Raw genomic sequence first — 141,454 nt, 5'->3', positions numbered from 1 at the left:
TTCACATCGGTGCTTCCTATGGAAAGACATCCACTGCATATGAACACTTTTAAGTATTTACTGAACCTGATACATGATTTACAGTTTACAGATTTCATACAATGATAGTGATACTGCCTTAGGTTGATATAAAGAATGTTAGCCAATATTTAAAACTTAATATAATGGCCTATAAAGAGTTATATCATAATTTTTTAACAACTGTTAATATCATACACACCAATGTTTTCAGAAAATCTTACTTGTGCTTTGAAAGAGTTATTTATTTTGTTGGTGTTGATATAATTTCTAAGGAAATGGAAACCAGTTATAAAGTGCTCACGTGCTAGCTGCCAAACCTCCACTGAGTGCCTCCCTGAACTGATTCATGCCTGTGTAGGGAAAGACCATATATTGAGCTCCATGGTCGAGAAGGAGCTACAGGCCACCAAAACAAAGCAGGTAAGGCCGCCTTACTCTGTGAAGTTGTACCAAGAGTTTTCTAACTTAGGGCTTGAAGTCAGTCCCACCTGTGTTTAAATTCTGTCTTTGCCATTTACTAACCATGAAAACATTATATATATATCTTATGACATTCTTGTGAAAGTTAAGCAAAATAGTATTATGTAAACTGCTTTATATAGTTCTTGACATAGAATAATAATTGAACAAATGATAGTAATAGTGATTAATAACATTACTGGCATTATGAGAACTTGTTCAGTATAAGGCTTTCAAGCTCACTTTGGAAGGCTCCATTTAGCCTTTCCATCACCAGATTGCATTACCCATGAGCCTACTCCATCTCTTCTAGGGAGTTTTGCCCTTTTTATGGTAGGGGATATTTTCATCTAATTCCTTCAATTACTTGTTTATGTTCCACTCTTATTTTAATTACATTATTGTTCCTAGATTCAAAGAGATTCTTTCAAATAAACCCCTTATTTGTTCACTATGTAACTTATAAGGAAAGTTAAATCTAAACAATCTTTGGAAGGCCAAAACCCAAATGAACAATGCCAGATACTTGGCTTTCTAGCCTTTTAAGTCTTAAGCAGTTTTACCCTAAATGTGTCAAAGTGAATGTTCAGGATTTATAACATGATTATATTGATTTTTATTTACACATATTAAAAAAAACTTTTAAATCATGTCTCTTTATCTTTCCAAGTAAAACTTTTTTTTGAACAAGACTTGTTATAATTAGTTCACGGAGAATTCACAAGTAAACTTATTTAATTTATTTGCATAAATTTCCATTCTGTTATCTTTAAAACCAAATGCAAATTGGCTCTGTCTGATATGATGATGGTTATTTGGCTCAAAAGTTCTTCAATTTGCAGAGCAATCTGGTGTCGGCTTTGCAGTGAGGCGATCCCAGGTAACATACAAATCCTGAATTATTCCAGAAATTAGTATGTTTAAAGCATCAATTTAAGTGCTAATTGCAGTAGTAATGAGAAAAAGCAGTATGACTGTGAAATTTGCATCTCCTACCCCATCAGTATGCCTGGAACAGTTGCTGACTGGCAGAGGATTTGGCTGCTAATGAAATAATTGTCTGCATGGCAGTGCTCTTGCCTGATTCAATAGATGAAGATTAATCCTCAGATAGATATGTTTGGCTGGTATTGAAATATCTTAGCAGTTTCTTTTAAGAAGCTCATGTTTTATATACATAAATATACATATATACCAAATAAATATATGTGTACACATTATAAGTTAAAACATAATAATAAGTCCTACAAAAATATGTCGTATGTAAATATAAGCCAGTTAGATATTTGGAAGCTTTGTAAAGAAAAATATCAGTGAGTTGCTAATATCAGAAAACATCATATTGGTGACTAATTTAATGGTATGAGTACAAAAACATATGAAGTCCTGCTTTGTGTGGTAAATGTTACTTGCTTTGTTTCACAAAATTAAATGTTTTGCAGAAATTGTATATTTAAGTGTTCCCTCGACCACTTTTCTGTGTCGGCCAATATTAGAATATTAATTGGTGCAGCTTCTGAACTCAGTGACTTTTGGTTCTAGTAGGAGATAGACCATCATTTGTACTTGAAGTACATTTTGTAGCTTGACAATTTCAATTTCAGAAGTCTAGTTGTAGGCATAATTTCAAATTCGCAAGACAAGTTACAGGATTGGAGTTGAATTGAAATTTTGCATTGGATCTATTTTTTTTTATCTTTATTTTTTTAATTCCTAAGTGATAGTTTGGTTCATCAGGGCTACTGCGTTTGATTACATATACCAGCAACACTAAAGTCTTAGCAAACAGAAAATTAAAGCTTGTAAGGAAATCCATACCATATATAAAAGAACTAAAAGGAAAACTAAAATTAAACTCATTGTGTAACTTTAAAAATGACCTTAGAAGGTAATAACTGATAAAACAGCTATTAAGAAGTTGTCTTGGGCTGAGGTTGTGGCTCAGCAGTGGAGCATTCGCCTAGCATGTGCAAGGCCCGGGTTCGATCCTCAGCACCACATAAAAATAAATAAAGATATTGAGTCCAACAACAATTAAAAAATAAATAAATGTTTAAAAAGAAGTTGTCTTGACCAATAGTTACATTACCACATAATTGTAAATGTTAAAAAAAGGTTACAGTTACCTAGTCCTAAAGTTTATTGTGTTATATACTTTCCGTGGATATAAGATTCACTCCTTCATTTGTTCATTCAGCATTGTTAAGCATGTACTATTGGAATACTGATTACTCACAAATATCTTTTAATTTAAAAGGCAAGAATAAAGTTGGTGGGCCATCCACAGATATCCTAGACCCAGAGGTTGTGTGGCTGGCAGACCTGCCTGACAAGAGCTGCTAAAGAAATTTCCTCCAGCTGAAAGCAAGTGACCCCACACAGCAATTCAAGTCCACAGAAGAAAAGAAAGAACTCCGACAAAGGCAATTATGTAATTAGAAAAGACACTCTAAAAGTGTATTTTCCTTTCTTCTCTTAATCGATTTAAAAAAGCAATTGCATAGAACAATATATAATTGTATTGTTGAACCTACAACATACCAAAATGTAATTAGCGGGGTGAGGTGGTGCATGTGTGTCATCACAACAATTTGGGAGACTGAGGTGGGATGGCAAATTCCAGGCCAGGCCTGGCAGCATAGTGGAGACCCTGTCTCAAAATAAAAAATAGAAAGGTCTGAGATGCTGCTCAGCGGTAGAGCACCCCTGGGTTCAATCCCCAGGATGCCAAAAAGAAAAAAAAAAAGAAGGAAAAAATTATTCAACAGCACAAAGGGAGCACGCAGTAGTGAAGCTGTTGTAGGAGTAAGAAACCCCATCAGATCGCATCTCACATCCACAGGAACAGATGAGGAGAACCTCAAATGGTGAATAAGGAGTTCAATATAATGACTCTAAGAATATTTGTTCTTATTTATTCTATCATCCTCATTGACAGACAAAATCGTGTGACAGTTATGGAAATTGTTAACTTTGTAACATTGACAGATATAATATGTGATGTTTACTGTCTTGGCTGGGGGACTTTGTGCAGTGAGCAACTTGAATAACCCTGCCCTCTGGCCTTGTACTCCCAGAACCCACTGGCACCCTGACAGGTGTTGGCTGAGTAGGACCCTGGAGCGGTCTCTCTGGGAATAGAATTATGTTTATAATTCTAACAGGAAGTATCATCCTGCAGGGTGGACTTCCTGGAAGGAATTAAGCAAAGAGGGAATGAAGTGAAGTGGAAAGGAGGGACCGCGTTCTGGGTGTACAGGGTGCTTGGATGCTGGATGGACTCGTGCAGTGGAAGGCCCAGGGCTGGTCCTCGCTGCCTTTCAGAGGAATCCCACGGCTTGATGTGGGCAGGGAGGGGACTCTCTGTGCTGCAGCCCACCTTGCCCACAGCAGGGTCGCCATGGGACAGTGACAAGAGCTCAGTGCCTTCACCAAGAGCAGAAACAACAAGGGCACAGCAAGCAAACCCTCTGCGCCTGCCCACCAGCCATGGTACGTGCCCTGGTACATGTAGGGAGGCCCACAGGGAGCATCCCTGGTGCAGCAGGTGCCATAGCAGCAGCAGCAGCAGCACAGAGGCCCTACATGTGTGGCAGGGGCCTCCTTGAGATGTCACCTCCATCTTCGTGAAACTGCCCCAGAGCCTCTGGTGTCTGTTCGTGAGAGTGATTTTGCAACCTCCCCCGTGGCTTGCCCTCTAGAATACATGCTGATAAAACAGAGGGAGCTTGAGGTGCAGTCGCAAAGTAGAGCCTGCTGCTTCCTCCTATTTATATGTGTGCATTCACAAACAGTGCTTCTAATCATTTTCAATCATCATATGCTCCCCCAGACCTGATTTTCAAGGAACTTCATTATTTTAGGCTGAGATATCTATGACAGTGTATTTGGCAGAAGAACTCTGTCCAGTCAGTCATTGTGCATTACACTACAGAAACCACCTCTGAATGCTGGAACCAAATTCCAGTTGCTACAGAGCTTGGTTGCTTGCCGTATAAGTGCCTGTACTCCCATGGTACATGGAAGAAGGCAGTGCTGATTTTGTCATTCTTTTCAGTGACATTTCTGTTGTTGGAGATATGTAATTTTACTTTCAAACCACAACTAACTAGAAGTTGGAAAGAAGTAGTTGGGTTTTGGATCTCAAATAATTACTAGATCCAATACAGATTGAAAATTGAGTTTTCACAAAAATAACATTATTCCATTTTTCTTCTGGAGGGTTCTGTTATGCTCGAATTTTCCTTGTTATAGACCTAAACTACCATTGACTTTGCTCAAAATTTGTTTTATAGCTATCAACTATAATGCTCGTAATCTTCAGTTTTATTTCTAACCACAACAGTAGTAAATAGTTTTATTTTAGGAAGTTGGTTTTTCCTCAATTATCATTTGAATGTACACTGATATATTTGTAATCATGGTGGAATTCTTCAGATCACTACTGAGCTGCAAGTTCATGATTCACATTAATTATTCAAAAAATATATGTATGGGTCTCTGTCATAGGCTTAATGTGTAATCAAAATGGAGAGCATTCTATCTGTGAATGTCAAAAGCCCAGTATGCATTGTTATCTGTCATAGATATTTTGTGAAATTTGCACAAGACCAGCTTAATGGGACTTCCACTCTTTCTTCATTTACAGAATTTTAATTAGATAAAACATCTGCCCTCCCAAAAAGGAAGGAAGGAAGGAGGCTGGGATGAAGGGAGAAAATAGGAAATAGCAAATAACTAAATGCTGTTTTCAATAAGTTGCTTAAAATGAGATGGACTAGCTCTGAGTTCTGCTTTAGGGTTGTTGTCATAAGATCACATGAAGGAATTACTGTTAGGTTTCTTGGGGATAATTTTTTTAATTAAATGATCTTGAACTGATCTAATTTGGGTCCCTCAATGGTCAGATTTTCTTTTATTCTTGCAAAATGGAGTAATGTCCCTGATCTGACTTTTTCTGCTCTCACATAGAGCCTGTACCTTTTGTTAAACTTAGAAATACCTATTTTCTCTCATCCGTAGAAAAAAGGATGGAATGGTTTGGACAGCAGAAAAGGAACAGCAAAAAAGTATCTCAGTCAGTAATAATGAAATTCCAAGTGATTTGTTCTTTTCCTTTTCTGACTTATGGGTTCTGTTTTCTACCATTGGATTCAGCAATTGCACTGTCCATCATGGGTAAACAGAGCTCTTCCGGGTTTCAATTCTGTATTCTGTCAAGCTTCCCCTAGAATGTAGGATTACGTTTTACAGATATCATGAGCTTCTGCTTAGGCTGGAGTACATCTAACACACTTCTGCTTTCACAGGTATTATCTGAAAAACAACATGGAGACAGAAGTGCTTTGTTCAGATGAGGATGCTCAGGAGTTGTTGTGAGAGGGTCAAGTTTCCCTCCATCAGCTCAGTACTGTGGAAGTTGCCACCCAGCTCTCCATTCGGAGTTTTGAGCTCTTCTGCAACATTGAGCCTACTGAATATATAGATGATTTATTTAAACTTAAGTCACAATCCAGCTGTCACAACCTGAAGAAATTTGAAGAAGTCATTAACCAGGAGACATTTTGGGTGGAATCTGAAATTCTTTGAGAGACAAACCAGCTGAAGAGGATGAAGCTCATTAAGAATTTTATCAAGATAGCATTGCACCTTAGGGTATGCAAGAATTTTAACTCAATGTTTGCAATCATCAGGTAAGAGCACATATCAGTCTTCAGATTCAGTGTATGTTACAGATTAGAAATCATCTCCTTCTAGGGATATCATATGATCTTATAAAATGTGATAGTTTATAAATGACTGAGGTTTTTAATACCATTCTGGTAATCTAACTCATTGTCATTGACTCTCAGTGAACAGTTATTTTATCTGATTCTTAATCCTTACCTTCAAGAACTTCTCATATGTTGATTTGGAGATTGGACATTTCAAATCCATCATATTTTACTTTTTTTTATCTTGGACTGTGTGCAAACTATTTGAGCTGCTGGAAACATCAATTAACCTCCTTTAAAAATAATAATAACACAAGGAATTATCAAGATTAATTGATATGATGTATGTGGAATTCCATTGGAGAGGATGGATCTGCATCACAATAAATGTTAATTTTCCTTCCCTTTAAGTGCTTAGATTGAACCTAGTAGAAATTGCAAATGTGTCCAGGGGAGCTCCCTTGTGCACCCACCACAGAGGGGCACTCCCCACTCTAACCCTAACCTTAACCCTCCTGGGGGAGGCCTTTGGAAGTTGGGTGTTGGAGTAGGGGGTTGAGCTCCCCCTCCACCCCTCACACAGGGCAGAGGGCACTCGCCCCTCCGGAGGGGAGGCTTCACCAACCTGGGTGTCAGGGTGGGGGGTGGAGCTCCCGCCCCCACTCCGCACCCAGGGGAGAGGGCACTACCCCCTGGGGGGGGGTGAGGCCTCTCCATCCTGGGTGTTGGGGTGGGGGGAGGAGCTCCCGCCCCTAACCCCTCACCTAGGGGAGAGGGCACTCCCCAGTCTGGTAGAGGTAGAGGACATTCCCCCTTCTGGGGTGGATGCCCCACTAACCTGGGTGTGGGTGGGGGAGCTCCCCCTCCGCACCCAGGGGAGAGGGCTCTCCCGACTCCAGGGGAAGGCCCCTCTAACTTGGGTGTTGGAGGGGAGCTCCCCCCCCTCCACAACCAGGGGAGAGGGCACTCCCCCCTCCAAGGGCTACTCCCCTCTAACCTGGGTGTCCTGGGGAAGTTCCCCAGTGCACCCAGGGCACAGGGGAACTCCCCTCTCCAGGGGGGAGGAGCCTCTAACCTGGGTGTCTCGGGGAGCTCCCTTGTGCACCCACCACAGAGGGGCACTCCCCACTCTAGTCCTGACCTTAACCCTCCTGGGGGAGGCCTCTGGAAGCTGGGTGTTGGAGTAGGGGGTTGAGCTCCCCCTCCACCCCTCACCCAGGGCAGAGGGCACTCCCCCCTCCGGAGGGGAGGCTTCACCAACCTGGGTGTCCCGGTGGGGGGTGGAGCTCCCGCCGCCACTCCGCACCTAGGGGAGAGGGCACTCCACCCTAGGGGGGGAGGCCCCTCTGACCTGGGTGTGAGGGGGGGTGGGAGCTCCACCTCAGCACCCAGGAGAGAGGGCATTCCCTCCTGGGGTGGAGGCCCCTCTAACCTCGGTTTGGGGTGGGGGAGCTCCCCTCCACACCTGGGGAAGAGGGCTCTTCTGACTCAAGGAGGGAGGCCTCTCTAACCTGGGTGTGTGGGGGGGGGAGCTCCCCCATCCGCACCCAGGGGAGAGGGAACTACCCCCTGGGGGGGGGGTGAGGCCTCCATGCTGGGTGTTGGGGTGGGGGGAGGAGCTCCCGCCCCTAACCCCTCACGTGGGGGAGAGGGGACTCCCCAGTCTGGTAGAGGTAGAGGACATTCCCCCCTCTGGGGTGGATGCCCCACTAACCTGGGTGTGGGTGGGTGAGCTCCCCCTCCGCACCCAGGGGAGAGGGCTCCCCGGACTCCAGGGGAAGGCCCCTCTAACTTGGGTGTTGGAGGGAAGCTCCCCCCCTCCACACCCAGGGGAGAAGGCACTCCCCCCTCCAGGGGCTAGTCCCCTCTACCTGGGTGTCCAGGGGAGTTCCCCAGTGCACCCAGGGCACAGGGGAGCTCCCCTGTCCAGGGGGGAGGAGCCTCTAACCTGGGTGTCTGGGGGAGTTCCCTGGTGCACCCACCACAGAGGGGCACTCCCCACTCTAGTCCTGACCTTAACCCTCCTGGGGGAGGCCTCTGGAAGCTGGGTGTTGGAGTAGGGGTTTGAGCTCCCCCTCCACCCCTCACCCAGGGCAGAGGGCACTCCCCCCTCTGGAGGGGAGGCTTCACCAACCTGGGTGTCAGGGTGGGGGGGTGGAGCTCCCGCCGCCACTCCGCACCTAGGGGAGAGGGCACTCCACCCTAGGGGGGGAGGCCCCTCTGACCTGGGTGTGAGGGGGGGTGGGAGCTCCACCTCAGCACCCAGGAGAGAGGGCATTCCCTCCTGGGGTGGAGGCCCCTCTAACCTCGGTTTGGTTGGGGAGCTCCCCTCCACACCTGGAGAAGAGGGCTCTCCCGACTCAAGGGGAGACGCCCCTCTAACCTGGGTGTGTGGGGGGGAGCTCCCCCCACCGCACCCAGGTGAGAGGGCACTACCACCTGGGGGGGGGAGGCCCTTCCATTCTGGGTATTGGGGTGGGGGGAGGAGCTCCTGCCCCTAACCCCTCACCTAGGGGAGAGGGCACTCCCCAGTCTGGTAGAGGTAGAGGACATTCCCCCCTCTGGGGTGGATGCCCCACTAACCTGGGTGTGGGTGGGGGAGCTCCCCCTCCACACCCAGGGGAGAAGGCACTCCCAACTCCAGGTTAAGGACCCTCTAACTTGGGTGTTGGAGGGGAGCTCCCCCTCCTCCACACCCAGGGGAGAGGGCAGTCCCCCCTCCAGGGGCTAGTCCCCTCTAACCTGGGTTTCTGGGAGAGTTCCCCAGTGCTCCCAGGGCACAGGGGAACTCCCCTCTCCCGGTGGGGAGGAGCCTCTAACCTGGGTGTCTGGGGGAGCTCCCTTGTGCACCCACCACAGAGGGCCACTCCCCACTCTAAACCTAACCTTAACCCTCCTGGGGGAGGCCTCTGGAAGCTGGGTGTTGGAGTAGGGGGTTGAGCTCCCCCTCCACCCCTCACCCAGGGCAGAGGGCACTCCCCCCACCACAGGGGAGGCTTCACCAACCTGGGTGTCAGGGTGGGGGGTGGAGCTCCCGCCCCCACTCAACACCTAGGGGAGGGGGCACTCCACCCTAGGGGGGGAGGCCCCTCTGACCTGGGTGTGAGGGGGGGCGGGAGCTCCACCTCAGCACCCAGGAGAGAGGGCATTCCCTCCTGGGGTGGAGGCCCCTCTAACCTCGGTTTGGGGGGGGAGCTCCCCCCTCTGCACACAAGGGAGAGGGCAATACCCCCTGGGGGGTGAGGCCTCTCCATCCTGGGTGTTGGGGTGGGGGGAGGAGCTCCCGCCCCTAACCCCTCACCTAGGGGAGAGGGCACTCCCCAGTCTGGTAGAGGTAGAGGACATTCCCCCCTCTGGGGTGGATGCCCCACTAACCTGGGTGTGGGTGGGGGAGCTCCCCCTCCGCACCCAGGGGAGAGGGCTCTCTGGACTTCAGGGGAAGGCCCCTCTAACTTGGGTTTTGGAGGGGAGCTCCCCCCCCCTCCACACCCAGGGGAGAGGGCACTCCCCGCTCCAGGGGCTAGTCCCCTCTAACCTGGGTTTCCGGGGGAGTTCCCCAGTGCACCCAGGGCACAGGGAAACTCCGGTCTCCAAGGAGGTGGAACCTCTAACGTGGGTGTCCAGGGGAGCTGCCTTGTGCACCTACCACAGAGGGGCACTCCCCACTCTAGTCCTGACATTAACCCTCCTGGGGGAGGCCTCTGGAAATTGGGTGTTGGAGTAGGGTGTTGAGCTCCCCCTCCACCCCTCACCCAGGGCAGAGGGCACTCCCCCCTCCGCAGGGGAGGCTTAACCAACCTGGGTGTCAGGGTGGGCGGTGGAGCTCCCGCCCCCACTCAGCACCTAGGGGAGGGGGCACTCCACCCTAGGGGGGGAGGCCCCTCTGACCTGGGTGTGAGGGGGGGTGGGAGCTCCACCTCAGCACCCAGGAGAGAGGGCATTCCCTCCTGTGGTGGAGGCCCCTCTAACCTCAGTTTGGGGGGGGAGCTCCCCTCCACACCTGGGGAAGAGGGCTCTCCCGACTCCAGGGGAAGGCCCCTCTAACTTGCGTGTTGGAGGGGAGCTCCCCCCCCTCCACACCCAGGGGAGAGGGCACTCCCCGCTCCAGGGGCTAGTCCCCTCTACCTGGGTTTCTGGGAGAGTTCCCCAGTGCACCCAGGACACAGGGGAACTCCCCTCTCCAGGGGGGAGGAGCCTCTAACGTGGGTGTCCAGGGGAGCTCCCTTGTGCACCTACCACAGAGGGGCACTCCCCACTCTAACCCTAACCTTAACCCTCCTGGGGGAGGCCTCTGGAAGCTGGGTGTTGGAGTAGGGGGTTGAGCTCCCCCTCCACCCTTCACCCAGGGCAGAGGGCACTCCCCCCTCTGCAGGGGAGGCTTCACCAACCTGGGTTTCAGGGTGGGGGGTGGAGCTCCCGCCCCCACTCAGCACCTAGAGGAGAGGGCACTCCACCCTAGGGGGGGAGGCCCCTCTGACCTGGATGTGAGGGGGGGTGGGAGGTCCACCTCAGCACCCAGGAGAGAGGGCATTCCCTCCTGGGGTGGAGGCCCCTCTAACCTCGGTTTGGGGGGGGAGCTCCCCCTCTGCACACAAGGGAGAGGGCAATACCCCCTGGGGGGTGAGGCCTCTCCATCCTGGGTGTTGGGGTGGGGGGAGGAGCTCCCGGCCCTAACCCCTCACCTAGGGGAGAGGGCACTCCCCAGTCTGGTAGAGGTAGAGGACATTCCCCCCTCTGGGGTGGATGCCCCACTAACCTGGGTGTGTGTGGGGGAGCTCTCCCTCCGCACCCAGGGGAGTGGGCACTCCCCCATCCAGGGGCTAGTCCCCTCTAACCTGGGTGTCCGGGGGAGTTCCCCAGTGCACCCAGGGCACAGGGGATCTCCTGTCTCCAAGGAGGCGGAGCCTCTAAGGTGGGTGTCCAGGGGAGCTGCCTTGTGCACCTACCACAGAGGGGCACTCCCCACTCTAGTCCTGACATTAACCCTCCTGGGGGAGGCCTCTGGAAGTTGGGTGTTGGAGTAGGGTGTTGAGCTCCCCCTCCACCCCTCACCCAGGGCAGAGGGCACTCCCCCCTCCGCAGGGGAGGCTTCAACAACCTGGGTGTCCCGGTGGGGGGTGGAGGTCCCGCCCCCACTCCGCACCTAGGGGAGAGGGCACTCCACCCTAGGGGGGGAGGCCTCTCCGACCTGGGTGTGAGGGGGGGTGGGAGCTCCACCTCAGCACCCAGGAGAGAGGGCATTCCCTCTTGGGGTGGAGGCCCCTGTATCCTGCGTTTGGGGGGGGAACTCCCCTCCACACCTGGGGAAGAGGGCTCTCCCGACTCAAGGGGGGAGGCCCCACTAACCTGGGTGTGTGGGGGGGAGCTCCCCCCTCTGCACACAAGGGAGAGGGCAATACCCCCTTGGGGGTTGAGGCCTCTCCATCCTGTGTGTTGGGGTGGGGGGAGGAGCTCCTGCCCCTAACCCTTCACCTAGGGGAGAGGGCACTCCCCAGTCTGGTAGAGGTAGAGGACATTCCCCCCTCTGGGGTGGATGCCCCACTAACCTGGGTGTGGGTGGGGGAGCTCCCCCTCCGCACCCAGGGGAGAGGGCTCCCCGGACTCCAGGGGAAGGCCCCTCTAACTTGGGTGTTGGAGGGAAGCTCCCCCCCTCCACACCCAGGGGAGAGGGCACTCCCCCCTCCAGGGGCTAGTCCCCTCTAACCTGGGTGTCCAGGGGAGTTCCCCAGTGCACCCAGGGCACAGGGAAACTCCGGTCTCCAGGGGGGAGGAGCCTCTAACCTGGGTGTCTGGGGGAGCTCCCTTGTGCACCCACCACAGAGGGGCACTCCCCACTCTAGTCCTGACCTTAACCCTCCTGGGGGAGGCCTCTGGAAGCTGAGTGTTGGAGTAGGGGGTTGAGCTCCCCCTCCACCCCTCACCCTGGGCAGAGGGCACTCCCCCCCTCCACAGGGGTGGCTTCACCACCTTGGGTGTAGGGGTGGGGGGTGGAGCTCCCGCCCCCACTCCGCACCTAGGCGAGAGGGCACTCCACCCTAGGGGGGGAGGCCCCTCTGACCTGGGTGTGAGGTGGGTGGGAGCTCCACCTCACCACCCAGGAGAGAGGGCATTCCCTCCTGGGGTGGAGGCCCCTCTAACCTCGGTTTGAGGGGGGAGCTCCCCTCCACACCTGGGGAATAGGGCTCTCCCAACTCAAGGGGGGAGGCCCCTCTAACCTGGGTGTGTGAGGGGGAGCTCCCCCCTCCGCACCCAGGGGAAAGGGCACTACCCCCTTTGGGGTGAGGCCTCTCCATGCTGGGTGTTGGGGTGGGGGGAGGAGCTCCCGCCCCTAACCCCTCACCTGGGGGAAAGGGCACTCCCCAGTCTGGTAGATGTAGAGGACATTCCCCCTTCTGGGGTGGATGCCCCACTCACCTGGGTGTGGGTGGGGGAGCTCCCCCTCCACACCCAGGGAAGAGGGCTCTCCCGACTCCAGGGGAAGGCCCCTCTAACTTGGGTGTTGGAGGGGAGCTCCCCCACTCCACACCGAGGGGAGAGGGCACTCCCCCCTCCAGGGCCTAGTCCCCTCTAACCTGGGTGTCCGGGGGAGTTCCCCAGTGCACCCAGGGCACAGGGGAACTTCCCTCTCCAGGGGGGAGGAGCCTCTAACCTGGGTGTCCAGGGGAGCTCCCTTGTGCACCTACCACAGAGGGGCACTCCCCACTCTAACCCTAGCCTTAACCCTCCTGGGGGAGGCCTCTGGAAGCTGGGTGTTGGAGTAGGGGGTTGAGCTCCCCCTCCACCCCTCACCCAGGGCAGAGGGCACTCTCCCCTTCGCATGGGAAGCTTCACCAACCTGGGTGTCAGGGTGAGGGGTGGAGCTCCCGCCCCCACTGGGCATCTAGGGGAGAGGGCACTCCACCCTAGGGGGGGAGGCCCCTCCGACCTGGGTGTGAGGGGGGGTGGGAGCTCCACCTCAGCACCCAGGAGAGACTGATGGGGCCAGCCACATCAGATCAGGTCCCCAGCCCAGGCCTCCAACCCTGCTCCCCTCCCACCCACCTGCTGGTCCTTGAGCTGCTTCTACGTGCTAGGGAGAAGGCCTTTCCTTCCTTCCTTTCTTGTTTGTGTGTGTTGGGTGGGAACTACTAGGGATTGAAACCAGAAGACCTCTACCACTGAGCCGAACCCCCAGCCCTTTATATTTTATTGGGAGACGGGGTCTCGCTCAGTTGCTGAGGCTGGCTTCAACTTGCCCCAGCCTCGGAAGTCACTGGGATTACAGGTGTGCACCACTACACCTGGCTGGGGGAAGGTTATTTAAGAGATTTCCAGGGCTTTGGTTTTAGCTCACTGATGGACCACATGCCCAGCAGCATCAAGTCCTGGGTTCGATCCCCAGCATCACACACAGAAAAAATCCAATGGCAGGGGAGAAAGAAGCAGATGAAATCTTCCTGTTCCTCCCCAGTGGAGCCACACTCATCACCCTTTGGCAGACCCTGGGTCTGAGCAGAAGAAAGCTGAAGTCTGGCACCAGGTCCCGCCCCCACCTCCCTGCTTTCTCAGGGTGAGGGCAAGGGCCCCAGGGCTTACAGTGCGTGGGGAGGATCATCCACTTATATAGGCTTCAGCCATCCCAGAAGGAAAACCCCAGAATTAGGCCAGGAGGCTAGACTTAAGCCCCCACCCGAGGGCCTCTCTCCTTGCAGAACACCTTCTGGCCTGGAAGGGACAGAGAGCAGTGGGTCTGCCCAGGCATCCTCCTGGTGGGGATAGCAGAAGGAAGCAGTTGCCTGGGTGATGAACAAAGGAGGAGTCAGAACCCTGAAATCTATGGATTTTACTTTGCCTCCGAGATCTGCTCGCTGTGTGGAACAGGGTGGGGTGTTATCCAGTTTTCCAGGTGTGCTGGAATACCAAACCTCCTTCCCAGTCCCTGCTGCCTCTCCCTAACCTGTGGCAATTGGAGGCTGCAAGGAAGCAAAGGCCAGGAGGGTCCACAGCCACATCAAGCACAGTGCCAGCAGCCAATGGCCTGAGTTCCAGTTCTGCACGGCCCTTTCACTCATCCTGTGGAGAGAAGGGCACACCTTGCATAGCTCCAGACAGGAGGGGCTCTCCTAGTGCCCAGCCCTAGTTGCTTCTCTGTGCTATGCCCTCTGGGAGGCAAGGGTGGGTAAGATGCCCACCTTGTCCCCAAGCAGCTCAAAGCCTGGCACAAAGTCACTGTAGGAAGCAATGGATGCCACAGAGAACAGGGGAGCAGGAAGGGAGGACCTGAGGAGGAAGTGACATTTAAAAGGGGTCTTAGAGCTGGGCACAGTGGCACACTTGTAATTCCAGCTGCTTGCGAGTCTGAGGCAAGAGCATCCCGAGTTCAGAGCCAGCCTCGGCAAAAAGCGAGGTGCTAAGCAACTCAGTGAGACCCTGTCTCTAAATAAAGTACTAAATAAGGCTGTGGATGTGGCTCAGTGGTTGAGTGCCCCTGAGTTCAATCCCTGGTATCCCCCCAAAATTTAAAAAATGGGCTGTGGTGTGGGAGGAACAATCATGCTAACTCCCATTTTTTTTCAGTTCTTAACCGAGGCATGCTCTTGAATCCTTCATGACTATTCCAAAAAGTAGGGTAGTTATTACCTATTTTATAGATGAGCAAATGGAAACTCAAAATGTCTGGACACAACCCAAACAGCCACCAGTGAAGGACTGGCTAAATGCTTTGAAGAGAATCTGGGCAGTCTCTTCCAAACAGCTGTGGAAACACAATGGAAAATGCTTTATTTAATGGTGCATGCAGTGATCTCCAATGATAATCCACTGTTAAGAGGGAGCAGCAACATGTGGGACGATGTGTATAAAATGTGTAAAAGAGAGGGATTATTTATGCTGCTTGTTAGGCATAAACTAGCTCTGGAGCCACATGTGGTGGTCTGTACCTGTAAATCTCCGCAACTCTGGAGGCTGAGGCAGGATTTCAAGTTGGAGGTCAGCCAGGGCAACTTAGTGAGAGCTTGTCTCAAAATACAATAAAAAGGGCATGCACTTCGGAGGCCAGATAAGTCTGGCTGAAGATTCCTTAAAGGGTGTGTTCTGCAGTGTCCTGTTAGTAGGTTCTATACCAGGCTCCGATGTCATTGGTGTAGGATCCATATTTTAATACTGTTCCTAAAATTTCATTTAATACCAACATGTCTTTGACTTGATTTTATTCTTTGTAATTCTAGAAACGAGATTGTAGTTTAGCCATTACTGATATTTTTTTTAAAAAGGGATATGATTTCTTGCATAGCGCTTCAAAAGAGAAACAAGCTTCGGTTCTCAATGCTGACATTTCTTTTTCAGGTACAAGTTTTCTAGCTCAGACAACTGAGAAAAGCTATAGACCATTCTTGAGGCATTGTTTACACGTTGATTTTCTATATTGCAGGCCGACTGGGCTGTGGTGGGTGGTGTGCAGGCAGATACAGGATCTGACAACCTGGGAGGTTCTGTACTAAAATGTTACTTTGTATCAGTTTTAGTACAACAAAATAAAGGACAATTTCAGAAAAAAAAATAATTAAAAATAAAAAGGGCCAAGAAAGTAGCTGGCAATAGAGTAGCCCTGAGTTCAATCACTAATACTGCGAGCGTGCGCCCGCGCACACACACACACACATACACACATACACACACACACAAAGCACCAAACCAAACCAAACCTCACCAAACAAAAATGTCAAAAAATTAGCTATGGAAAAAAAAACAGGAATAACATTGTTTGCCATTAAGAAGGAAAAATGGTTGGCTGAGAAAGAAGATGACTTATTTTTCTACCAATTTCTTTTTTACTCCCTATTTATTTTTTCCTTTTTTGTACCAGGGATTGGACCCAGGGACACTTAACCATTCAGCCACATCCCCTGCCCCACCCTTTTTATATTTATTTATTTATTGTTTGTTTGTTTGTTTGTTTGATTTGAGAAAGGGTCTTGCTAAATTGCTTAAGGCCTCCTTATGTTGCTGAGGATAACCTTGAACTTGCATCTTCCTGCCTCAGGGAGTTGCTGGGTTAACAGGTGTGCAACACCACTAGTTATAATTTGGGGGGGTAAGAATAGCATTCTATGTATTTTATGATGTGGACCATACTTTCTACAACACTTTTATAGTTTTGCATATAATTTTATATCCTAGAAACTTTACACCCCATATTAGTTATTTTTTACATCTTTATTCCTATTCATTGCCTCATATACACAGACTATTAATGTAGTTGCTCAGATATAAAGAATTCCTGACACTTTTAACAATTACACTTTATAAACTGGTGATAAAAAAAACTACGCTCATTTATGATACTATCCAAGGGAAATTCAGACTTCTCCAACCTCTGAAATAATGTTCTATAAACCAGAACCATAATATGTATGGCAAAATTGAATTCATATCCCATTTAGTACATGTTTATGGGCTCTGCAGCTTTTTACTTTGTTTTTGTTAATGCTTTAAACCAAGGAAACTAAGTTAACAGTTTCCTATGCACAAATATATTTCCTTAATTTAATCCTCATTCTAAGTAGAATTCTTGTGAATTTTAAATTAATCAATTTACGTTACAGAACTATCTTTTATGTTTGAATATAAATGTCCAGTCCCAGTAACATGCAAAATCAAATGGGTTATTCCAAGTCATTTTCCTATGAATCTTTCTGACATTGAAAATTACCACTTTTCATTGTGAAAATCTCTATGAATACCACATCCCAGTTCCCATAAAGTTGTATCAGCATATTGAACACCAAGAAAATTAGTCCAATTCTTCACCATCAAAAGTAAGATTACAGAGAAATTCCAGTAGAGGTGACAGCACCATTTCATCCATCCCATAGGCTTCTAGTCTTTCAAAAGCATAATACTGTGAAGTGAGTGATTAGGTTAGAGGTAAGCTGATTCCACAAGGTAATCTTTCTGAAAGGACCTGCCAGGAAGGTGCAAGATCTCTGCTGCTTTGTTACATCAGTTTTTCACATACCTTTGTAGATAATACCTTCAGTTCTTCTTTCCTATGCCCTCTACCACTGGTCTCTCCTCTTCTGAAACTAAGCTTGGAGGTTATTCATCTGCAAGATGATACTCTTCACATCCTGTCCTTGGCATAATGAAATGATGGATACAACACTTAACCTGTGACACTTTGTGACTTTGTCCCAAAAGTAGACAGACGTGGAAAGAAATAATAAGTTATACCCGTTAAGGCACACTAACATATGTGATCTAAATGTTATTCTAGGTAGGACCTGACACAATTTAGTAAGAAGTCAGCTTCTTATTGATCATTGTAGCCAATGGTATGTAGCATTTGAAATTTTCGAGATTTCTTTTGTGATTTTTCACAATGATGTAGAAGAAAAGATACTTGTGAGAAAAGGATGAAAGAAATGTCTCAAACACAGGGAAATATGCAATACTAGAATACAGGCATTCATGGGATTTGATGTCTAAGGAGATTCACTTGAAATTACCAAGTCATTTTATATAAGACATTCAATTTCTCAAGAAAACTCTCTAAATGTGAGACTAGTAATTCTGTCATAATGCAATTTTGATGAAGATATTCTAATTGGTAGCTATTATATACAATGTATACACACTTATTTTATTCCAATTATTCTCTTAAACCCCTTCCTCTTTTATATTAGGAATTGGTTTTTATTCCAACCAAATGATCTTGTTGAAGCTTGCAATTATTCATATAAATATTCATATTCACTCCTGATTTCAGAAGTGAGTTCTGCCCAGATTTGGAACAATTATAACACCTCATTCACAGTGTAGAACAGTGATGAGCTGGGGCAGTAGAATCATTCCTGGGCACAGATTTACGGAGAATCTTCTCTGGTTTATAAGTCCTGAACAGAAAGTCCAGGAGCAACTGGCCATGGTCCTAGGTCTTGTTTTTGTTTGATTTTCAGAGAGCCAGCATTTATGAATGAAAGCAATTAGGCAGAGACAAGGGGAAAATAAAAAGGAAAAGAGAATTTTACCAAAGTTTTAGCACATGGATTTCAACCATCCCTAAGATTAAATTCACCCATGGCTTCCAATAATATATTGAGGTAAGCCAGTGGATTAGTATTTTTTTAAGTATAAGATTAAATTTAGTTTGAATTTTATTGTGAGAAGCTATAGGGGTCCTAACACAAACTTGTTATTTTCTTCTTTCATAGAATAACAGTTTCCATACAAAAAGAACATCATAAATAGATAATGTATTCTCATCAGTTTATCTCTATGGGGCTCAACATGTTCACGGGTAGAGTAAAAGTTCTGATCTGACAAATATCTCTCTAGACTATTTAACAGAATACAATCAAATTGCATGAAATGGTCTTTTTGAAATTTAAATGAAAATTCTAATACATCTTATCTTTACAACAACATAAAATAATGTTTTGGTGATTTTATCTGAACAAGCAAATTATAGAAGCAAAGTGATATTTTAAGATAAATGCATTTTAATGAAGTAATTATTCATACAGGTTAATACTGAAAAATAAATCTGGCTGTAATTAACCAGTATGAAAATCTAAAAAAAGAAAAAGACAACTTCACTTTCTTTTATGTTACTAGTAGTTGCTGTCTAATTTAAGCATAAAGTTCATTGTATTAGATGCTTTGTACAATATCTACAGAGTTCGGTAGCAATGTCATGACATAGAATTCTGTATCTAAATATTTATAATGTGTATAATTAAATCCCACTTAAAATTTTATTTAAATAAATATAAATGTGATAATGTTTTTATTTTTCTTTCCTCCTGTATGTTAATAAACAATTTAATATTTGGTTTTAGCTGACAGAAAGCAAGTATATCTAATGAAAGAAAGACCCTCACTCTCCTTGAATGGCTTTATTTTTTGTGGAGCAGTCAAGTTTTTCCTAAGAAAAACATTCATAGTTCTATAAGGATTTATTTCTGATTTTAAATGTCAATATCTATTTTTACCCAGTTGAATTTAAATTGATTTTCTTTCTTTAGATAACTTCATTAAGCACATTTTTTGATATAACATATTTTCCCCTGATTTAAAGTATTATATCAGGATTCTGTGAAGACAATTACAGTTTCACCTTTTTATTCAAAAATTAAACTAAATGTCCTGTGATTCCATTGACTCAGAAAATAATATGTAAAAAGTTATCACATACTACACTAAGTATCCTTACTCTATCTTATTCTTTTGAAAAACTTTAACAAGATCCATACCACCTAAAATTATGTGTCATCTTGAAGAGCTTTCAGTTAACATTGTATGCATTTTATATTTCTCTTAAATTGTTCATAAATATCTTTATTTTAAAGAAGTCTTATATCTTAAAAAATTAAATAAGTACTGAGAATTTCTATAAACTCTGTACCCATATTCTTCTATTAATAAACATCTTTAATTTGTATTACACACTTATTAGCCATTACTGACATTGCTGCAATATCAATTAATACTGATATATTTTTGTTAAAGTCCATAAGATGCTGTTTTATATTTTATCTTTTAACCTATTAAAAGACAGATCTAACTTGTTTCTAGTTTTTGGTGATTACAAATAAAACTGCTATCAGCAATTACACTCAAGTTTTCGTGTAAATAAGTTTTTTAATCAGTTTGGTGAATACCTAGAAGCATTATTTCTGAATTTCATGTTAAAACTATATTTAAATTTGTAAGAAAATTATAAACTATCTTTATCATGGCTGTACTAGTATGAATTCCTATGAACAATAAATAAGTTTGTTCTTCTGTTTAAAATTCCTATTCTTTCACTAGTAAATATCAATTTTTAATAAAATCAGCTATTTTATAATAAAGCAAGAGTGCATCATGTGGGATTTATCAAAAAAGTCTAAATTGAATATTTATTTTTAAAACTCAGCTTATGTAGCACCTAGTAAAGTATTGAGTGTTATAAAATAAATATCATCTTAAAGAAAACCTTATAGAATCAATTTAAAGAAAAAAAAAGAAACTTAATTTGAGTTCACTCAGTATATTGCTTCATTATATACAAATAAAAGTTAGGAATATGCTTAAAAATTTATTGCTAAGAACTTTGACAGTCTTATAAAAATTACATTTATGAACTAAATATGGCATTAACATTTTTTTTATCAGTTGAACAAATTATAATACGCCTTAAATAAAATTCTGGAAAAGCAGGTCTATTAAATTTAGAATAGCTCTTAAATGTGCCTTCTGATTTTCATGTAAATGTTATTTTTCAGATTTATATTCTTGTGGAATTTTTCTCAAATTCAGCTATTCAAATAAATTATATACCTTTCCCCGGAATTTGAAATATCAGCTTTCTGTCTTACAAGAGTTCTTTTCTAAGGGTAAAAGTCTAGTGATAAGATTTACGATAACCAAAATCCCAGGCAAGCAAAATCTCTTGAACTCTTGTTTTATTGTGTGTGTTAAATTTTCTACTACAACTCTTATAAGGAATCATTTAAAGATTTTTTTTTAATTAAAAGAAAAGCCATGTTACAAAATTGTATCCATTTCAACTTTTTAAAAAATTTTTTTTGAAATTTCATAATGACCAAGTAATCCTCAAAACACTGCTGAGAAGTGAGTAACTAGGGTTCTAATGGTCTATAAAATTCATTTTTTTTGTATCCACAAATGGATTTTGTTTTTATCTTTGATCATTTTTTTGTGTGTGTGTGCTGACTTAGAGAATATCAGTAACCTTTCACAGACGGGGCCTTTCTGTAATAGTCTTTCAAGGGCACAAAATGAAATGTGTCTCTATTAAAGATGGTTCCATAAGCCACACTGAAATCTTTGCACAGGAGTGAGGTGAGCCATGCTATTTGAAATTAAAACAAAAACAAAAACAAAAAACTCAACAAAATAGTCCCAAATTAATGTACATAATTTTTTAAAAAATGAGACTGTTTGTTAATAGTAAATTTCAAATCTCCAAATGAATAAAAATATCACCTTTGGCTCTAACTTTCAGTAAAATATATTGTGACTATGTACATCCTGTGCCTATGTGAAAAAAGAACATTAGTACTGGGATGCTTTGGTAATACTTTGAGATGAAATCCTGATGACGATGAACAGACCTTTGTAACTCAGCCTCCTCTGTGCTTTTGTCTGTCCATCACGATGATAATTTACTGCTCAATGGTACCTGCCTACTGACCTATGATAACCACAATCTTTGCCTGATCCTGTAATTTTGTTCTTAAAGAAAAATCAAATTAATAAAAAATTCTCATGTTGCCTTCTGAACAAAATTGACTTTCTCATTTAAATTAGCATAAAGTATTCTATAATTATCCATGTTATTTACTATATTAGTAGTTTATTCCTTTGTATTGCTGAATAGTATTCCGGCAAAGGCACAAGTTTGTGTTTTTTAGCTACTGAAGTATACTTGATGCTTTACTCTTTGAGATGAAAATAAATAAATCATAAATATCTGTGGTGAGCTATTTTGCTATGCTGCCTTGTGTGGGCGTGAGCCTAATTCTTGGGCTGAGACCCAGTTCTTTGTTTTCAGCCACTCCCTAGAATGGAATGTATCAATTGTCCAGCTCCTGGAACAAACTGTTTTCAAGAAGTGCTTGTTGTTTTGCACAAGCTGGAACTGGGTGTCTCTTGCCTTGTGTGCAAGTGCTGGGTCTATCATTCTATTGGCTGCTGCTGTGTTGCTATGCGCTCTTTGTCCAATGGTGTACGAGCAGGGCTGCAGTTGAAGTATATAAGGGGTGGTTTTTTCGGGCTCGGAGTCTTTCCTCTCATCTATACCTAATGGATGCTCCCAATAAAGCGTGTTAAAGAAGAATCCTGTTGTTGTCGTCATTCCTGCTGGCGGGTAGACGCGACAAATATCCATGAAAAGTTTTGTGTAAATAAGTTTTATTTCATTTGGGTAATAGAGGAGTGAGCTCATTCGGTCATAAGTAATATAAAATTTATAATTCTTACTTTATAAGACTGCAAAATTATTTGTAAAAATGGTCAAACTATTTTAAATACATTGAAGTAACATATTTGTTTTCCAATTGTTCTAAAACCTTACAAGGACTGGATATATGTTATTTTTTTAGACCTTATTTTGATGATATGGAATGGTATCGCATTAAGACTTCATTATATTTCTTTAGTTTCTAATGATGTTGAGTATATTTTCAGGTGCTTTTAAGTGATATGTCAATTTTTTTTCCATTTTTAAATTGGGATATTTTATTAAAATTTAGATTTGAAAAAAGTCTGTATTTTGATTCTATATATCAGTTCTTTATTAGTTATAAATTTTGCTAATATATTCACCTAGTCTGTGTATTGTTTTACAATCCTTTTAATAGTATATTTTAAAGAATTTAATTTTATTGTGATGAAATTTCTATTTTATCAATCACCCTGCATGAGCCAAATCTAAGAAATTGTGCCACAAAATAGGTCACACAAATATTTCATCTTTTTCTAAAAGTGTTATAGTTTTAAGGTTTTCACTATGACTCATTTTGACTTAACTTTTCTCTATGGTGCAAAGGGTGGAACATAATTCCTTTCTTTGCATATGCATATTGTTGAGAAAAGAAGTCTCATCTATACAGTTTTTTCCCCTCACTAAGATACAGAAGAATTGAGTCTGGCATCTATTCTTTCTAAGAGTAAAGAGCCCCAGGGCTTGTGCTGGGCTTATTGTCTTTTGAGATTATGTCCCCCAGTTGCAAGTTCAGTGCAGTAGGAGCATCTTTGTTCTGTTTAAGCCTGGGCACTGTGTGGCACTTGGCTAACCACACCGCTCTCTCTGTCCTCTACAAGAAGAGGATGGGGTCATTCTGCAGTAGGGAGTTGGGTAGCTACTGGCCCTGTGTTGGCTGCCAGGAGAGACCTGCTACATTATTGAAGCTGGTATCATCTTGTCTCTTTGTGTAAGTAAAGTGTGTGCCATCTAGAGCTTGATTACACTGGTTTCACTTGATGGCTCTGATACCAACATGCAATTGGACTAAGTCTGCAGAGTCCCCTCTGAGTATTGATAAACAGTGTGTTGTGTTTTGCTTAAATCAGTTTTTCCACATTGAAGAAGAAAAATATGTTTCCATAAGAAATTTACATCATAGAGAGAAATTAGTCAATAATATTCACATAATTATGGTATATGGTATACAATGATATGTTAAGTCCTACAGCCAGAGTAAAACTAAAATAGGATATGGACTTTCAGATTTGAGTAAATTTATTAGATGGGTTTATTTTTTAAAAAAGAATAGGCATATGTCCTGGTTTTTGAGAGCTTTTAACTTTCTATGCTCTACATTACTATTATAAAGGTAAAGAGTGACTCCATATGATTCCAAATAAGCATTTTTATATTACCCAGAAAAGCCAAATATTTCTAATGAAATATAAATATTATCCCATTAATAATACTGAGTGGGGCCCAAATTATTTTTCTTATGGATTTACAGTCACAATGATGATGATTTAAAGGCACTTATATTTCCTTAGTTTGTTCTGATACAATCCAAATTTCTAAGAAATATTGATATTATTAATTTATTCAAATCTATCTTTTTATATTCCCAATATATTAAAGTTTTTCAAAGTAAAAGAACAATGATAATATAAGCATACACAAATCTTCATGAAACCTGAGAATTGAAATTTATTAAATCCACATATTAATCATGTTATCTCCTCTTGTAAATAATATCTGAGGAAAAAAAAAGCTATTCAGAAAAATAGATCATGTTTCATATTGAAATGAAAATAAAAACCTGGCAGAAGTCTGTTTTTACTTCTGGGTAAATTAATAAGAAAAGACAGAGGACTGTTTATGTATTTTTAAGTAAACAATAAGGGAAAATAACTATTTAATTTTTTAATGTATTTTATTAAAGAAAATATTTATTAAAATATCATTGGAAAATTAAAGGCTACTATGAGCAGGTGAATTGATATCTCACAACTAGAGCATATTGGTTTCATTAATGAGGAAAAAAACATTTGCTTGCTTTTAATTCTGACAGCAATGCAGTTTGTTATTTCTTTGTATCAACCCCAAATTTTGTTTTAAAAGCCATGAAAATATTTAAGTAAAAATAGAAGGATAATAAGCAAAGAAACACGTTACTTTTTGAAAGCATTTTTTATTACACATCATTGCACAATTTACATATGTGTTCAACATCTTTCTCATCTTTCTCTGAATTATATTGTCTAACAAGTGAACTATTCCATTGTTTCCTGGGAAACATAATTAATGGGAAGACATAATTAATGAATATAAAATAGATTAGGTTGATAGTCTTTCCCATTGTTTTAAGTAACATTCAGGTACAGGAAGAACAGAGATCTCTAATCAAGTTTAAACCAAAGATAAGTTCACCAAGACACATAATCAAATATCAAATGTGCAGTATAGATGAAATATTCCTGTTTTGGAAATAAATGCCTGAACATACTCATGCATAAGGAGATCAAATCCATCCACGTTTCAAGGCTTCTAGAGACAAGATAGCAGTCTTGCTTGGGGCACAGCTACAGGCTACAAATTGAATTCCTTTGTAAGATGTCATGGTGAGAACTATAGGTCCTTCAAGCATATCAGTAAACACAAACTTCCAGTGTACTATAGGAGCAATAAGAACTCATAGATGGATCAGATAAATACTCTTCCATGATGCCCTCCAAAATGTCCATGCCAGTGAAATGGAGAACTGCTATTTGGAGTATAACATTCAATTTTGCTTCTTGTTGTAATGCACCTGCACTTCCTACCTCTGTAGATGATCATCATCCCAATATCAAAATGTTTTAACCCCCACATCTTTGATCCAACCAGTAAACTAGGAGTTATAAGTTCTTTTGAGGCCAAGTAACTGAGGAAAATGCTTGTCCAGGCTTTTCTGCTTCTGGGAAAGACACTGAGAAGATGCAGATGCCATTCTGGAAACATTACAACATTTATGACTGCATGAAGAACATTGCTTGGGTGTAGGGTGATATCACTAAAGAATATATGAATGAATCTGGAAGAAGATATGTGAGAGGTTCATCTGTGACTTTAAAGAATTTGCAAAGAAAGAATTTGGAATAATCAGCAAAATAGGAGTTTAGATGATAAATTTTAACGTGGGAATGGGTAAGAATGATCTTTGGGAGCTCTTAGAGGTATGATTCCTGACAAATAGACTAATGAGGAGTGGAAACTAAAACAAGAATAGGTAGCTGAAGAAGAGGCAAGAGAAAATTAATTTCAAGTGATAAAAAAGAACTTCCACAAAGATTCACAATAAAAGATATCGCAGAAGCTTTTACACACTCACCAAGCTCCTTACAAAGTTGGAAAATGTGGACCCCAACAGTGAAAGGTTTTTAATTGACAGAGAGGAGTGTTCATATGGCATTATCTTACAACCAAATATTGCATAACAAGAGAAACAAACAAGGCAAATCACCATTAACATGTTTTTGAGAAGAACTTCAGGCAGGTCCTACCAGAAAAAAAGTTACCATAGGAAACCACAGCTCCATGTCTCTCATTAACCTAAAGAGAGTGATAATGTAGGCCTAGGCTAATGTGTCATTTGTGAACTTAAATAAATAAAAACATTTTAAATTTAAAAAGATTAAACACAAAGATTCTTAAAAATAAGAATGTAAAACGTTTTTTGCATAGCTATTCATTGTGTGTTGTTAAGTGTTTTTTCAGAGAATCAAAAGTAATTTAAAAATATGTAAAGTAAAAAAATGTTGCAGCAGGCTAAGATTAAGTTAGAGAAGAAATAAATATTTTTATTAACAGTATAATCCAAATGTAAGTGTTTATGAAGTCTATAAAAGTGCACAGTAATGTCTCAGTTTTCAAATTCACTCACCACTTACTGGATGACTCCCCAGTATAACTTTCAGTCATGCAAGCTGTATTCATGGGAAACACTCTATACAGGCATGCCATTTCACCTTTAATAACATATTTTACTGTACTTTTTGATGTTTAGGTATGTTTAGACAACCTACGATTTTGTTAAAACTGCCTAAAGTATTCAGTAGAGAGGCATGTTATGTAAGTTTGTAGCCTAGAAACAACATGCTCTATGAAAAGCCTAGGTGCATGGTAGACTACAGCATCTAGGTGTAAGAACACTCTATAATTTTTGCACAATGATTAAATCACCTAATGATGCAATTCTGAGAACACATTCCATCACTAAATAACACATGACTATTTTAAACCTCATATAAAAGTACATGACACAGAAGAGCTGCATAAATATAAAAAACTTTTATTTTAGGTATAGTAAGTAATAATAGAAAATCTGGATCTCTATATTTAGTTCACACCTTAAATATGTAAATAAGTTAAAATTTCAACTTGAAGGTTTGTGAGATATATATATATATATATATATATATATATATATATATATGGCATTTTATTTTTTTCACAAACCAGAGTGCAAAACAGGCCAGCATTCAGGTTTGGTGAAGTATAATAAATTTTTTTACTTAAAATTTGTTTCCAGATATCTTATTTTAAAAGTGTTATTTCAGCCAAAATATTCCACAGAAAAGACCTGCACATCATTGAATAATTAAGCACTCAAAAAATTAAACTGGATCCTACAAGAAAGGAGATGATTTGTGTGCTATTTATAAATTGATTAGGTTTTTTATAAATCACAAGTACTATTATCCAAATAGCACCCATATATCAAGAGCAAAAGCTAAGTAAATCCATTTTTCATTTTGTGACACAGTTTTAGAGTATACATAAAATTACATGAGAAGATTTACTATTGATTAAAATATGGCTATTATACATTTGAAATATTCTATATTTATACATTCTTCTACTCTCTCAATAGTGATTTTAAGTCTCTTTGGCAAATCTGTTGTCATACCTGAGCAATGTATCTTAGCGTGTCAGAAAGGAACAAGAAGTAACCCATGAACGTACTCAAACACAATTCCATATATAGGCAGAATATCATTTTTAAAATTAACAACAGCTATAGCAAATATAGAAGAATTTGAAAGACAGACTGAAAGTTACTGTAGTTTTTTTTTGTTGATATGTATTTTCTGATATATATATATATATATATATATATATATATATATATATATATATATATTTCAAGAATATAACAGTAAAATATCAGGCTTCAACTAATATTAAATAGGCACTTTTTCTCAAAATATTAAATCCTGGCAGGTAAAGAAAAATTACAAAATATTATTTAAATGATTTCAAAATAAATTGTTCAAAGTCTAATTATTTTACCAGTAAAATGTATTTAATTACCTTTTCTTAATGAGAAAATTTTTAGTATCAAAAATTTTAGTGACCAGAATACTTTTTCCCTATGTTATCCTATATATACAGTTTGTCATAGGAAGTTTATATGATTTCATATGCAGCAATCTTTTTCCTAAACTATTGATTTGATATTTTTTATAATTCACAAAAATGCTTTTTATCATTTCTATAGGTATTGATCGGCGCGTACCTGCGTGCCAGCCGCGGCTCGGCCACTCGGCGTGCTGCGTGGCTTCCGAGCGGTGCGAAAGCCTGTGATACGTGGTTAGCCTCTTCTGCAGTGTGCACCCATTCGAAAGAGATTGAATCCTAACGACCGTCAAGGAAAGGGCCCCGGCTTCAGTGAAGGCCGCGGTGATGGCCCGACCCGAGGTGGCAGCGATTCGAACTCTTTCTGCCCTCCCGAGTACACCTCTGCGGTAACCCAAACCATAAACTTTTCCAAACCCAAAGCGGGGCCTAGGAAACCACGTGTCTCAGGCAGCCCACGCGCAGCGCCCGCTGGCCGACCCGGAGGCCCCGGGCAGGATGGGGCAGAGCAGGAGTCTGGGTTGCCGCGCCTCTCCGCCGGGCTCGCTCACCCAGGCTGAGCGCCCGAGCCTCCACCGCCTAGGCTTCTCGGAGGGCAGCCCTGGGAAGGCCCCACCTGGCGGCCCGGAGGGGCGTGGCTGGCGGAGACGCGCGGAGATCCGGAGGGGCGGGGCGTGCTCGGGCTCCGCCCCGCTCCGTCTCCGCCTTCCACCCTCTCTGCCTAGGGTTCTGCCACTGCCTCTACCTTGGGACCTGAGGCCTCAATGTCCGGCCCCCATGGAGTCTGGGCATGCGGGTGGAGATGGGAGCCCAAGGCGAGGACAGTGGCTTAGGAGAAGCAGGTGACTCAGGGGCTGCTTTGCTTTCCCAGAAAGAATTGGAGCCAGGACAGGGACCAGGAAGAGCTCGAAGAATCCTCCCAGTATTCCCATGGACACTGAGTTGTAGGCACCGTGTCCGAGGTGCTGGGCCAACTGGTCTCTGGGAACCGCAACACTGGAGAATAGAGAGAACCATTTACAAAATGGGAAACAGGCAGATTCAGGGATGTCGCCCATTTGAGATTTGTTCCAGCTATTTCCTTTAGCCCCTAGGGAGATCAAGACTTTGAGAGGGACCTATTGGAGCTTGACTGGCTTGGCTTAGCTGGAGGCACTGATCCGTGTCCCTAGCCAACTGGCTTTGTTGGTGTGACCTGTTTAACAGCCTGTTGCAGCCACAGCACTGCTGGGGAGCAGGAGAACCATCAACCATCACCTCTCTTTGCCTTCTCCAATTTGAGTTTTCCCACTTGCAATGCAGGAATAATGAAAGATATCTCTTGCATTGAGATGTGTTTGAATTAAGTGGGGGAAAAAATGAATGGGGAGAGGCTGGTGAGATTGATATGAGACTGATGCCTGAGACACCCCTATTTTTTGCCCACCCAGCAGCTGCTCCACCCTAGGATAGGATGTTTTATCCTTTACTAAATCTAGGAAGGAAACCCAATGCCCAGTTCGTCTGCCAAGGCAAATTTCTTCTCTTTTTGTCCTCTTGACCAAGACAGCTCTTGGCTTGCTGTACAGTGCTGGTTCTGCCTCACTGCCCTTGGTCCCTGTGGTGCCTCTCAATTCATTCCAGCACTGGGCCATCTGCTTAATGCCCACGGGGCCTCAGGGCAGAGGAACAAACTGTAGCTGAGCAGGATGAAGACCTAGACTCAAGTCTGAGTGAATCTCGGGGCTAAATAAGGGAAAGGGGAGTTCAGTCTGGGCCTGAGGCCCCATCCCTAACTATCTCTCAGCCCCAACCTGTCCCTGATTGCACCCAACCCAATCCTCTATACCAGCCCTGCTCCTACCCCACCTTTCTCTCTGCTCCTTCCCTGGCTTTTCTCCTCCTTGACTGCTTCCTGATCTGAGTCTCGCCCTCATCCTCCCCTGAAGGCCAGATAAAGGGGCAGAATGCTGACTATTGCTACGGATTGAATGTATGTGTCCCCCAAAATCTATAAGCAGGAACTTAATACCCAGTGTGACAGTGTTAAGAGGTGAGAATTTGAGGAGGTAATTAAACCACCTCTCATGAATGGAATTAGTACTCGTGAAGGGGCTCCAGGGAACTAGTCAGACCTTTTTTGCCTTCCACTCATTCCATTATGGCGAGGACACCTGCACAGTGCCAACCATGGGGAACTGGCCAGACACTGACCCTGCTGGTGTCTTCATCTTGGACTTTCCAGCTTCCAGAAGTGTGGGCAATAAATTTATATCATTTTTAAATAACCCAGTCTGTGGCTTTTTTTTTTTAATCAGGTATGAACCCAGAGGTACTTACCCACCGAGCCACAGCTCCAGCCCTTTTTCTATTTTATGTAGAGTCAAGGCTCACTTAGTTTCTTAGGGTCTAAGTTGTTGTATCTGGCTTTGAACTCACGATCCTCCTGCCTCAGCCTCCCAAGTTGCTGGGATTCCTGGCATGCACCACCACCCCTGGGGTGTGGAATTTTTGTTAATAGCAGCAGGAACAGACTAAGACAGGTGCGTTCTTCTCTGTTGCTGCAGGGATCCCTGGGAACAGGTAGCTAGGCCCACAGGTTCTTGCACACAGGAAACAGTGGAGCTTCTGTGTAGGCAGAACCCAGACCTTGCCAGCCCATGAGCCCCATTTTGGGCTGAACTTCTGTAACCACCTTCCTGGGTGGCTACCTTCCTGGGTGCCAGCAGTACAGTCACAAGCCCCTCTGTATCTCTGTGACCCCACCGCTACTGGTTTACCTTTAGCCTCTCTGGACATGCTTTCCAGTCACCTCTGTCCTCTCCTCTTCTGCAAGAAAATTGAGTTCTTCAGGGTTTAGTCCTAGCCCCTTGGAGGTCAGTGCACACATCCTTGGCCATACCTCTCTCCCCTGTTTTCTGTCACCATCTCTGTTCTGAAGGACCTAACCTGTGTCCTCAGCTCAGCCTTATCCTAACTCCAGGCCTGCATTTACAACTCCCTCTGGGATAGACTGGTTGTTCCCCAGGACCCCTCACTTCAGTGCTGCCACAACTACCAACCTGCCATTCTTCCCACCTGGCTCCTTTCTTGCCTTCTGTTCCGGCCATGGTGGCCAATGGGGACCCCAGGAGTCCTGCCAGCTCCTGCCCACTCCATGACTCCCCATTGCCCACTCTGCCATCTGCCCCTCCCCAACACTTCAGGGGGGCTCTGAGTGTCTCACTGCTCTCATCGGACCCAGGACCTACAGAAGGGATGAGATGCACAAGTATCATGCCACGCACACCTGTGATCCCAGCAGCTAGGGAGGCTGAGGCAGGAGGATCGCAAGTTCAAAGCCAGCCTCAGCAACTTCAAGGTACTAAGGAACTCAGTGAGACCCTGTCACTAAATAAAACACAAAATAGGTTGGGGATGGGGCTCAGTGGTCGAGTCCCCCTGGGTTCAATCCCAGAACCCCCCCCCCCGCAAAAAAAAAAAAAAAAGAATTATGCTGAGTGAAAGAGGCGGACAGTGAAGAGTCCTCACTGCAGATACCATCTGAACAGGGGATGCGAACTAGTCTGTGGCCAGAGTTGCCTGGGGTGGGAAAGTCATGGAGGAGAGCAGGAGGGGTGGATTATAGAAGGGGCAAGAGGAGATCCTTGGGAGATCTTTGTGAGGTGATGAAGATACTCACTGTTTCACTGTCTGGATTTGGTAGTAGTTTTGTGGCTTTTTTTTTTTTTTTGCCATACTTGGGGAGAATCCAGGGCCTCTTGCCTGCTAGGCAAGTGCTTTGCTACTGAGTTAAAACCCCATCATTGTGGCATTTATTTATATCTAATCTTCCCAAATTGCTCAAAAACTACACTTAAAGGGTTATACAAAAAGGACTCAGGAGCTCCCAATGGCCAAAGTTGGGACAATTTGAACAACAAAATAAATAGAAAACACAAAGTAGAAATGAGGTCGTACTGGATTATGATCCATAGAATAAATAGACATCATGCACGTGGTCGCCCCCCATGAAGCTACTTGAGTGGTCTTTTACTCTGTGCTGAGCTACGGGGGCCCTAGGTCTCCCCTTGGGAACAATTCCGGCATTCCCGAGGGTAGACTCTATCTATCACACAGCTCTCCTAGCTCTGGAATTGGGCGTAACCTTCTGGGTTTGGACAGCCCAGCTCCTGCCTTATTGGTGAAGAACACTCTGAAGAACACCTTTGAAACTCCCTTGTGTAAATAAATTGAACGCGGTCTTTCTCTCTCTCCACTGTGGAAGCTGGACCCCTAAGGGTGGTAGAGCCGGTGGCCCTCGCTGTTCAAAGTTACTTTCTGTGTAGTGTGGATTTCCGCCACCTACCTTTCTTAGCTTTATTTCACAGCCAGTTCACTCCATGCAGAGGAACTCTGACCCTACCACCTGCGTGGGATGTGGGCAGGACATGAGTTACTATTGACTTAAATAAATGATTGAGGGTTGGGGATATAGCTCAGTTGGTAGAGTGCTTGCCTTGCATGCATAAGACCCAGAGTTCAATCCCCAGCACTACAATAAATAAATAAATAAATACATAAAAAAATGATTGAGTCTGGCACAGTGGTATGTACACGTACATGTCTGTCCAGGTACTCAGGAGGCTGAGACAGGAAGATCACAAGTTTGAGGCCAGCCTTGGCACCTTAGTGAAGCTGTCTCAAACTAGAAGGCCAGTGGTATAGAGCACCCCTAGGTCCAATCCCTGATATGGGAAGTATATAAGGGAGGAGAGACAAATCTCACCTGCAGAAGAATTCCAAATAATTTATGTAATACTGTGCCCCTGAGGTGGTGGAGCAAACCCCCCCACCCCACTCTTTAGCTATGGGCTGTGTTCCTTCTGAAGAGCACAGTATAGGAAGGGGAAAAAATAACTTCCCAGTAGAGAAACCTGGCAAAAATCTTGACCTTGACCAATTCAACATTAACCATGAGGTCACCTTATTGATACTACCGTTGATACCATATGATGCAAAAATGACTTTTTGTTTTTTCTGACCTTCCTCCCTAAAGCCTCTAACCCCAGTCTAATTGTGAGAACAAACACTCCACCACCAAGACAGATCTCACATTGTCAAGATCAAAACCCAGAAAGTCTGAGGAGCCTCACAGCCCAGAACCCTGAAGAGACAGAGTATTGCTGCGGTTTATGTCCCTCAGATGCTCATGAGCTGAAGTCAAATCCCCATCCTGAGATAGCAGAAGGTGGAAACTTAATCTGACTATGATATTTAGAGGGGGCCTTGGGCTGTGATTAGGATTTGAGGTCATCAGGGTGGCTGTCCTAATTGAATCCAGGTGGCTGCCAGCAGCCATCTGCGAGCTGTGCATGAGCTAAAGCGATGTGGACCATTAGGCAGGAAAGCCTGCTGCAGCGACCCTGCTGGTTTGAGAAAGCCTGGTTCACGCGGCGGCGTCGCGCCCAGCCCCACAAGTTCAGCACAGCACCAGAGATCCGTGACCCTGCTGGAACCACCAGCCTCTCAGAGATGGGTGTGGCTTTGGCAAAATGCCAATCCACCTGTTTGCTGCAAGACCCCTGCTGCACCCAGGAGCAAGTGCAAACCAAGACTCTTCCCGCTGAAGCCTTCTCCCTGCCTTTGATGGACTCGTCTTCAGGTGTTCAGTTCCAGCTCCCATCGGGACTGGAAGACCCATCAGGTGCTCCCCTTTTCCTATCTAATTTCTGACTCTGTCTTTATTTCTGATTATTTCAGACTTTTTATTTCCCAGGCAGCTCACACCTCCTGAGCGGGAACCTACCCTGGCCGTGCTGGCCACCCACCCCAATAGTGGTTTTATTTTTATTTTTTATTTTATTTTATTTTTTGTTGCTGGGGATCGAACCCAGGGCCTTGTGCATGTGAGGCAAGCTGATAGTGCTCCCTGTCTCTTGCCATGTGACACACTATTTTGGGATTCTGCAGGCAGAAAGACCACCACCAAATGTGACCCCTCAACCTTGTTCCTCCAGAACCATGAGTCAAAATAAACTTGTTTTCTTTATAAAGTAACCTCCCTCTGGTATTTAATTGTAGTAATGTAGTGGCACCCTCTTTCTCCAAAGGAAAATTTTAACTGGGCCTCTCCAGAAATCTTCACCATGGCTGATTTTAGGACTGTCAGCAAGAGACTCTCTGCAAAGAGTTCAATGTAAATAAACTTCCTGTTTTCTCGTTGCCCTGTTTTACTTGGCCACTGGCCAGGAAGATACCGGAACTCCAGGTGCTGGACACCCCCTTACTAGTTTTCACAGTGAAGTAGTTTGTAGAAATGTGTAAACAAGGCCTCTGGCCTTGAGCTGGACTTCACAGAGATGTCTACATTTTTTTTTAAAGAGAGAGTGAGAGAGAGGAGGAGAGAGAGAGAGAGAGAGAGAGAGAGAGAGAGAGAGAGAGAGAGAGAGAATTTTAATATTTATTTTTTAGTTCTCGGCGGACACAACATCTTTGTTGGTATGTGGTGCTGAGGATCGAACCCGGGCCGCACGCATGCCAGGCGAGCGCGCTACTGCTTGAGCCACATCCCCAGCCCGAGATGTCTACATTTTTAAGAGAAGTTATGGGCTTGGGATGTGGCTCAAGCAGTAGCGTGCTCGCCTGGCATGCGTGCGGCCCGGGTTTGATCCTCAGCACCACATACAGACAAAGACGTTGTGTCCGCCAAAAACTACAAAATAAATGTTGAAATTCTCTCTCTCTCTCTCTCTCTCTCAAAAAATAAATAAATAAATAAAGATGTTGTGTCCACCAAAAACTAAAAAATAAATATTAAAAGAAAAGATAAGTTACAGTTGGGCTCCATGGTAACAGTTGGCAGGGGGAGGAAAGAAAGGGGAGAAGAAGCTCCCCACTTCTCAGGTGTTGTCTTTGTTGCCCAAAACAGTGAAATAAAAAGCTGCTTAAAAAATGTGAACTTCTGCAGACTGTGAATTTCTGAGCCCCTCCCCTTATATGCTGGGTATAAAACTCTGCAACTCCCTGAACTTGGGGTTCAGGGGATTGATTGATTACAGCAAAAGCTGTGCCCTCTGAACCTGGCTGCAGCCAAATAAAATGGTTTTTGCTATCTTCAGTGTCTTGCCTTGTTTGTCCCTACAACAGTAAAACAATTAGCCTAATACAATGACTAAATCTAATATAGTATACTGGATGAGATCTTGGAACAGAAAAAGGGCATTATGTAAAAACTAGAAAACCAGTGACTTGGGAGGCTGAGGCAGGAGGATCACATTTTTGAGGCCAGCTTGGGTCCTTAGAGAGACTCTGTCTCAAAATAAAGTGTAAAGGACTCAGGACGTGGCTCAGTGGTAGAGCGCTTGGTTAGCATACAGGAGGCCCTGGGTTAGATCCCTAGCACGGTCCCCCACAAGAAAATTATGCTTTCTGAAAATTCAGATGCACTGCCTATGTAAAATAAACACATCATTTCAAATATTCGAGATAAAAATAATGTAGAATATCTTAATGTCATATTGATTAGACAGAAAATGAGACTTTTTAAAACGTTTATTTTACTAAAATGAATGTATTGTTTATTTTTGGTGCTGGGATAGAACCCAGGGTCTTGTACAAGCTAAGCCCATGCTCCTACACTCAGCTGCACCCCTGCCCTTTTCTAAATTCATACTGTGACCTTTTGCCCATATTCAGTCATTCACTTTTTTTTTGGGGGGGGGGGTTCTAGGGATTGAACCCACGGGCACTTTACCACGGACCCACGTCCCCAGACCTTTTTTGTACTTTATTTAGAGACACCTAAGTTGCAGAGGCTGGCTTTGAACTTGGGATCCTTCTGCCTCAGCCTCCAAATCTCTGGGATTATAGGCTGGGCCACAGCCTTTCTTATTCTAAACACGCATTGAAGTCTACAAAGGTCCCTGTGGACTGTGAGCCCAGCAGGGTGTGGAGGTCTGTTTTGGGCTGGGTCGGGTTAGGAAACGTTCCATTCCTAAAGAATGACAGCGTCCTCATTCCTGGTCCATAGAGCCATGTGGAGTGTCTTCTGTACAGTGATTCTCACGCTCACTGACATTTCAATGCTAGAAGACAGTGTCCTACACTACCACGGGCCTGGCCCCTTTCTCCCTTATCTTTCCTTCCTTCTTTCCCTCTTATCTTTCTGCCTTTTAAATAAATTGAGGATTTGAGATCCAGATTATCCTGGATTATCCAGCTGGACCCTAAATGTCCTCTCAAGTGTCCTTCCTGAGACAGGCAGAGGGAGATGAGACCCAGAGGAGGCCCCCTGTGAAGAGGGAGCAGAGATTGGGGGGCGTGGGCACAAGGCCAGAGGCTAGAGGAGGCTGGCACAACCCATGGAGCCTCCGGGAAGCCAGAGCCAGGCTCTGCCAACACCTTGATTCCAACTCAGTGATCTTCTGATTTCTGACTGCTGGCCTTTGGAATGTGTGGTTTCAAGCCAACAAGTGTGGGCTTTGCTTTGTTTGCAGTGCTTGGGATTGAACGCAGGGCCTGACACGTGTGAGGCAAGCACTCCACCACTGAGCCACATCCCTAGCCCTTTTTTAAAATTTTTTTTTCATTTTTCCTTTTTTTAAATTTTGAGACAGGGTCTCATGAAGTTGCCAGGCTGGCCTTGAACTTGCCATCCTCCTGCCTCAGCCTCCCAAGTAGCCAGGATTGTAGCTACTCAGACATGCACCACCGGACCCAGCTGAGTGTGTGGTTCTAAGCCAACAAGTATGTGGAAATATGTTGTAGTAATTTGATAATTTGGGAAATTCTTGGCCTATCCAGATTGCAGAAGATGGCAACATTAGGAAATTCACAGTTAGGAAAGCGGGTTCTTGAGGGAAAGCCAAAGTCAGGGGACCTATGGAGGTGCGGAAGAGGTGGGCCAAGACAGGGGCTGCAGGAAGCAGGCGAAGTTGCCTGAATCTAGAAAACTCAGCATCATAGGAGGAGGTATCATGGAACAGGTGACCCAGCAGGGTCAGGAGGAGGTGGCTCAGGACAGGAGGGAGACCCAGGGATGTAAATAGAAACCAGGGAGCCACAAGCCTCTTCAGTCCTGGCAGACCCACACTGAGCTCCTCGGGAGAGGCACTTGGGGCTGCAGTGACCCTGGGGGAGGCCAGTACCCAACCAAGGCCTGAAGGACTCTGGACTCAGAGGGAGGCCCCCAGGCCTGTGACCTGTGACCTCTAGCCTACCTGCCATCAAAGGCAGGGGGTCCCATTCCTGAGAGGTAACTGAGAGTCATGGGAAGGGAGCAGGGGGTGGTCTTCCCTCCAGCCCAAGGTCTGGGCCACCAAGTCCTGTCGATAGAGATGCACACTTCCTTCCAGACCTCTGACCGAACCTTCTGAGAATCAGGCTCCAGAGGGACGGCCGCACCCAACAGCTTGGCACCCCACACTGCATGCTCCCCACCCTCCCTGCCCTCACCCCATCGGCCCCGGTGGGCTTCTCGTCCTTAGGTGGACAGGTGTCCCTGGGGCCCCCACCCTGGTCCTCACTGCCCAGCACAGCCTTGCTTTCCCCCCCGCCCCAGAGTGGAGGCTCAGCCACCGACATTGCCCCCGTCTGAAATAGAACCTTGGGGCCAAGGAACAGCCTGAGCTGGGGCTTCTGACCTTTCTCCACCTCTGGGATAAGGAGCGGGCAGAAGGGCTGCCATCCCCTTGGGGTACCTAAGGGGACTCCAGGCAGAAGCCCAAGTGCCACGATTCTGCAGCCAGGGACACCATCTTGGATACCTGGTCTTCCAACCCTCTGGCATCTATGACCTTGTTCCCTTGTTCTCCTGGTCTGGCATGAGCTCCCAGGGCACAGAGGAGAACCAGCCCTGTACTCTCACCCAAGCCACCTTGCATGGTGCCCAGCAGAGGCCCAGCCAAGGGCCCAGAGAGCAGCAAGTCAGAGGGCTATCCAGAAGTGACTGTGATGGACGTGCCGCGAGCCATCTGTGGGCTGTGTGTGAGAGTTATGCACACTGGAGTGATATGAGGGGACAGGTCTGGCGTTGCTCGCTGATTGGGCTGTGCCACGTAAGTGTGCCTTTACTCTCACTCCACCTGTGATCCCGCACAGCACCTGAGATGGGTGTGACTTGCCATGATGGCAACCAATCTGCTGACCACAAGACATCACCGAGCAAGACTCCACCTGCCTTATTTGGTGAAGAACATTCCATCAAAGCTCCTTTGTGTGTCCCCACTATAAAAATAAAGAGATTCTGAGTTCACACTCTCTTCCCAGCGCTGTCCAGCGTGGAAACTGACCCTTAAGGTCGCAGGGCAGTCCCACCCTCAATCGGAGAAACTCATGTCGTGTGTTACATGATTTCTTCACCGTTTTCTTAGTTTAGTGCTGAGCCGACCCCTTTGATCCCAGCTCATCTCCCAGCACAGGCAGCTGGCAAGAAATGAGCCCCTTTCCTGGGCTACCTGGCAGGGCTTCAGGCAGGAGAGGGGCAGAGTTGAGAGGAACAGATGTCTTGTCCAGTACCAGGGCCATGCCAGGCAGAGGTCCCCTGACCAGGCTGCAGGAAAGCCCAGCAGCCACCTACCATCCCCGCAGAATGGAAGGCCCTCTGCTGACCTTGCTCGGAGCTGTGGCCTCCAGTCCCCTGTGCCCCTGGTTCCTGTAGGCCCTTTTACCTGCACAGACATCCAGGCTGTAGAGCAAAAGGCAGGAGCACCCCTCTAGGGGGCAGCCTGGGCCAAGTACCTGAGGACCAGCACCAGCGGGGGAGGTCCAGCTCTCGAGCAGCAGGGCCTGCTGCCCTGTCCAATGGGCTCCAGGGCCTCCCTGGAGGGGGCAAGTCCAGTGTGCATATTGAAGGTTTAGGAGGGGCTACCTTTCAGAGTCCCCATAGGTGGGGTCCCCATCCAGTGGAAGGGGCAGGAACCCAGAGGTCCTAGAGTGAGCCCAGGGGTGAGAGATGAGCAGGGGACTAGAAAGCCACTTCTGGAAATGGAAGACTGCAGCCAGATCCCTGGGGGGCAAGCACCTCACATGGAACAGTCATGCCCATCCTGGGCTGTCTGGGAGCAGGGTGTCACTGGACCTGCAGTGACCAAAGAGGGCCCCTCCATGGACACCAGGAGTTCCCGGGGCCATGATTAGGCCTCCTAGGGCCTCTTGCCTAGAGGCTCCTCAGGCATGGCCCTGCCTCTGGGAAGCCTGCTTCGTCCTGTACTGCCCTTCAGACAGGTCAGAGGGTCTACCTCTGCCCCAGTCACTTCCAGGGCTGAACACTGTCCATGAGCTCCTAGAAACCAGACCAGGGGGTCAGACTGGATTCCTGAGATGCAAGAAGCACCAGGAAACATCTCACTGCCTTCAGGGGTGGATTAGACCTGGGTGGGGCCCTGGGAACAACTAGAGTTCTGGCTTCTGGCCATAGAAAACTCCGGTGTGGACAGTGTTCAAGCTCCTGCTGTTTCTAAGCAGGCCCAGAGCAGGACTTGGGAGGCCCAGGCCTGGCCTTTCCCAGAAGGGTCTTGGCCCCAAAGCTTTTGTATGGCTAGTTGAGGGCCCACCAGGGATGTCTGTGTTTCCTGGAGAGAGACTGGGGGGAGATGGTGGGGGTGGCCCTGCGGGAGCGGCTCAGGGGTCACAGTGGAAACCAGCAGTGGGGCCCAAGGGAGATGGACCAGGGCCTGGCACTCTGTGGGCACCGTGCCACCCACGTAGCACAGACCACTCCCAAAGCCACAGGGCCCAGTAACTGCCCCCAGCTCTGAGCCATGTGAGCCCTTGAGTCCCCTCCTTGGCCAGGGGAATGGGGCCCAGTGGGAAGGGAGTGGGTGGTACCTGGAGCCTCCAGTGTTGTGTCCACCCTGGAGCCTTGGAGTCAGTCCTAACCTGAACAGGAGGTCTACACTGTGGGCCTCACACCATCCCCCAGTGCTGAGCCTCAGAGCCAGCGTGAGGGGAAGTGCCTGTTAATCTGACCCCTTCCCACAGCCCTGCTGGACTCTGACGAGGGTCCCACCCAGACTTTGGGAGCCTTCCTACCTGATAGGATGCATTGAATCTCAAATCCCTCAACCGGCCTCTTCACTCCATCCCCGACCTCCAGAGAGGACCAGGACAGATGGCGGGAGGCAGTCGGGGAGGAAGGATGAGATGGCCATCCCCAGGTGTCAGCAAAGACAAAGTCCAACACGAGATGAGGACAGAGATACAGAGACCAGGCCAGGGGACCAGACAGGCCTGAGGCAGCACGGGGAGAGGAGCAGACCCAGCAGGGTTTGTCAGAAACCTAGAGACAACCTCAGCAGGGACACCGGAGTCCCCGTGTGGTCTGTTCTGGCTCCCAGAATAGGCAGAGCCACTCCCTCTGCTGGGAAGGAGCCTGGCGGGTGGGAGGCGGGCAGAGATTTCCTTGCTCCTTGAGGGGCCCAGCTTCAAAGCTGCCTGGGGTCCCTGAGCCGGGCCATCTCCTCTCAAACTCTGTACACCACCCCACCTGGGAGCACTGATCACTCAGCCCCCTGACTTTCAGGGTCTGGAATATTCTACCCAGCAACTCCTCTGTGATTCAGGACACTGCCTCTTGCTTACTTAAAAGTTTGGGGGACTCTGCCGCCCCCGCCCTGTCTCCTCTGCATCTGATGGTCACAGAAGACTCTTGAGGATGCCTTGAGTGCTGGGGAGGGAGCCCAGGCCCCGTGCGTGCTGGGCAGGCGCTCCTTCCACTGTGTGCATCCAGCCCCTGAGAACACCAGCCACGGGAATGGCAGGGGTGGAGCCCCTGGGGCTGGAGAGGGGGTGGGAGGTGGGGACAGGCTCTAGTGGCCTCGTCGTCCCCTCAGCTTTGCTCACCTTCACTTCTGCTCTTTCACCATCAGGACCAGCGGGCAGGGCAGGGCCAGAGGCAGTGAGTCCAGCTGGGGTCTCTGGCACTGGGGATGCCGAGGCAGCACCCTTCCCACCAGTTCAGGACCCCCCAAAGCCCCTCTCTTGATCTGCTGATTCAGAGCCCAGACTGGGGGTCCCAAGTAGCAGGTAGGTTAGAGCCAATAAGGGCCCTTCAAGTCCCATGGAGGGCCAGTGAACCCTCAGGGTCAGACCTCCAGGACAGTCACAGCCCAAATGGTGAGTCCTCTCAGGGGGACACTGCACAGGGCCTGGAACCCATCACTGCCCTCAAGGATGCTGGCCAGCCTCCCTGTGGGGAAACAACTTCCCGCTGGGAGGACAAAACGTGGGTCAGGGATGGTTCTCAGACCTCAGGCCTGGGCCACTGGGTTCCATGGCCCAGAGACAGACAGATGGACAAGGCCAAATATTTGTACTCCCTGTGTCACAAGGGAGCAGAATAGAGCCCACTTTCATGGCCACCCACCAGTCCACCTTGCCTGGGGCTCCCACCAGCTCCCCATGGTCCTCTTATCAGGGCTCCAATGGGAACGGGGACTGAAGCCTCAGCAGCCTCATCTGTGCCCACATGCTGAGCCTGGCATCCCTACCCACTAGGCTCACCCAAGCAGCCCAGGCCCTGGGGGGTGGGCTGCTGTTCTGTCCCCTCCTGAAAAATGGGGAAGGGAATGTGGTGGAGGGGTCTCAAGGTGGGAGCACTCCTGGGCCAGGAGCATTCTTAGGCCAGTCTCTCAGGCATCTCATTCCATACCAGGGTCTGGCCAGGGCTCCTGCGAGGGGCCAGGGTCTGGGCTCAGAGGGCTCAGCAGGCGCCTCATCCTTCTCTGTCTAAAGTGTCTCTGTCCCACTGCCCTGCACTCCCCTGACCCTCACAAGGAACAGAAAGCATCACAGGGCTATGGAAAGGGACCTTCTCCCTTCCAGCAGATGCAGGGAAAGGGCAGAGCCACCCACAGCCCTCCCTGGACACTAGGTAGGCTGAGGCTCCTGGGGGTCAGAGATGACAGCTTGTCCAGATCGGAGCTCTGACCTCAGACAGGGCCAGTCACATAAAGGGAGAGGGCACAAAGAATGCCCAGAGGGAACCCTTGTCCCTGCCAGACTGTGGCCTCCTGGGAATGTCCCTCCTGTCCCCCTTCCTTGCTGGCCTTCCTTCCCCCCATTTGCATAATCCTGACCAGAGGGAGGAAGGGGCAGGAACCTTGCCAAGCATTTCCATAGGAGTTTCTGGTTATTACCTCACTCTTCCTGGATTTGGCAAAGGCAATGTTACCCCACCCTGTGGGGAGCAGCAGCCAGTGGCCCATAAATGGTTCCCCCAGGCTGGGTTCCTTGTTCTCTCTGCTTCTTCCTTCAACACCTGCCAGGTTCGGCTGCCCTGAAATCATGCCCCTAGTTCTCCTGTATCTGGGCTTCACCCTGCTGGGAGCCCTGCAGACCCAGGCCCAGGATTCTGCTCCAAACCTGATCCCAGCCCCACGTCTCAGCAGGGTCCCCCTGCAGCAGGGCTTTCAGGATGCCCAGGTAAGGAGCCTGGAGGAGCAGCCGCAGGGAGGGCCCAAGGAGGCAGGCACAGAGGGAGGAGAGCTGAACCGTCCAGGGCAGTGCTGGGTGGGGTGGGCGGGAGGGGCTGCAGCATGCCCTGCACCTGGGCTCCCGGAGGAAGCCATGCTAGTCCACCCATCTCCTCCCCACCCAGGGTTGTCTAGACAGATCTTTCCAGGTTCACATCGAGTCTCCCATAATTCCCACTGTCCATGCAAGGTGGGGACATGTGTCCCTCTGCACAGATGGGGAAACTGAGAGTCTCTTGTCCAGGGCCACGCTGTCCCTGCCAACTCAGGGCTAATTCCTCTCTCAGGGATCCCTCTGGGTCCTGGAGGCCCCGAGCTCCTGTGGGCTTCTCAGAGCAGACCCAGCCCAGGGCCTTGCTGCCCAGTCAGGGGGACTCTTGGTTCCTAGATGGGCTGCCCAGAGGTGCCGGAAGGGACAGAGAGCGAGGGGTGGCTCCCAGGCCATCCCTGATCTGCCCATCATCAACTCCTTGCAGTTCCAGGGGAAATGGTATGTGGTAGGCCTGGCGGGAAATGCAGTTCAGAGAGAAGAACAGGGCCAGTTTAAGATGTACAGGACCACCTACGACCTGAAGGAGGACCACGGCTACAATGTCACCTCTACTCTGCTCAGGTGAGGCTATGACCTCCCAGGGGGCTGAGAGGCGGACTGATGTCACAGCCAAGGGCCAAGTGGGGCTGAGGGGCTCTTCATGGCTCCCACACTGACTCTCCCCCTCCGTCACCCTCGCTGCTCAGGACAGACATGCATGGAGGGCGGGAGGGAGAGACACACACCATCAGTGGAAACAAGACGGAGAAAGTAGTGTTAAAAGTGGGAGGAGAGAAACTGAACTCAGCTGGGACCCCACCAGGGCCTCCGTCCAGGGCCTCTAGGGAGGTGACTGTCAAGGACCCACGCTGCCTCAGATGGAGATGTGTGGGCCCTGAGTCAGAACTGTGCCTCAGGAACCACAAGCCACCTGCTTGGCCACCCCAGCAGGGGGCTGGTGAGCAGCCAAGGGGAGGGGAGCACTCTCAGCTAGTTTCTGGGGCACCTCACCTTGTGCCTGGGACTGCCTGAGACACCCTGGGACTGCCTGGGAGGGGTGTCTCCCCACAAGGGCCAGAATCAGAGCTCAGCGGCAGCAGGGAAGAAATAGTGGGGTGCTCCAGAGAGGTGGGGAGAGCAGTGAGGGTGCGGTCAAGGTGGGAGGTTGGGGCTTGGAACAGGGAGCAGGGCGTATCATCAGCTCCGGATTTCTGACTATGGTGACAGGAGGGATTGGAGCTGGAGCATCTGAGGAACAAGGGGCAGAAGAAAGGCTGGTTTGGGGAGCTCAGCTCTGGGGTTCCAGAAGGCAGGGTGGGACTCAGGGAATGGGGCAGGTTTGGCCCAAGAGCTAGGGGAGTGCTGGCATAGAGCAGGGGGTAAGTACCTGGGGCAGGGGACTGTGTGGAGACTGTGTCCCTTCTCAGCTGGAGAAGGGACAGGGGCTGCTGAAGGAATGTCTGAGCAGGGTCAAGTGGCTCCTTGCAGCAGACCAGGCAGGGACATATAGGCTCTGAGTGGAAGGCCCAGGTCCATCTGAGCTGGGCAGGGTGGGGACTCCTGCCATAGTGGAACTTGACCTGAGACATCAGAATTCTGCTGCATCCCTGGTCCCTCCTCAGTTAGCCTGGGAGATCAAGTTGCATCATCTCCATGCTGAACCCCCATCTCTCTCCCACAGGGACCAGGGCTGTGACCACTGGACCAGAACTTTTGTCCCAACTTCCCCACCTGGCCGGTTCACCCTGGGAAACATTAGCAGTGAGTCCTGAGTGGGTCCTGAGATGGGGCCTTGGGGTTGGGGTTCCAGGGTGCAGTGTCCTCCTGGAAGGGTCCTCCCTGACCTTCCACATGGATGCTCCCCTGTGGGGAAAAGCCCATGAGCAGTTGAGGAGAAAGGGGACAGCCCCCTCCTCCTGGCCAGGGTAGGGTCCATCCTTTGCTGTCTATACCTACAGGTTATCCCAAAATACAGAGTTACATTGTGCAGGTGGCAGCCACCAACTACAACCAGTTTGCCATGGTGTACTTCAAGAAAGTTTCTGAAAACAGGGAATACTTCAAGATCACCCTCTATGGTGGGTCCTCACCCAATCCCCTCTGGGACCCAGATCCTGGTCACGCCCTGGGGCAGGGGATCCCATTCCCTTAGACCTCAAAGTCTTCTCCAGTTCCAACACCCCTCAGGGAGGAGGTCTTTCTGCACACCCTCCATGGAAAAGGGTTTGGGTCTTGTTCATTAGCTCAACAATATTTATGGAGTGTCTTCCTGTTGGCCACTCACTGGCCATCTTGGTCACAGGGAGAACCAAGGAGCTGACCTCTAAACTGAAGGAGAGGTTCATCCGCCTTGCCAAATCTCTGGGCCTCACTGATGACCACATCATCTTCCCTGTTCGCATAGGTAACAGCCAGCTAGGGTGAAGGGAAGGGGACACGGGGACTTTCTAGGCCTTGGGAGCCACTTTAGGTTCAGGAAGATCCAACCCCTTCCTGGGGTCTGTGGAGTCCCAGCCCCAAGCACTCCCCCCTGTCAGTTTAGGTGGGGACTTCCCAGAGGAGAATTTCAGGCCCAGGCCCATGTTTCCTCAGATCACTTTCCTGAGCCACCTCCTCCCCACACTCCTTGTCCTGGGCCACCTCCTCTGCATACCCTGGGCCTTGCTATCTTGGGCCATCTCCCCCTCCCCCCCCAGGGAGGGACTTAAGAGATGTCCTGTATTTCAAGTGGCCTCTTCCAGCCAGGCCACTCTGGGCCATGGGCTAAGGGGTTGCCAGGTTCAGCAGGTGAACAGGAGGCCTGAGCAGTCATGAGGCCCAGTCCCTAGGGGCAGCCCACCCCAGGCCTTTCTCTTACACCTTTAGCCCCATCTTGGGTCCTCCTACTGCCCCAACCCTGAATCACCAGATCTTCTGCAGCTGGGCCAGAGTGGGCCTGAGGTGGCCCAGGGGTAGTGCAGGGGTCCTTGGCAGTCAGAGAGATATCACACATGCACACACAAACATGGACTTTCTCCCCCACAGATCAGTGCATTGACAACTGAACCAGCTGTGAGGATGTCTGCTCGGGGGGTCTACAGGAGGCTGGGGTGCAGAGGGAAGGAGGTCTCAGGCCTACCTTTGCTCCTCTCGCTGTTCCTGGAAACACAGCTATCTTCACTTTGATGTCCTCTCTCAAGTGCCTCCTGCTTTCCAACCCCTGTCCTTTCTGTAATCTCTGCTGTGTTACCTGACTGCCCCACCAGCCACAATGCCAGGTTCAGAGCTGGGAGACCCTTCTCATGGTACAGTACTGCCCTGAAAGCCTCTGATAAAGCCCTCCTTGTCTGCTAAATAAACCCATGCCACCAGTCCCCGAGTCTGTGCTCCCTGAACCCTGGTGGGAGGGAGGGCAAAGTGTGGCCTCACACCAGCATGAATCCAGGGATGGAGTCTCCAGAACCCAACCTGAAGTTAGGGTTACAGAGAGACCACATAAAGGGAAGACTTTAGGACTCATGGCTCTCCCTCCCACCATTATCATCCCTGCCAACCGCCCTGAGTCCTCTTCCATAGAACAAAATCGGGCTTAGCCAGGAACAGTGGTACATGCCTGTAATCCCAGTGGCTTGGGAGCCTGAGGTTGGAAGATTGGAAGATTACAAGTTCAAAGCCAGCCTCAGCAACTTTCAAGACCTTAAGCAACTTGGCGAGACCTTGTCTCTAAATAAAATACAAAAAAAAAAAAAAAGAGCTGGTGATGTGGCCCAGTGGTTAAGCACCTTGGGTTCAATCCTTGGTACCCACCCCCCCAAAACCGGGCTTATTCCTGCTTTGATTGGGCATGCCTCGTCACCTACAGAGAAGCACAGCCTTCACAAGCCCTTGCTCACAAGGGCTGCCTGAGCCAACAGAAGCACTGATGGCACCACACCTCATGCCCATACTAAATCATTGGTAACAGGCCTCACAGCACTGGCCGCAATAGGGCCAGGGAGCTGAAGGGGCCTGGAATGGTTGTAAGATGCATCTATCCTGACTCACCAGGCCCCTGTGGATTATGGAGGCTGCATCCAGGACAGGGGTGCACAGAAGAAGGGATGGGTGCATCCTACCTACTTTGAGGGCAATTCCAGGCAGAGGGTGAGTAAGGGTATAACCCTGGACCCCTGCCAGACTCATAGGTGGGGACTGTGTTCATGCTGACCCAGTTTAGAGGGCTGCCCCTCACCCCCACACACCCTATGACCTCCAGCCACCTGAAGGGACATTCTGAAGCCTCAGGAGGGTGAGTTGAGGCAAAGAGGGGATAAGCTGCCAGGGATCCTGCCTACTAGGAGTAGGCTTAAGGCCCCAGACTGGCACCCATCATATGGCTGGGCCTGAGCCAGGCCTGACAAGCCCCTGTCTCCTCACTTGTCACAGATGTAGCCTCTCCACGTCCGCATCATATACAAGAACATACCCTTCCTGCCTCTCTTCTCCCCATGCATGGTCAGAGGCCTGAGTGGGTGGGACTCTGAAGGAAGCCAGGCTGCCCACCCACAGACACACAGTGAAACCAAGACAAACCTTGTCCTGGCTGGGGGTAGGAAGCTATGGAGTGATGATTAACCCAGCCTTGGCTCCCCAGGAAGCAGGGCAGGTCCACAGATTGTGTCACAAGTCTGGGCCAGACTCCTTGAACAGACCAGGTTGGTACAGGCTGGGCTTCTAATGAGGGATGAGAACTGTGCCCAAGTCTAGAATGGCTTCTGGCAGAGAAGGGTACCTGGGGGGCTACTGGCCAAAGCTCTCTAGCTGGCTGAGGAGACTGAATCTGCATGCGGCACGCCTAACCTCTGGACTCCAGTTCCTTACCTTGGCCCAAGTGAGGTAACTTCCCATTGTCCCCTGCTCCTGCTGGGCCTTTCAGGATACACTCTCAGGCCCCTCCTGGGTCACTGGAGGCATGAGTTTCCTATTGCCACTGTAACAAATTGCCACAAACTGTTGGCTTTGTGCCTTCTGGTTTAGTTCTGAGGACAAGGTTTGTCTTGGTTTCACTGGGATAAAAGCAGAGTGTGAGCAGGGCTGTTCCCTCCCGCGCTCGGAAGAATCCACTTCCCTGCTCTTTGCAGCCAGAGCTGCCCAGGTGCAATCCTTGGCTAGGGCTCCTTCCTTTTTCTTCAAAGAGAGAGACAAATCCCTGTCTCTGGTCTTCCTCTTCTATCAAGGAGGACCAACTGGTCGGAATGAAAGACCTCTGAACTTCTCTGGGTACTGATTCTGTGGACCCCACTGCCACTCAGCCTGGTTTCTGGGAGAAGAAGGCAGGACGGCTAAGTACAAGTTAGTGGTGGCCCATATAGCAGCATTCACTACACCTCCCCTTACCTCAGGTGAAATGGTGAAGGTGGCTTCAGGGATAGGAGAGTTTTCCACCCAATGTCACCATCTGGGACATCCAGCATGAGACCAGGACCAGGCTGCAGTAGCCATAGGTCCTCCTGGCCACTACAGCTGCAGGAGTAGAAGTGAGCCCATCTCCCTTGGGACATGGGCTTACAGCTCAGTTGGACTCTTGGCCAGGGCACATCTCTGGGTCCAATGCAGGAGCGACACTTGCTGGCCCGATGACTTTCTGCAGGAGGTGGGCAGCAAACCTTTTCCTTATGAACATGACGAGTCCTGGGGGCCACAATCAGGAGGAGTCTCCCACTCCTCCCCACCACTGCCCCAGTTATGCGGCTCTTCTTGAAACGGGACTGTGTCTACCTCTGGTCCAGAGCTGGAGCCCATACTGGTTTCGACGCACAAGATGTAATTATTGAGAGCCCGAAGAGAAATGCCGAAGACCGGGAGGCCCCGGACAGAACAGGGGTGTGGGTCGTTTCCGCAGGGACTGGGTGAAGGGCAGGAGGTGGACCCTCCATGACTCTGGGGGATTGCGAACAGGAATTTCCCGAAGTCACAGGAGGCCTCGGAAACTCCGTGTCTGAGGGCGGAAGCAGCAGGATGGGGCGTAGTGGGGGGTCCCACACTGCCCCGCCCCTCTACGGGGCTCGCTCGGGCTCGCTGGCCCTCGCCGCGAGCCCGGACCTCCACCGCCGGGGATTCCCCGCGGGCAGCAGGCCCCGCCCAGCGGGCAGTGGGCGGAGCTCGACTGTGAGGCGGGGCGCCGGCGGGGCCTGGGTCGAGGGGCGGAATCTGCCTGCGGGGCGGGGCAGGGTGGAGTTCGGGCCGCGTGGCTCCGCCCCAGGGCGGGGCCCGGCCGCCATCTGCAGCTGCGTTCCACCCTTCCGGCCCCGCGTTCTACCAGCTGCTCCTACTTTCCGCCGGTCGCCCGCTGGAGGCGGACCGCCGCCGTGTTCCTTCCTCGCGCGGCCCCAGCGGCGCCCAAGCCCGCAATGTCCGGCCCCAACGGGGACCTGGGCATGCCGGTGGAGGCGGGCGCGGAAGGCGAGGAGGATGGCTTCGGGGAAGCAGGTGATCCAGGGGGCTTCAGGGACGGCCTTTGCTTTTCCAGGGGTGCCCTCCTGGGAGCGGGCACCGGTCGGGGACGGGGCTTTGAAGGGTCAGAAGAGCCCGCCCCACCCGGCCCTGGGTGAATCCCGAACTACAGGCGCCGGCTCGGAGGTGCAGGGCGAGCACCGTGAACGGATCCCTGGGAACCGCAGCATTGGGGGAACCGTGGGCAACCAGCCCCGTTTTACAGATGGGGAAACGGAGGCAACTTGAGGGGCTCGCCCATTTGGAATTTGCTCCAGCCACTTCCTTCGCCCCCGCGGGCGGGGCCGAGTTTGGCGAGTTTGGCTCTACCGGAGCGACTCATTGGGGCTTTGCTGAGTCAGGACCCCCAGCCATCTGGCTTTGCTGGGGTAACCTGCCTCCAGAGCATCCTGTTGTGTGCAGAGCACTGTGGGAGGGCCGAAGAATCATCAGTCCAGGGCTGTTTCCCCCTCTATAATGTAAGAATAATGATTCAGTGTCGCCTGCATTGAGATGGGTCAGGAGTAAAGGAAAAATTGAATGGAAAATGCTTAGCGCTTTCCAGAAGGCAGGTATTCATTCAGTAAGTGGTTAGTATGGTCGTTTTTTTTAGTGTAGTAAGGATTGGTGTATTAACATGATTTTGTAAATGTGGGGTAAGGATGGATTATGCTTTTTGTTTCTGTTAACAGCTTTATTGAGCTATAATTCACATACTGTACAGTTTTAGGATTTTAGTATATTCACATAGTTGTGCATTGATCACAATAGCTTAGAACATTTTAATCACCTAGGGTCTTCTTTTAACAAAGGTACAAGGCCTTTCACTTAGGGGACAAGCATTGGGCTACTAGGCTTGCACTGTTGACCAAACAGTGTGGTTACTGCTGGTAGCCCTGTTGGGGGCATCAGGAAGGGCCTCCCAGAGATTACATTTAAGTGAATGTTGGCAGATTCACAGGACAGTGGGGAGAAGCCAAGTCCTGAAAGACTTCTAAGTACCCTTGATACAGATAGCTGGCCTGGAGTGGTGTGGAGACACCCACCTCCCCCATTCCTTTTTCCAGTTTGTCTCTGACACAGTGCAAAATATTTATGGTAATGACTGCCTGTGGCCAGACCCTATCTGAGCTTTTTTTGTGTGTGCTCTGCAGGGGGAGTCAGACCCAGGACCTCATGCATGCTATACAAGCACTCTTGTGGCTGAGCTCTTGATACATTTGAAAACTTGTTTCTTAGCCCCTTTTCCAGAAGGGAACTGTAGTGACTGCAGTAACCCAGAGAGCTGGAACTCAGACCCAAGGGCCCTGATCCCCAAGTCAGAGCTTCAGTGGTCACCAACCAGCTGTACGACCCTTGGCTGGTTCCTTTCTTCTGAGGCTTCCGTTTCCCCATCTGTACCATGAGTGGAATGGACTTTAAGATCAGCAGATTCCCAGGACTCTTTGTCTCTGAGGGGTGCCCATTTGCAAGAATGCAGGCACATTTGCACCCCCAGTCCAGACCTCCTGGGCCCTGGCCTTTTCCATCACCACCAGCCGCTTCTCCTCTGGTCCCAGACTGGCAGCTGAGTGCATCTGAGTCATGGGCTGGCTCAGAACTGGGTCCCGCAGTGGGCACAGGCCCAGACCTTGGGTCCTCAGGGACACTGTGTTGCAAAGAGGCCAGTCAAGAGTGGCAGTAGAGGAGTGAGTGCCAGGTTCTAGTGGAGACTAGGGAAGACATCTGGGAGGCTGCATTTTGAGCTGGTCCTTGAAGGGTTGTTGAGGCTGAAGCATTGTAGGTGACAGAGACAGTTGAGCAAAGGCAGAGGTGGGATCAGAGCTTCTTCCACTCACTCATTCATTCATTCAACGAACGCCCACTTTGTCAGTGAGGGCACTGGGAAGACAACAGAAAACACAAGACCAGTCACCTCTCAAGGAGCTTTATTTGAGTGGGCGACACCCACCACACAAAATAATCACAGCAGTCAGTCCTGAGGGGAAGCCATGGAAGTGAGCAGAGGCAGGCTGGGGGATCAGGACAGAGGACTGATCTGGTCTGGGACACTGGGAAGAGTCCCTGTGGTGTCATCCATACTGAGTCTTCAAGGGTGAGTGGGACTCATCAGGGAGAAGAGGAAAGGACGACAGGAGGAACCCACACACCCCAGACAGGGGCACAGCACATTCAAAGGGCTTGAGGTGAGAGGATAGGAGAAGACTTGGGAGACGGGGCTAGAGAGAGGAGCAGGGGCTGGGCCCCATTCCAAAGCCTGGGAGAGTCCACTGGGTGTTTTGTCCTGAAGGCAGAGGGAGACAGGGAAGGGCTAGAGAATAGGGCCTGCCTGGGACAGAGGCGTTGGTTGCTCTAATCAGGAATGTGGGCTCTAGGCAGCTGCTGAAGGAAGGGTAAAGGATGCTTGGTACCGGGCAGGAGCTCCCAGGCAGGACACGGGCTGACTGCCCTGCGACCACCCTAACCCTAGAAAGAAAGTTGTTGCGCTAAGGTTTTATCTCTTCAAAGCCTCTTTCGGGATGTCTACCCATTTCCAGATAGTGACACTGAGGCTCAGAAGTAGGGACTTGCCCCAAGCCCTTTTGGAGTCAGCTGGGGGACAGTGGGGTGTGAGTGCTGAGGAAACACAGGAACTTGGCTGTTTTCCCCCTTCTTCCCAGAGTATGCGGCCATCAACTCCTGTCTAGACCACCTGGAGGAGAAGAACGACCACCTCCATGCCCGCCTTCAGGAGCTGCTGGAGTCCAACCGGCAGACGCGCCTTGAGTTCCAGCAGCAGCTCGGGGAGACCCCTGGTGATGCCAGCCTCTAGGCTGCACGCGCCCCGCCAGGCCCCAGCCCTGCCTCTCTGGGCCAGACCAGCCGAGCACTCACCACCTGGCTTAGACACCTTCTCACGGTCTGGCCTTTGGGTCTCCTGGTGGGTCTGTCACTGGGCCAGCCCCCACTGCCCAGCATCCTTCCTGGGGCCAAGTGGGGACCTGCAACCCCACCACTTGCCTGCCTGCCCAGCTCCTGAGTCCTCCACTCCTCCCAGGACCAAGGGTCCACATTAAATGGGTCCCCCATACCACTGTGCCCCTCTTCTCTGTGTGCTGGGATGAGGACTCCAGTGGCCACTGGAGGGGAGTGGGGTGGTCAAGGCGTCTGGGCACATCTGCCAGGGGTGGGGTTTGTGGCCATCTTGGACTGGAGGGTGCAGTGAGGTTGGGGCCGCCTCCCTACTTGGTGTGTCCCTCCCTGGCCAGCAGCTGCTTCCCAGCCTGGCTGACATGCAGTGGTGGCCCAGTGGTCCAATGGTGCTGGACTTGCCCTATGGCCCTGTGGCATGCACTCAGTCTCCCAGGGTACCGGGGCCTTTAACAAGACAGCTGGGACCAAGACAGGCTGCGTGACCTTGGCATTGTCCTGCTCCTGGCCTGAGTCTCCCCAGCCGGCCACTAGCAGGCTGGACTGGTTGCCTGTCTCTAAGGGTCTTCTTAAGAGAGAAGACAACAGAACTCAGGAGCCGGTGTGGTGTGGGTCCCCTCTTGATGGTCCTGCTAGTGCTGCCTGGCTGGAGGCCGCAGCCCTGCTGAGGAACCAGGAACTCAGAGCCACAGTGCCTGAGGGGCAAGGACCCCCACACCTGCACCTCAGCTCCCACAAGGTCCAGCTAGAGAGGCCAGCATGGGCATCAAGCTCACACCTGGTCAAATCCTGGCCACTTGCCAGCTCTGTGACCTTTGGCAAGTCACTTGACCTTGCTAGGCCTCAGTTTCTTCATCTGTAATTTGGAAGTAGCCACAAGACCACCTTCTAGGGTGACAGTGAAGTTTATCCTAACCCTGATAACATTATTAAGAGGGAGACAGGCTTAGAGAGGTCAATGCCTTGTGAGTCCCTGGTTTTCAGGGAGCCTGTCATTGGTCTCCCCGTTCTGCCCCGACATGGTCCCCAGAGAGGCTGGGCCCTGGTTAACGGCCTAGCCGGGGTGCCCCCTTCCCCTGGTCACCAGACAGAAGTGCTGGTGGGAACTGCATCACCAAAATGACCTTCTTTTATTGGATTTTGAGTAAAAAAACACCAACCACGTCAAAGTTATTCATATACACTCCTAGAAAGCATTAGTAGATAGGGACCCAGAAGGGTCTAGGCTCAGGTTTTGAGGTGAGTTGAGCGTCGGGGAGGGGGTGGAGGGTTGGGGGGTTGAGCTGTCACCTTGCTGATGGTTTTGGCCACGTCCTGGGTTCTGGGCTGGCTGGGTGGGCAGCCGCTACTGTCATGGGAGGTGAACAGTGCAGTCAAAGCATTCCTGGCATTGATGGCGCACCGACGGCTCACGGGCTGGGAGGTGGGGCTGGGGTTCTTGGCTGCCTTGTATTTCTGGATACAGAGGATGCCAGAGAAGTCAGGGCTCCCTGCCTATCTGGGGTGCTCCCAGCCAGCAATTCCTTCCCCAGCCCCAGGCAAGACAGCATCACTGCTGTGTGACCCTATGTAATACTGTCAGCCTCTCTGGGCCAGGGCTCTGAAGTTAATAGCCTGGCCCTCAGCAGCCCCCAGAACCATAATAGAAAGAGCCAAGCCCCATACCAGCTTGGATTTCCTTCTAGTTGTGGGAGTGTGCCTGGGGCTGAGGCTAAACATAAGAGAAGTGGCCACTGACCATCCCCATCAGCTTGGTCAGAGGCTGGGGCCCTGGGCAGGGCAGGGTGGGAGGATGTTCAGCTCACCTGCAGGTTCTCAAAGTGGGCCAAGGACTTGCAGTGGGAGAGCTGTGCGCCCGAGTTGCTGTGGTAGAACTTGTGGCAGATGCGGCACACGTAGCCCATCACAGGCACCAGGAAGTCCATGCCTGAGGGACAGACAGCAGGGTCCACACACGTCCCTGGAACCAGCCAGGTGTCCGCCCTCCCTAGGGGCCCATTTGCTCCCCACCTTCTAGGCAGGAGTAGAAGAGCCAAGAAAAAATGGGGCATAGGCTGTCTGGCCAGAGCGTCTGGGCTGGCATCTGGGGGTGCCTGGAGGCCGAGCCCCAGCATCCCCCGCGTGCAGGCCCAGGGCCGGGCTCTTACCGTATGCAGTGTTGGGGTTGTAGGTCTCCGAGCCCTTCCACTCCTCTATGGATATATCTCTGGACCTCACCTGGAGACATGCAAGCATGTACCTTGAATTTGACTCACTGAGACCCCTCCCAGACAGGTCGGTAGCCTGGAGCACACCCATGTCCTCAAATACAACATCCCCTGGACTTCCAGGCTGTTGTGGGTGGCATCTGCTGGGCCTTCATGTGCTCCTCTTGCTCCCAGAGGCCCTTCTGGTTTGTGTTTTCTAGCCTCCACTCAGTCGGTCCCCTCCTCCAGGCAGTCCCCCTGCTCCTGTTTTGGCGTAATCCACACCAAGTCTGCTCAACACAACGTGTCACTTCACTGCAACCCCATGACAGCCCTCTACAGTTGCACCCATTTCACATTAGAGGACACTGAGGCCCTGGAGACATACACTTGCTGGTTTGTGGAGGGGTGGGGTGGCGAACCCTGGGAGCTCAAGTCAGAGTCCAAACTCACCTGTGAGCCCCGCCAGCTTCCCGAGTTCCTGTCCAAAACCACAGTGACCTCGGTCCTGAGGTGGGTTTCGGATGGGGTTCAAGGACCTGCATCTCACCTACTAGACCTGAGCCCCTCTCATAAGAGGCCATTGTCTCTGGCCCCGTGGGTCCCTGTGTCTGCAGCGCCCGCCCACTCACCAGGCAAAGAGTGCCAGGAGTGACAACCAACCCCTCTGCTGTGCCTTTCCGGGGACCACCCTGGACTGTAAGGGGGGCAACCAGGCAAGGACCAGGCCGTGGTCCTCACCTGTCCCTGTGTCCAGCACCAGAGCCCAGCTCAGAAGAGGGGACCGGAAACATCTGTTAAACTGGGACGAATCCAATTCTTTGCAAGATTCTGCAATGAATCTGATTCTCCTGGGAGGCAGCAGAACTGGGTCAGCAAAGGCTGGGGCTGCAGAGACCCGCTTCATGTCATCCAATAAGATGAAATGCCAGGACAGAGCATGGTGCCTGCCCAGCGCGGCAAACAGGAAGTGCTCGAGAAATGTCAGCTGCTAACGTCATCACTGTCACCTTACACTGAGTCCTGCCCACTACCTAGCTGCTGCCTCTGCCTTTCCCGACTCTGTCCCACCCTTTCCCTTCCTCCACACAGGCTAGAATCTCGGCCAGCCTCCCAGAGCCCTGCACGCTCCACCTGCCACTCAACAGTTTGCCTGATGCATATGGGCAGATACGGATAATAGGGTTCATAATAAATTGTGGCCAGGTATGGTGGAACAAGCCCATGATCCCAGAGACTTGGGAGGCTGAGGCAGGACGATCCCAAGTTCAAGGCCAGCCTGGGCAACTTAGTGAGACCCTGTCTCAAAATAAAAAGGGTTGGGAATATAGGTCAGTGGTAAAGTGCTCCTGGATTCAAGCCCAGTATCTTCCCCTGCCACACATACAAAAAAACAACTTGACATTCATTAGTTTCTACAAATGCCAGCCCACTACCAGGCCCCCAAGGTTGGAGCGAGGACCCCCTAACTGACTCCCACAGCCCACCCTAAGCACCTGCTTGCAGAATTCCTCCTCAACCTCAATCTCTTCTTCTTCTTCTTCTTCATCCTCATCCTCCTCTTCTTCATCACCCTCAAAACAACTCACGGCATCCACCGTGATGAAGTGGTCCTCGTCTTGGCCAGCTATCTCCTTCTCAAGCGTCTTCAGCTGCCCAGGGGAGTAGGTGAGGGGCTCAGGTCAGTTCTGGGCAGCCACAATGCCACACACCCCTCAGTGAATCCCTCTGGGACTGCTATGGATTAGGCTGGGATAAACCTCAACCTGCTGTATGGCCTTGGCCAAGGCTCTGTACCTCTCTGGGCCCATGTCCTCTGGGATGGGTGTGATTACCTCCTTGGCCTTGTCCTTGTGCCCCTGGGACTTCACATGCTCTACAAACTTGTGCGGAGTCTTAAAGTAGCGGTTGCAAATGGTGCAAAAGGGTCGCAAAGACTGTTTGGCGATCTGGGGAAAGAAGAGCAAGCCATGTGGGGTAGGCAGTGTCCCCACGTGCAAGCCCCTGACTAGTGACCAGGCAGTGCCCAGTACGGCTTCACCTATCATCCATAAAAGTAAGACCTACCACATCTATAAAAAGCCAGCAAGGCTCTGCCCCTGCCCTGGAACACACAAAACCACATCTTTCCCCTGTGTGGTGAGCACTGAGATGGGATGACAGGTGGCAATGGAGGAGGTCAGAGACAGGACACAAGGGAGCCGCCAGAGGACCCCTATGCCCATGGAGGAATGGCAGGGTAAGCTGGTGCCATACCCACACTGGACAGATGGGGAACCTGGAGCCCAAAGAGGAAGCATGGTAAGCTTGTCAGAAGCCACGCTGACGGACAGACACATGGAGACAGACACTAACTCTCTGCTGGCATCCTGGCTCCCCTCCCCAGCCTCGCTGAGGAGAGGTGATGCCTTCGAGGCATGCAGCCCTTCTACCTTGTGGTCCTGCGTCCTGCGGTGCTGGATCAGGTCCCCCGTGTAGTAGACCTGGCAGGTGTTGCACCAGCGTCTCGGTGGAGGCTCTCTGGTGACAATCCAAACAAGCACAGTGTGACACTATGTTCTGGTGGGAAAGACACCAGCTCTCCCAAGCGCTCATGGATGTGATGCAACTCAGGGGCTGGGGTGTGGCTCAGTGGCAGGGTGTCCTTAGCCCTGCTTCAAACCCAAGGGAAGAGTGGGGAGGGCCAGGGCTAGGCCCTAGAGTCAATGGCTCGCACCACCAAAAAAAAAAAAAAAAAACCCACAAGTGTTCCAAGTTAGTGAAATTAAGGGCTCTACAAAATAAGCAGATTTACATCAGTTTTGGGGGATGTAAGAACCTAGCCCAACATCCACTGATGAAGTCATGTGAAGTCGTGGTCAGACTGTGAGGCAGAGGGCTATTTAGAGGCACAAAAACTGTTCACTACCTCCTGCAGGATGATTCTACTTTCTACTTTTTAAGAGGTAAACACAGATAGGATCATGGGAGGAGGTGGGCCAAGAGACAATGTTTATCTCTGGGCGATGGGATTATGGGAGATTTTTATCTTCTTGTGTGTGCACGTGTCTCTGTGTGTGTGTTCTTGTATTTTCAAAATGTTAACTGAAGCCAGGTGCGATGGTCACGCCTGTGATGCCAGCAATTTGGGAGGCCCAGGCAGGAAGATCACAAGTGTGAGGCCAGCCTGGGAAACTTGGTGAGACCCTGTCCCAAAAATAAAAGGGGCTGGGGCTGGGGCTGGGCCTCAGTGGGAGGCCCCCTGGTTCAATCCCTGGTACCAAGAGAAAAAAGAAAACAGGGAGACGGCTCGGCTCCTGCGGACACAGGTGCTGCCTTTTGCCAGGTCACTGTGCAAAGAAGCTGGGGCAGTGGGTAGTCTGGCGCCTACAGGAGACGGAGCTTCTCTATAAAATAGTGTCCCCTGGATCCTCCTTCCGTAGCCTGTCCTGCATATGCAATTTTAATCTGACACGTTTCAGGTTACCGCAAGCTCCCCGCAGACCTTCCTATTAGTGGGAGGCCGCCGCTGGTCTAGCCCAGCCCCAGCTTGGATGTTTGGTGGTTCCCAGTTCCATTCTTTCACCATTACATTAACTGCAAAGAACACCTCTGTGAGATCCCTTCTCCTGTGCTTGTCATTATTCACCTACAGATAAAACCACGGAAGAAAGTGCTTCTCAGGGAGAACCCGCTAACAGAGACATGAGCTGCCCGTGAAGGGACAGCCACCTAGCTTCTGGTCACATGAGGAATGAAAGCAGGGGCCAATCAAGAGCCCTTCTTGTCCCTCGTTCCAGCCTGGGGAGGTTCGAGCTGCAACCTGGGTACACTCTACCACAGAACCCCTGACCTCTGACTGAAGGTCACTGTCTGGCCTGTAAAAGGGTCCCCCGGGGCCTCTCGGGTTTGTTTGAATTCTGAATGAGCAGTTAACATTTTGAAATGGGGTGGTGTCACACGCCATCTGGGTTTCTAGATTCTCCTGAAAAACTAGGAGAACTTGAGCTGAGAGGCAGCTGTCCCGTAGACAGAGCCCATGTCCTGCAGTGGCCCAAGCTAAAAGTCCTGCTTCTCGGATGACACCTGCCAGCCCCTGCAGGTCTGTGATGGCTGCTGGGTCCTGACAGCTCCTGCAGCTTCCCCCAGCCCTTCTCACCCCAAGCACTAGTCCCAGAGCCAGGAGGGGGGATATTTCTGACCTCATGATGAGAGGGGGACACAGGAAACCCTCGTGTCAGGCCACAAGATGACCTCATCCTTACCACTGGATGCCCACAGTTGAGGTCACACAGGCCAGAGGGGCAGGGCTCTGTGCCACAACTCACCTCCCTTCTACATGGTTGGTCACACTGTTCCTGACTGGATGAAACCTTAAGAGATTGTCAAGAATTCCTGAACCCAACCCTCATGGGGCCATTTTTCAGGTGGGGAAAACTAAGGTCCAAGGTCATTGAGTTAAAGGAGCCTCTGGGGAAGGACAATGCTTAACCCAAAGGCAGATTTTGCAGAGGACAGATTTAGGGCTGGGCCTGTGAGACTGCCCACCCCCCAGCACTACCTCATTCAAGATGATTCTACTTTTTACTTTTTAAGAGGTAAACACAGATAGGCTCTTGGAAGGAGGTAGGCCTTCTCCCACTCACTCCTCTTCTCTCTCCAGGGCGTCCCGGGGCATGGGCAAGCAGGGACAGGAGACAGGCTTGGCTCATGTGCTGGATCTCCCCAAGCCGCTGCTGGTGCTGAGCCTCCGACAGGTGGTCCTGGAATTCCTGTAGCATGAAGGAGCCAGGCATGGGCATGGGGGGTGGGCCCCAGAACATGGGCAAGGGCAGGCCAAAGGGGACTGACTTCACGGCCAGCCTGCCATCTCAGTGAGGTCATTTCTTTTACAAAACAGCCCTGCGGGCCAGAGCAGGGACACTAAACTGAGCAGAGAACTAGTATACACACAAGCCAGGTTTACGCCCTAGAAGAAAGGGTCTCAAAGAGAGCTCTCTGATTAACACAGGTGTCCGTGCTCTGCCCTGGGGAGGCACCGAGTAAGAAGTGACAACAGCAAGAGTAGCAGCAACATAGGTATAAGCCTACTATTTTTTATGTTCATATTTTTTTGATACGGGGTCTACTGTGCCCAGAAAGGCCTTGAACTCCTGGTTTTCCGGCCTTGGCCTCCCGAGTTGCTGGGACAACAGGTGCATGCCATGATGTGCGGCCAAGGCTGCTATTATTGATGCCACACTCACTTGCCCAGGATTCAGGACTTCAATGACAAGTCACTGAATCCCCAGAAGCCCCAGCAAGGTGGGCCCTGTATGTTTCCTCGTCTGCTGCCAGAGGAACCAGGAGCAGGAGTGGAGCTTGCGTGCTGAGGCCCTCCCAGCTGTGCAGGGCTGATTGGAACCCGGTCTGCCTGACTACAATCCCACCCTCCTGGCTGGTCAGCAAATTCGGACCAATGGAGGCCCAGCTGCCCGGGGCAGGGCTGGTGAGCCCAGTGCTCACCCTGCGGCAGCGGTGGAAAGGGCAGTCTGTGCAAGCCATGGAGACCCCCACCCTTCCTGCCCACCGCCCTTCCCACGGGCCCGGCTCTGAGCACCTGCTGGCTGGTGCAGCTGGCCTTGCAGATGTAGCAGAAGAACTGGAGAGCCTGCCTGGAGGGCGCGGGGGCCGCAGGGCTGGCGGAGGTGCAGTCACTGGGACGGGACACAGGCGTGAGGGACACAGTGCTAAATGCCCAGCTGTTGCTGCTCTGTAGGATGGTGACCTTCAGGGAGCCCCCGGCACCCCACATCTACAGCAGGAGCAGGAGCAGAGCTTCCACTATCTGGGTGCCTAGGGCAAGCCGGCCCCAGGGCTAACCGCCTATGAGCATCGTCCCTAGAGTCTCAGACAGTGGGACTCTGGGCTGGCAGGTGAGGACGGGAGCTCACAATGTTAGGATGTCCTGTGGCCAGGATTGGAGCCCGGGCCTGCCCAACTCCAAAGCCCACCCGCACCACCTTGTGCAGGACGGGTGGGGAAACTGAGACCCGAAAAGGGAAGGGGCCTGACCGCAGCTCCACTGTGAGCTGTGAGCCAAGCCCCACAGGGAAGCTACCACGTGGGTGACGATGTCCCCTATGAGAGGAGACTGAGGGCTCTAGTTTGGGGATGGGCTCACTGGAAGGGACTCTTGTCACCAAAAGCACCTAGAGGCCTTTGGAGCGGAGGCTGTGCAGGCAACTAACAGTGGTGGCGGGGGTGGGGTGGGGTGTTCATGGCAGACAAACCCACCCCCCTCACCCCCCACCCCCGTGTGCTGCCCGCGCAGCCAGGCAGGGCTGCCGTCCCTGCACATGCGGGACATGCACAGAGCCCCTGAGGTGGACCAGGCAGGGGTGCCATTCCGCCATTGCCCTCTGGGGCTCTGGTGCTGCCACATTTCTACTCTACCCACCCCCAGCATCTCCCTGGCTCTTTTTTCACATTCTCCCACATCCAGGCCGCTGGCTGGCTCCTCCTGGCTCGCTCCCACGCTGATCTGGGTATCCACTGGCTCCAGAGAGGCCACCTCTGTGCCTGAAATGAAAGGTGTGCACCTTTTTTCAGGGTCCCTCTGCCTTCTCTGCCCACAGCCAGGACCTTGAAATCCTGGGTTCCAGGCCCAGCCATCAGGCTCTGGCAGCACCCGTGGCGGCTGGACAGTGCCAGGGAAAAAAGAAGGGCCTGGACAGAGCCGTGCCAGCACCAGCAGGGCTGGAAGCCACCTCACTCACCTCCCCCAGCCTCCACTGTGTCGGGCGCCTGTGCCTCCAGCACAATGGCATGAGCCGGAGCTGGCGTTGGCTCGGGCGTTGGCACATACCCCGGTGGCTGGGCCTGCGGCTGACCCTGGGTCTGCGCTGGCACCTGAGTGGAAGGCTGCTCCTGCGGCTGCTCTGACAGCTGCTTCAGGGCCTGTGCCTGCGTGTGGCACTGTGGCTGCATCTGTGTCTGGGCCTGCTTCTGCCGCTGCGGCTGCACCTGCTCTGGGGGCTGCGAACGGGCCTGTGGTTTCCCCTGATTCTGCTCCAGCCCTAAGTGCTCGGGGCAGGTCTGAGTTTGTGCCTGTTTGTGCAGTTTTGGCTGCACCTGGGTGTCCGCTGGCGGCATCTGTGGCTGAGTCTGTGGCTGTACTTGAGGCTGGAATCGTGGCTTCCCTCGGGCCTCCAGTGGCTCAGGCAGCAACCCAGGGGTTTGCGTCTGCTTCAGTGCTGTCATCCGGGTCCGTGGCTACACTGGAGGCCCATTCTCTGTGGGCTCCTCTGAGCTTTGGATCAAAAGATCAAAGTCATGTCTTTCAAGAGGTTGCAGAGGTCTCCAGTAAGACCAAGACCCAATTCCAACTTTAGTTCTTCCACTTAAAAGTGAGGGCTTTGGACAGCTCCTTGGCTTATCTGGGCCTCAGTTTCCTTCTTTTGTTTTTTCTTTTTGTGGTGCTGGGGATTGAACCGGGGCCTCATGCATGCTAGGCAAGCACCCTACCACTGAGCCACGTCCCCAGCCCTAGACCTCAGTTTCCCCTAAATAAATTGGAGAAGACTGTTCTCTTCCACAGCTTGCTCACAAGCATCTAAACAGCCTTGTAAACACCTACTCTCTAAGGTCCCAGGGGCGCATGTTCACCTCTCCAACCTGCCACCACTCAGGCTTCCAGGTGGCTCAGCCTCAGTGAAACACCAGGGTCTGACCTGAAGCCTCCCCAGGGAGGAGCAGAAATAAGTCTCACCTCCCTCCAAACCACAGGCCAAAGCCCCTCCTTGCTCCAACTCCACTGAAGGGCGCACCCACTATCTTTGCAGGAATGAGCGCAGGGCACCTGGGCCCGGGGCGCTGCCAACATCAGTTACCTCTTGGTCCTCTTGGCTGGTGGCTCTGAGGCCTCACAGGGCTTAGGCTCAGGTGCTCGAGTGTGTTTTTCGCTAGTGATGGCCTCTGGGCAGGGGCATAGCCCCTGGTCTGAAACAGAGGCGGGCAAGGAGAGAGAGATCAGGCAGAATTCGTGTGAGTTCCAGGTGGGCCCGGGCTCTCCCTTCCAAGAATCCCTGCCTCCCACATCTGCCTCCCTTACACTGACCTTGCTCCCACTGCCCCAACCCACGCCCCCTCTGAAGGGCCAGCAGCCTCCCTCCCTCACCTTCAGCTGTGTCCAGTTGGAACTCTCTGGCTTCCTCAGACCCCTCTGGGGGGTCTGACCTGTCTTCCTCAGGCATCGTCTGAGCAGAGGAATCCTGCTTCCTTTTAGAAACCATTTCTGACACCTACCACCCAGCTGTCCAAGAGCAGCCCCACAGGACCCTCTGGCCTCAGTGTCTCCTCTCTCCCTTGGCCCTCTCTGTGTGTCCACGCTGGCCCTGTCTCTGGTCAAGTACTGGGCCTCTTCCTGCCCCACACCTTTGCCTGAGCCTCAAAGGCATTTCTTAGAGGAAATCTTCCTGACTCCAGACTAGGTCCAGACCCCTCGTTCAGGCCACCAGGCCTTCAGCTTCCCTTCTGAGGCATTTTCCAATCGTAACTGGTTGGAGCATTATTTGCATTAAGTCTCTCCACCAGCCCCCGAGATCTGCAAGAGGTCAGGCCAGAGGCCACATGTGCACTACTCACCAAGGCCCAGTTGGTTCCTGGGCACCTGGGAAAGGCTTCCAGAACCTGTTGCAGCCTCTAAATTCCTCCTGCTAAGTCCACTATACAAGGCTGAGCAGGAAACACAACTGAACCCCACATCATTGCATCCCCCAAACTACCTATTCTGGGCCCCTCAGAAACTACCCAGCTCTTACCCTGCACAACAAGCTCCCCATCTGGGGCTCATGGGCCTTATCCTAGGCCTGTCTCACCCACCCCAGCTCTGAACCATAGTTTTCCCACAAGTGGTTCAGAAGTAGAGTGTGGACCTAGCATGTGCCAGGCCTTGGACTCCATCCCCAGCACTGCAAAAAGCCAAATGAATAAATGCTACTTTTATTTTAAGAGGGAACTGCCTACAAAATTTTAAACTGTCTAAATTAATTGCCATACATAGAAGAAAAAGAGAAGCTGGCGATACAGTTCAGTGGTAAAGCACTTGCCTAGTGTGCGTGAGGCCCTGGCTTCAATCCCCAGTACCAAATACCAAGAGGAAAAAGAAAGGTAAACGCACCTGGGGTAGAACAATCTAAAGGTTCTTATTCACCCTTTCCCTGATAAACTCACAAAGGCTGAGACTTGCACAAGGAACCACCTCCTCCCAAAGCATCCTGTCCCTGAGCTTCCTGGTGGTTCCTTGCCCACACACTGCTCCTGAGTGCAGTTTGGAGTTTTGGGTATTTTCTTGGTCCTGAGGTTGGAACCCAGGATTCTGCATGTGCCATGCAAGACCTTTACCAAGTAACTGACTTACATTCCCAGGCCTCACTCTTTTTTTTTTTTTTTAACTCAGGGCACTCAACCACTGAGCCACATCCCCAGCCCTATTTTGTATGTTATTTAGAGACAGGGTATCTTTGAGTTATTTAGGGCCTTGATAAATTGCTGAGGCTGGCTTTGAACTTGTGCTCCTCCTGAGCCACTGGGATTACAGGTGTGTGCCAATGAACCTGTTCCCAATTCACTTTTTACATTAATCACAGGTTGAAATGATAATATTTTTCATATGCTGAGATAAATAAAATATATCAGTAAAATTAATTTCTCTTGTTTTTGGTCTTTTTAATGTGGTTACCAGAAGACTTTAAATCACACATATAATATATTAAATATCATATTTTATTTCCACTAGGCAGTGCTGCTTAAAGAGAAATGTTAAGTAAATAAGTAAATATAATGCTAGTATAATACTGGTAAAATCATATTGGTGGGGCTGGGCTGTAGCTCAGTGGTGGAGGGCCTGCCTAGCACATGTGAGGCACTGGGTTTGATCCTCAGCACCACATATAAATAAATAAATAAAATAAAGGTATTGTGTTTATATATATAAAACATTGGGACCGGGCATGGTGGTACACGCTGTAATCCTAGGGACTCAGGAGGCTGAGGCAGGAGGATTCAGAGTTCAAAGCCAGCCTCAGCAACTCAGCAAAACCCTAAGCAACTTAGCGAGACCCTATCTCTAAACAAAATTCAAAAAAAGGGCTGGGGATGTGTCTCAGTGGTTAAGCGTCCCTGAGTTCAATCCCCAGAACCCAAAAGAAAAAGAAAATCACATCAGAGACACAGGACTATTTGATTTGAAATCTGGGAAACACTAGGCGAGTGTGACCCCCTCCCCAGTTCATAGATGAAGACCCCCAGGCACAAAGAGGAATGTGGCCCACCTGAAGGCCCGGGCAAGCCCTCCCAACCCCCACCCCAGACCTGCCCCATCCCAGCCACCACTCACCTTGTGATTGGTGAAGGAGGGGGCCCGGCTCTGTTTCTGGGGCATCCGCCCTGAGAGGTTGAGCTGGGAGGGATTAATGGGGACCCCAACAGGAGGGGGGCCCAGGAGGGACTGGCGGGTGGCCTGGGGGAAGAACTGCTACAGATTTGGGGGTGCCAGCTGGGGCGGTGTCAGGATAGGGGCTGTCAAAGTCGGGGTGGCCATGCTGTAGCCCCGGAGGTTGCCTGCAGGCAGGAAGAGAGAAGAGGGCTCACACCATGATTGGGTGGTAGAGGCGAGGGTCATGGGTCAGCTCCCAAAGCATTCTGGGAATATCAGATAATTCTCAGGAGACCCTTCCTGCCCCAGGGCAGCCAGAGGGAAGAGTAGAGCAGAAGGCTCATCCTACCTCAGACACTGTGGCAAAGGAGGCTTTAGGGCAGGTTTCCTTCTCTGCTGGGAGTTGAGGTTGCCCCCCCCCGACATGCCTCTGGGTCAGGGTCAGTGGCTTGAGCACCCCAGCAATCCTGCTCATTCTCAGGCATGCTTTAGGGCACCCCTCAGGTATAGGAGACCCAGCACAGGGCCCACAGGGAGAACCAGCAAGAGTCTGGTCCCTGAATAATGAGGCCCCTCTGCCCCACTAGCTGCCTTACATCAAAGGCCCACCAGAGCCAGGCACTGGGCCACACATGGTCCATTACCGTGTCTGTCACCTGACCTGTCAGGCATCAGGGCAGTCATTATGATCTTCCCCAACAGTAAAAGGGAGGAACAACTTGCACGATCTCTATGAGGGCCCCTGCCGTCCACCTGCTGGTCAGGCCAGGATTCTCCTGATCCTGGGGGTCCCCTGATTCCTCTTTCTCCTGTCCTACCCATGCCAGCCACCAGCAGGTCCCATCATCTCTATCCACACCTCCCCAATCTGCTTCTCCTCCCCATCACTGCCGCATCCAAGCTGCTTCATCCCTGGCCTAAGTCTCAGCTTCTCCCCGCACAAACCCTCCTACAGCTCCCTGCTGGTCAGGAATGAAGCCCTGGGTAAGGTCCAGCCCCACCCAATCTCCTTCCTTGCTATTCTCCCCATATGTCCCTATGACATTCTAGTCACTTGTCCCTGTGCAGTCCTTCAGATATCCTGCCTCTGGGCCGGGCACATGCTATTCCCTCTGTAGAGGCTCCATAAACTCCACACACCCTGCAGCCCTCCCTTCAGAAGTCTCTCTCCCAAAGGCCTTCCCAGATCATCTGTGTTCCCACAGCCCCTGATCCAGGGCAGCTGCATAATTTTTTTGCCTGCTTCCTGCTGACCCTTATCTGACTCAGCTCAGCACCTCAGTGAAGGCACAGAGCCTGGGAAATGTTTGAGGCATGAAAGGGAGGTGGAACTCTGTCCCAGTGCTCAGACAGGAAACACAGGGGTTAAAGCCTGTGTCAGTTCTCCTGTAAGAGCTGGGTTCAAATCCAGACCGCAGAGTATGAGGTCTGTGTCCTTAAACAAATCTATCCCCTGCTTTAAGCCTCAGTTCCTTTATCTATAAAATAGCGATCACCTCACAATGTTTTATGAAAATTCAATAGAATTCAATAAATATAAGTGTGCATGGTATATTGTAAGTGTTCAATTGATATACTTAATGCAAACACATACATACATATATGCAGGAGCCAACCAATGCTTAAAAACAACAGGACAAAAGATGGAATACCTTCAAAGAAAGATAGAAAGGACATGGACAAATCACAAAAAGCAATTGGGGCTGGAGCTGGGGCTCAGTGGCAAAGCACTTGGGGGTGCCAGCTGGGGCGGTGTCAGGATAGGGGCTGTCACATGTGAGGCACTGGGTTCAATACTCAGCGCCACATACAAAGATAAATAAAATAGAGGCATGCTGTCCATCTACAACCACAAAAAAATAAAAATAAAAAATACAAATGTTTAACAGATAAATATAAAAATGTTCAACTGTACTAGCACTCCAGGAAATGTACATTAAAACGTTAATGACACAGCTCTTTTGTTTTGCCAACCAACTTAGTAAATTATATGTATATGTATACATTTATATATTATGTATTATATATATAAAAAAGCAGATAATACCCAATGTTGCCGTGGGCATGGTGAGACCGGCACTGTCATACGTGGCTGATGGCATTGCAAACTGGTCCAGTCCTTTAGGAAAGCAAGTTGGCAATATTTATCAAAAGCCATAAAACATCCATCCCCTCAACTCAGTCATTCTACTTTTGGGAATCTATTCAAAGAAAAAAGTCGCAAACATCACATTTCTATTAAAATAGAAAAAAGAACAGCTGAGAAGACTTAGGTAAGCAAGGGCACGTCCCTTCGATGAAATATTATACAGCTGTTAAAAGGGCTTTGGCAGAGAATGTCAAATTATATGGTTAAAGATCATGCTGTTCTATTCAGTAAAAAAGAAATAACACCCAGCCTCTCACTTATGTCAATCACAGTAGTCCTATATAATTCCACAAATTTCGGTTTTCCCACCTCCCCGCCCTTTTTTTTACATGTTATTTTTCTCTTTGAAAAGTGTGACTTTTAATATGCAAAAGTAAAAGGGGGAAATAGGGTTAGGCACATAGTTTAGTGGTGGAATTCTCGCCCAGCACCTGCAAGGGCCTGGGTTCAATACAGTACTGAAAAAAAAATGTGTGTGTGTGTGTGTGTGTGTGTGTGTGTGAGAGAGAGAGAGAGAGAGAGAGAGAGAGAGAGAGAGAGAGAGAGAGAGAGAGAAGTGAGAATATCTGTGTATACACTGGGGGTCCTTGTGTCTGGTTTCCGTTCTCATCTACACAGCTGTCATGTGGAAGTCAGCGTCAGTTTCCAGGACTATCCACACTCATGAGGCCCTGGCAAAGCTGATGAGAGGTGACCTTCCAGTCAGCTCCTGCCTCTTGTGCAGGAACATCTTGGGCACATGATCCCTTTCTGGGCCTCAGTATTTTTATTAGGATTGTTGGTGTACCTTCCCTTGGGGTCATCAGTAGTATCAGGAGCAGCAGCCTGGAAGGAAGAGCTGACACTGTTTTCCATATGGGGACGCTGAGGCAAGGGCACAGCCTTAATGCTCAAGGCCCACTGCTTAGGAGGTCTAGCTGAGCCACTGCTGGTGTGCTATGTGACCTAGGGCAAGGGACTTACTTTCTCAGCTTCCTCATTGGCCAGATGGCATCTAATCTGAATGTCAGTGAGGTATGTGGAGCACTGCCCAGAGAGCCAGTGTCATGGCCCAGGGCACTCCTCAGTCTGTCTGCAGATGGACCTGCATTCAGCTGAGCAGCTTAGAGTCTTTCAACCCCTGGAGCCTGGGTGTCCTTAACTGTGAGTCAGGGCACTCTCAGGGTCACTGTGATTTGGTGAGACTGAGTGCTTGGCTTGCTGGGGAGCCAGTGTCCACACAGGATGCAAAGGGGCCTGAGTCATACCTTGTAACTGCTGCAAAAGCAAAGCTCTCTGGAGCATGGAGCCATTGAGGAAGGAGGCCGAGTGGGTCCCCTGGAGACTCAGAAGCTGCTGCTGGGGCTGCTGCTGGGGGAGGCCCCTGTGTGTTTGGAGGGAGTGTCAGAGGGTGACTGGGAAAGTTAGAACCATCTTCCTCCTTGAGACCCCCATCTCCTGAGCCCACCCTCCCATACAGATGGAGGATCCCCTTGGGGGTGAGAGGTGATGAGCTCTAGGACTCAAAACAAGGATGCCCCTGGGACAAAGGACTGAATGGAGGTGCTGCAAGTCATGGGTGAGAGCTGAGGCCTCCATCCCCCAAGTGGGAAACCCACCTGCTGACAGCCATGGGCAAGGGGGCCTGTGGTGGGGGCTGCTGCAGCAGCTGCTGAAGCTGCAGCAATTGCTGCTGCTGCAGCTGCTGCTGCTGGAACTGCTGCTGCTGCTGCTGCTGGTTGAACATGGTGGCTAAGGGAGGGAAGTGGAGTAAGGCCGGGTACCCACCATGGGTCAGTCCCGATGCCCTCCCCTCACCTCCAAGGCCATACACACCAACCCACAGTCGCAAACACCGGCGCTGAGCTGCACAGCTTCACTCCCAGCCCTGCCAGGGAAAAGCCACATTTGTACCCCTTTCCTTCCAATCCGCCCCCAGTCCTGCCAGGCTCAGGATTCAGCCACTTTCCTTGACAATTTCCTTCCAATCCTGCCAACGGTCCCTCCTCCAAACCCCCAACCTCGCCCCTCCAACTCTCCAACTCTGACGTTTCCAAGCTTCCAACATCCCCGCCCCACCTCCAGTCGATCTCTGCATCCATCACTTCCCGATGTCAGCTACTCCCCACTCACACCCCCTTTGAGACCGCCACCCTCTCCCTTTGTGCCTGTGTCGTGTCAATAACATCATCACCCTCCCCCAACCTTTCATCTTCCTCCCTCCACATCCCCAGCCCCTGCGCCCCTCCGATGCCGCCGCCCCCTCCCTCGGCAGACACAGCCAGCACTGCCCCGCATCCCGAGCCCCCGCCCGCCCGCGAAGCCTGCAGCCTCCGAGCAAGTAGCCACGGTCGCTGCAGCCCTCCGCGTCCCCGCCCCCCACCTCGGCTCCCCGCGCGGCTTCCGCGGCGGCCACTGCGCAGCCTCCCCCAAGCGCTCAGCAGTCGCGTCGCCACACGGGAAGCGCCGGCCGCGCACCAGTCACACTCGAGCCCGGTGGCTCCGGCTCGCGGGTTCCGGGACTCCCCGCAACACCGCGGGCGCCTGGACGCTTGGAAGGCCAGTGCCCTGGCGGGCCGGGGCAGCGCCCTCTGCAGGACCGGAGGTTCCGCTGCAGCCGGTGCCGCCAGAACCGCCCCGTGAGTCCGTCACGCTGCGGGCGCGGCGTCAGCTCACCCCGGGCCGAGCCGGGGCAGCTGCGGCGTGGCTCCCGAGGGCCAGGGGGCCCTAGGCAACACAGACCCTCCGTCTCGCGTCCTCTGCATTGGGAAGGGGTGGCTCTGAGACTCAGGTCCTTCTGGTGCCCAGAGGGGTCTGTCGTCCGGCGAGGACATCGCCAGGGACTTTCAGATGGACTTGTCCCTAACCGATCTCTCCGAGGCTGCCGCCGTCCCGTGATCCTGAGCCCTCAAGGGCCTGGGGTGGGAGGGGGCGACAGCGGGCTGGTGCACCTTCGGCTACTGGGCCCGCGAGAGGGCGCCCAAGGTCGCACAGCCCCGTGGGAGTTTGCCCTAAAACGAGGCGAGGCGGGCTGGCTTGAAAGTATTTTTCTTGTAAGAGTCGCCAGAGACGTGAGGAAAGCCGAGTTCAGTTATAAAAGACGGCCCTGCCCCCTCATCCTGCCCCTAAAACGGTCCCCACTCCCAAAGACTCCCTAATGACCGCTCTGTCCACTACCCAGGACCACTCTGCCCACTATCCTTGGTTTCTAAGTGGCAATTCCTTTCCCCTTTTCTGCTGCTCAGAGCTGTCTACACATCTGGGCAAATCGCTTATTTTGCGTTCAGCGCCGACTGTGTGAGGACGGGGCACACGGTGGCGCTAGGGACTGCAGTCCTGAGGCAGGTGATAGCTGTCCGGTAGCGTCAACAAATCACCGCAGTCAGGTGACAGGCGCTGCCTCAAGGCTCCGGACGGGCTCTACTGCAGCCCGGGGCGGGGGAGTGGGCCGCTGAGGTCTCTAACTCGACCTGAACCAGCCCAGAGGAGCTGGACTTAAGGCACCGGACCCAGCGCGGGGATTTCGGCGCTGATGGGAAGAAATGCATCCAGGAAGGTGGGGACTTTGAACGTCAGGATGAGGAGGTGGGCATCATCCCTGAAGGATAGGGAACTGCAGGAAAGGGAGTGACGGCCGCAAATGACAGCATCAAATCCCTGGATTAGAAAACACATTTTGTGGACTGAGGTTATAGCTCAGTGGTTGAGCGCTTGCCTCGCATGCGTGAGGCACTGGGTTCGATTTGCAGCACCCCATAAAATAAATAAGTAAATAAAATAAATATATTCTGTCCATCTGCAACTAAAAACAAAAACAAAAACGCATGTTGTTGCCACATGGGCACAGCCGGTGGCAAGGAGCGAAAGTTGAGAGTCCGGGTAGCCCAGGCTGCCAACCAGGCGGAAGGACGTTGACACCTCGATTAGGTGACTGCCTTGGAGAAGTCCAGGGTTGAATCTGGGCTCTCCGCCTTGAGGCCAGGCGAGAGTCTTCTCAAACGGTTTCATCCTCTGTAAAATGAGTGCCCCCTCCCAGGAGAGTGTGAAGGTAACCTTATATAATCGGTAGCACTCCTTCTGGCACACAGACTAGCAAATTGCCAAAGTAAAACCACTAAAAATACTGCTGCTGGTGGTGAAGGTAGGAAGCCAGGGCTAACTTCCTGAGTTGGTTCATTTTTTCCCGAAAGCAATTTGCATATCTTCTATTAAGACTTCAGAACACAGTTCTTCCCTTTGACCAGGTAAATCCACGTGTAGGAATCCAGCCCAAGAAAATGATCAGAAATGAGACTTTTAAAAAACAGCAGGTTGTTCATAAGAACATTATTTATAATAGCCGTCTAGAAAAGAATCAACCTTAGGGGAATAATTTAAAAAATCATGGTGTCCACCTCTTAAGGAACAGCACACAGCCATCAGAAATTACATTTTCAAAGGCTTAAATATATTTAAACACAATATATGATATGACATGAACTCAGCAGTTTACAAAACTGCATACACTTTATGATCTCAGTTTGGGAAAAATAAATATATATGCATAGTGGGCTCAAGGGAGTTTCACTTTCTCTCCCTTTTTCTAATTTGCAATGATAGGTTTGGATAACTTAATCCTAGGGTTAGAGCGGACTTTATTTTACTTTTTTAGTGTATTTGATCTCATGCTGCCTCCTGAGGACCATATAAGATAGGGGAAGGGAGCACTCTGGGGACACTGGAACTAATTGCTTTTAATCAGCCTCTTGCTGGCAAAGCCCCTGGAAGAATATCTTTGGAGGGTGAAGAGAGGTTCATCTCTGTCCACCCCAAATGAAGTCCAAGGTCATGGGAACAACTGACTTGAGTGTTCTCTATCACAAAGCAAATTCTTAAATTCGCATGGATCTATATTCAGACTTACTCTGCTCCCCAATCTGCCAAGAAAATACCATGGTGATTATGGCTTTGGAATACATCGTAGTGCCTGACTGTGTAAGCTTCTGACATTATCATTCTTTAAAGAAAAAAATACTTGGGCTGGGTGCAACTCCGTAGTAGAGCATTTGCCCAGCATACTTAAGCCCTGGATTCAATTCCCAGTACCATAAACAAAACAAATTCTTGCTGACTCCCAATTGCAAATATTTTTCTATGTAATTTTCATGTAGATTATAGAATTTGATCAAACTTCTTCCAACACCAGAAATCCCATCTGAATTTTGACTGATTTTGTATTAAAGGTGTTTCAGTTAAACAAATGACATCCTTATTCAGTTTTAAAATGAAGTAAAAGTCTCCAAATATTGAAGCTTTGCATTGTGCTATAGTTTTGGAAGTTTCTTTGCCTAACACCTGTGTGATGTGTGTGTGTGTGTGTGTGTGTGTGTGTGTGTGTTTGTGTGTGTGTGTGTGTGTGTGTGTGTGTGGTGCTGGGGATTGAACCAGGCCCTTGTGCATGAGAGGCAAGCACTCTACCAACTGAGCTATATCCCCAGCCCCCCCACACACACACCTATATGATTTTTTTAAAAAAATATTTTTTAAGTTGTAATTGGACACAATATCTTTTATTTATTTTTGTGTGGTGCTGAGGATCGAACCCAATACCTCATACGAGGCGGGCACTCTACCAATGAGCTACAGCCCCAGCCCCACCTGTATGATTCCTACAGTGGCAATTGTCACTATTTTTCCCAGTAAGCTTTCTAAGTGGCTATCGATTATGGCATCTTTATTTTGTAACCTGGTAATGTAATCCCACATTATTTCTGTCTTCAGTGATGTCATGTACTCCTTGATGGCAGGAAGCAGCTTCTGCATGTCCCCATTTCCTTGGGATCTAGAAGGGCCGGGTACACCACAGGGTTGCCTGGTGAAGTCAATTAAACAAGTAAATGAATGAGTGGATGCATGAATCCAGGATGCAATTGCCTCCCTCTGCCCTTGAGTTGGTGTTCATGGTGGCAGCACAAATGGGCAGTAAAGTGAACCCCACAACCAGACTCCCTAGCTCAGAATTCCCAGGAACAGGCTGTGCTCCTGGGAATGATGGAGGGCATGATGGAGCATACCAATTGGACACTGAGTCACTCCAAGTCAGGCAAGAGGCAGGGGAAATGGAAGGCCATATCCTTATCACGAGGCCTCCCCAGTGGCTGCCGCCCACCTGTTCCTTTTCCTATCAATAAATGGGGTTGGAGACAGAGGACAGAGGTGGAATTACCTTGTTGCTGCCCCTGTCTTCTGGAGTGGCCTGGGGCAGGCCCCCTGCTGCCCTTAGGGCCATCTCTTCTGAAGAGGACCAATGTGTGGGTAATAGGTGGTCCTCGTCTCCCCACACCTGGTCGCCACATGCAACAGCACCCTCCGCTTCCTTTGGCAGACTAAAGAAGTCTCTCTCTGGACAGCGCGATGTTGATGGGATTGCGATTACACTAATCACAGCGCTCACTATTCACTGTTCCAGTGCTTCCCTAAATTGTAATGACATCACTAAATCCTCCCAGCCTCCTACAAGTTGGGCTCTATTATTATCCATCCCCCTTTCAGAGATGAAGAAACTGAGCTCAGGGAGGTAAAGTAAGTGACAGTAAGACATCAGGTCAGAAAGTGGTAAAGGCGGGATGAACCCCCTTTTCCGCAGGACAGGATGAGCCCTGCATCTTGTTAACCTCTTCATGCCCTGTGTCTTGCATGAAGCCTGGCCACTGATCCAGACCTGTTGGAGAATACATGACGAATGAATGGGCAACTCCAAAGGCCAGCCTCTGAGCAACTTAGTGACTAAATATAGTGGCTTGAAACAGGAGTTGTATGAGGCCACTGTTCAAATCAACTAGTGGTTTTTTGTGGTTGTTGTTTGTTTGGTACTGGGATTGAACTCAGTGGCACTCGACCACCGAGCCACATCCCCAACCCTATTTTGTATTTTATTTAGAGACAGGTCTTGCTGAGTTGCTTAGGGCCTTGCTAAGTTGCTGAGGCTGGCTTTGAACTCTCGATCCTCCTGCCTCAGCCTCCCAAGCCCTGGGATTACAGCTGTGAGCCACCCCGCCCAGCCCAGTGTTTTTGAGCACCTGCGACGTGCACAACAGAAATGCTACCAGAGGGGCTAGTGTATAGTTTTATGTGCATTAAAAAATATGTGGAGGGTATGGCGGAGAATATCAGTGTGGAAGCTGAGTCACCCACTTCCGTCCACAACTTGACTCAAAGTCACTTCTTGACTTTGTGACCTTTGCCACATCCTCCGTTACTTTTATGTAGCTCAGTCAAAATGAGCTAATGAAGGGTGGGAGACAGCTGGTGCCTCCCTTGGCCCAGTGACCTGGCTAGAAGGAGACGCCCAGTGAATGCAATGGGTTTAGCACAGTTGGTCAAAACTCTGGAGGGAGAGAATCCTGCCTCCCGGGTACTCAAAGCAGAGGGTCAGAGCCATTTCTAAGACTCTCATTCAATTCATCTGCCCCCAGGGGACCCAGCTGCCCTGAGCCTGGGACACCCATCTGTAGCAGCTCTCCTTTAGCCTCTGCTAAGCCCAGTGCAGAAAACGAGGCCAGGTAGGCTTCAGGTGTGTCCCCTTTCTGACTTCAGACTTCATGCTGTTTCCCTGCCCACCACATTCTCCCTCCTTCACACCTCCAAGTGGTATTTGGTGTATTCCCCCCACTTTTTAAAATACTTAATTTTTAGTTATAGGTGGACACTATATATTTTATTTTTTTATGTGATGCTGAGGATCAAACCCAGGGCCTCACACATGCTAGGTGAGCGCTCTACCTCTGAGCCACAACCCCAGCCCCACTTTTTTTTTTTTTTGGTGGTACTGGAGATGGAACCCAGGTTTAGGGCCTCACACATGCTAGGTAAGTACTCTGTACTCTATCACTGAGCTACACCACCAGTCCTTTTCTTTTTCTTTTTGAGACAGAGTCTTGGTAAGTTTCCAAGGTTGATCCTTTTTAGTCTCTGAGTAGCTGTGATTGTAGACGTGTACAGCCACACACAGTCCATTCATTCATTGTTCAAGTCCAACCCAGCAATTTTTAGTAGACCAGGGAACAATCAAGGCACTACCAAATAGTAAAAAAAAAAAAAAACTATGCAGCCCTGAACAAGGAATGTGGCAGATTTGGAAGATGTCTAAGACATTGCTTCTAAAAGGAAAGTTGCACACAGTATATATAAGAACTTCTCCAACTTTGATGTGCACAGAAATTTCCTGGAGTCCTTGGTTCTTTTTAAATACAGGTCATGATGCAACAGGTCTCTGCTGAGGCGTGAGACTGAATTTCCCCAGGAGGCCCAGTCTGCTGGCGTGATTATCAGTGACACAGAATCCTAAAGTATTTAGTATGATCCCATCTGTGAAAACAAAATAGAACAAAACAAATTCATATGGGGGGCGGGATCTAGAGGATAAACCCTAAGTTATAGATACCCGTCATCTCTTGGTGCAAGGATAATCTGAGGCCTTCAAATATTTGTATAAAGCCTGATTTTTATAAAAAGACTAGCTATTATAATTAGGGAAAAAGATAAAACCAATAAAAGCCCAGTGGTGACAGTATCCCTCTAGGCAGACATCTGTGAATGCAGCCCGGTTGAATGTACTGTTCATCCCAGCTCCCATCACTGCCCTCTCTGGTCCTCAGAGCATAATAATAGGCCAGCTTAGAGCAGCCACTCAGGATGCAGATGTGAGGCATATGGAATTGATGTTTCAGCTGGCTGGAAAGTTGTCCTCATCCAGGTTCTCACAGCTGGGGACTAATAAGAGCCTCCTGAGTACCTGGCCTAGGCCCTGCCCTACATGAGCATTCTGCTCTAGCACCATGTCCATTAGCCAGATTACACAACTAAGGCTCCGAGATGTGAAAGGACCTGGGTCAGACAGCTTGTCTAAGGCTGGGCTAGACTCCTAACCCACTCCCTGGGGCTCTGAGGGGTAGGGTCTACTGACTCCCCCTGCCTGCCTGGAAAATCCGTCCCCTACATGGGGCAGTCCCTTACTTGCTTCAAGTCTGCTCTTGACCAACCCGTTCTGTGTCCACTCTCCACAGCAAAACAAACCCTGCCCTGCTTCCTGGCCTGCAGACCTGCTTCCTTGCTCGTCACCATATGGCAAGCTGTGTCTATTGGCTGACTCGTGTATCATCCCTCTTTCTTGCATTAGCCTGTAAGCTACATTTTAGTAAGCAACATGTCATTTTGCTCGCAGCTATATCTCTGGGGCCTAGCACAGTGCCTGGTTCCATAATACGTACTCCGTGCATGAAAACTGGACAGTCTCCAACTCCTGGGTCACTGCTCTCCCTCACAGGGAAATGACCTGCTGAGCCTCCAAACATCAAAGTATGCTGCCTCCCTTTCTAGCCTCCCGGTGGAGAGTTCAAATTGTTTCTTAAGTGAAGAGGCAGATGGTTGTGCCTGGAGCCTCAGGGCCTCTCTGTGTGGAAAGACTTAGCAGGGAAGGGTTACGGTGGTCCTGGATTTGAATCCCATATTTTGCCACCATCCTGATGGAGTCAGGTACAGGGCGTCTCTGTCTAAGACAAGAACTTCTAACTCTCCCAAGGGTCTTGTTAGCATCGGGGTCTTTGTCCCTGCTCTTCCTCTTGATCTGCCCGTGACAGACTCTCTTCTCCAAGGTCACTTCTTTGGAGAACCCTAATTCCTTCCAGTTTAAAACGACTTTTCCACACCCACAGATAACGCTGCATACTCCCCATTGATTTCCTCCATTGCTCTTGCTATGAAAGGTTTCTGCTTTTACTATTCCATTTGCCTGCTCATCGGTTCCTGTCTATCCTGCCAGCTTTGTGTAAGATCTGTGAGGCCAGAGACCTGGCTATCTTGTTAGTGCTGAATCTGCAGGCCCAGGATGGGGCCTGGTTTATAGTGGGTGCTCAGTAGGTATGGTTGAATTAATGCTCCATCCTTCTCCTTCTAGGAACAGAGAAAATGAGGCTCAGACAGGAAAGGATATGCAGGAGACTAGTGTCAGACCCTAGGGCAGAAGGCAGCAAGGTCAAGAGGAACTCTGTCAGGGGACTGTGACCTTGGAGCAATTTGATAGTCTCTCCAGGCCTCAGTTTCCCCAACTGTACGATGAAGTAAGACAGGTGAGACCACCATCCAATATCCCATTGCGAGGGGTGGTATACAGCCCACTTCCAGAAACGATATCTTCTGCAAAGCATCAGTACCCCTAGATACTGGTAAATCGCCCCGAAAGCCGCAGGAGAAAACTACAACAACCATAACACCCCGGGAGGCGCCTGCGCACGGCCGCCTGCCCGCAGGGCCGCGGACGCCCTCTCGTGGCGGTCTGACGTAGTGCTCCGCTCCGATCCCCGAGGGGCGGGGGGCCCACGGCGCCCGCAGTCGGGGCGTGCGGCTGCAGCGGCGGAGCGGGAGCCGGAGCGGGAGCGGCGGCCGGATCGCAGCCCGCGGGGCCCGCCGCAACCATGGGCAACCGGGGCATGGAGGATCTCATCCCGCTGGTCAACCGGCTGCAGGATGCCTTCTCCACCATCGGCCAGAACGCGGACCTCGACCTGCCGCAGATCGCCGTGGTGGGCGGCCAGAGCGCCGGCAAGAGCTCGGTGCTTGAGAATTTCGTAGGCAGGTAGGAGCGGCGCGCCCCGAGCGCGCCCCCCACCCCGGGGCCCCGGGCTCCGACGGCGCCCCGGGCTGCGGCGGCGGACGGCGCGCCCCCACCCGCTGCGGGAGGAGGCGGCCCTCCCCCACCGCGAGCCCCTGGGGGCGGCGGCGCCCCCGGCTAGTCTGCAAACGTCGGCCAGCCCGGGGCCACGGAATCACGCCCCCTCCTCCGCCCCGTCCTTTAGGGGAGACAGCGCTCTGCCAGGAGCAGAGAAGTGCCCCCAGACCCATCTCCGCGGGGGCCGCATTACTCAGCGCCTCCCTCGGCCCGGGAGTCCCTAGGACCGGGCAGCACCCCGGGGCAGTGCCCCCTTTCCTAGGCTCCAAGGGGTCAGCCCCTGGACCGTGACAAGGGACCTCCCCCAGGTCCTGGAAGAGGACACAGCCCCGTGGGCATCGAGGACCAGGCAGTCTCCCGGCTGACACACACACCTCTGCGGCTCCCGCCGCCATCCGTGCGCAGCGCGGCGCAGTGGGGGCGCGGGCTGCGGGGCGAGGAAGGGAGGGGGGAGAAAACACTTCGGGTCGCTTCTCAGCTGCAGCCCCTGGCCTCGCCGCTGCCCCCGGGTCGGGGGCGCCTGCCAGTGTGGTTCTCCCCAAGGCCTGGCAGAGGGATTGTGATGGAGGGAGCAGGCAGCGGAGGGCAGAGATGACTAAGACAGGAGGCAGGAGGCGGGCAGGGGGAGCCATTTGCAGAACCTAATCCCCCTCCCGCCTCTGATCCCACAAGGCGCTGGGAGGGCCAGGTGACAGAGTGGGGAGCACGCAAAGACAAAGGGTCCTGGGATGGGGGGGGCGCGGGCAGGTCATGACACCCCAGGCTCCCCTCTGAGACGGAGAAGATAGAGGTGGCTTTCTGGTGCTGAGAAGGAGCAGAGAGGATTCCGCGGTGCTGGAAGCGGATGGGGGGCTGGGCAGGCTGAGGCAGGAAAGCTGACAGTGACCTTCCCCTCCATCATCAACATCCCTCCACTCTCCAGGAACCTGGCTTTCTTCCGATGACCTTCATGGCTAAGGAAGTGGTTGGCACGCGGGAAAGGAGGCAGGGGCCCCTCCCCCCAAGGGGACAGCAGTTCTGTAGGGTGACATCCAGGTTCTGCTTTGAAACCTCAGGCTAGTCTCTTGCCCTCTCTGACCCTCAGTTGTCACATGTTTAATATAACAGTTGGAATGGACTGGATAGTTGTTCCTGCCCCTCAAATGTCCTGGGAAGACCGCTGCCAACCCTAGAGAGTCAAGAGAAGGACCTGAGTATCTGTGGGATGTTGGAAAGTCTCCCCCCAGGACATGCCCATCTGGTCAGCACAGAGGGAGGCCTTCTGTCTCTCCAGGACAGCTCCTACAGAACACCCCTTCAGATCACGTGACCCCAGAGCTGCAGAGAAACCTATTCGGCACCTTCCCACAGCCCTGTCCAGCACTCAGGGTTAGGGCAGAGGGTACTTTGGAGACAACGGTTCCCAAGGGTGTCCAGCACTTGTTCCATATTCTACCTCTTGTTAAATATTTGCTGTGCCAGGCCAGCTGGTCTGGGCAGGGGTATAGAGTCAGGGACCTCAGCTCCTGTCCCTGCAGCCCCTCCCTCATGCCCCACACCTTGCTGAGTCCTCCACAGGCTCACAGCAGCCCCCCCCCCAGAGGCAGGCACGTGAAGCCCACCCTACAGATGGGGAAACTGAGACCCTGGAGGTTAATTAAATGCCTTGCCAAGATCACACATTCAGGAAGTGCAGCCCATGTCAGTCCAAGCCCGGGTTCCTGAGGGTGACCAACAGCAGCCTCTGAGGGCCAGTCCCTGCGCTGGGCGTGGGAACGTGCAGGTGTGTGGACTTCGTTTTCCTTATCTGAGGAATGGGAACACTGACAACTGCTGCCCTGCCTTCCTGAGCCAGTGGCTGTGGGACACGAGTTCATGGGTGGCAAAGCCCTTTTGTAAACATGTGGGGGGAGGTGTTGACAGTCTAGATGTGTGCCGCTCCTGGCTCCCGCTTCTGGGAGTCCACTGGGCAGCAGGCCAGCCCTAGCCCCACCCTGGCCCCAGCCCCTAGCCCAGCCCCAGCCCCAGCAGATTCAGCCACTGTTGGCTCGTTCAGGGGCAGAATGAGGTGTGAACTCTGCTCAGGAGGCCTGGCCCTCTTGCTGCCCTCCGCATCTCAACACCCTTGCCGGGATCCCTGAAGGAAGATGTGTAGGGTGCCTGACACCCACCGGCCCAGAGAGCTGGAAGAGCCCTCCTCTAAGTGTGGGGGAGGGGTGGGAGAGCACTGGGATCCCGGAAGCGAGGGAGGGGGCCGGTGCTGGGGCAGAAGCAGGGAAACCGAGGCTCAGTGGCCCTCAGACAGCCCTGCCCGCTCCCTCACAGGCTCCCGACCTCTCCACCCAGGGCTGGTCCCCAGTCTGGTGAGCATGGTAACAGTAGCTCTGCCTCCTGGGGCTTCCCAGGAGCCAACCCCCTGAGGAGAGGAAGTGGAAATCGAGTTGGAGGAAACCAGCTGAGGTAGGCTAGCCTGGGCTCCTGGGTACCCAGGAGGACCTTGCCGCCAGCTCTGCGATGGAGGTGGCCCGGCAGCTGCCCAGGACCCTGCTGGGACTTGTCTGGATCTATGCTATGTCTTCACTCCCCTTTCACAGAAGGGCAAATGGAGGTTGGCTCCTCGGGTCATTTAGCAAGCATTCCTGGAGGCCACGGAGCCTTGAGGCCAGGGATTTTGCAGGGAGGAGACAAAGGCAGAGGAGTGTGGCCAGCGTTGGAAGGGCAGAGAAGGCCTCCAGGAGCAGGCGGCACCAGGGTGAGCGATGAACCGAGAGGAGCTATGAGAGTAGCTGGGGGGAACTCTGGGCCAGGGAACAGAAAATGCAAAAGCCCTGGGCCAGGACAAAAGGCAAAGGCCCTGGGGCAGGACAAAAGGTGGTGTCGAGGAGAAATGAGATAAAAGAGGTAGGCAGGCAGGGGCTCGGTGAGGAATGTGTGTGTGTCTTCATTTTTCTTGGAAGCCTTTAAGTAATTCAATGACTTTAACTGATTCTGGCAAGTGTGTGACTTGGGGACAGGGTCAGAGAGAAAGCAAGAGTGGCTGCTGCATGGGCACGAGGCGGGGGCCTCGGCCAGAGCCATACCTCTGTCGAGAATTGTGGGGTTCAGGATCTGTGGTGGGTGGACACAAAAGGTGGGAAAGAGGGATCAAAAATGACTTCAGGGCCTGTCATCCCTGCGATTCAGGAGGCTGAGGCAGGAGGATCACAAGTTTGAGGCCAACCTTAGCAACTTAGTGAGGACCTAAGCAACTTAGCAAGACTGTCTCAAAATTTTAAAAAAAGAAAAAAAGGGAAAGAAAGGAGGGCTGGGGCAGCCCAGTGGTTTAATCCCGGGTACCAAAAAGAAAACCAGGTCTTTGACGCATGCTCAGAAGCAGGAATGTCGCCGTTGATGGAGTCAGGGATAGGGGGGCAGGGCAGATTGGGGGCCAGGGAAGAGGGTGCTGGGTTAGACATACTGAGCCTGAGGTGCCCATTAGACTCCCGGGGAAGTGTCAGGAGCTGGGGGAAGGCGGGCTGGAAATGGAAATTTGGGAGTTGTCGTGTAAACCCGGAGAGTAGATGAGCTCATTCTGGGGTAAGTTCAGAGGAGGATCCAGCAACACCTGGCCCTAGGTCAAGGGGCCTGTCCAGGGTCCTGGAGCGCTCCTCCAGGGCCAGAGGCGTGCCCGCCCCGCCCCGCCCTCCAGCCCCCCGGGAAGGCTGAGGCAGGGGGGATTTGTGGAGAGGAAGGTGCAGGGGCTGGAGCCAGGCCTGAGGGTGGCCCACCTGGAGCGTGTGCTCCACCCCTGCCCAGCTGCTGTCTCCTCATCTGTAAAATGGGGACAATGACACCTCCCTGGTGGGACTGCAGTGGAGCTGGAACTGGAGGGCCTGGCGTGGAGGACGCGCCAGTTCATCCCTGCTGGGGCCTGGGCAGGCAAGGCTTTGATGTCCTGCAGCCTGGGAGGGGGCCACAGTTGGGGTGGGGATCGGCTCCATCCAGGTGGGGTAGCGGACCCCTGGGAACCTCTGCCTGGATGGAGCTGGGGTTTTAGGTGGCTGCCTACCTACACCCCATGTGGGTCCCCAGCTGCTTCCCCAGGGGCCTGGTGCTGGCCTTGACCTCTGAGAGCCCTTCTTTGGTCAGGCCTGGCCCTCCTCTGGGAGACACCCACTCCCCACTGTAAAGCTCTGTGCTGTCCCTGAACACTCTGGGGCGCACACTGGTGTTCCCGTTTCTTAGACTGGGAGACTGAGACCAGAGAAGACGAGGGGTTAACTGGGATCTGAGGCAGGGAGTCGCTGTCTGACTGCAGATATTTCCTTGAAACCTGCCCTGGGCCAGGCCCCAGGGACGGGGCTGAGAACCAGGTAGACCTACCTGTGCTTCGGGAAGGTCCCAGCCAAGAGGACAGGAGACTGTGAAACCCACAAGGATCCCACGGGAGCCTGAGAGTGAAGAGAAGCCCTGGCCTGGGGTCAGAGAAGGCCCTCCGGAGGTGGCACTGAGGCTGGACAAGCAGAGGGAACCAGTCCAGGTGCCTGCTTGGCCCCAAGAGGGGAGAAGCCTGCGAGATTGAGGACCCTGGTGAAGGACCCTGAGTGAGAGGCAGAGGCCACAGGCCAGACTGAGAAGGTGGGGGAGGCAGGATTTTTGTCCCTGTCCCCAGAGAGCTGTGGCAGCTGCCCTGGGCGCCAGCCTCCGTGTGCCTCAGCGCACACACCTGCCCCATGCTCAGTGGTGCTGCCAGGGACTGCGTGTGGAATCCATTCCTGGGGGCTGGACTTAAGGAAAGGTGCCCTGCCAGGGACATTCTGCCCAAACCCCGCCCCTCCTGGTGGCCCAGAGGAGCTAGGAATGAAAGTTTACCCTGGCAGACAGCATCTGATCCCGGTGCCAGGAGACTGAATTTCCCAGGCTTTGGCCAGGGTCAGAGGGTGGGAAGGCAGAGGGTGGGGTGGGCAGGCAGGCAGGTGGGGCAGCGGCAGAGGAGCCAGTCACGGGTGCAGTCTTGTCAGACGTGGGCAAGAGCAGAAATGGAGGCCCACATGCCATATGGCCTAACAATCCAGCTATAAATCAAGCTGCGGCTGCTAAACACGAGGCGTTCTGTTCTCCCACCTTGACGCACACCTTCACAACCGCCTGGTAGGCTGGGTTTGAATTTAGGACTTGAGGTCCCTCTGAGTGGGGACAGATGGCCCTTCCCCCTGGGCTGCCCTGGTCCCTCCTCACTCCACCTCACGCCACCAGGAGCCTCCAGAGCTCACCCGGCCCTCATTCTCCACTCCTCCATGGGCCCAAGAAGGACCCTCCTTGGGCCTGTGCTGCCCCCTGAAACAAAATCCATTTGCAGGAGGCAGACCCAGGGGTGGGCTAGGGACTGCTTGAGAGGGGATCCCAGGGTTCCCAAGGTAGCCTGGGAGGGGTCTGCAGGCTCTAGCTGGCTCCCTTCCCTTGGCTCCTTGCCCCCCGGGGAGGGTGAAGCCGGACAAAGTCCAGAGGGCCCCCTGAGTGTGAGACCCAGGATCAGGGCCCGATTCCCCATGTCTAAGGAAGACAGTGCCCACCGCAGTCTCCTTGGAATCAACATTCCACTTGCAGAGCAGCAGAAATGAACACCCCAGGTTTTTAGATGGCCAAATGGCACACAGAGGGTAGGGAACCTGCCTGAAGTCACACAGCGATTAAATCAAGAGGAAGGACAGGAAGCGGCACAGGTCTCCACACACATGTGCCACCCCATCTCCCCTCTCCTCTGCTCCCCCCAGCGTCTCTGCGCTCTTACCCATTCCTTGGGCTGAGATCTGGGTAAGAACTGAGAGTGGAGCCTGGTGCAGTGGCGCACGCCTGTAATCTCAGCGGCTTGGGAGGCTGAGGCAGGAGAATCATGAGTTCAAAGCCAGCCTCGGAACTTAGCGAGACCCTGTCTCTAAATAAAATATTTAAAATTAGGCTGGGGATGTGGCTCAGTGGTTAAGTGCCCCTGGGTTCCATCTCTGGTACCAGGGAGATTGAACAAGGGCTGGAGTTGGGGCTCAGAGGTAGAGCACTCGCCTAGCACTCATGAGGCACTGGATTTGATCCTCAGCACCACATAAAGTAAAATAAAGACATTGTGTCCGCCTACAACTAAAAAATAAATATTAAAAAAAAAACCTGAAAGTGGTCTGGAGAGCAGCTCTAGCAACTCGGAATTATCCTAGGCAACGGGGGAAAGGAATATCAGGTTGAAAGATACTCAGGACGGTCTTCTAGATGGATCTTCCCAGGGCCCTGGCCAGAGGCCCCGGGATCCACCTCCCCTCACCCTCCCCATCCAGTCCAGCTTCCTGCCCTGTCTACCTACCCCTGACCTCTACTGCCTTCACCCCTCTCAACCCAATCCATTCCCTGCACAATAGTGGGGGACTCTCCAAGCCCCCCATCTAACCTCTTCTGCCTGAAGTCTACTGTGGAGACCCTGCCCCCATAACCAGGCCCCAGCTCCCGAGTTGGGCCCCTGAGGCCTGGCCCCCGGCCCTGTTTCCCCCAGCCCTGCCTCCTGGGCCGCCTGAGCTTACAGGTCATGGGAAGAGGGAGCTGAGCCCTTTCCCATGGTCCTGGGTGCCCACTGCGCCCCGTTGCCCCAGCCCCATCTCCCTGCTTCACTGGCTCCTTCCCCCCGAGTCTCTCGTCAGCCGTCACCTACTCCAGGGTGCCATCCCCATCACCCGCCCCACCGACCTGACCCTCCTGGTGTTGGGTACGGCTCTATTTCCTCTTAGGATGTCCTGACAGACAACAGCAATGACCGTGGCTACTTTTCACCTCGAATCCGTTCATTACCATGTTACTCTTTTATCAGATACCTTTGGTCTCAGCACAGGGAGAAAGGAGGCCACTGGCCAGGAGGAGGAGGAGGATCTCTGTAGCTGAGTCACGCTCACCTGAGAGTCCCCAGCTGGAGGGAGTACAGAGAAGGTACCCAGTGCCTGCCAGTATCCAGGTCTGGTTGCCCAGTGGGCACCCTCTGTGGGGCCTTCCGCAGCCAGGACCTCAGGGCAGCCCCTCTACAGTCCAGGGAGGGAGCTGCTACATTGGCTCCCATTTCACGGATGGGAAAACGGAGGCCTGGAGCAGGGGCGCACTTCTGTGTTAGAGCTGGTGCTCCTGGTGAATCCAGATGTAGCTCCAGATTGAATGGCTCCAGCGTGTTGTCTGGTGAGTCAAGAAGCTTCTGAAACGTGGATAGGGACCCAGCTCAGGGGCACAGGGCTTTATCTCTCTGAGTGTCAGTTTCTTCCCCAGGGAGATGGGGAAACTGATGGCATCCACCTCCCACAGCCGTGGGAGGATCAATCCAGAGGACGCAGATCCCTTAAGCAGCTTTATTGTGGTGTAATAAAAAATTTATATACCATAAAATTCACTCATGCTAAGTGTATAATTCAAGGATTTTTAGTATATCTATGGAGTCGTGAAACCATCTCCACAGTCTAATTTTAGAATATTTCCTTCACCCCCAAAAGAAATCTCAGGATGGTGTGGATTTTGAAGCTGCTGGCAAAGGTTTGGCCGACAGCCAGCAATCCATCAGCAATTATTATTATTGATAATAAAATGTTTACAAAGGTTATCCCCCGGTGTTGGGATGATGATTGGTCATTTCTAAAGTATTTATGTATCTTCTGGACTTTTTCAAATGGAGAGCATATGATTTTTTTAAAATTGGGGGCAAAAGAGAAATATGTTTCCTTTTTGGAAATACAGCCATCAACACTCGGAAGGAAGGAAGAGAAAAGAACATCAATGAAGGATGGAAGGAAGGAAGGAAGGAAGGAAGGAAGGAAGGAAGGAAGGAAGGAAGGAAGGAAAGTTAGTAGATCCTCCTTAGTGGGGAAGAGGAGGACAGGGTACTGGTCCAGAGCCCTGGTGCCCACCCTACCCTGTCACCAGCTTAACCACAACTTTGGGGCCAGACATGTCAGCCTTTGCTCCTGGGTTTCCATGCCTGCCCAGTGAGGCTGAGGGGGCACTGAGAGCTCACCTTCCAATCTTCTTGGCACTGGGCAGGGTGATCTGGGTGCTGCCACAGAGTGTCCAGGTGCTGGGACATGGTGGGAAACAGCGCCAGCCCAGTCCCTGTTCTTGGGACCAGCAGGACTGTCAAGGAACTGTCTTGAAATATCTAAACCTTGGGGCTGGGGCTGGGGCTGGGGCTCAGTGGCAGAGCACTTGCCTAGCCTGTGTGAGGCACTGGGGTGGACCCTCGGCACTGCGTGTGTGTATATATAAGCAAATAAAAGAAAGGTCCATTGACAACTAAAAAATATATGTTTTTTAAAAAGTAGAAACATTTGAAAAAAAATGTAAACCTCATCTTGGAATTCATGCGCTGTGATGTGGGCGGCTGTGGGCTCCCAGGGGCCTCTGGGATGGTGGGAACAGAGAGGGGCTTGTCGCCCAGGGCAGACTCACCCCTTCCTGCTGTATTTCTTGGCCAGCCCACTGCCGCGCCCAGCTCCCTGCCTCAGAGGGCACCTGGGAGCCTGCCCAGCCCCTGCCTTCCATTTTCAGGGCAAGATCTGGCCTTAGACACTCCAGCTCCCGGGCCAGCCAGCTGCTGGAGAGCCGCCTTCTAGCTCCTGCCGCTCAGCACCCAGCACAGCCCCGCCGCTCTCCGCGGCTCAGAAGCGTCGTCTTTATTTATCATCGCGGTGACAGCCAGTTCTTCAGGCATTACTGATATAAGCCTCGGAGCAGCCTGATTTCCTGATGTGGAAACGGAGGCTCAGAGAGGTGTGGTTGTTTGCCCTCGGCCACACAAGTCCATGCAGGTCTGACCTCAAAGCCCAAGAACTAGTGGGTCCCCCCACTGTCACTTTTATGCAACAGGGTTGGGAACCGGGATCCCTGAGCTCTGGCCCCAAATCTCAGCTCCTAGAGTGGAAATGGGGTCCCTTCAGCCTTTTGGTGAAGTTTCTCCAGACCCCCTTCCGGGGGCGACAGTACCAAATCAGACAGGGAGTCGGTGGCGTTTGGAGGTCCTGAGGTGTGCATTTTGTCCTCTCTGCTCCAGGTTTGAAGGTGCCTCTGCAGATGGCGAGGCAAGGCCTCCCTGGGAAGCCACCATCTGCTCAAAATGAGTGGGAGAGCTGGCAGGCCACCATCCACCCTCCCCCGCACGGAGCAGCACGCGGCCACCGCGGCTGCTGGGCCCCCACACACTTTGTCTGGGCACCTGCATGTCCTCCTTCCGCCTGGGCAGGAGCTGGCAGGAACTGGGCAGGAGGTGCAGGGGTGCCACTGACTGGAGGCTGGATCAGGCTGACTTCCCCCAGGGATCTGTTAGCCTTAACAGGCACCGAGTGGGTCAGTGTAGGCAGGGGAAGGAATGGCCGAGCCAGGCTCCTTCTCTCCCGCATTGCCTGAGCCCTCCCTTGTGTCAGGCTCTGCCATCGGCGCTGTCTGTCAAGTCGTTGGGACTGGGAAGCTGGCCTCCAGGTTCTCTTCCCATCCTGGCCTTCTCTCCATCGCCGTGTGCCTTCCCAGTTCCCTGCCCTCTCTGGACTTTGGTCCCACCTTCTGGACAGTTATGGAGGAATGGGACATTGTCCACAAGCTTTGCTCTTCAAATTCCCATCCTTCCCTCTAACATTTCATGATCAGGGTCCCAAGATTCAATTCGGTGGCCATAAGAAGTGAGGTGGAGGAGGGTTCTGTGGGATTTGGGGATTGTTGATGGAATTTGGGGATCATCCCAGGGGGGGAGTGAGATCAGGGGACCCTCAGCAGCCCGCTCCAGTTGCGGGGCGGGCCTGGGCTCAGCTCTGGTGTGAACCAGCTCCGTGAATCCTCCACTGCTGCCGGCAGGGAGGTGCATGAGGCAGGGTTAATATGACGCCAGAGGACGTTGAGGCCTGGAGAGTGAAAAGACGTGACCAAGGCCACCAGGCTGGGGAAAGGCAGATGTGGGGTTCCAGTCCAGGGCATCTGCCTGCATGGGCTTTGAACCACTCAGCCAGTGAGCCTTAAACCTGACAGGGAGCAAGACAGCCATGTGGGGATGGGGTTTGAATCCGGATTCTGCCTCCCTGCATGTCTGAAGGTTGTGCGTTTGCACAAGCTGCCTCAAAAATTTGATGTGCCTCACTCTGTGCACCTGGGCCCTGAGAGCAATGGACACCTCCCTCCCTGGCACCCCCATGACCACCCTGCGGAGGAGAGACTCTTCCCCCAGACATGGCCCTGCCCGCTAATCTCTGCTGTCCATAAGCTGCTTGTCCTTTGAAGAAGCCCCAGGGAGGCAGTGATGTGGGGCAGGCTGGTCCAGGCCGTGGACCACCCATCACCCTGCCTAGGTGGGCCCTGGGCTCTGCATACCCCCTCCCTATTTGGCACCTCAGAGACCTCCACGCTCAGGGGTGGGCCCTTCTGCTCAAGGGGGATGCCTCTTGGGGAAGAACTCTAGGCAAGGTCCATGTCTCTGCATGGGGGACTCTCCGTGGGGAGTCCCATCCTTTCCAGCCCCTCCTGCAGTTTCCATGGCAACAGCAGTTGCCATGGTATTGCTGGGCAAGAAGCTGATGGGGAAGAAGGTGGACCCCAGGCCCCCACGCCCACTGAAGCCTCTATGAGAACAGCTGTCCTATCTTCATGGTCCTGGGGGTCCCCCAAAACCGAGGGGTTGTCTCCCAAGGAGTCACTGAGTAACACCTAGGAGAGATAAAGGAGGAGGTCCCCCCAGGAGGCCCCGCCCTGTGTGCCAGCCACTCTGCAGTGCAGGCCACACAGACTTGCATGTACTGTTTACTTGCCTGTCTCCTCCCCACATTGCGAGCGCCTGGGGTGGGGAGCTGTCTGACTCATCATCTCCCGTCCCCAGGGCCCAGCACAGGGCCTGGCACAGACCAGATTGAATTGAATTACATAAAAAGTGGAGTCTGGCTCCTCGGGTTTAGGGGGTGACACAGTTGGATGGGGAGGTTTCCAGGCTCTGGGGGCCAGCCTGCACTTTGTTTGAATCTCAGCTCTGGGGCTGGCGAGGCAGCTTAGTGGTGGAGCACTTGCCTGGCACGTGCAAGGACCTGGGTTTGAATCTCATCACCCCAAGGAAACAAAACCAACAAAAGCAACTTCTATCATAATCCCAGCTCTGGGGGCTGGAGTTATAGCTCAGCTGAGACTGCTTGCCTAGCATGCATTAGGCCTTGGGTTCAATCCCCAGCAGCAGCACCACCAATAAATAAATAGATGCAAGGAGAAGAATAATCCTAGCTCTGCTGTGTGACCTTGAGTGAGTCACTTCCCCTCTCTGAGCTTCAATTGCTTCATCTGTAAAATTATAATTTCCATATCAGAGCATGTTTGAGGAGTTGGGATTCACTCAGAATTTATTGAGCACCTCTGGAATACTGGGATTCTGAGCCCTGGGATCTGTGGCAGAGAGAAAGTGCTGGCCCTGCCCTCCCACAGCTCATAGTCTGGCAACAATGAAATTTGCTTGGCACCTGAAAATGCAGAAGCTACCTGCCATCTCCTTTCCATTGGCTCCTCCTCACCAGCTCTGCTCTCCCCAGAGGTGGCTCAGGCGAGGGCTCCAACAGGAGGCCTTGATCCTGGGAGCCCTGGGCCTCTCTGTTGCCCCAGGCCTTGAATCTGAGTCAGGCCCTGGGCAGGTGGTGGGAGACCTGGCTTCTACCTCTGGCTCTGTCAGTCCTGTGTGTTCCCCTCCTGGTCTCCATGTGTTGCTCCATGAGGCGGCAGCTGGCCACAGTCCCTCAGGCTCTGGCCTGCTTCCCCCTTTCCTGGGTCCTGGGGATCCCATGACAGCCTGATTCCTGGAGAGGCCTCTGCCCTCGTGTCTGCCTGGGGTGGGGTAGGGCGAGGTGGGTGGGGTGAGGGAACAAGAAGAGCTGACAGGACAGAGTACTTGCACCCTCAAGACTCAGCCAAAAGGACAGCTGGGGTTGACATCAGCATGAGCGATGTCTGCAATACAGACTGGACTGTTGGGTCTGGAGACAAATGACTTGTGACCCCTCAGTCCAGATCCACAGGCACTGGATCCATGGGGGGCTGAGAACAGAGAGCTTTCACTGCATGGTAGAACAGATCCAAGTCCAAGGTCCGCTCTGCTAGATACTGATTGTGTAATCTGAACATCACTGAGCCTCAGTTTCCTCATCCATAAAATGGGGATAGTAGCAGCAACTACCTCCTGAGGCTACTGTATGGAGTCTAGAGATATCGCCCACAAAGCAGCTGGCACACAATGGGCACTTTTGAAGCCCAAATTCTTTTCCTTGCCTCCTCCCCGCTGCATCTGCCTGTCCTCAACCCCAGCCAGATGGGACCTGAGAAAAGGGAAGTGAGATGTTGCCCTTCCCCACAGAGAAAGGAAGGGGATGAAGTGCAGGGCCATTTCTCGGGATCCACTCTGTGGCCACTGGACACTGAGGGTGTAGGCCAGCCATACCTCAGTTTCCCCCAGGCTGAGTGGCTGAGGCTGGGTTGGGGCAGGAACTTCCTGTTGGTCCTGAACCAACACAGGGCATATCTAAGAGGCATCTGGGGAATTGCTGGTGCAGTCTCCTGGCAGCTTAGGTGCATAAATTATGTGGGGACTTGGAAGAGGGTGTTTTCCACTTTTCTGGGTGGCATCACCCCTTCAGGGCCTGAAGCCCTTGTTCTAAGGTGCGGTGGGGTCAGCACTTTAAGGGGATTTTGGATCTCCCAGCTGCAGAACTGGTACTCCTGATCTTGACCTTCCTCTGATCCTTGCAGGGACTTCTTGCCCCGAGGATCTGGCATTGTCACGCGGCGTCCCCTGGTCCTGCAGCTGGTCAATGCTAACACAGGTACATGCTCTCCATCAGCCCCAAGGTGAGGGGCTACCTTTCTATTGAACTTGAAAGTTACCAAGGAAGGGCTTCGTTCCCTCCTCGGGTTCCATTCCTTACCTGAACAAGGGAGATAAAAGTGTTTGGAGTCTGTTTCTGGTGGGAGATGGGGTGCAGGTGGGTTCCGGACTGTGATGCTCGCCCCCTTCCTCTACCCGCTTCTGGAGCAGAATACGCGGAGTTCCTGCACTGCAAGGGGAAGAAGTTCACTGACTTCGAGGAGGTGCGCCTGGAAATCGAAGCCGAGACCGACCGGGTCACCGGTACCAACAAGGGCATCTCTCCGGTGCCGATAAACCTGCGGGTCTACTCGCGGCACGGTGAGACCTGGCCCCGCCCTCCTGCTTCTTTGCCTAGCCACGCCCCCAGGACACTTTCTGGCTCCGCCCCTTTCTGGCGCAGACTCCGCCCCCGCAGCCGCCCCCTCCACGCCCTGCTAGCCCGAGCTCTGCCCCGCCGTGGCTCCGCCCATCCTTAGCCCCTACCCTGGTCCTTCTTAGACCCCGCTCCCACGCGGATCCCGTGGGTCCGACCCTGTTCTGTAACTCTGCGCGCCCACGGTCATGCCCCTTGCTTTGAGCCATCCCTCTTGTCGCCCCGTCCAGTACTGAACCTGACGCTGATGGACCTGCCCGGAATGACCAAGGTGCCCGTGGGAGACCAGCCTCCGGACATCGAGTTCCAGATCCGAGACATGCTTATGCAGTTCGTCACCAAGGAGAACTGCCTCATCTTGGCGGTGTCCCCTGCCAACTCCGACCTGGCCAACTCTGATGCCCTCAAGGTGGCCAAGGAGGTGGACCCCCAGGGTAGGTTCCCACTTGGCAGTCCGTGTGCCAGGCCCCGGGGGTGGTTGCTTCTTAGTTTAGGGGAGCCCCTGCAGGGTCTAGGTGGAATAGCGGTGGGAGCAGATCCATGCTTTTAAACGTCACTGTGTAAAATATAGGAGGGGTCCCAGGAGTGGGTGAGGGGATGGGCAGGGAGACGGGGAGCAGGGTGGGTGGGCTTGGGGATTTCCTCCTGAGGGCAGGTCTACATGAGGACTGCCCTCCTGCTGCCCACCCCCAGGTCAGCGCACCATTGGGGTCATCACCAAGCTGGACCTGATGGATGAGGGCACAGATGCCAGGGATGTGCTGGAGAACAAGCTGCTCCCCCTGCGCAGAGGTAGGCGACCACTCCCCTACCCACTGCCTGCTCCTCTGGACACTCCTGAGAAGGCCGCTTCCCTGACCTTGACTGCCCACAGGCTACATTGGGGTGGTGAACAGGAGCCAGAAGGACATAGATGGCAAGAAGGACATCACGGCTGCCTTGGCCGCTGAGCGCAAGTTCTTCCTCTCCCACCCATCCTATCGCCACCTGGCTGACCGCATGGGGACACCCTACCTGCAGAAGGTCCTCAACCAGGTAGGGGCACAGGCTAGGACAGAGCCTAGGGATACCAGCATGACCAAAGAGTAATTTAAATGTATCTTGAGGGAGACTGAGAGGTTCGCACCCATCATGCAGACGAACAAACACCCAGAAAAGCAAAGGAGGCTGCCCACATCCCATGGCCACAGAGCTTTGCAGCTGACCCTGTGTGGGACCTACCTGGGGAACCCCAGAACTCCTGGGACACAGAAAAGGCCAAGACCTCGTGTGGAGGGGGGCAGTGACAAGGGCTTGGTTTGGGGGCCATGATTGGTGTGTACGCAGCTGAAGACCTGGTTCCTTTCGAGATGGGGAGAGATGGACCCTAGACTGGGGTCAACACCCCCCGGGGTTTCCCTGGGTGCTTCTCCATCTGGAATGGGCCTCTAGAATTCAGGGCTGTGGGTTTTGACAGGAGAGGGGCAGTGGGGAGTGCCACAGACCTGGGTTCCAGCCTGCGCTGAGACACTCTCCAGCTCTCTGCGCCTGTATTCCTATATCTATGAAATGGGGAAATGTCGCCAGAGTCTGTTTCATGGGGTTGTTATGAAGATACAGGGAGATACAGTGTGGGGGGACCTAGTGAGAGTGGGCGCCTCAACTTGAGAATTACCTGAAGGGCTGAACCCTAGAGGGAATGAGGGGGCAGCCCTCAGCCTCCCCTGCGTTAGAGGCATTTGGTTTGCTTTATGATATCTGAAAACGTTAAACTGGTCAAAAATCAAGTAATGTCAAATACAAATCCGGGATTCTGGTTTTGTTTGAAAATGGAGTTATGTGCTCATTAATTCAAATAATACACCTCTGTGAACTCATGCCAAGGGGAAGCCTGCCTGCAAGAAGATTTTGTTCTGGAGCAGGGCAGCCCTCGGTGGCCCCATGTCCATCCCTCCAGTGTTCACCTCACCACATACGCAGGGCCCCCTGGTAGCCCGCTCTCTGCCTGGCTCCCTGGAAAGCTGGGTTGGTTCTGTGGCCTTAACCTTTTCCTCACCTTCACACCCAGCAACTGACAAACCACATCCGGGACACACTGCCTGGGCTGCGGAACAAGCTGCAGAGCCAGCTGCTGTCCATTGAGAAGGAGGTGGAGGAGTACAAGAACTTCCGCCCTGATGACCCTTCACGGAAGACCAAGGCCCTGCTCCAGTGAGCCTCTCCCGGCCCTGACATCCCACTGCTGAGCTGTCCCCGCCCCAGCCTCTCAGCACCCTCTTCAGCACAGGACTCCCCAGGGCTCTCTCCACGGGGCCATACCTCTCTCCACAGGATGGTCCAGCAGTTTGCAGTGGACTTTGAGAAGCGTATTGAGGGCTCTGGAGACCAGATCGACACCTATGAGCTGTCTGGGGGAGCCCGCATCAACCGGATCTTCCATGAACGCTTCCCCTTTGAGCTAGTCAAGGTAGGACAGGAAGCCCCAGGGATGGAGGACTCAGGAAGTCTCCACTCCCACCCAGGACATTCTGATGTGGTCCTTTGCTTAACTCTCCAAAGGCCCTGGTGCTCGGCCCTGGGAGTGGATGGGCCCTGCCTGGGCCTCCCACGCAACAGGGACAGGCCCTGACCATCTTTCTCTCTGTTGTCCTCATAGATGGAGTTTGATGAGAAAGAACTTCGAAGGGAGATCAGCTATGCCATCAAGAATATCCATGGCATTAGGCACGTACTGGGACCAGGGAGGGGGGTTGAACCCCAGAGGGCAGGGAGGGGGTTAGCTCTGATGCAGAGAGCAGGGAAGTGGCCCCCCTCAGGAAGGACCTGAGAGTCCTGCTCCCTAGTCCCCTCAATCCCAACTTTCTAGCTCCCAGCTCAACAGGCTCCAGCCAGGGGAGGCAGATGGGGGGGCTAGACCACTGCACTCCTTGCAACCCGATGGCCTCCTCTACTGTCCCTGGAGCAGGGCCTGGGAGCAGGGCACAGAGCCCAGAGTACAGATGGCCTGAGAAGTACCCTCTAGGGCTGGGCCCCTGCCCTTCCCCAGGGTGAGGCATCTCCACCCAGTCCTAGCCAGGTTACTGAGCGAAGGTGCCCACACCACTGGGCAGGGCCTGGGGCACAGCATCAACCCACCACACCCTCCCCGTCCCCATCAGCCCAGTGTTGACCGTTCGCCCACCTCCCGAGGCCATCCAGCCTGTGGAGCAGGAAGGCTTGGGAGGTAGACTCTCCTTGACAGCTCAGACCCCTGCAGAGACCCAGATCCGCACTGTGCTCACTCAGCCACTCCAGGCAGCAGAACAATGTAAAGCACTTCCTAGTGCCAGGCGCAGACAGACTGACATGTCCCTGGGTTTGTGCAGACTCATTTCGGTTTTCTTAGAATGACCCAAGACTGTAGACAGAAATGGAACTAGAAAAGAAAATCCGAGGTTGGACTTGGAGTTTACCTGCTGATGAGCACCATGGCCAAGATGCTCACTCCTGGGCGGCTCTTCGGGAGAACCCAGTTTGGCCATTGCCAAGCCATTTCTGGCCACAGAGCTTTTTGTAGGACCACTTAAGAGGCAGCAGGACATGTAAATGCACACAAGCAGCCCTTGTCTTGCCCCCAAAGACCTTGTAGGGAAAGCCCCTCATTAGAATCCCTTCACCCATCTGACAGGTGGGGACACTGAAGCCCAGAGAGAGTAATGGGACCCCCGCCCCCACCCAGCTCAGAGGTTTGGGAGGGGCCCTGGCCTGTCATTCCTGGCAGGTGCTGGCCTGTGACACTGTGCCCTTCTCCCGCTCCGGGGGTTCAGAACGGGGCTGTTTACCCCAGACATGGCCTTTGAGACCATTGTGAAAAAGCAGGTGAAGAAGATCCGAGAACTGTGTCTCAAGTGTGTGGACATGGTTATCTCGGAGCTAATCAGCACCGTTAGACAGTGCACCAAGAAGGTAACCCAGGCCAGCCTGCCTCTGTCCCTACCCTGCACTGCTGCCAGGCACTCCCTCCCCAGTCCCCACTGCCTCCTCGGTAGCATGTACAGGCCTCAGCGGGGTGGGGGAGGCAGGCAGCCACGGGCCAGCAGAGGGAACCCCGAGCTCCAGCCCTGGGGACCGAGGGATTGGAAGCTGGGAGGACTGGTCATGCTCTTTGGCAATACTCCCTCCTCCCTCCTTTTCCTGCCCCCCTCCCACCCTGCTCTGGGAGGGGGAGCCTTGGGGGCCACCTCAGAGGCCCAGTAGTGATGACTCAGTCCACAATCTATGCAGACTAGGAGACTTTGAGGAGTGGAGGTCCCTCCCTGAGCCTCGAGGGGCAGCAGGGTCCACTGGGTCCCGCCAGCAGTATGTCTAGTCCCTGCTCACAGTCTGCCCCTCCTCAGGTCCCTTGCGCTGGGCCATCCCAGCCACACCCTTGGCACAGCCACAGAACCGTGGGACCTAGGCATCTCCTGGGCTGGCCTGCAGGGCACTGCTACTCTCCGCATCCTCCTGCCTCTCCTGACTGGCCTCCTCCCAGCTCCTTGGCCTCCGTCTTGCCCTCAGAATCACCTGTGACCCAGGCCTACCAAACCCCAGCTCTGTTCCCACACAGGGGGGTCCGTGGAGGGGTTGGACCCAAGCATGGGAAGAAGGACAGGGAGCTGTCTTAGCTTGGCCCAGCTGGGTCTCACGTAGGGATGGCAGACAGCAGGACTGGAGGTCCCCCTGGGTGGGCCCCACCATCCGAAGTTCATTGAGCCTCCCTCCCTGAGGAAGAGCTGTTCACAAGCCAGAGGGTCAAGGACTCTGGGCCCACTCAGCCCGACAAGAAGGACAAAGACATCATCCTTCATTCATTCCCCCATCCCTTCTACATGCCCTCTTTGAGCTCTGGAGGCATGCCTGGCCCCTCCACCCCTGCCTTTGGGACAAGGACTGCCCATTTGGACGAGGGAGATTGGGTGCCACAGGGAGGCCCCTAACTCAGCTCTCAGTGGTCTGGTAGGGGCAGACTTTCTGGAAGAGGTGACATCCAACAGCCACTTGCAGTGCAGTCAATCATCTTGTCCTTGTCCAGGTGGCTGAGCTCAGTGTGGCTGAGATGACGGGACTCACAAGCAGAGGGGAAGAGTTTGGAGAAGCGGGGGAAATGGGTGCTGCTGAGCTCCTGCTCCAAGGAGTGGGTAGAGTCAGCCTGGCCTGCCAGCCGGGAGCTAGGCAGAGGAGGCTGGGGACGATGGTGTCAGGCAGGTGCATGCAAAAGGAGGATTTTACCAAGAGGGCCCAGGGCCCAGTCAGGCCCCCGCGGGGTACTGCTCATGCTGCTGGCACCCCCACCTCCGCATGTCCCGGTGCCCTCGCATGCCTGTGGCTCCTGCATGTCCTTTGGTGTGACCGCTGGTTTCCCCCTGCAAACCTGCCCCTTCCTCAGCTCTGACAAGGAGCATTGCCTGTGCCCAGCCTGACTCAGGAGGCCAACTGGCACCGTGGGCCCTGACCCCCCCAATTCCTCCTGGATAGGACTCGAGGCTCTTCCCCACCTGATTACCCAGCTGTCCCTCCAGGCCTTCGGAAGGCAAAGGGCAGCCACCCAAGGGCCAGTGCACACCTTGGGAGCTAATGGTCCTCAAAGGTCTCCATCCCTCTGGTCATTCTCCAAGATGGCAGCTGTCCAGGGAGCAAGCTGGTTCCTGTGGTGCTCCTCACCACCGGAACTGCCCTTCCCACCAGAGGTTGCCCCAGTAGGCCTCAGAGAGGGCCCGCAGCCAGAAAGAACTTTGAACCACGCGCTGGGGTTAGGGGTGGCCGTGGCTTGGTGCCATCAGCTTCCTGGGATCCCGGGCCCTCTTCCCGCCTTGCCTCTGTCCCCTTGTCCCTGGGCCCCTGGACTCTGGTGGGCCTCGGGGCCCCTCCCATGGCCCCCGTGCACGTGGCTCTCTTGCCTCCCACCCTTCCCAGCTCCAGCAGTACCCTCGGCTGCGGGAGGAGATGGAGCGCATCGTGACCACCCACATCCGGGAGCGTGAGGGCCGCACCAAGGAGCAGGTGAGCGCGGCCCCTGGCCCCCCTGCCCCTCTCTCTCCTGCTGTGGTAGAGTGCGCAGAACTGCATTCACACTGAGGTGCAGCCATCCCTAGAACTATTGTCATCTCTCAAAACGGAAGCTCTGTCCCCCATGAAACACTGACTCCCCACCCCACCCCCGTCCCTGGCAGCCACCTTTCTCCTCTCTGGGAGTTTGCCTACACTAGGCCCCTCATGAGTGGAATCATATGATATTTACCCTGTTGTGTTGGCATATTTCACTTAATATATCTCCAAGGTTCATCCGTCTTGTGTCTTGTAGCACGTTCCAGAATCTTTGTCCTTTGTGTGTGTGTGTGTGTGTGTGTGTGTGTGTGGTGCTGGGATTGAACCCAGGGCCTTGTGCATGTGAGGCAAGCACTCTACCAACTGAGCTATGTTCCCAGCCCTTGTTTCCTACTCTGACTAATTCTGCTATGAAAATGGATGTACAAATATCTTTTCAAGTCTCTGCCTTCACTTCTTTTGGGTCTATACCCAGAAGTGGAATTGCTGGATCATGTGGTAATTCTACGTTTAGTTTCTTGAGCACCCGCCATCTTGTTTTCCACAGTGGCTGAGCCATTTTACCTTCCCATCGTGTGTCCTTCTCTTTCTTAGTCTGGCTTTCTTGGCTTTCTGGCCTCTGTCTTTCTTGTTGTCTCTCTTTGGGCCTCTCTTTGCTGTTTCTCAGGCTCACCTTATACTCCTTGTGGTTGACTCCTTCCTTTTAGGTTAGCATTCATCAAATATTCATTCACAGACATGGTCACTGAATGCTGTCTCTGAGCCGGGAGGAGTGGCGAGGAGCAGGGCCCATTATACCACTCTTCCCTGACCCGCCTCGGCCACCCCTCTGTCTGTGCTCATCTCTGGCTCCCATTTCCCACTCCTGTCCTCACATCTCCTCCACAATGATACGTCTGCAGTTCACTCGTATTTTTGCTGTTGATGTCATGTTTAAAAATCTTTATTCGTCTCTTTCTAATTTCAAAAGTGATCGATACGCAATAAAACATTCAATTCATATAGAAGTGATTAAATTGCGAGTAAGTGCACCTCCACTCACCCTTCCCCACCCCCGCAGTTTGGTGTGTCCCCACCCAGGCATTGTCCTGAGTGCTCACACTCATACACACACTTTGCAAACTGCACCTTTGTCTTCAAGAGCCACCATCCTGCTGTGTGTCTGCCCCCTTTTTTTCTCTAAAGATAATTATAGCACTTCACATCTTTGAGCACCTATTATATTTTGGGTGCATGCCGGCCTCACCTCACTGTGTCTACGCCAGCCCTGAGAGGCAGAAGCACCTCATTTGTAGGATTTTAGGCTCAGTGAGGACAGGCCCCAGGCTCCTAGGAAGCAGCCTGCCTCCTCAAAGTCACCTTGATCACCTTGAGTCTCTTCTCACTTCATAATGTGCCTGGGGAAGTGTTGTCCCAAGACAGCTCCTAGAAGTTCTCCTTATTCTTCTGAACGGCAGCAGACTGCCTATGGTTTAGGGAGTGCCATAATCTACTTCACCTTCTGATGGCCACTGGCTTGTTGGTAATTTTTCTCTATTACCAATTATACTGCAGCCAGGCATGGTGGTGCGTACCTATAGTCCCTGCTATGGGGAGGCTGAGGCAGGAAGATCATCTGACCAGGAGTTCAAGGACAGCCTGGGCTGTCCATAGTGAGACCTTGTCTCAAAACAAACACATAACAACAACAACAACAAAAATAAACTACCCTGAACACTCTGGTACCTATACCTTTGTTCAATTGGTGAGCGTGTTGCAAGGGAGTATGTGCATCTCAGTGTTGTTGTTAAATATTGCCAGGGCTGAGGTTATAGCTCATGGTACAGCACTTTCCTCGCACATGTGAGGCACTAGGTTCCATCCTCAGCACCACATAAAAATAAATAAGGTGAATATATTTTTAAAAAATAGCCAAAGCACCCTCCAAGAGGTGAAGTTAATTTATACCACCTGGGCTGGGGCTGGGGCTCAGTGGTAGAGCACTTGCCTAGCATGTGGGAGGCCTCGTTCAACCCCCAGCATCACCAAAAACAAACAAACTCTTCCACTAAGAGTATAATGCCCCCCAGGGGTCATCACTTATTATTAATAGGTGGAGAAAGGGCCTCCTTGTTGAACTGACATTTCTCTATTATCGAAGGTGAGCCCCTTTTCCTCCATGAGTTGCCCATTCATGGCCTTTGACTCTTTGACTATTGGCTATTTAATTTGTGTTTCTTTTATCTTTCACTCACTGATTGTAGGGACTTTATTTTTATTAACTTGGTGGTTTTAATGGATGCTAAACTTCTGTATGTGCCGCAAGAGCTTTTCTTCCACATGGTCATCCATTTTTAAACTTTGTGGTCTTTTCCGCTTGCTGCTGACCTGCGTAACCCGAAGGTCATGCTTCTCATCGATATTGAGCTGGCTTACATGAACACCAACCACGAGGACTTCATAGGCTTTGCCAAGTGAGTACACTCCCTGCGCAGCAGAGGTGACACACTGTGTGATGTGGCAAGTGTAGGCAGACACAGGGCTGAGCCTGCCAGGGTAGGCCTCTGGGTCCTGTGGCCCCTGCACAGTGGGTGGTGGGGCTGAGAAGCTCTGAGGCTCCTCCCTCCCTTCCTCTTAGTGCTCAGCAGAGGAGCAACCAGATGAACAAGAAGAAGGCTTCAGGCAACCAGGTGAGTGGGCCCCAGCATCCCAGCGGCTCGAGGGATGGAGGGTACTGGAAGGACGCCAAGCTCTGGGAACCCCCCTCCCCTGAGAGGAAGGGTCCTATGGGGGCCAGGGAGCCTGTCATCTGCCAGCCACAAGCATCCCACTCTGCCTCAGTAACCCTCTCTCCTCTCTCCCCGATGCTTCTCGTGGTTGCTATGGTTACCTCTTTGCAGGATGAGATTCTGGTGAGTACCAGGACTGGGGTTCTTTGGCTTCTGTAGTGAGGGGAGGAGGGGGCCCTTTGGAAATGGGGGTCTGCAGTGGGCAAGAGGGCACCCTTTGGCTTGAATCACTTGCACACACTGGCACATGAGTGTCCCACACCTGCTCACTGACCAAGCAAGGTCAAGCCATGCACAGTCCCATCCACCCATCCATCAGGGTGGTGAGCCAAGCACCTGCTTCAGGCAGAGTTAGACCATGTGGGCAGGGGGCCTGATACTAGGAGCTGCTCCTTAGACATCTGTTGGACGGACGGGTGGGTGAATGGATGGGTGAGTGAATACTGGGGTGGATGTTGGATGAGTGTATCCACTCATCCTTGTGGGGACAGGCCCATAGGAAGCTGATGGCCTTCACTAGAGCTGGCTAAAGAGATACAGGAAGTCCAGAGGCGAGTCCCTCCTCACCTGGCTTCCTGCTCTTTGTCCTTCATATGTCTGCAGAAACCACTCATCAGGAGCCCTTGCTCGACCCCAGCTGTACACACGAGCCCTAGAGCATCAGCACTTTCCCCAGTAGTCTCCCCAAACTGTAGTTTCCTTGTAAGAATCTAGGTGTTGGTGTGACTGTTGGCTCAATGTCTCTTTCCCTCCCAGGCCCAAGGGGAGGGGTGAGTCTGTCTGGCTCATTATTAAGTCCTCAGCCCCAAGCCCCTTGCCTGGTGCATAGTAGATCCTCCATAGAAGACAGGCATGAGTGGACGTAATGTCCTAGGGAAATGCAGTTGAGCCAGAACTCACAGGTGCCAGTCCCTGACTGAGCCTCCCCTGCCACCTGAGGGCTCCAGGTAGGGTGGGAGTTCTCTGGCGCTGGGGCTGCAGAGAGGGGCTTTGGATATGCAGGAAAGAGTCCAGGGCTGGGAGTGGTCAGGAGAGGACAAAGGCTGCAGGTCGGCAGAGAGTAGGTGGCAGCCCTGCTGGCCAGATCCTGGGATATGGAGTGGACTCAGTTCCAAAGATAGTGACAAGACACTGCAGGGCTTTTTGCCGGTTTGGTAGGGCAGGCAAGAGATGGTGGACACCTGTCTCTGTGTCCCTGTGAACCTGCCAAGGCCCCTGTGATCCCCCCTCCGCTTGGCTGCTGATTGGCTGTGAGGTTTGACTTCTCAGAGGTGAGAAGTGCCACGGAAGGGCTTTGGGGCTTCAGAAGCAGGTCCAGGCCTCCTTAGGTCTTTCCTGGACGCTCAGAGATGCAGGTGAGAGCCAGAGAGAAGCAGCTCTCTCATCCTCTCTGGACAGTGACCCTGCCAGTGGAGTGGCATTCACAGGCTCTGGTCTGTGGCAGTGTTCAGGACAGTCCTGGGGACCGCTGCTTTTTGTCATGAAAAGGGACCTTTGATTGTAATTCTGAGCTTTCCCTAGGAAGAAGAGGGCCTAGGTAATTCATCCGCTTCCCCTACCCCAGGGAGCATGGGGCAAAGATTGCTAGAACTGTACAAGTGTAGCTTTCATTGTTCACACCACAGAACAAACGGAATCTTCCAAGAATCCTGCAGGGTGCTGGGTTACACTTATGAGCAAGAGCGTTCACAGTTTAGCAGAGAATGCTGCATCAATAGATAATCTCTCTCTCTCTCTCTCTCTCTCTTACACACACACACACACACACACACACACAGTATATTAAAAAAAATCGCAGTCATCATTATAGAAGACCTAAGGGAGTGATCAAAGATTATCATGGGGATCCTGTTTTACATGGTGGGCCAGGGAGGGCCTGCTTGAGAACGTAAATCCTGAGTTGACACCCAAAGGAAGGGGAAGTACTTTCTAGGCAGAGGCAACAACTGCATGTGCAGAGTCCCTGAGGTCAGAAATAAGTCTTAGGAAGATTAGACCTAAAACTTAAAAGACCCTTGCAGTTGTCTTCCCCACTCAGCCACAGCTTCTTGCACACTTACATCAACAGGGAGTTCACTCTCAACCAAAGCCTCCAGCCCTTTGCTCAGAGAGCTCTGGCTGTAGAGGCCCCTCATCTGGAGCTGACCTCTGCCTTCCTCTGTCTCCTACTCTGTTCACTTGTGGTTCAAACCAGGAAAGGTCTGGCCTTCACCCTCCCTGACCAGTTGGGCCTCCAAGTGTTGGCAGGGGGTGGGCTTTTAAATGCCTTTCTTTGCCTACCCCATTCTCCATGGGGAAGCCTGGCCCCTGCCCACTGACCTCCTTGCCTCTTCCCGTCCAGGTCATCCGGAAGGGCTGGCTGACCATCAATAATATTGGCATCATGAAGGGGGGTTCCAAGGAGTACTGGTTTGTGCTGACTGCTGAGAATCTTTCCTGGTATAAGGATGATGAGGTGAGCAAGGGGACACAGGTCATCGAAGAGTCCTGCAGGTGGCCAGAGTCAGGCTCAGACCCTGTCCTGCCCCTGGAGTGTCCTCCACCACACCACAGGGTTTTTTTAAAGTCTCATAAAAGACTCATGGGTAGAGTAGAATGCAAGGTCCGGAGGCAGCCAGTCCTGGGCTCTGAGGGAGGTATTCTCTCGCCCAAGGTGAAAGGAGAAGGTGGGCTGGTGGGACGGGGGAGCTCGGGCTGAGTGCCCTGGAGAGGGTGGGCCCTGACCCGCCAGTCCAGTGGCCTTCCTGTTTTCTCGCTCCAGGGCGTGCCGCCTCCTCCATGGCCCCTACAGGCCCATGACACACACGAGTCCAGCTGCCAGACATGCGGTTAACCCCTGCACCCCAGTCCCCTGGGCCCCTGATATCCAAGGGAGCTGGCCATTGTGCCTCCAGGCCGAGGGACAAGGAGCGATGGTGCCCTGCAGGGCCACCCACAGAACACCTCCCTGCTACTAGGGCACCCAGAAACCCCTGCCACCTCCCTCCCCTGTTGCTGTTCTCCTTTAAGAATGAGTCTGTTTGGCGTCCACATCTGGATTCCAGAGGTGACCAGAGAGAACAGGGAGGGCTGTGGGAGATTGTGGTCATGAGCTCCAGCTGGCCAAGGAGTGGGGGGAGGGACCCCTTCTTCCTGAGGGGACCGTTGGAGGTTAGGGTGCTGTCGATGGGGAGTAAGTCTTGGGGTGGGGGCCAGTGATTTTGGTTTCCATGTCCTCTCCTTGGTCCCTGTCTCCTCCAAGTCTGCTCTGGGCAGGGGCCCCACCTCCCCCCTTGGGCGGGGCCCTCTGTCGTCACTGGCAGGGGCGCCAAGCCATCTGGACCTCATTACCCTAACCCTGGCCTCTCCCTGAGTCCAGAGGCCCCTGGAAGGGATGGAGTGTGAGGTGGCGTGGGGCGCCATTGGGGGGTGGCTTCCTGCTCTGTCACCCTGGCTGGCTCCCTAGACACCCCTCCTTGGGTCCCGTGTTACTCTATGGGGGCTTCTTACACAGGGCCAGGGGTTGTTGTGCCCTGTGCCTGGCTACACTGGGGAGGAGTGAACTTGACTGAGAGGGTCCCTTGTCCTCATACCTGTGGGTACGGGTCCTTTTGAAGCCTTGTGTGTACGGTGGAGTTTAGCTGTGTGTGAAAACTGGCTGGGGAGTGGGGGGGGGGCTGTGTTCTGTGTCTGGGGCCCGGGGCTGTAGCTTGTGGATGTTGTGGGGGGGGTGCAGATGGGTGTGTTTAGGGTGTGAGCACCAGGTGTGAATGTGTGCTTCAGTGTGACTCTGCGTGCCTATGCTTGGGTGTGCGTGTAGGGATGGGGCTTGAGAGGGAGGGGGCGCGTGGGAAGTTTGGGGTGTAAGGGTGGGGGAAGGGTGTTCCGCTGTGAGACTGTGTCTGGGTGTGTGTGCGTGCACGTGTGTGTGCACTTGTGAAGTGTGTGTATGCCTGGGACGAGGGCGTGGGCGTCAGCGTCTGTGTATGAGTTGTGCTGGTGCGTGTGGAGGTGTGTGGCAGGGGTGTGAGTGGATTTCTGCACCAGGACTGCTGGGGACATGGAGGCGCACAGAGGCTGGGGTCCGGCTTCCTTCTCCCCCTTAGCTGCCTGCGTCTGGGGTGAGGGAGGCCCTCGGGGCAGACAAGCGCTGCCCACGTCCCCAGCTCCCCGTGACCCCGTCTTCCCAGCCTTCCTCCGCTGACCCCCCAACTCCCCACCAGTCCCACAGCAGGGTGGCACCCCCATCTCTCTGCACATCCTCCCAGCCCACCCTGTGCCCCCAAGTCCCCTGCCCCAGCTGCGGGCTCCGGTTCTGGGATGGCAGGCGGGTCGGTCCAGCTTGCAGCGGCGGCGCCGAGGGTCTAACCCAGCCCAGCCTAACCAATGTGCAGACTACAGTACAATGCGGGAGTCCTGAACAGATAGTCTAAACACTGGGTAGACGGAGTGGAGGTGTCCTCTGGTCGTCCAGGCAGCAGGGTCCGACCGTCCGGTGGTAGCTTCAGCTCCATGGCCTGGAGATCCAAGGCCCCCCCCAACCCAGGCCCTGTGTCCCCCCAGCCCCAGCCCGGCCAGCCGCAGTCCCCTCTCTGCTCTGGACTCCCCTTCTGCCTCCTTTGACGTGGCAGGGGTGAGCGGGAGCTGGGCTGGGAAGGAGGGGCCTGGGGAGGGGGCTGGCCAGCAGGAAAGGAGGCGTGGGGGAGGAGGCCTCTCCTACCTAGTGTCCAACCCCCAAGCGCAGGGCGGGTGGCGGGCCTCCCTCGAACGGTTCCGGATGTTCCCTGGCCGTGTGTGCAACTTCCTCCTCTCCTCCCCCAGCGGCCCTCTGGGGCTAGCGGCCACCCGCCTGGCATAAAGAGGGCTTTATGTGGCTGCATGGGCCCATCGGGTGTGGGGGTGATGGGGGAAAGGATGACGGATGACGCACCAGGACGGGGAAACAAAGTCCCCCTAAACCCAGCTTCCCTACCTGGACCTTAAGTGATTTTCCTGTCCAAATCCTGAGTCCCCTGGAGATCATCCCTCCAACACAGGTCCCATGGTGTTGGGTGGGCAATTGGGTGGAGCAGAAACCCCTCCTACTCCTGGAGCCCTGGCCTGGGACACCTTCTCCTGAGATCCCTGAACCCCACCCTGGGATACAGCAGCCTACAGATGCATGTATGTTCACAGATACACACTACAGGCCAACCATGTTTAGCCCCTTGCACACACTGTATGTAGGTAAATCTGTGTTCCCACGCACAGGTCCTGTGGTCACATGCACGCAAACACACAGGCATTCACAACTGCCCCACATCCACAGTGTGCACACATCCACACCCATACACAGCATGGTCACACTCACACGTGCACACACCTCTGTACCACAGACACATGAACACCCACAGAACAGTGACAGGATGCATGCTTAGGCTTGCCTGTGCTTGCACAAATGTAACCACACACGTGCACAACCACAGACACTCCATCTCTGGGCTTGTGCTATGTGTCTGATTGCTAACACATGGGCAGCTGGGGGAGTGGGATGAGCTGGCCCTTTGAAGCTCCAGGCTGGTGTCCCCCCTTCCCTGTCTCTGTAGTCAGGAAATGAAGTCAGAGGCCACCAGGCCAGGGGCGAGAAAGACTCATGTGAGCTGTCCCTGCCTGGGGCTGGCCTGGCTTGCCTCCAGGATTCGCTTAGGGTGGGCTGTGGGACCCACACTCAGCCTCCCCTGCCTCTCCTGCCTCCCCAGTGCCTTGGGCTCTGGGGTATATGCAGAGCTGCTGGATTGGCTTGAAGTCAGGGGGCGCTGGTGGTGCCAATTCAAGTCAGGGTCCCACAGGTTTTATTGGGCAGCACCTGTGTGGTGGGAGGGACTAGCACCCAGAAGCTCACCACTTCCCCTGGGAAAGTCCTCAGGAAGGTGCCAGTAGAGGTCTGAGTCCCAAGCCAGGGCTGCATGCTTTAGTGTCCCTACGGTTCAGGGCTTGGTCCCTTTCCAAGTACTTTTCAGCGCTAGGTGCTGACCAGTGTGGAACACTTGGGGACTGAGGCATGGCATGCCAACCTCACCCGTGGCTCCTCCCTCCGCCCACAGGAGAAAGAGAAGAAATACATGCTGTCTGTGGACAACCTGAAGCTGCGTGATGTGGAGAAGGGGTTCATGTCCAGCAAGCATATATTTGCCCTCTTCAACACAGAGCAGAGGTACCTGCCTGGCCCAGCCGGGCTGCTGAGGCCCCAGGTTCTGCAAGCCCCCAAACACTCCTGTTGAGTAGAAACTGGGTACTTTCCAGGAAAGAGCAGGACTTGCCTGAGGTTCACAAGGAGCCATTTATTTGACCCACAACTGTTGACTTTGTCCTGTGCTCTGGACATCATATCTAGATCTCTTCCTCTTCCTCTCTTTGCCCTTCCTTCTTCCTTCCTCCCTCCCTTTCAGTCAGTTGCTTAATGCCTGATCTGCACTGATGCTCTGACAGGCACTGGGGACAGAGAAGAGTCCTGCTTAGACCTTGTCCCTTCTTGCATTGCCCAGTTTCTCCTGGGGCCAGTGGAAGCACCAGGCCTCTCACCCACAACCCCAGACCCCAGCCTTCAGGCCTCTACTACTCAGAGATGAGGGTTTAGCACCACTTCCCCTGGGAAAGTCCTCAGGAAGGTGCCAGTAGAGGTCTGAGTCCCAAGCCAGGGCTGCATGCTTTAGTGTCCCTACGGTTCAGGGCTTGGTCCCTTTCCAAGTACTTTTCTGCCTCACAATAACCATAAGAGAACAATCATTGCTGATGAGGAAGCTGAGCCTTAGAAAGAGGAGGGGACTTGCCTGGAGTCACACAGCTGGGATACTGCAAAGCCAGGGCTGGACCCTAAGTGTGACAATCTCAAAGTCCAGGTCTGCCCTTAACCCCAGGGGTGGGGCTCCACCCCACTTCCCTCCCTGCCTGCTGCATCTTGCAGGAATGTCTACAAGGGTTATCGGCAGCTGGAACTGGCCTGTGAGACACAGGAGGAGGTGGACAGCTGGAAGGCCTCCTTCCTGAGGGCTGGCGTGTACCCCGAGCGTGTTGGGGTGAGAGGAAGGGCAGGGAGGGGAGGGGCAAGCTACGTACAGTAGGCCTCAGGGCTTCCCCTTCACAGAGGCCAAGTCGTGCCAGGTTTCTGAGCCCTTATGTGGCTCACAGAGCAGGCACCCCCACCCCACCAGAGTTAAGTGCTCTGATCCTCCCATCCTTCTCTAGTGGCGGTCTTGTGTGTCCCCTGTCCTGCCACAGCTGGCATTTCCTGCACCCCTTCACTCGATGGCGGTTTCTTGTGGCTGCCTCTCTTCTCTGCTTTTGCTCTGGCGGTGTCTAGAGTCGTCACAGAGTTGGGGTGCAGTGCCCTGGGTTCACTCAATTGCTCCTCTTTTCCTCTGTGTGTCTGCTTCGTCTGTGCTCCCTGGTGGTGGCGGCGGTGGCAATGCTGATGTGGTGGCCTCTGTGGCTCTGGTGTGGGCCTCCCAGGACAAGGAGAAAGTGAGTGTGCCCTCCCTTGTCTCCTGCCAGGCACTCCAGCCTGGTATCAGTCTGTCCAGATCTTTACACAGGGGAGTTGAGATGTCCTTCTCTAATGTCTGGATGGGGAAACTGAGGCTAAGTCTAGGCACTAGAGTCAGAACTGAGACAGGCTGAATGAGAGGCACAGGGGTGGGCAGAACCCTGCGCTGCTCTCTGTGCTTCAGTGTTCCTGAGAGCTCTGGAGGGCTGGGTCCTGGTATGCCTGCAGCCTGGCTGCCCAGATGTGGCCATGCCGACACCCTTCTATTCCCAATGGCAGGCCAGCGAGTCGGAGGAGAATGGCTCAGACAGCTTCATGCACTCCATGGACCCACAGCTGGAACGGCAGGTGGAGACCATCCGGAACCTGGTAGACTCATACATGGCCATTGTCAACAAGACAGTGCGGGACCTCATGCCCAAGACCATCATGCACCTCATGATTAACAATGTGCATGCATCGCTGCAGGGGGTGGGGGGGATGGGTGCTCCCATGGGACCAGGGAGGAAGGCAATCTGAGGGAGACACTGGCCAGTCCAAGGGGACCAGGTCTCAAAAGGGAAGTGATGTACAGACCAGAGTTGTCCAACAGAAATATAACGTGGATTTAGTCTATAATTTTACATTTTCTAATAGCCATGTTAAAAAAAAAGTAGTTGGGGACTATGGCACCGGCCTGTAATCCCAGTGGCTTGGGAGGCCAAGGCAGGAGGATCACAAGTTCAAAGCCAGCTTCAGCAACTTATCAAGGCTCTGAGCAACTTAGTGAGACTTTTTCTCAAAATTAATTTTTTTTTTAAGGGCTGGGGGTGTGGCTCGGTGGTAAAGTACCCCTGGGTTCAATCCCTAGTACCAAAAAAAAAAAAAAAAAAGTGAAAAGAAAACTGGAGATATAGTACAGTGGTAGAGCTTGTGCCTGACATGCTTAAGGCCTTGGGTTCCAGATTCAGTTCCCAGCAAAACACACACACACACACACACACACACACACGACCAAAAGAAAACAAAACTTTATATTTTAAGTCCATGATATCAAAAATATTCTTTTCAGTATGTACTCATCTAGAATATATTAGCAAGATACTTTACATACTTTTCTACTAAATTTTCCAAATCCGATTCAGATATTAAGTTTCCATTGGAAATGATCTAAATTTAGATTTCATGAAATTTACAATTGAAAAAGCGGATGTACATAGCCAAGTTGTGCCAAACATACATAAATGTTTTCCAAGAGCAGCACCTTTTGAGAACCCCCAGACATTTTCCAGCTCCTTCATAACTTGTGGCTTAGTGAAAAACCAGGTCCCCAGGGAAGTAGAACTAGGTTTGAATCCTGGCTTTGCCACAAATTCCCTGTGTGACTTTGGGCAAATAAGCTACCCAATCTAAGCCTGTCTCCTTACATGTAAAGTATAGATGTTGATGATAGATTCAGTGCATATACAGTGTGTAGCAACTCAATGCCTGACACGGGACAGGTGCTCCACGTGTATTTGAATAAAGAGTAAATGAGACTGGGTGTCAAAATCTCAGCCATGAATAACGCAAAGCCTGTGCAGAATAACACCTGGAGGTTTTAAGGGGAACATTAACAACGTATCCCCATGCACAGACTCGCGTTTCACTCAGTCCAGGCACACATTTACAGCTGCTACAGAACAGCGCTGAAGACCGCTGAGCGCCGTCAAGGGCTCAGAACATTTTAAACTGTTATCTTCCTTAGTGGAGCATGAAAGTTCTTGGAAAGGCTCAAAAAAACTGAATAGGCAAGTGTGTCCTCGTGGCATACTAGGTTCTAAGTCTCTTCCCAGATCTGTGACTTTGGATAGGTGACTCTTCCGCCTTGGAGTTCACGGTCCCCTTCTGAGAAAAGTGCAGTGCAGTGGGGCAGGAAATCCCCGAGGTTAGGCTCAAAGTCGCAACTGAAAACTGAATCTCGCTCCCAGTCGGGCGCACTGCCCCAGCAGGGCCTGGGGGGAAGGCAAGGCAGCACAGGCATCAGGTCCCACGCTCCTCCCTTCTTCACCCGCAGACCAAGGAGTTCATCTTCTCAGAGCTGCTGGCCAACCTGTACTCTTGCGGGGACCAGAACACACTGATGGAGGAGTCGGCGGAGCAGGCACAGCCGACGAGATGCTGCGCATGTATCACGCGCTGAAGGAGGCGCTCAGCATCATCGGCGACATCAACACGACCACCGTCAGCACGCCTATGCCCCCGCCCGTGGACGACTCCTGGCTGCAGGTGCAGAGCGTACCGGCCGGACGCAGGTACCAGGGCCGGCCCCCACGGCCCCAAAGCCCCCAAGCCCGGGGCCCTCGGGAGGAAGGCCGGGACCGGGCAGTGGCGCGCCCGAGTCGCCGAGGCGGCTCCCACCTCGAGCGAGGGGCGGAGCGTAGAAAGGGCGGGGCTTAATGCGGGGCGGGGCTTGCCGTGGAGCGCTGGCTGCGGGGCGGAGCCGGATCATTGGTGATGCTAGGGGCGGGGCTTAAGCTCCCTCCACCACCTTGGGGCGGGGCTTGCGTGCATGGGCGTGGCTGGCACTGGGCTGGGGCGGGGCCTCAGGCTGGGGCGGACGGCTCACCTCGGGTTCTTCTGTCCCTGTCGCCCGCAGATCGCCCACGTCCAGCCCCACGCCGCAGCGCCAAGCCCCCGCCGTGCCCCCAGCCCGGCCCGGGTCGCGGGGCCCTGCTCCTGGGCCTCCGCCTGCTGGGTCCGCCCTGGGGGGGGCGCCCCCCGTGCCCTCCAGGCCGGGGGCTTCCCCTGACCCCTTTGGCCCCCCTCCCCAGGTGCCCTCGCGCCCCAACCGCGCCCCGCCTGGGGTCCCCAGGTGAGTAGGGTCTGACTGCGGCGGGAGAGGCCGCCGGGTGGGCGTGGCCGGGTGGGAGATGAAGTCGGATTCTAGAGCAGCTGCCTGGTCGCCAGAGCCGACCGGCTGCATCCCAGGCACTGGGTCCCCAGTGCCGGAGCCACGGACGTGGGGCCAAGGGCTGGCGAAGCCAGCTGAGTCCCGGAGGTGCTCTTTTCTGGGAACGGCTGTGGGGCTCATCCCACCTGCTCCCTTCTCTCCAGCACTTGCATGGCGCTTCACTCTTTTTTCACTTCTGGCCCCCCAAACATTGCCTTCTTTCCTCCTCTCTTCTCAGTTCTCCATTATGTCCTCCTTTCTCCTGGTGAGCCTTGCTCAGGCCCAGGGACCTGAACCCAGAACCTTCCTCTGTGGACCATGAGGATTGTGTTGTTACACTCAGGGCTACTTGATCCCCCGTTTTCTAGCCCTCTTTTGACTTGTCTGTCTCAGGGTGGTGTCTAGCTTCTGGCCCACAGGAAGAGAGGCCAGGCTGCGACTGTGTGACCAGCAAGGTGTGTGATGTGTGTGTGGGCGTGCACACAGGTGTGAGTGTGAGTGGAACCCAGGCATGGGTAGGACAGGAAGCAGGTGGGGAAGGATTTTGGAAGCCATGGGACAATCTGGTGGCCCTTCCTACCTCCTCTGGACCAATGTGGTAGGGGTGGGGAATGAGTAGGAGTAGGTATAGGCTGTCCCATTCCAGAATTCCAGAGATTTCTAGAGAAAAGTATTCTTTCCTTCCCTTGGTTTTTGGTTTTGCTCCTTTTTTTTTCTTTTGCAGTGCTGGGGATGGAACCCAGGACCTTACTCATGCCAGGCAGCACTGAGCCATACCCCCAGTCCTGACTTTGCCTTCTTCATCCATGATCCTCTTTAAGGAAGTTCACTCCAATATCTCACTTAGTCTGCCCTATATCCACTGGCCACATTCTCTGAGGAAAAACCCAGACCAATAGCATCTGTTTCCAGATAGCTGGAGGGTGGGGCTGGAGTTCTAGCCTCCCATACCCAAATGAAGTTGGCATGGGGCCTGCTCTTTGAGGATATGATGACCAAAGCAGATGGGGTGAAGGCAAGCTGCGTGGCACTGGGCAGGAGCACTGGACTGGGAGTCTAGAAATGCTGGTTCACCCTGACCTAGTTTTAGACAAGTCATTTTCCCTCCCTGGGTCTCAGTTTCCCTTCTACTGAATGATAATTAACTTTCTGCCTTTCTCTCAGGGTTGGTGTGGGGATCAAGGGAGACAAGGGCTGTAGGGATGCCAAACGACACATGTGGCTATAGGAGCACTTTGCCAACTGCCAATGTGAGCTCAGACTCTTATGGGTATTCCACCTGCCCAGGTCCCTGCTGAGGTGTAACATATAAGAACTGTCAGATCAGGTACCTGCTCTAATTCCATTCTCAATGATATATGGGAAACATCTGGAAAATGATGACTCTGCCTGGGGAAGGAGCAGACTGAAGGAGCTTCTTCAAAGCAGCTTGACTTTAGTGGGGAATGGGGCATGATGGAGATAAAGCTCAGGTGTAAAGAATCCAGAGGACATTGGGTTGGGAGAAGACATATGGGCAGATTTAGTGTGGACTACACTAAGGAGAGCTGCTGGCTGGGCAGAGTACAGACAATAAGGAAAGTGTGGATAAGGTGGGGCAGGTTGGAGAACCTTCATAGAAGAGACTGACTTGGGACTCTGCTATAAGCAGTAGGGAGCCATGGAAGGCTCTTGGACAGAGAAATGACAGCTGGGCCCTAGAAAGCAAGCCTTTCCCTTGTAGAGCCGTGCAGTGGCCCTGTGAGCACATTAGGCACAAGAGCGCAGGGAGCTGGTGCAAATGCCTTGTGTGCAGGCAAGCTTCTGTATTGTGACAGCCCACGCGTGTGCTTCAGTGTGCCAAGTGGCTGCATGCCCCAGATCCATGCTGCACGAGCCAACCAGCAAGAGTGTTGGGCACTGGGAGGTGGTTGGAGGGAGGTGTATGCGTGTTGTTTGTGGGCATGTGTGTTAGCATGTGCATGCAGGGCCGTGGGGCCTCACAGCATGTGTGTGCACGCCTGGGCGTGTGCATGTGCGTGTCCCCTGCCCCCAGGCCTGCCCGACTTGTGCGTGTGAACTGCCCTGTTGATTTCGTGCTGTCTTTCAGAATCACTATCAGTGACCCCTGAGGAATGTCAGCCACGGTAGGTACATGCTCTCAGCCTGCTGCATGAACGGTGTGTCTGACCCCACTGCACCAGCTCCATGCTGGGGGGTGCAACCTGGGATCTCAGAGCAGGCCCCCCTCCCTCTCCCTTCTGCAGCTCCAGACTCCCTCTTTCTTTCTGTCCTCTGCCAGCTGGCTCTCTTACCTCCCTTTTTAGCGAGCCTCGGGACTCAGCACCGCTGCCCAATGTCTCCATGGACAGGCTCCCTGCCCCAGATGGCAGATGTGGGTGCTCTCTGGAGCTACCAAGAGGCCAGAGAGCTCATGGTTTATGGTGAACGGGCTGGGACCTTGGAGGAGTTGTGCACACAGTTGATCTCTGAGGAGGCTAGAGGCCTTTGAACTTTATCCTGGGCATTCCACATCCAGCCCCCAGTCTGAGCCAGTAGCTGTGGCATGGCATCCTACTCCTGGCCTGGGAGCTCTGGGAACCAAGTCCTCCCCAGGGCAGGGGCTTGAGTGGACGCTGTGGTTGTTTGATTTCTGAAAGCCTGAGTGTCTTATACACAGTCAGTCCAGATGAGGCAGGGACACAGAGCCCCCTTCCCTGCCTCCTTGTGACAGAAAACAGAGTCCTCAGCCCCAGGTGAAGCAGCTCAGCCAGCCCTGGGTTCCCGCATTTTGGCCTGTTGCTCCTAAGGGTGACCTACACTTTTCAGCCTGGGGAGAGTACAGACAACAGTGTCTGCTAACTTGGGCGAGTCAGTCTCTGAGTTCCACCTGGCCAGGCCACAGTATGGGCCCGGTGACCCCACCTGCCACCATTCCCTGGCCACTGACTCTCACTCTTCTGCTTTTCCCCAGCAGGAAGGGCCCAGCCTCACCTACGCGACCTGCAGCCCCCCGACCAGCTGAGGCTCCCCTCTTAGACTTATAAGTCTGTGGCCACTGGCATCCGGCTGCCTGCCTCCCCTTCCCCCCAGGTCCCCTCAGAGGACTCCTGGGCTTTCCGATCACCAAGGGGCCTCCAGTGCTCCCTCCAGCACCCCTTTTAGCTTTGCCCTCCTGGTTCAAGTCTTCTTTCCAGCCTGGTGGCTGCTGTGGAGGCTAGGGGTAGAACACAGGGTAATCAGAGGTGGGGGTGGCCCCAGGGCCAGGCTCATGTCTGAACTGTGGGAGCACTGCCTGGGTGGCGAGTGAAGGTTGTGTGTGTGGTTAAGCAGGGCTGCCCTGCCTGCACCAGGCTAACTGGGAGCGCTGGCCCAGCCACCTCCAGCTCCTCCATTCCATTTGCCTTCCCTTTCCTATCTGTCCATCTGTCCGTTTCCTCTTTTCCAGAAACCTTGTCCACGCCCACAGCTGTGTCACCTGTCAGGGCGTGGCTGTTCCTGCCTTACCAGCTCTCTCCTTCCTTTTCTCTCTCGTTTTCTCTTGGTTTTCTCTCCAACTGCCAGCCGATCAGGTCAGGCAAGTCCGTCCCGTCCTGAGAGCCCCAGGCCCCCCTTCGACCTCTAACCAGATCCCTCCTATTCCTCGGAGACCTCCCTCTCCAAGCCTGCCTGGACAGCTGCTCTGTGACTTGACAGTGGCCCCCCACCCCAGCCCCAAAGCATCCCTTTTCATCTGTGACTTAGTCTGCCGTAGTGGTGAGCTGACACATCCAGGCGTGACGTTGGTGAAAACTTGTGTCCCTCTGTGGTATTGCTCCTGCCCTGTTCTATAAATATCTATAAATACTCTATACATATACATCTATATGGCTGACTCAGCCGTGCCTCTAGTGTTGGGAATCAGTCACCATGCTATCTCCTTGTGGACTCGTGTGGCCTCAATACAAGGGAATGCTGTCGCCCTGATGTCCCCGGCTCCACAGTGTGCCACCTTCAGTGAGCCTCTGTCCTGCTTGGCCTGTGGACAGCCAGCCCCCTCAGCCATCCTTCTGTTGCCGCTCGAAGCATGGGGGCGCTGTGCTGGCAGCTGCTGGCTCTCTGAAGGCCTCCAGTCTTGCTGTCTCTCGGCTGAGAATAAAACTCATTCCTGGATGATGGGGAAACATGTGTCCTCTGCTGGCTTGTGTTCTCTGTGGGGCTTGGGATGGGAAGGTCTGCACACGGGCTGGGTGAAGAAGGGCTATGGCTAGTATGCTGTAAGGAGTGTGAAGGTGGTTAAAGCACCTGGAGGTGAACTTCTCATCCTGTGAACCCGGCTGTGGCCACTAGGGGGCAGGGCCACAAACTCAGCCTAGAGGGAGAACCTGTGGCTGGGGTGGGCACTCTGAAGGGACAGCCAGGAGGAAGAGGCTCCCAGGTGTGGAGAGGCCAGGGGATGGTAAGTCTGGACTGGAAGTTGACACCCTTAGGTGTTGCATCTTGTGACCCTTTCCCACTGTTAGATAAACCTTGCGTCTTCACACATTAGGACAAGACTGCCCTGAGAGCCCCCATGGTGATCGCCCTGGAATCCTCCAGGCTTCACCAAGCAGGGTAGAGGGGACAGGCTTGGAGGATGGCAGACAGCCCTGCTAGGCACACTTCATGTAGTCCAGAAGCCTGCCCTCTGCTGGCAGGACCACTCCCTGCTTAGTGCTGCCAGCTGTCAGGACCCAGGGAAGCAAACAGGAACCCAAGGCTGAGTGGTATGGCTAAATCCATTTATTCAGAAATAAAAAGCAAAATAAACAGGAGCTGCATCACCAGGGCACCACAACCCCATTCCTGCCTCCTTCCTTTGTCCTATGCTATCAATAAATAAATTTCCCAATCCCAAATAATTATTAGACTCTTCTCTCCATTTGCCAGCTCCAACTATGATACAGGGGGCAGTCCTACCCCAGAATTTACAAAATGATACACAGGTACAATATGTACACTGGGGGAGGGGAGGGGAGGCCCACCCCCCCCAGCAGCCTCTGCCCTGCCTGGCCTACAGTTAGCCTCAACTGTCATAAGGCCTGAGAATGCTGCCCAGTGGCCCTGCCCAAGATATTTCTGAGGATGGGAGCCCTCAGGACTGCCTGCGCCCACGCTGCCCTCGCCTAGCCTTCAGTAACCCTAAATGTTTGAAGACCCATGAGAATGCTGCCCAGCTGACCTGCCAAAGTGCTTCTAAGACGGGAGCCCTGCTGAATGGAGGACTGCCCCCGCCAGACTCTGCCCCAGCCCCACCTACAGTGAGCCCCATCTTAAGGGCTGTGAAAATGTTGCCCAACTTGCCTGCCTCAAAGTACCTCTTGTAAGAGGATAGAGCCCTCTAAATGAAGGACTGCTTGGTGAGGGCAAGGGGGCCACCATAGAGCCCTGCCCCTCTAGAAAATTATGAGCCTCTGGCCCTCTTTCTGGAGCAAGAGTCCAGAAATCAAGACTCAGCCCTAGCCAAGGTGGCAAAGGGTCTGCACCTGTTTGTCCCCTATTAGGGGTCTTAACTTGCTAGTCCTAAGGGTAAAAGGGTAACTGGGAAGGAATGGCAGGGACAGGGGGGTAAGGGACAGGTGGGGGAAAAGTCCCTGGCCCCTCCTCCCTGGCCTCCGACTTAGATGACCATGATCTTAACCTCATCATTGTCATCGGCACAGTAGAAGAAGGGGACGCAGGGGTTGGTGCCCAGGCCGAGGCGTTCCTGGGGGTTCTGGATCTCGCGCAGCAGCTGTATGATCTGCTGCGCAGTGTGGTTCTCAGGGGGAGAAGCCGCCCCAGCCTCTCCTTGTGCTGGCTCCACGCTGTCAGCAAGGCTCACCTCTCGAAGGTCTTTGGAGAGAGGAAAGGCCTCTGAGCACGGGGCAGCCCTCTGCTGCTCCTCCTGTCAGCCCGTCCTGAGGTCTCTACTCACCACCCTGCTTGTCAGTTGCTCCAAATTCCTGGGGGCTTGCTGGCTCTGGAGTGGTGGTCTCAGCAGGACTCTGGGCCGCTGCCAGGAACTTGCCCTGCCACTCGTTGCGCTCCCCCACAAGCTGCAGCACCAGCTCCTGCAGCTCCAGCAACTTGACCTGAAGGGAGAGGTGCTCAGTGCCCCGGCCCCCGCCCAGCCTGCAGGCCTGCAGAGAAGAGATGTTCAGGGGCTCCTACCTTCATCTCCTCCTTGTCCTGGGCCAGCCGGCTGATGTACTCCTCCTCCTCTCGGTGGCGCTCCTTCAGCACTGCCCTCTGATTTTGGTAGAGGGCAATGTATTCTCCTGCAGGGGGGGCAGGGCACAGGACTCAGATGCTGGGGCTCCCCCAACAGGCCCCTATGCAAACCCCACTGCCTTGGGCCCCAGGTGGGCTCACCGATGGTGTCCGTCTCTCCAGAGAGCTGGATGCAGCGATGTTCCAGTTCCTCCCCCCGCTCCTTGAGCTCCACCTTCTCCTGCATGACCTCCAGGAAGCGGCTCTGAGGCCAAAATAGCAGGGTCAGGACTCAGGAGGGAACTGTCCTGTATCTACACTTCCTCTGTTGGGAAAGGCTCTCACCTGCAGCTTCTCCATGGCCATCTGTAGAGCCTGGGTGCTCTCCCCAGACACACAATTGTCCCCACTCCTGGGGACCAGGGCTTGCTCTGTGGGCTCACTCTGGGATGTGGCTTCCAGATGAGCCAGGCGCCGGCAGTGTGTCTGCTGCTCCCTCAGCTGCCTGCGCAGCCGTGCCTTCTCTTCCTCGGCACTGGCTAGAGCCGCATTAAAAAATACCACCTAGAGGCAAGACATGTCCTTTTTATTGAAGAAATGCTCGGGACAAACCAGGGAGCAGAGAGCAGAGCAGCCCTCCCCTGGGCCTCAGTGGGTCACTACTTTTCCTAGGGGGGCACGTATCCAATCCCTGTCTCCACGGGAGGCATGGGTGTTGGCAGAAATGGGAGTGGGAAAAACCAAGGTATCAGGACATCCAGAAGGACCACAGAGGGAGGCAGAAAAGGCGAGCTGGGGAAGGGACAGAAGAGCACAGCTCACCATGGCCTCTCGGCTGTCCAGGTCCTCTGGGATGGTCAAACTGGGCCGAGAAGCCTCCTCCTCCTTTTCTTCCTCGTCCATTTCATCTTCTACTGCAGACAGCCAGAGGGATCCCTCAGACAACCCAAGGGGAGGCCCAGGAAAAAAAGGGTCCACTTCTGACCCCTCACTGTGTACCCCTGGGCCAGCCTCCCCAGAGATTAACAGCACGTTCCGAAGGCTTCCTCTAACACTGTTCCACCACAGTCCCTCTTCAGGCTCCCCTCCTTGGGACGGTTTCACTCACCTTCCCCAGGAAGAGCCAGGAGGCTCAGCTGGGCCTGTAGCTGTTGGTTTTGCTGACTGGTGGCTTCTAGGCGCTCCTACGGATTGGGAAGTGAGTGAGAAGGCATAGAATGGCCAGGTCCTCCACTTAGGGGCCCGGCCTCAGCAGCCCCCTCACCTGGGTCTCCTGCAACTCCTGGCGGGCCATCTCCACTGCCATCTTGCCCTGCACCTCTTCATGCTGCAGCTGGTCTATAAGCTGAGTCTGCAGCAGAACCTGCTTGTGTAGCGCCTCCTTCTCGGAGGTCAGCTGCTGATAGGCAGCCACGTGCTGTTGATAGGCTGCCACGTACTGCTGCAGGTGAGACAGGTACTGGTCTCGCTGCTGTTGCAGATCCTGAGCCTCCTGGCTCTTCAGCTCCACCTGTGGGAAGGCCCTGGGTGTAAGGGCAAATGTCACTTGCTTCCAGTTCTTGATCCCAGCCCATAAGTGACGGTGGTGGTTAGTGGTGGAGGGTAACAGAGCCCCATGCCTCCAACACTTAGCCTCACATTTTGTAACCATCTTTCCCTACCACGGGAACTTCAGGCCACAGATGTGGAAAAGCAAAGAGAGCCACACACATCTGTTAAGTGCACCCTACTAGTGCCCAGTAACTGAAGCTAAAGAAACCAGGGTTAGTGGTGTGAAGCATTAAAGCCTCTCATCATGGCTGTCTCTTCCCCTACAGTGAGGGCACATGGGGCAAGGGTTACCGTCTCCTTTAGCTCTCCCAGCTTCTCCTGTAGCTGACCCAACTTCTTGGCCAGCTCCTTCCTGACGTGCTGCTCTGACTGCAGCGCACTGGTGATCTCCATATTCTCATTCGTCTGAACAGAAAGCAGGAATCAGTGCCATACAATGCAGCTAGAGACCCCAGGCCTGGGTGTCCACCTGCCACAGTCAGAGAGTTATCCCTCCCCCCACAGACACCTGAGCGAGGCTTTAGCTCGCAGGGTGCTTCACAGCCACCATTTCGTGGGGGGCGGGGTGGGGTGAAGGCCAAGACAGAAAGGCCCAGAAGGACCTGATGAGGAAGGCCTGTGAGCCCATGGGCCACGCGCCAGCCTTACGAAGCCGTTCTGTAGCTCCGCCAGCTGCTCCTTGAGCTCACGGTTCTGGGAGAGCGCGCGGCTGATGGTGGTGCGGTCGTTCTGCATGCTCTCCAGGATCTGCTTGCGCTCCTCTGCCTGCTCGCCCCAGAGCTCCGCAGCATGCTGGAGCTCCAGCAGCCGCTCCTCCGGCTCACGATTCAGGCGACTCAGGCTATTGTTATCCTGCACCTGGACATGGAGCTGTCCAGCCAGGTTCTCCAGTTCCTTCTGCAGCTGCTCCACATCTGCCTGCAGCTGCTGCTCTGCCTCTTAGGGCCCTGCTGGGGGCTCCACGGGTGGGGGCTCCACTGAGAAAGGAAGCACACAATAAGGGACTTGGACCTCTGGCTTTTCAGAACCCTCTTCGTGGGTCCACAGCTCTTAATTCAGGCTCCTCACTCCAAACCTTGCCTTCCTAATAGTTCCTCATGCCTACATGATGGTCAATCCTTCAAGTCATTTCCCAATATAGTTCCTTACACTGCCATGCTCAAGTCAACTGTGGGAGGCTGGCAGTAGGCACACTATCCCTCTCCGAAGATGGGGACACACTGCTGGCTCAGAGAGGTGATAAGATTTGCCATACATCTTCTGGCACAGACCCCTTTCCCTCTGCCACAGTGTCCTTGAAATCACTCCTCTCCCTGAGGTAGTCTAAGCCACCCCCCCAAAGCCCTCAGACATACTCCGGCTCCAGGTGACCCTCGTCCCCACTCACCCATCTGGCTCCTCAGTTCTGCCAAGTTGGTCTCCAACTCCTGAACCCGACTCTCACTCTGTTCCTTCTCCTCCTTCAATGTGCGCAGCTGCCTCAGGCACAGGGGGAAAGAGCAGAGGGAGGGCATGGAGGACCCTGGCCCCGACTCCCTCTCTGCCCCCACCTCCAAAAATCCAGAACATGGACCCCTCTCCTGGTTGCACTCCACAGCAGGACGCACCAGGGAAACCCAGTAAGCCATCTGAGGTCAGGCCTCACCTGCTCTGACATCTGCTGCATCCTCTGCTGCCACATGGTCCTCTCTCCTTTCAGGTTCCCTCTGCAAAGCCTACCTGCCCCACATGTTTCTCCAGCTGTGCCCGCTCCTCTACGGCCTGCTGTAACTGCTGGTTACTATCAGGGGCTTCAGACTGGCTAGAGAACTGAAGTGGGGAAAGTGAGAAGTTTAGATCTGGGGAGCCCAGGTGTTTCACATGATGCCTCCATAGGGTGTGAACTAGATCAGTGTACGACTCAGGGTCATTACCACATAATAAAAGTGCTGGCTGAACCCTCAGGAGAGGGAACAGACTCCTGGATAACCATATACAGGAAATCTACAACACGATGGTGTTCAACCAAGATGATTTAAAAATAAAAATTTAAAAAGCCATATCATTGAGATTCTGATTCCACAGGTCTGGGCAGAGCTCCCATTTGTGGATTTTTTAACCATCTCTGGAAGATTCTATGGCAGGACCAGACAAGAACCCAAATTTTCCAGCTCTTGGTTGGAGGCCACCCTGATGACCGCACGGGGCCAGGGCTGGGGCTACTGGGGCTGCCGCCTTACTTGTTGCAGCAGCAGCTCAGACATCTCCAGCTTCTTTTGGAGCTCCTCTGCCCCCAGCTGCATAGCTGCTTTCTCTGCCAGCACCACACGGAGCTTCTCTTCCAATTCTGAGTTCTGCTGCTTCAGGTCCTCGTTATTTATGCTGTAGTCAGAGGCAGCACAGTAAGGAATGTACCAAGAACAGGAAGAGAAATTTCGGTGACCAACCCATTGCCCTTGCCACAGAACCATGGTATTAGAAGGGACTCCAGGAATCAGGAGTCACAGGTGACAGACCACAGAGAAGATACGAGTAGCCTGAGGCTGCCCCAGGAATGAGGCAAAGGCTGGGACTACAGTTTGGCTTTGGACACATCCAAGCCTATAAAACCTCTTCCCCATGTTCACCTCCCGCCCTCACCCCCACCCCCACAACCTCACTAAAGTCCTGGACTGCCCATTCTCCTTCCCCTTCCTACTTGTTCTTGTACAACTCCAGCCTGAGGGCATCTCTCTCTTTGGTTAGCTCCTTGTTGTGCTGCAAATACAGAAAACAAAGTCAGGATCTGGACCTGGCAGGCCAAAGAGGCAGCCAGCACTCTAACCACAGTAACTATTCCAGAGTGACACTTCCTCACCCTCAATCACACTTGACAGTTGTCCAAGGCATTGCTAAGCCCAGGGTTCATTTATGTTTTCATGTGTGTTTGCTTTGATTTGTGTGATAGGGAGTGTCTCAAGACGTTATCCCTGCTGGTATTTAACTCCTGGGCTCAACTGATTATTCTGCTCCTCTGTACTTGGGACTAACAGTGTACCACCAAACTCAGCCTTGATTTGTTGTTTTCCTTGTGCTGACAACAAAACCCAGGGCCCAAAGCATGCTAGGCAAGTGCTCTATCACTGAAATACATCCCAAGCCCTCTTGTTTGCTTTGACTTTTATTTATCTGTTTGTTTATTTTTTGGTGTTGGGGATTGGCCCAGGGTTGCTTTATCATAGCCTTTTTTATTTTTTTAATTTTGAGACAGAGTCTCACAAAGAGGTTGGCATTGAACTTGTAATTCTCCTGCCTCAGCTCCCCAAGGTGCTGAGATCACAGGAGATCACCAGATCACCACCCTGCTTGATTACTCATTTGTTTTGAATAAGAACTCAGTAAGGCTCGGCATGGTGGCACACGCTTATAAGCCCAACAGTTTGGGAGGCTGAGGCAGGAAGATCGAGAGTTCAAAGTCAGCCTGCCTCAGCAAAAGGGAGGCACTAAGCAATTCAGTGAGAACCTGCCCCTAAATAAAATACTAAATAGGGCTGGGGATGTGGCTCAGTGGTTGAGGGTTGAGTGCCCCCGAGTTCAATCCCCGGTACCAAAAAAAAGAAAAAAAAAAAAAGAAAAAGAAAGAACTCAATAGGGGAAAAAGATCTAACAGATAAAAGATCTACAATTGTATCTAATACTGGTGCTACTGTTATTACTACTAGCTGTAATTATCTACACTAAGTGCTTTGCCAGGCATCATGCTAATGATCCCACTTTATAAACACTGTATGAGGCAGTTACTGGTCATCTCCATTTTGTAGGTGAAACACAGCCTTTAAGAAGCTAAGTGGCCTGTCTGGGATCACTTATGCAGAGCTCAAATTTGAACACCCTGGTCCCCACACAGGGATGGGGGTATAGTTAGAAGAAAGGAAGTTAAATCTGTTGTTCACAATTTGATTGGATAGTACATTCACATAGTCCAAAACGCAGAAGGTACAGAAGTGAAATGTCACTAGGTGTGGGGACACACACCTATAATCCCAGACTTGGGAGGCTGAGGCAAGAGGATTGCAAGTACAAGTCAGCCTTAGCAAGGACCTAAGCAACTTACTGAGACCCTGACTCAAAAAATAAAAAGAGCTAGGGATGTGAACCCCTGGGTTCAATCCCCAGTACTCGCCCCCCCCCCCAAAAAAAAAAGAAGTGAAATATGTCTTAGCCACCCTGTTCCTCTCCCTGAGTTTATGTATTCCAGACATGTTTTATGTATATTACACACATGCCCCCTTCTCTCTCCACAAACGAAAACATACTAAGTTCTTGGGAACCTTCACAGCCCATGCATCATATATCCCTTCTCCTAGCACCTGGTAGAGGCCACAGCAGGCTAAGGGCATGGTGGGCTTCCCACACTCAGGGCTCCATATCCAGTGCTCACTGTGCAGAGCACCTGACTCATCCCCAGGCTTCCACTACCAACCACACCACACAAAGCAGCAAGAAACGGCCCATGCTGCATTCTGAGCAGCAAGATGCTCCATCTACAGAAGGGCCCTTTATGCTCACTCCTGCACTGGAAAGGTTAGGCTGCTGGTGGCAAGGCAGGAGGCTGGGCTCACCCTGTCTGCCTTCTTTTGCTGTGTGGAGACAGCAGACAGAGTCCGTTCCAGCTCTCCCACACGCTGTCGGGAAGACTGCAGACGGCCAGCAAGACCCTCAGACTCTCCTGGAATGAGAAGTCGAGATGAAGCCTCAAGAAATTACCCACAGGCCCGCCAAAGTGTCAGACTAGAGGCTGAAGAGGTCCCCAGACTCCCACCTGCTTTCTGCCTGACTGTGTTCTGAGTGTGAAACAGGGCTGTCTGTAATTCTGCTTTCTCAGACACCAGAATTCCTATGGTCTGGATGTGAACCTTTCAGAGAAAAACCAAAACAAGTGCTGAGGAGGAGGAAAGAGGTGTTTTCCAGGGAACATAGGGGACACATGGCACTGTCCACTCACCTGCAACTGTTCCCTTAGAGCTCCCTGCTCCTTTGCCAACTTCTCTTGACACACCTTTTTCTCCTAGAGGCAGAGGAAGAAGCAGCTCTTACTGGGGGAGGCAGAGATGGAACAGCAAAGACCATGCCCCAGAGAACCTCAGTGGCCCAAGCAGGCCCACAAATGAGACCTGAGTATGAGGTACCCTGAGTGGGACAGGGTGGGCCATGGGGGGATGGGCAGTGAGCCTTCTCCAGGCTAGGAGTGGGCAGGACAAGACTGTGGCCTCTACCTGAGTCCTACCCCAATCCCAGGAGCCATGCAAGAAGCAAACACAGAAATCACATTACTTTTTCCAGTTGATCCAGAGTGTCTTGGTTCTGCTGTTTCTGCAGGGAAAAAGTCAAAGGAAGGTAATTGAGGTTGATCCCTTTTATGCCACTCTCCAGATCAGGATGGGGCAGGCAAGTGCCAGGGATGGGTCTAAAAGAAGTTGTTAGATCCCATGGGGACATGAACTGACTAATTCAAGCTCCCAAAGAAAGAGAATTTGGGTGTTGACTGGTGTTCGCTCACAGCTATGCAAGGGAGGGGCTGAATCTGAGTTCTCTTTAAAGGACAATACCATAAATCTCCAGAAATGGAGTTGGAGAAACAAAGACAACCCCCTGCAGCTTGTGACTCAGGAGGGTGCGTTCCCTCGGCAACTGAGCACATCCTATGGGCCAGGTAAAATTCTGAACAGTAGTGCTGTAGGAAGAAGAAGGATGGACAAGACCCCTCTTCTCCCTGGTGCTTATATTCCAATGAGCCTTTAAGTCTATGATGCTCAGAGCTGAAAGGGACCTTTGATTCCCTTTAATTCTACCTCTGTGGGAAACTCAAGCCCAAGGAGAAGTGGTTAGTTCAAAATCAAAGAGAGCAAATTAAGGACTGAACCAGGGCAGTATGCGGGGCTCCTGACAGCCATTTAGGCTTAGGCTCCTCCTGGAGCGACAACCTCAGGGCAAGTGGGGCAAGGACTCAAGAAATGGTCTTGAGGAGAGAGAGGACACAGAGAGGGAAGCAAAAGAAAGAGCCATGTGGAATGCTCTATGCTCTGAGGTCTCTCCAGCTGAGACCTAGGCCCCCCAGCACCCCATTCCCCTTGGCACCAGGGGCCCCCAGCCCCTTACTGCAGAGCCCCAAGGGAAACTGGAGCCCAGGATTGGCAGCATGAAACCAGGGGATCCCACTGGACTCTTACCAATTCCTCTATCTTGCTACTGAGTTGTTTGTTTGTTAGATAGCTGGAGTCCAGGGCTACTGCTAGCTCTTGGTACCGGCTCTGAGGCACATGCAGAGAGGAGGAGTTGGAGGAGGGTTGGGGTAAGAGGTAGAGAGAGCATCATTAGGGTTGGGGGGTGTGTGGACTGTCTCAGCTGGCATCAGGGCACCCAGGCCCCACTGTGGGAGAAGATAGGAGCTGGCCTGCAGGGTCACTGGGCCAAGGGCCAGGGTCACTCACCTCCATATCCTTCATGTTAGCAGATGATGAGAGGCCTTCTCCATTGATGTATGATGTAGACTAGAAGAGATGAGAGGTCCAATGGAGATGCTCATTTCCTCTCAATGTCTAAGCCCTCTGACTTCCTTTCTTTCCTTTCAACTAGCAAAATCTTCCCTGGCCATGTTGGACCCCTATTCCCATAACCCCTTTATGCCAACTTCTCAGGGTTCCTATGCTCCCATCAGGCTTCCCCCTTCCAAGCAGCTCTCATCTGTGTTTTTTGCACCTGAATAAATGATGGCATCAAACATATATATCCAGTCCGTTATCTGAACTTCTCCTCCCCACCTCTGCTCCCCTATGGACCCTAATTTCTTAGGTACCTCAGATACAAGACCATTTAGCTGTTGAGAAAGTTGTCGCAGGCTCTCGGTTGATGAGAAAGTCCTAGAGATGGAGACACAGGGTCAGGGGTAGAGATGGCTCCATGGGAAAAAGTTCATGGGTGGTGGCCATCCCTGACTCCTGTGGTCTAGGGTCTGCTGCCCCAGTAGGAGATACTCACTTTGTTTCATCCATAATATTAGGACCAATGTCGGCATCATGGTTCTGTTTGGGAAGAAACACATGACGTGGTCATTCAACTTCTAGTAAAAATCACCCAGGGATAGGGTGAGCCAACCTCATTCCAATAACTTTCCATCTCCCAAACCTCAAAGAAAAGCCGTGTCTTGGCCTCCCCATCCCAGTCCCCAGGAAGAGCACCTGGCTATAGAGACCAAGCTACCTGAAGAGAGGAGAGTCCGTATGAGCATTATCCTTTGGGAAAAGGATGAGTAAGCACACAGGAAGATAGTGGGCAAAAGGGAAAGGAACAAACCTGAGGTGACTCCAGGCTAGGGAGAGTAGGGCCTGGAGAAGGGACACGGCCAAGTGACACGCTGTCATCAGCAGCTGGTGGTGCAGGAGCAGTGTGGTCTTTGGGTGCCTGTCACAGAACAGAGCAGAGGGAGGGGGTCAGGGGCCATATAGGAGAGAACCTGCTTCATTGCTATGGACACAAGGGTGCAGAGCAGGCAGGACATTGTTTCTGCAGTCAGAGGGATAGTCATATGTGCTGGGAGCACCTGGGGGTATAGATACCGTTAGCCCAGGCTTCAGACTGCTTGGCAGCATTTCCGCCAGCCAAAGATCAAAGCAGGGGCTGCATGACCCCCTTCCTAAATACCTGAGGACCTTGTTCTCCCTGGGGCTCAGCAAAAGGTGGTACAGGCTTGGGCCAATGGCAGCCACAGCAGGTAGAAGGAAAGTGTGGCCAAGTCAGGGAGAAGAAATGCACTGTTCTAGAGAATTACTGTGACCCTAACCCTGGGATTCTGCTGGCCAGAGACTATGGGTGATGGACTTGGTGTCATAGTCTACTCCCCTCACCATAACCTAGTTCTACTAGAAATCACATTGTCTCCATTATTCCCCATTTCTGGAGACACCACTATCTCTACTTAGGGGACTGCAATCCCATCTCTGCATTCCTAGAGTAGAAAACCTCTGTGGGAACCAGTTATTGATGCAGCGAGGCTTTGAAACACAGTAGGTCTTCACCTCCACAACAGAGGGGCACAGGCTGGGTGCACAATCTCAGAACACTAGCACAGACTAGGATTTTTCTGATTAGAAAACATCCCCCTATGTGGCTGGCCCCTCACTAGAGCAAACGCCAGACACACAGCTGCAGGACTTATTGAGGCTCCCACCTCACATGCCACTTTGTATCCTCCAAGTTGACAAAGTAAGTCATAGCACCTGGGTAGACCTGACCACCTGGGTGGGAACAGCTATGATGACTGGAAAACTCTTCAACCCGTCATCCCTCTCCCTATGCCCAGTTCCAAAAGGATCTGGCTCTGTCTTAGCTCTATTGCTCTGGCTTGGCAGATGTCCTTGGACAAGTTAGCTAAAGAGAAAGTTCCAATACAATATCCGATGGAGGCCAATGCCTAGCCCTGTGTACCCAGACCCTGCCCCAGGACTGAGCTACCTGCATTCCTGAAAGGTCCTCTATGACTTCATAATGACCTCATAATGCCTGTTGGTTAACCTCACATCCTTTACAGTTAGTTGATCTGAACAAAATAGCCTCAATCCTTGCAACTATAATGCAAACTCACTTTTTCTTAACCTTACATTCCCAAACGTCAAACCCAATGAAGTAATCAATCAAGAAAATTACAAACTTTTAAGGTCTAATGATCTTTTAGGGATGGACACACAGAGGACAAGACCTAAAAAGTTTTGCTGTTGTTTTGTTTTTTAATCTCTCCCAGTCTGAAAGCACCACACTGGGCATTCAAAAGCTCAAGCTCCACACACCTTCTCTCAAAGTTATTCCCAAATTAATTTTAGTCTGGGATTTTTCAGCAGAACAGATCCCGCTGGGAGAAGTCGTTGAGGAGGGCTGAGCAGCGTGGGCTGCAGTGGGATGGAGAGGAGGGTGGGGCACCGACATACTCACAGGGGATCGGAAGGCCCCGCGGGAACTTCGGTTCTGTCCGGGTTCAGTCCTAGAGACAAGCCCGAGGGAAAAAGCTTGGTGGGACCGCGAGCCGCTTGGAAAGGAACGGGGAACCGTGGGTGCAGGAGGAGCAGCAGTTGGGAAGTAGGGGTGACCGGACCGGTGCTGCCGGGAGCTACACTCCCGGAATCAGGGCCGTCGGGACCCTCGAGGAAGGAGGGGTTGTGGGAAAGAGTGCCAGGAGGGCTGGGTGGGGGGTGCTGAAGGGGATTTCTGAAAGTCCGGGGAGGAGCTGCAAGGAATCAGGAAAGGGACTAATGCCAGTTCCTCACCCACCTCCTGAGCCCCGGGGTCCGAGGCCCCCGGGCCGGGAGTTTCTGTGGTGCAGGAGGATCCAGGGCGAGGACTGGAGAGTGAAGCCTCAGGTGCTCGGGATGAAAAGAATTCGGCGGCCGCAGCCAGAAACCGTCGCACGAAAAGCTGCGCGCGCACCCAGCGAGCGCAGCCCCCGCCCCTTCCCGGAGTGGGCGGGGACAGCGGCTGCGCGCGCGCAACTTTCTTTGTGACTCCACCCGCCCACCGCGGCTCGCGGTGACCTGGCCACGCCCCTCTCCCCGTCATCTTTCTTGTTAACCAATCAGCTTGGGGAATTTAGGCCACGCCCACCACCCACCACGGACGCCTAGAACCGCCCTGGATTCGCTTCATTCCGCTTTAGCCGCCGGAAGAAATCCCAGCGTTGGTTGCTGGGATCTTGGTGATGTGGCGCCCCCTACTTCCCCCTCCCCGCCCCGGTATGTCGGAAGAGACCAGACAGAGCAAATTGGCCGCAGCCAAGAAAAAGGTAAAACGCGCAGGGTCGCGGCCCCTCGAGCCAGACAGACCGAGTCCTTCCGACGGCCGGACCGTGGCCAGAGTCTGTGCGATTCCTGAGGTACCCGGGGCGAGCCCCTGGGCGCCCCCCAGCTCCCCCCACTAAAGTCTTCTCAGCCAGCCCCGCCCCCTCAACAGCTCAGCTCCCGCCCTCGCCAGTCGCCCCTGGGTGACTTTGGCCGGTGACTCCAGGGCTCCCCGCTCCAGGCGCGGCCCCGGCTTCCTGCCGCCCCAAATTGGATCTCCCTGGGCTCCCTGGTGGTCAAGGACCTCGGTCCCAGCCCTGCTTTCCCCTCCCCCACCGTGGAGTAGCGACTCCGGCGTCGGTAGGGAGGAGTGGAATGTAGTTACGTCACAGTCCCCCTCGGAACTGTCATTACCACCGCCATTACCACCGCGAGCTCGGCCTGTGATCTTCCTACCTGGTCCCATAAGTGTCTTCACTCCCTTTGGGCTTCTTTGGTCTGGGCACAGATTTCCACCTGGAAGGGAACTCTCAGGTCTGTGGGACCTAGTGCTGAGAGGTTTTAGGCTCCATTACTTCCAACTCACACAGTGATAACTCAGAAAGCCTACACACTTCACCAATGAGCTAATAAAAACGTTGACAGTATCTCCCGGTGACCATGGAAGAACAGGTTTGTGTTCTTCCTAAACCTGGGATTTTCTCCCAGGTGTCTACCTTCCAGAGTGGCTTAAAAATTTTTTTTTTCCCCTGACATCTTTACATTCGAATTCCCTGAGATCTGGGACCAGGGTGCCCTTCATTCAGTGTTTGCTGGAGTGAGGCCTGTTTGTCTAATGTGGAACAGGTCCTGGGAACTGAGCTTCACAGTTTGCATCTTCCCCAATTCATCTTCACAACTTGGGGTGCAGAGTGCTCTGGGATAATAAATGTGAGGCATCTCTCTGAAGCATCAGTTTATTTTCTTGAGAGCGATTAAACATTAATGTATATAAAGATGACATTTGTATATATTTTTAAGATTGTAATAGACCTCTCTGAAATGATATTTGGGTTGTGCTCTGTTGCCAGATTTGCTGGGGCTGTGTCTTTACTGCCTTCTGTTAGGATATGTTGATTTGTAAAACTTTGGGAAGTACAGAGGTATAAGCAGGACTCCAATATTTGGCTTCTGAACCGCCCAGTGTACAGTTCCTGCTTGCTTAATATTTACTTATCCACCCCTACCTCTGGAATTTAATTAACTAGTCCCTGAAATTTTTCCTGTCATCTTTAAAAACCAATATTTGTGTGATTATACACTAACATTAATGCTGTTGTTTCTCAATATTGGTGCATTAGATATTTATACCCTAAGTTGTTGCATACTCTTTTTGAGGACACTCAGACCATTTTCCCAGTGTGTGACCATGGAGGGAACATTATTATTATCTGCTTTTGTCTTTCAAACTCTTTCTTCTCCTTGCCTTAGAAAGGTGAATCTTAGTTTAGGAGGGATTTTTTCATCTATCCTTTTTTTCTTTTTCCTTTTTATCTAATGACCAATATATTTTCTTCCTACTTTAAGTGTAGCCCATCTGCTCTGAGATATACATGGAAATGATTCTTTTAGAATTGGGAATGTATCTCACTGGTAGAGTAATTTCTTAGTATGAACAATGTCCTAGATTCTATCCCCAGCACTTCACCAAAAACAAACACAAAACCATATTCATTTTTTTGGGAGAAATCAACAGAGAATCCCTTTCAGAAGACTAAAGGTACTGGTGACCCTGATGGCTCTGGTCCCTTGGACTTCTTCCTTGTACCCATTTACAGAGGTCAGCCTCTCTGTTAGTCAGTGTTACCTTATCAATCTCTGAGTAAATTTCAGTAAGAAGAGAATACAAAGGATGAGACCTAGAAGTACTACACAACATTCAGAGGAATGGAAAGGTCAAGTTTATACTTAGAGGGGCCATAGGATATCAAACAAATTTCATAAAGATTCTTGTGTGAAAAATTTGAGTTTGGAGCATTCAGAGTAGTAGTTTATGGCATGGTGGGGGTGAGGGAGTTCAGTAAAGGAAGATATTTTATACAAGATAAAGAACTGGCTTCCCAACTGTGCTGAGGGCCATCTCAGGGTTAAAGAAGCATTACTGTTCATCTGAGAGAAGTTACTTTTTCCTGGCCCTCTCACACTTGCCTGTCCAACTTCCTTAACTGGTGTCTGTAACTACAGTTCATTCACATTCTCATGACCTCTGCAAGAAAGCCTCTGGAGGGTTTTTAGGATTGGGAATGTATTTACTCTTTTCAATAAGTCCTTTTTCTCCTTCCCTGATAATATTCTTCCAATGAATATTATAGACACAAAACAAGAGCCTGATAGCAGCTACAGGAAGTCAGAGGCCCATTTTCATGCATGGCCTCCCCCTTTTCCTGAGGTGACCTCTCCTACCCTGCTGGAAAAGTCCTGAGTCTCCTTCATAGTGTATTCTTTTTAATTTTTTTACATTATTGATTTTCAAAACAAAGTGACAGCATGACAATGACAAAATGACAGCATAATGTGTTACAATTCTTATTACACATATAAAACACAAATTTTCATATCTCTGGTTGTATATATAGTATTTTGACACCAATTCATATCTTCATACATGTACTTTGGATAATGATGTTATCACATTCCACCATCTTTGCCAATCCCCTGCTTCCTCCCTTTATTCCCACCCCTCTGCCCTATCAAGAGTTTGTCTATTCCTCTCATGCTCCCCCTCTTTACTACACTATGAATCTGCCACCTTCTATCAGAGAAAACTTTTGGCATTTGATTTCTTTGGGAATGGCTAACTTTACTTAGCATTATATTATACAATGCTATCCATTTACCTGCAAATACCATGATTTTATTCTCTTTTATTATAGTGCAAGAATTAAAACCAAGAATCAATAAATGGGATGGATTGAAACTAAAATGTTTCTTCTCAGCAAAAGAAAATAAATCTGTGAGGTGAACAGATAGCCTATATCTTGGGAGAAATATTTTACCCCTCACACATCAGAAGGAGCACTAATCTTTAGGATATATAAAGAACTCAAAAAGCTAAGCAGAAAAAAAAACCTCAAATAACCCAATCAATAAATGGGTTAGGGACTTGATAAGACACTTCTTAGAAAAGGATATACAATCAATCAACAAACAAATTAAAAAATGTTCATCTTTAGCAATTACAGAAATGCAAATCAAAACCACTCTAAAATATCATCTCACTTCAGTCAGAATGGTAACAGTTATGAAGACAAACAACAATAAGTGTTTGAAAGGATGTGGGGAAAAAGGTACACTCATGCATTGCTGGTGGGACTGCAAATTGGTGCAGCCAATATGGAAAGCAGTATGGAGATTCCTTGGAAACCTAGGAATGGAACTACAATTTGACTCAGCTATCTCTCTCCTAAGTCTATACCCAAAGGGCTTAAAATCAGCATACTATAGGGACACATCGACATCAATGTTCATAGCAGCACAATTCACAATAGCTAAATTATGGAGCCAACCTAGATGCCCTTCAGTAGATGAATGGATAAAAAATGTGGCACATTATATTCATAATGAGGCTATTTACCCCACAGACTAAATAAGATCATGGCTGTGTAATACATTCTCCACTCTGAGAAAAGCATACTGAGTGACCCACTTGAGCTGCTTACAATTTAATCTTTTAATGATGAGAACACTATTGCCAGACACAGAGGCACATTGTAAGGTTGTGATTCTTTAAATGATTAAAGAATGATTAAAGAATCTCAGTAACCTAAAGATTTTTAAATTTTACTTAAAAAATGTCTTGTAATTTAAATTTTAATATGGGTTCTTACTGTTATTATTTTTAAATTCTGGAACATATCTGGGAAAATATATAAACCGATGAAGAGTATTTTTAAATGTTATATGCACATCCAAATGGGAATTTAGCATACACAAGGAAGAAGCACAGCTTGTCAGATTTTATCTGCAGCCTGATCTATTTTATGAGTCACAGTAAAGACTCATCACTTTATGAATGGGGCTGATCTTGGGTGTTTTGAAAGTTTTGTTATCAGGCCAGTGGGGTGAAGGTGAGCGAGATTGAAGTTTTGTAGACGGGATGGCAGTTTATTGATGAAATTTTGAGGATGGAGATTAGAAATTAAATTTTGGTAAGAAATGTGCACTGATTGAGATAAAACCCTTTCTCCAATTCCTGCACATTGTTTGCAAACATCTTGGTGAGTGAGTTATTTACCTTGAGCTGGAAAAGAACTAATCCTGATTGACATTTAAAATGGTTTTACATAGAGGCAGAATGAGGGTACATTTGTCTGGTTTCCCATGTGTTGGGATGCTTTAATTTTTTAACTACCTTCTCTTCTATAGCCTGACACCTTATCAACACATTTTTTAAGAAATTAATTTTTATCTTTAATGAAATATAATCAGAAAGAAGCCATTGAATATTCATGGGAATGAATTTGTGTTTCCCATGAGAGATGCTGAACAAACTGGTGAAGAAGGTAAAGTAGTCAGTCAATTTCACAGTGGGCCCTGCCAGCCAGATCAGCCCCTGCCTATGTGCCCAAGGGTGCTGCCAATCCATGGCAGGGTAGACTATTAGAAAACAATCTTTGTTCTTATTTTTCATTATATCCTATCTTCCCCTACAATTTATGTAAACACTGTAGCTCCTGAATCTTGGTTTTGGGCAAGCTGGAGAGAGAAGCTGGTGGAGACCTAGGAAGTGCTACCTATGGCAAGAAAGAGGGAGGAGATGTGGTCCAGGATTTTAGCTTCAGTGGGAGAAAAGTCTGAATACATCTCCATGGGAAAAGGTGTTATGGTGTGTGTGTGTATTTTCACTCACTGTGGGAGTAAAGCATCATAGTTTGTTCTTTCATTATTGATTTATGTTATGAAATACCTGTGTGTCTAGCATGTTCCTCAATCTCCACAAACCCTCTGTCCTGGAAAGAGCCTTCATACATATTGTTATGTTTTAGATGTGAGGTGTCCAGCTAAAGATCATGTTTTGAGACATTACAAAATGGTTTATAGGAAATAGGATTGTGTTATAAAAGGCTTAATACAATCAGGGAATTTATCCCCAGATGATATTAACAGAGCTGTAACTGAAGGTGGGTACAGTATGGCTGGAGGAGATGGGTCATTAGTGTGCTTTGGTATATATAGCTTATATCTAGGAGTGCAATCTCTCTCTGTTTCTGATCCTCCTATGAGCTACTTACCTTAACCACACTCTTTCTCCATGATGTTCTGCTTTACCTTGAGCCCCAAAGAATGGAATTGGTTATCTATGGATTGAGACCTCTGAAACTGTGAGTCCCCAAATAAACTTCTACTTCTCTTAAATTGTTCTTTCTGGTCTTTCAGTTACAGCAGTAAAAAAGCTGATTAAAGCAAATAAAACTAAGTATTCCTCCCTCCCCCCCCAATAAAACTAGTGCTAGCAAAGGGAAGATGAGACTTAAACCTACCCAAGGTACAAGGCCTGCAGGTGGTACAGGTTACTTGTATAGGAGATATCACGGTGTCACAGTTTCTGAGGCATGAGAAACTACTTCACTAGTGCCCCCCATCAATGAAAGGCACAGTTTTCCCCCTAAGATCTCAAAGGGATGGTTCAGCCTACTCCACTGCTCTGCTTTGAAAGATTGAAGCAATTTCCATTCTTCAGGGGAAACTTTGCATAACTGATGGCTCGCCTAAAGTTACCAAATACATCAGCTGCATCATTATGAAATATTTATTCATAAGGAAGATACATTTTAAAAAGGGGAGGCTTTAAATGTTGTTTTAAAACTCAACCCTTGAGGTCAAATAGCTATTAGAAAATTTACTTATTCTTAACTATTAAGAATATTTAAGGAGATAAATTAAATAGCTAATGCAAAATGTCACTCCTGTTCTCTCTCATTTATGTATACATATAGTCGTATTTATAAATATATTCAGATACATATATAAAATCAATCTATCTATATTTCTATGTATGTATGTATATATATATATATATATATATATATATATATATATATATATATATATATATATAATCTGGCATTTTATTAAGGAAGGCTAATACAAATACAAAACAGGGAGGACTGTTATGTGGAAACCCAGCTGCTTTCTGAGACTTTGATTCTCCTACCAAGTGCCTTCTCTACCTCTTTCCAGGAATCTCATGTTTTCATCAGTTCTTTCTCCTCCTTTTTTCCCCTCTGTCCCTTCATCTTTGCTTCCTATCAGGCTATGTAGAATTCACTTTAGCCAGCACTTCTTAGTTATTAAATTACTATTGTCATTATCTATCTGTCAGAGCATCTCCTTTTGAAAATGTCATAATTTTCTCATTTGTCTGCTTTTCCTAATCCTATTGCTTAACCTTCTCACCCTTTGTTTCCCATTAGTGTATTTGATGCATCCCTGGCAATCTACCTATTACATGTTTACTTAAATAATTACACATGTTTAAAAAATAAACAGTGATTTTGGGGCATTTAATTTTCAATAGATGGTGCTGTGTTTTGGGATCTCCTGTTCTTTTCTCTTTTTTTGCCCAATGTGTTTCTGCAATCTATCGATGTGTCTTTATGCAAATTTAACTCATTGTGCTTGAATACTCATAGTGTATGACATGGGCTTTAATATGCTTGTTACATTTTATGCTTCATTCTCCCACTCATGGGTAAGTACTCTGGAATGTTTAGCTGTGCTGCAATAAACATCCTCTCACCTGGTTCTGTTTTGTTTTGCACCTGTTTTGAGTTCCACTATGGAATGACTTACAGGCCAGGCTGAAAGATAGGTTCTATAAATTCTTAGTTTTAGTAAGGTCCACTGAATTGTTCTTTGGAATGGCTCTACCAGTGTATATGCACCCAAGCTATTCATTTCTACCCTTTTCTTGTAGCATGCAAAATTATCCAACATTTAAAAGTTTTTCCCATATAATGTATGCAAAATGGATTGACTGAATTCAAATTGTAAATTGGAAACATTAGGTAGTTAATCCATGTTTTAAGAATTATTTTCTGAGTTTGTGTTTCTGCTGTAAGATGTACTGGCCAGTAAGTGGAATTACTGTGCTCAGACTGCACCCCTCCCTATATCCATACCTGTGACCGTGACATCACTTCCATATTGCTTCCACAAAAAGTAATGTGATTTCCTCTGATTGCAAGTTCCTTTGATGGTAAGTTAAGCAGAAAAGACACAGTGCTAGTTCTAGGGTGAGGCTTTAAGAGCAACAAGAGTTTCTGTCGCCTTTTTTGCACTTCTGCCATCAGCAGGAGAAAGATGCACCCTAGATAGCATATTGAGCTTTCTATTGCACTGAGTTACCTTAACAAATCACAAACCTCACCCACAAACCTTAAAGCAATACCAATTTACTCTTTACTGTTCTGCAGCTCCAAAGTGGATCATGCCGGGCTAAAATCAGGGTATCAGCAGGACTGTGATTCTTCTGGAGGCTCTAGGAGCATCAGTTTCTTTGGCTTGTGGGTCCCTTTTCTATCTTAAAAACCCACCACATCGATCTGAATTTGCCTCATGCTGCTGTTTCTTCTATTTTTCCTTCTGTTGTCTCTCTGTTTTGCCTTCCATCTTCTACATTTAAGAACTTCCATGATTACAATAAGCTCAGAATTTAATATGATCTTGTCTCAAAATCATTTAATTTACCACCTTCATTTAATTGACAGCCTAATTCTCTTATGCTGTGTAACCTAACTTTTATGGGTTCTGGGAAGTAGGACATGTACATCTATTGGGGACCATTAATACCACAGATAACTCTTAAAAATGAAAGCATTGTTATTCTGTGGCACACGCCTGAAATCCTAGCAACTTGGGAGGTGAGGCAGGAAAATTGCAAGTTCAATGCTGACATCAGCAAAAGCAAGGTGCTAAGCAACTCAGTGAGTCTCTGTTCTCCAAATATAAATATATACAAAATGGGGCTGAGGATATGGCTTACTGGCTGAGTGGCCCCAAGTTGAATCACTTGTACCTAAGGTGGGGGAAAAACACGAGAGCATTGTGGAGAAGATTTCAATCTAAACCCTGACCTGGAGCCCCGTGCAGCAGAGATCAACAGTGTAGCCCCAAGAGACCTGCAAGAAAGTAACAAAACATTCCTCAGCCATGTAAGTGCAACGGAATATTATACAATCATTAAAAGGATTAAGTCTGAGAGGGACATGGTAAATAGAGTGAAAACAACATTATCAGAAATAGTTTAGATGTTGCAGTGGTATACACCTGTAATCCCAGCTACTCAGGAGGCTGAGGCAAGATCCTGTCTGAGGGGAAAAAAGGGGGGGGGCTTAGATTATAGCTCAAAGGTAGAGCACTACTGCCCTTTATCTCCACTACTGCGAAAACAAAACTAAACAAAATATGTACATTATTTCATTTGTATAAACATGTGCTTTTAGAATGGGATTGAAAAACTATTATAAATATAGTTATTCATGGGCTAGGGGTATAGCTCAATGGTAGAGCACAAGTTCCTAGGTTTAGTCCTCAACACCAAACAAAATTTATAAAGCAGTTCTACTAAACATAGTTAACTTTGAACAGACACATAATCAGCAAACTTAGATCAAGAGGTAGAAATAGAGAAATGGCAACAGTCTGTGCTTTCCAAAGTAGGAGAGACAGATGCTCCTGGGTAATAAGTACAGTGAGAGGTTAGATACAGTAGGATTTTGGATGTTACCCCCCCAACATTTTGTTAAAATATTTAAAATGCTACTGACTGATTTTCTAGAATATTTTATAAGGAAAACTCTCAATATCAATTAAATGCAACCTAGCATAGTGCTTTTCAAATAGCAGGTATTCAGTAAGTGTTTGCTTCTCTCCAGCTGTGCATGCTGGCAAGATGAGCTGGTCAAAAGAGCTGGCTGCAACATTAAAGTAAGGAAAGAGCAAAGAATCATGCAACACGTGGACATGAGTTTCTCAGGTGGAGAGTGGGCCTGCTCTGCCACCTCAAGGGTCCTCTTCCACTCTGGAAGGCAAGAGGGCAAGAGAGCAAGTGCACTTGGAACCCCTCTGTTTATTAGGGAAAAGACATTTGATAGAATGTTCCACCCCAATAAGGCAGGGGATAGTGTTTCAGCAGGGGTTGCCCAATCCTGTTGGGTACTGCTCAAGCCCGGAGCTGAGGCTCTTCCTTGATGAGTGGGGGTAAAGGCCACTTGCTTGGTATAACACAAGGTGTGGCATATGTTGCCAGTCCAATATCCCCTTTACTCAAGGCTTTTGGAGGGGCTTAGCTCATGCACACGGCGGTCCCTGACATTTGCTTCTTGAATGAATGAGCAGAATGACTGAATAAGTTCTTAATGAGTGCAGTGTTACCAGCTAGGTTGGAATTTAATAAGAGTAATCCAGAATTTTCTTAATCAGAAGTCTCTTATTTCTGGTACCAGAAACCATCTAAAATGATCATTTCCCAAAATTTATTCAGAGACTTGGTTCTCCAAGTATCTCATTTGTTCATAAGACTTAAGTGTTAACATTTGATAACAGTTTTACAACGTACAACTTTTTAATCTTTTTCTTGGTAATTGGTCTTCTGTTCCTTTCTCTCTAGATTTCTCTAAATTTCCTTTCTCAAGACCTTATAATAAATGATCATTTTAAAAATAGCTTCTCACATATACAGTATAGTATCTAAATTTAAAAAAAGAATTTTTAGTTGTAAATGGACACAGTACCTTTATTTTATTTATTTATTTTTATGTGGTGCTGAGGATTGAAACCAGGGCTGCACATGTTGCTAGACAAGTGCTCCACCATTGAGCCACAACCCCAACCCCTAGAGTATAGAAGTATACTTTGTAAAGTATTTTATATTAACCAAAATCTGCAGTAATAGGAGAATGAATTATTTTATGTAGCCATTAAAATAATTCTACAAACACTTTTCAAGTTGGGAAAATGCCCACAGATAATGTCAGGTTAAAAAAAAAGGTATGTGTAAGTATTTATATAGGAAGACATCTGAGAAAACATGCACCAAGATGTCAGTTGTGGTTATTTCTGGGTAGTGGGTTATAGGCTATTTTAATTTTTTTATACTTTATTTTACAAATTCTCTACAACATTATTCTTTTATGATCAGGCACAATGTTCAGGTATCATTTAAAAAACAAAGACATTACATGCAGTATGATAAACAATTTAATGTTGTATGACTCTCATACAGAACAAGAACATGAAATGCAAAATAACTAGGTCTCCTACATTAGTGTAGTCATGGAACTCTAATTCTTACTTCAGTACCGCTTGTATTATGTAGTCAGAATTCTATATTATTGGACATTTATGGATCGCTTTTTTGTTTTTGTCATTCTTATCCATTTTCCTTGCTGTCAGTTTTTTGTTTTTTCCTATGAACTTGCTTGTCCAGCTTTGTATTTTCTCATTTGCCTCTTCCCCTAACTTGCTGCTTTAGATTTGTTGTAACAAAAGAACCAGAAACTGAGGTTAATGGAATGATTTATAAGAATCAAGGGCTAATGGAACTTAGTAGAAAGGACTTCGTGGCAATTCAGTTTTTCTGATGCTTGATAGTTCTTTGGTTTGCTGTTGGGTCCTCAGCTATCTCCTCAGTATTGATGTTGCAAGAAGCCCAATACTTGGAGATGTTAACTACATTATTAAATATTTTCAGAGCTGGGCTTGACCTCATTTACAAGTTACTGACAGAGATGGCATCACATAGGCTATCCTTGTAGTGAACCAACCAAACCATTTCAACTCCATTTTAAGTGACTTCATTTTTTCCAAGTAAAATTATTTATGTTTATATAAACAAAGTAGTCAATTATTAGTGAACAAAATTAAATAAAGGACAGTTGTGTAGTTAGAATGAAATTAGTCCTATAAATCACTTTTGCTATATTTTTAAAAAGTTCTTCAAATGTACTAGAATTCAGCAAAACCAAAGTATTACATCTCTATAGTCATTGATCTTAAAGTGTTCCTTTCATTTTGTTACTCAGGTATTTTCAGTCTTATTAATCTGTTTAATATTTATTTGACCTCCATGCAAGTCGGTGTAGATTCAGAGATAAAGAACCCACAGGCCTGCCCCTAATGTTTTCACATTCTAATAGAGTAGAAAGTCAACCACAATACAGTAAGTGAAGTGCAGAGAATCATTTATTTACTCATTTGATAAATACATTTGTGCACTTATTGCTTGTTATATCTTGTGCTAGACTGTAGAATGTGAAAGACATGGAATCTGCTAAATGCAAGCTTCATTTAGTTAGTAGGCAGAAACATAAACAGATATTTATAAATTTAGGAGTGTAATATAATTCTGGCTCTATGAAAAACACAAGGGAGGAATATCTGATTCCATTTGGCAGTTAGAGAAGGCTTCTTGCATGGATAATCTCTGAATGAAGCCTTGAAGTTTCGAGAAAAACTAGGTGAAAAAGGAGAGAGGAAAATGAGACAGGAAGAGTAAAGCACCGAGGTGTGGAACAGTTTGACTTCCTTGGGGGAAGGTGTACAAGAGCTTGGTATTATTGGAGTATAAAGGTATAAGCAAGATATGGCAAGAGATGAAGCTAAAGAAGGTAGGTCTGAGCTCTATCCTGAGGGTCTTGAATTTCATGTTAAGGAGATTTTTATCCTGAAGGTTGTGGGATATGTTGATGGGTTTTAAGACAAGGAATAATATGGTTACATATACATTCATTCATTTAAATTCTTACATTTAAAAAATTATTTTTAACTGATACTTAAAAAGATTGAGTTTCAGATTGATCCATTTTGCAGCTGTATGGAGGATAGACTTGATGGTAAAACTATTTAGAGGCTGTTGAACTACAAATGAAAGACAGTGAAATAGGAGTGAAAGTGTGGGGAGATAATCAAGAAACATAGAGAGGATAAAATCAGAATGTGATTGGTTGGTAAAGGAGAAAACATGGATAGAAGGTTGGTGTTATCACTAAGAGAAAAACAAGGAACAGTTTCAGTTGTTGACTTCAGGAAAGATTGGGAAATCAGTTTTGGATATTTTGTATTAGAAGTTCCTTATGAGACATCTGAGTGGAATTTTTCAAAAATTTTGTTGAGAAAAGTATAACCTGTAGTGGCTAACCCAGATTGTCTGGGATCAAGTGTGACTTTGTCATTCAGTGGCTATATGTCTTTATGAAGTTATACTTAACCTCTCTGTAACTCAGTAACTCATCTGTAAATGTTGGTACTGGGGTTGATGTGAAGATTTAGCCTTTTAGTATAAAATACTTTAGAATATTGTCAGGCTGTAAAAAGTCTTAAAGAATTATGAGCCATTCTTAAAATCATTGTCATGTTGGAATTTAGAAGATTAAAGCTATATAGCAGAAAACTAGAGTAGAGAAATATGCTGGGATCAGATAATGAGGAGCTGTATGTATCACTTAAAAGTAGTATGAATTTTAACCTAAATATAGCAGAAAACTTTTTTTTAAGTGTGTTATATCTTAACCTCTGAAAGGGTTCTTTCCAAAAAATTTATTATTTTTAGGTAGGTATGCTGCCACCAGGTGGTAGGTATGTGTTACTGTTGTACAAATGAAGCAATAAAACTATCATTTTTTAAATGAAGTATTGATTTGATTAAGATCGCTGAATATAAACAGTCTAATTCTGGTAGGACTTCTTTGTTTCAAAACAAAAGCTAAGATTAGTTAAGATGAGGTAAGAGAGGGTTGTTGTAAAAATGCAGAGATTTCAGAGGAAGGACGGAGAAGTGTAGTAGGGCCTCAGAGAATCTGAAAAGCCATGGGAAATTGATGCCATTCTTGCCACCATTTCTTATCTCATTTCCATATTTTTGTATATTAACTTCCTTTATTTACACATCAGTTTGTGTATGAACAAAAATTATAGGATGAATTTCCCAACCTATGCTATATAGTGGAGTGGTTTCCCATTAAATGCATTTTTAAAAATTTTTTAAAAGGCAAAAAAAAAACAATATATAAACAGTGGAAGCAAATCTCATAAAATAAACCGCTATCCAGTGGTTCCCAAATTTCGCTGTACACTCGAAGCTCCTGGTAAGCTTTTTAAAAATTCTTTTTACTGTTTAGAACACGCCCCATGCCAAAATCAGAAATATGATGGAAACCAAGTCTCACTATTTTAAAAAGATTTTCAAAGAGCAGAAAAGTTTAGAACCCATTGATAGAGCCACTTTGCATGATTTTGCAATACTTGAGTGATTATATATTATGGCTTCTTATAAGCCAGGTACTTTACTTGGTGTGCTTCTGTAAGGATTATTTAATGCCAGAAGGAAAACTGGCTGTATTGGATATAGAGAAAAGTGTCTTGGGCTGCAATTTATCTTGTAGGATGATCATGTGTACTGTAATTTAGAGGTCATTTTAGTGGCGTGGTTGTAATTACATGATGATCAAGTTATGCACTAATTTTAGAATCCTTCATACAAGATATCTCTTCTCTATAACCTTTCTGGACAGCTCTGCTACTTCCTTGTTCCCTACTTTCAAGAGAAGAATCTAATTGATTCACTCCTCTTATCAAAAGAGGGGGAAAACAGATGTCATGGATGGTAGGAGTTGTAAGTACTGGCCAGTTCCCTCAGAAGGAAGTTCTACATACTTTAAAAGTACTTCAGTGTTTCACCTACAGAAGAATGCATGGTAAATATATAAGATTAAAACAAGTGAAAAAAAAGACCTCTACACCTATCACTTAGATTAAAAATATTCATGTACCAATGCATTAAAATATTTATCTAATTCCACCCCTAGCACCTGAGCTAACTATAGTTCTGAATTTATCATCACCTTGCTTTTTATACCACATATGTGTACATAAACTATACTTGGTTTTCTGTTTTTGAACTTAATGGTGTCATTATGTGAAGTCTTCAGTGATTTTCCTTTTGTTCAATATCATTAGAGCATTTTCACTCCTGCAATAGTATTCCATTATAGAAATTTATCTCAGTGTCCATTCTCATCAGTGAGCATTTAGGTCATTTCCAGTTTTATTACTGTTACAAATACTACTACTGTGTTAGGTTTTGTCTGCAAGTGCCAAGGGTTTAGAGTTGTATAGAAATCATGAATCCTGTGTTCCCTTAGTCCTTGAGTACTAGAGAGTTTCTTTGAAAATGAGGTAGAAAGAGGGAGTGAAATCAAAAGCAACCTGGTGAGGCTGGTGTCGTAACTCAGTAGTACAGCACTTGGCTAGCAGGTATGAGGCACTGGGTTTAGTCCTCAGCACCATATAAAAATAACTTAATAAAATGGGAATTGTGTTTATCTACAACTAAAAAATAAAAAATGAAAAAAGCAAAACTTGTATTTGTTAATATTATCTACATGGTTTCATTATATAAATCATCAAACAGACATCCCTGGGAACTATTGATGAACACTGGATACCCATTGACCATTAACATGGATCACTGAACTGTAGCAGTTCTTTTATTTTTTTTTCTATTTTTTTTTTAGTTGTAGATGAACACAATATCTTTATTTATTTCCTGTGGTGCTGAGGATTAAACCCAGTGCCTCACATGTGCAAGGCAAGTGCTCTACCACTGAGCCAACCCCAGCCCAGTTCTTGTATTTTTGAGTTGATATTTCCTGCCAAAACTATATGCTTATC

At 50.7% G+C, this 141,454-nt stretch overlaps 3 protein-coding genes and 2 pseudogenes across 5 annotated transcripts; 3 read left to right on the top strand and 2 right to left on the bottom strand.

Annotated features, from left to right (window-relative positions):
• Positions 1-41,666: 41,666 nt before the first annotated feature.
• Positions 41,667-47,874, top strand: LOC308640398 (neutrophil gelatinase-associated lipocalin-like; the record flags this gene model as incomplete). The annotated part of the gene is made up of 6 exons (XM_081312324.1): positions 41,667-41,922; positions 42,449-42,585; positions 43,685-43,764; positions 43,962-44,081; positions 44,306-44,407; positions 47,705-47,874. Exons 1-6 carry the CDS (start codon positions 41,785-41,787, stop codon positions 47,872-47,874), a joined length of 747 nt encoding a protein of 248 aa, XP_081168450.1. The 5' UTR covers positions 41,667-41,784.
• Positions 47,875-48,284: 410 nt separating this feature from the next.
• Positions 48,285-51,523, top strand: LOC308640386 (bublin coiled-coil protein-like). The gene is made up of 2 exons (XM_081312317.1): positions 48,285-48,450; positions 51,114-51,523. The coding sequence occupies exons 1-2, from the start codon at positions 48,372-48,374 to the stop codon at positions 51,263-51,265; spliced, it is 231 nt and encodes a 76-aa protein (XP_081168443.1). The 5' UTR covers positions 48,285-48,371; the 3' UTR covers positions 51,266-51,523.
• Positions 51,524-52,590: 1,067 nt separating this feature from the next.
• On the bottom strand, positions 52,591-68,959 carry LOC308640387 (cip1-interacting zinc finger protein-like; the record flags this gene model as incomplete). Its single annotated transcript, XM_081312318.1, is given in 20 exon segments — positions 52,591-52,818; positions 53,169-53,290; positions 53,511-53,580; positions 55,046-55,201; positions 55,385-55,498; positions 55,982-56,069; positions 58,175-58,212; positions 58,214-58,300; positions 59,128-59,322; positions 59,968-60,089; positions 60,287-60,782; positions 60,786-60,819; positions 61,400-61,508; positions 61,687-61,780; positions 63,907-64,044; positions 64,048-64,130; positions 65,993-66,064; positions 67,342-67,457; positions 67,693-67,825; positions 68,457-68,959. Coding segments are annotated over 19 exon segments (2,490 nt in total). The 5' UTR covers positions 67,821-67,825; positions 68,457-68,959.
• Positions 68,960-76,433: 7,474 nt separating this feature from the next.
• On the top strand, positions 76,434-112,691 carry LOC308640385 (dynamin-1-like; annotated as a pseudogene). Its single transcript, XR_014024339.1, has 22 exons — positions 76,434-76,685; positions 89,508-89,581; positions 89,794-89,943; positions 90,229-90,432; positions 90,692-90,790; positions 90,873-91,033; positions 92,046-92,188; positions 92,309-92,444; positions 92,634-92,701; positions 93,784-93,922; positions 95,912-95,998; positions 98,426-98,496; positions 98,661-98,712; positions 98,923-98,934; positions 101,153-101,266; positions 104,874-104,983; positions 105,734-105,845; positions 106,592-106,762; positions 108,348-108,585; positions 108,930-109,145; positions 111,313-111,349; positions 112,177-112,691. The product of XR_014024339.1 is annotated as a dynamin-1-like (transcript).
• A 2,149-nt stretch (positions 112,692-114,840) lies between these two features.
• On the bottom strand, positions 114,841-126,513 carry LOC308640384 (golgin subfamily A member 2-like; annotated as a pseudogene). The gene is made up of 25 exons: positions 126,243-126,513; positions 125,907-125,955; positions 124,275-124,382; positions 123,960-124,003; positions 123,778-123,841; positions 123,413-123,472; positions 123,152-123,232; positions 122,256-122,294; positions 121,927-121,989; positions 121,744-121,837; positions 121,544-121,650; positions 119,641-119,699; positions 119,183-119,324; positions 118,609-118,772; positions 118,351-118,438; positions 117,603-117,940; positions 117,255-117,368; positions 116,677-116,922; positions 116,521-116,596; positions 116,235-116,326; positions 115,758-115,976; positions 115,575-115,677; positions 115,374-115,480; positions 115,138-115,294; positions 114,841-115,055 (listed from the first exon to the last, which is right to left on the bottom strand). The product of its transcript is annotated as a golgin subfamily A member 2-like (transcript).
• Between the last annotated feature and the right edge of the window lie 14,941 nt (positions 126,514-141,454).

This window comes from Spermophilus citellus, assembly GCF_964194105.1.
Source record: "Spermophilus citellus genome assembly, contig: SCAFFOLD_131, whole genome shotgun sequence".
Taxonomy (NCBI): domain Eukaryota; kingdom Metazoa; phylum Chordata; class Mammalia; order Rodentia; family Sciuridae; genus Spermophilus; species Spermophilus citellus.
The sequence above is the reverse complement of the archived record's forward strand: the minus strand, read 5'-3'. Positions and strand labels throughout refer to the sequence as shown.

Coding starts and splice junctions, on each gene's coding strand:
- LOC308640386 (XM_081312317.1), top strand. CDS start 48,372: ATGTCCGGCCCCAACGGGGACCTGGGCATGCCGGTGGAGGCGGGCGCG. Junction 48,451..51,113: donor GGATGGCTTCGGGGAAGCAG/GTGATCCAGGGG, acceptor CCTTCTTCCCAG/AGTATGCGGCCATCAACTCC.